At 43.4% G+C, this 144,179-nt stretch overlaps 1 protein-coding gene, 1 long non-coding RNA gene, 1 other non-coding gene and 1 pseudogene across 9 annotated transcripts; 2 read left to right on the top strand and 2 right to left on the bottom strand.

Annotated features, from left to right (window-relative positions):
* Positions 1 to 37,430: 37,430 nt before the first annotated feature.
* LOC111763984 (uncharacterized) lies at positions 37,431 to 44,656 on the bottom strand. The gene is made up of 3 exons (XR_002796698.3): positions 44,512 to 44,656; positions 43,128 to 43,193; positions 37,431 to 42,187 (listed from the first exon to the last, which is right to left on the bottom strand). It is a non-coding gene; the product is annotated as an uncharacterized lncRNA (long non-coding RNA).
* Positions 44,657 to 44,848: 192 nt separating this feature from the next.
* Positions 44,849 to 122,500, top strand: SAP130 (Sin3A associated protein 130). 7 transcript variants are annotated; one of them, XM_058301188.2, is made up of 21 exons: positions 44,849 to 44,974; positions 46,553 to 46,670; positions 52,206 to 52,438; positions 53,171 to 53,329; positions 54,823 to 54,934; positions 56,900 to 57,024; positions 58,641 to 58,765; positions 70,108 to 70,255; positions 70,381 to 70,471; positions 70,663 to 70,767; positions 74,846 to 74,987; positions 76,040 to 76,161; positions 78,758 to 79,060; positions 90,814 to 90,991; positions 97,668 to 97,772; positions 116,141 to 116,496; positions 117,910 to 118,158; positions 118,330 to 118,455; positions 120,462 to 120,565; positions 121,192 to 121,305; positions 121,566 to 122,500. In XM_058301188.2, exons 2-21 carry the CDS (start codon positions 46,559 to 46,561, stop codon positions 121,722 to 121,724), a joined length of 3,168 nt encoding a protein of 1,055 aa, XP_058157171.1. In that variant the 5' UTR covers positions 44,849 to 44,974; positions 46,553 to 46,558; the 3' UTR covers positions 121,725 to 122,500. The 7 variants fall into 7 exon arrangements, with proteins under 7 accessions (XP_058157171.1, XP_058157172.1, XP_058157175.1 ...); XM_058301189.1 differs by having other exon boundaries at positions 44,863 to 44,974; positions 90,817 to 90,991; XM_058301186.2 differs by lacking the exon at positions 44,849 to 44,974 and adding an exon at positions 45,655 to 45,767.
* On the top strand, positions 60,528 to 61,098 carry LOC101418592 (deoxyuridine 5'-triphosphate nucleotidohydrolase, mitochondrial-like; annotated as a pseudogene).
* A 2,312-nt stretch (positions 122,501 to 124,812) lies between the features above and the next one.
* LOC111764341 (U6 spliceosomal RNA) lies at positions 124,813 to 124,919 on the bottom strand. Its single transcript, XR_002796975.1, has one exon. It is a non-coding gene; the product is annotated as a U6 spliceosomal RNA (small nuclear RNA).
* Between the last annotated feature and the right edge of the window lie 19,260 nt (positions 124,920 to 144,179).

Raw genomic sequence — 144,179 nt, 5'->3', positions numbered from 1 at the left:
AAATGTTTAGAAAATTGGTAGGTAGGTAGATAGATAGATAGATAGATAGATAGATAGATAGATAGATAGATAGATAGATAGATAGATAGATAGAATGATATAACAAGTGCAACAAAATTCTAATAGTTGGTATCTGGGTAGTGAGTATGGTGGAGTTCTGTTGATTGTTTCTGTATTATTTTTGCAACTTTCTTGTAAGCTTGAAATTATTTCAAAACAAGATGTTTAAAAATTCCAGATGACCAGGTTGCCTCTCAGGATTGTTAAGAAGACCTGTTCTAGAGACAAAAGGAAAATCATATGATAGCAATAGTTACTTGATCATTACATGCCTGTAGGAAAATCTTTTTGAAGGAAGAACTTTGAAACTTGAACCATTCCTTCTGGAATAATACTTTCAGGACCAGAATTTATCACCCCAATGTAGGCAAGTTGGGAAAAATAAGTTTAGATATTTTGAAGTCTAAGTTGTCTCCAGCAAGCTGGTAGCCCAATTCTGCTATCCACCCAGGATTTTTGGTGTGCTCCAATCTATACCATCTAAGTGGTGTAGCTGAAAAGTACAGCTGAAGCTATAGACTGTGGGTAAACCCCAATCTGATGAAATGGTTGTCACTTCTCCTGTTCTGCCAAGGACTCCTTGTTGTCTGCATTTAATGGACCTAATTTTGACACATTGCAGGACAAAGATACATTAGCTCTTTGCTGACTATTTACATATTAAAAATCTATGGCTTAGTCTGATTCCCTGATAGAACATATGAGCAGTGGCTCAAAGTGTCATCTAAATTATTGCTGATTGGTTTAAGGCACTCTTACTGGAAGTGCCACTTAGCAATTCTCCTTCCCTCGTTAGTTTTCTCCTATCACTATTCTACTTACTATATATTTGAATTATTTTGTTTCTTTTCCATCTGTAGCATGTTTCATATGGTTGTGAATTCCAAAAATAGATATTGGATTATGTATGTAATCTGGTTTGTACCTAGGTGTGATTGAGTTATGATTAGGACTTTGATTGGGCCATGTCATTGGGGCATTGAGTTCCTGTCCATTGGTGGGTGCCCTTGCATGGCAAAGAACAGAGTTGAGGGTTCATAATATTGTAGTTTTGATGTTGGAGTTTAATGCTGAAGTCTTAAGCTGGAGCCCCAGGGAAAGAGACAGGGCCATTTGCATGATACTCTACAGCTGACCTTGTGGAAAGAGGCAAAGCCTAGAGAGCCTCATAGTCTACAGCTGATCTTGTGGGGAAAAAAAACAGAGGAGCTGAGCTCAGAGGAACCCAGGGAGCCTGAACCCTTACAGACATCAGCAGCCATCTTGCTCCAACATGTGGAAATAGACTTTGGTGTGGGAAGTAACTTATGCTTTATGGCCTGATATCTGTAAGCTCCTACCCCAAATAAATACCCTTTATAAAAAGTCAACCAATTTCTGGTATTTTGCATCAGCACCCCTGTGGTTGACTAAAACAGAATTTGGTACCAGGAGTGGGGTGGTGCTTTTGCAATTACCAAAATGCTGGAATGGCTTTATAAATGGGTAAGGGGTATTTTTTGGAGGAATTGTGAGATGCTTGGAAGAAAAAACCTACAGTGCTTTGAAGAGATTGTTGATAGCAATATGGACGCTAAAGAGACTTTTTATGATGCTGTAGAAATAAATCATGAAATTACAATTGGATCCTGGAAGAAAGGAGATCCATGTTTTAAAGTTGCAGAGAACTTAGCAAGATTAACTCCTGGTGTTTTATGGAAGGCATAATTTTAAAATGGCAAGCCTGGGCATTTAGCTGAAGAAATTTCCAAAGTAAACCTGAGAATGTGGCTTGGCTTCTGCTTACATCTTATAGCAAAATGCTAGATGACAGAGATATGCTGAGGTCTGAACTGTTGAGTACAAAGAAAACAGAAACTGATTCTAGAAATTCCAAGCTTCTGGAAATCAAGATCCTAGATGAAAGTGCCCCATGGGAGAACTTAACTAAACTTGGAACTTGTAAATCAAGTTTAAAGATGCAGTTATCTAGGAAAGACTTGTGGAAATTCTTACCGTCTGATGGCTTAAACCCCTGCTTCTTGAATGCTAAACCAACAAGGTTTTTGAGAGAGCTGTATGAACAAAACCACTGGAATAAAAGGGGCATGGAAAGGAGAGATTGAAGGGGAAATTACTTCAAGAGGAAAACCATGGAACCTGAGATCTGGAATTAAAACATCACCTTGGGCCAAGAGAGGAACCCCACCCATGTGTACAGAGAGGGTGAGTTTGCACCAGCAGTTGAAGAGGGTGGGTGTTCCCACCCAATGTTCTGGGAGAGTTTTGCCACCCCAGAGTACAGAGAGGGTGGAGCACATTCCTCAAAGAGTATGGCGGTTAAGGTCAGCACACCACAGGTCTGAGAGGGGTGAACCTGTCACCCATGGATTAGGGAAGGCCAGGTTGTCAACTCATTGCTCTGAGAGGGTTGAACCTGTATACCAAGGGTTAGAGGGAATGATGTCTTCACATCACTGTACTAGAGGAGTTAAGACCCTAACCCAAAGATTGGGTAATGTATTAGTCAGGGTTCTGTAGGGAAACAGAATCAACAAGGGATATTTGTTGATAATAAGAGATTTATCAGAGTGTCTCATGCAGCCGTGGGGATGCACAAGTCCAGGTTCCGTAGGCAGCTGCAACCAGGGGCTGCAATGAAAGTCCAATGAAGATTCCTGACGAGTTTTGGGAGATGGTGGCTGTCCAAAGACGAGCTGGGAAATTCTCTCTCAATGCTAGAATCACTTCCCCTTTTAAGGGATTAAACTGGTTGCATTAAGCGTCACTCATTGCTGATGGCAATCTCCTTGATTGATGTAATTATAACCAGCTATCTAAGATTTACCACTTCAGTAACATCAATGGTGACTAAAGTCCATAAATGCCCTTGTATTACAGTTAGCCCAGTGCTTGCTGGACCAAACAACTGGGCACAGTTTCCTGACCAAGTTGACACAATAGCCTAACCATCACAGGTAAGGTATGGCAACCACCCCAACACTCTTTGAGGGTAAGGTCTGGAGCTTGGTCGATGCCCACATGCTTGATGAGGGTAAAACCGAAAAAATGACCATTGGGCAAGCCTGTGAAAAGGGTGGCTTCCCATAAGACCCCAAGGAGAAAAAAAGTCATCTTAAAAGTGTCTCTCAGGACAGCAGCTGTGGCGCAGTCAATTTGGGCTCCCTTCTACCATAGGGGAGGCCCTGGGTTCATGTCCCAGGGCCTCCTTGTGAAGGCAGGCTGACCCACGCCCACGGAGAGCTGAGAGCCTGTGCCCGTGAGAGCTGCCGCAGCAAGATGACGCAAAAAAGTGAGACAAGCAGACACAGAAGCACCTGCAGCAAATAGACACAGAAAGCAGAGAGCAAGCAAGCCACGAGGGGGGGAGGGGGGAAATAAATAAATGATAAATCTTTAAAAAATAAAAAGACTCTCAAACTGAAATTGAATGGAGGATGCCCTGCAGATTTACTGAACTGTAGAGGACCCTTGACTCATGTTTTGCCCCCAGTTTCTCCTTATTGTAATGAAAATGTTTATCCTTTGTCTGTCCATTTGTGTACTGGAAACAAATAAATTGTTTTATAAGTTTCAGAGGTCTATAGCAGACAGAACTTTGCCCCAAGACAAACTGTATTTCTTTAAGATGATTGTGATATGATTTAGTACTTACATTGTTACTGATTTAAGGTTTTTTTCAAATATTGTAATGTCTTTTTGGAATTCAGAGGGTGGAGCATAGCCATTCAATATGGTTATGAATTCCAAAAATAGATATTGGGTTATGTTTGTAATCTGGTCTGTACCTGGGTGTAATTAAGTTAGGATTAGGGCTTTGATTGGGCCACATCATTAGGGCATTGAGTTCCCACCCCTTTGTGGGTATGGACTCACAGATAAAAGACATGGCAAAGGACAGAGGTCTTAATGTTGGAGTTTTGATGTTGGAGTTTGATGCTGAAGTCTTAAGCTGGAGCCCCAGGGAAAGGGACAGAACCGTTCACCTGATAGTCTACAGCTGACCTCGTGGAGAAAGGAGAGGAGCTGAGCCCAGAGGAACCCAGGAAGCCTGAACCCTCACAGACGTCGGCAGCCATCTTGTTCCAACACATGGAAATAGACTTTGGTGAGGGAAGTAACTTATGCTTCATGGCCTGGTATCTGTAAGCTCCTGCCCCAAATAAATACCCTTTATAAAAAACAACCTATTTCTGGTATTTTGTATCAGTCCCCCTTTGGCTGACTAATACACCATCTCTACTCCCTTCTCTAAAAAGTTTAAGCTGCCCAGAGCAGGGATTTTGTCTGTTTTTGCTTTTAGCTGTACCCAGTGCCTAGAACACTTTGAGTTGAAGTCGATACAATAAAATATTTGTCATATGAATAAACCAGCCTAAATACACTTTACCAAAAGGATTTCTTCATTTGAAAGCACAATAGGATTCTTTTTTCTTTATCCCTCTAGTATTTCTTTTGGGGAGCCCTCGCTTCTTTCCTTCAATTCAATATTATAAACGGAATGTCTTCATTGACTTAGTCTTTTTGTCCCTCTCTCTTCTTTTATCAGATTAACTTGCCAATTGAACTTTTGTCTTTTGCAGTTCAAGGTGGTCATTTGGCTCAACTGAACTTCCCCAACATTCATTGTCCTCTCTTCTGGAGTGTTTTCCGATGGTGGTATATTTTATTATGTGTCAATGTAATAAGACTCATTCACTATTAAAATTTTATTTCCCACATACAGGCAAAAGAGAATATCAGGCTGGCCAGGGTTTCCCTGGAATTGTCTAATAGAGGGTACTAGAAATACCCCCCGCCTTGCTTAATAATGAGAAATTTCAGAGCCATTAGATAACATTAACTTCTAATTTAGTGGCTGTTATGTGAGGTTGGAAAACTCTGCCTCTCTGAGCAAGAGATCTGAAACTGAAGGAGTGTCCCCATCAAGGCAGGTGCTCTGGCACACGTGCTCTTGTCCCTCCAGTCCCAGGGGACCTGCAGGCAGTTTGCATTTGGTGACTTTGATTATATTAGATTCACTTTAGAGCACTTGATTAGAATGCATTTTTTCCAAAGATTTATTTTATTTATGTATTCCCTTCCCCACGTTGTTTGCACTCACTGTCTGCTCCCTGTGCCCATTTGCTATGTGCTCTCTGTGTTTGCTTGCCTTCTCCTTGGGGGGCACTGGGAACTGAGCCTGGGATCTTCCCTGTGGGAGAGAGGCGCTCAGTCGCTTGAGCCACTTCTGCTCCCTGCTTCGTTGTGTCTCTCATTGTGTTTCCTCTTTGTGTCTCCTCATTGCATCATCTTGTTGCATCAGCTCGCCACGCAAGTCCATTGCACCAGCTCACTGTCTGGCTCATCTTCTCCAGGAGGCACTGGGAACCAAACCCATGACTTCCCATGTGATAGGCGGGAGCTCAATCCCTTGAGCCACATCTGCTTCTCAATTAGATTGCTTTTGTTTGGACTACATCAGTGAGGCATGACTCAGATTGAGACTCCACCCTCTTGCCGGTTCTTATGTAAACAGAGACACAGAGAGAGACACAGTGGAAAAGGTAGCTGCCATTTGTTATCCCGCCATATGGTGAGGACTCGAGGATGACTAGCAGTCAAAACTCAAGCACGAAGCCCCCAAGAGGCTGTGCCCTCGGAGCAGCTCAAGGCTGAAGAGACGAGCGCTAGGCCTGGCAGCCACAGCTGGGCTCCGGGAGATAGCAAATCCTGGAGGGGAAGGCAGGGACTTCAGCAGAGATCGGCGGCCATCTTGCCTCAGCTCGTGGCAGGACCCAGGGCACCGGTGGCTGACTTTGGTGAGAGAGCATCTCTGCTGGTGCCTTGATTTGGACATTTCATGGCCTCAGAGCTGTAAGCTTTTATCCTAAACAAAATTCCCATTAAAAAGCCAACACCCCTGGCACGTGGTGTTGGCAGCCCTGTGGTAAACTAAGACATCGCTGCCCTGGATGTCATCTGGCCTTATCTCTATATGGTGCGGGCTCTTCACTGCTCTGAAACTCTCATATCCCATGCAGAAACCTGTAGGTTTCACCAGGAATCAAAAAGAACTTTGCCCTTTACTTTGCAGTCACTGTGTCGTTCTTTACATTTAAGATTAGGTGGGTGTCTTCCCCTCACCCCTGTTTTTTTTTCCATTGTTGTCAAGAAATATACCAGGGAGTGGGATGGGAAGATGCAGGCAATGTGCCAAAATTACGGTGGTATGTGGGAACCCTGTAGTGTATGCATGAATTTTCTGTAAACCCACAACTTCTCTGCTGGAAAAAGAGTTCCTCTGATGGGTACTCTAACCAAGGCCCTGAGTGAAAGCCCCTAACGCTGCTTCCTGTTGAGAAATGTGGAGGCTGGTGCGGGGTTCAGCCCAAACAGCCTGCCTGCAGACTTGGGAGAAGACTACCTGAGCGCGTGGAGACAAGCCGCAGCTTTGATTTGGCCCAGAGAGCAGCCCCGGGGTCACAGGTACAATCTCCCAGGACAGCCAGACAATCCGGGTTCCATCAGGAGAACAGACGCACCTCGTGTGAGGCGTTCTGAGAAGCTGGCGGCAGGCACAGGTGGGGCAGGCGAGCGCTCAGAGGGCCCCTGATCTCCTTCCTGGAGCCCCCGTCCTCAGTGACCCCTACCCCTGTGTGTGGGCTGCACTAGCAACTTGCAACTAACAAAGGCAGTCTAATAACACCAAAGGATGTCAACTTGTGATCAAGTCACCAGGGACGGAGACTTCTGTCCTGCTGGCGGGCTGTCTACTGCCTTTCTTTTGATGAAACAAGCAGCCGCGTTGGAGATGAACTGAGGGCAGCCTCCAACCACAAGGAAGTGAATTCTGCCAGCAGCCACATAGGCCTGGAATGGACCCTGCCCCAGCCAAGCCTTCAGATAAGACCCCAACACCTAAATGGCTGCCTGTGAGAGACCCTGGCCATCTCAGTTGCCTACAGAAACAAAGTGCTGTGAAGAACTTACTATCTTGGGGAACAGATGTGGCTCAAGTGGTTGAGCACCTGCTTCCCACATGGGAGTCCCAGGTTCAGTTCCTGGTGCCTCCTTAAAACAAAATTTTTAAAAAAGCAAACAAACAAACAAAAAAACCAACTCAGGGGAGCCGATGTGGCTCAGCGGTTTAGTATCGGCTTCCCACGTATGAGGTTCTGGGCTCAATACCCGGCCCCAGTACCTGAAAAAAAAAGAACCTACTATCTATCTACACTGGTGTCTGCCTATGATTGCCATCATGTATTTCCTTCTCTCTTCAAAAGATGCAAGAAGCTGAAAATAGAACTGCCATACAATCCAGCAGTCCCATTACTAGGAATATATTCAGGAAAACTGAAAGCAAGGATGCAAACTGATGTTCACTCACCGGTATTCCCAGCAGCATTACTCACAATGGCTAAAATGTGGAACAACCCAAGTGTCCATCAACCAGTGAATGGAAAAACAAAATGTGGTCTATACACACAACAGAATAGTATTCAGCTAACGAAGAAATGAAATCGGGATGTGTCTGACAACATGGATGAACCTAGAAAGATACTATGTTGAGTGAAATAAGCCAGACACAAAGGGACAAATATTACATGGTCTCACTAACATGAACTAAAACTCAATCTATTTAGTTCAGTATATTCTAGGTAAACTTTAGAATATAGGTTACTAGGAAATAGAAGGGAGGCTGAGAATAGGAGATGATTAATATATGCAGCATTATTAATTAGTTAATTGTAAAAGTGTGGAAACAAACAGAGTTTACAGTAACACATTATAATAAGTATAATTAAAACTGCTGATTTATAAATGTGATTGTAGCTGAAAGGGGTAGTCTGTGGATATAAATGTCATTTGAAAGGAAAGTAGATAATAAACTAGGGAATGTATAACGTTGTGATTTCAGTGGTAGATGAAGATTGTGGTGAATTTTATAAATATAAGAATGCTCTTCTTTTACAAAGCGTTAAGAATATGGTGACACATGGGAAAATTACAACAAATGTAACTTATGGAGGATAGTTAACAGTAGTAATGTAATATTTTGCAGCAATGGCAAGAAGATTTTCTTTCAATACTAAGAGACAACTATAGGGGAGTATAGGGGGGTATGGGGTCTTTCCTTTTGGAGTAATGAAAACATTCTAAAATTGACTGAGGTGATGACAGCACAACTCAATGATGAAAATCCAGTGGTGGATGATGGACTGCAGTTAACAGGACAAATATGAGAATATTTTCTCCTGAATAATAACAAATACGTAATACTAATATAGGGTGTTAATAATTGGGTGGGTTGGGAGAAAATACGCCAAATGTAAGATATGGGCGGTAGTTAGTAGAAATATGTTGACAATGTTCTTTCATAGCCTGTAACAAATGTTTACAACGATGCAAGGTGCTGGTGGTGGGGTGATATATGGGAGTCCTGTATGATATTATACATGTTTGCTTTGTAAGTTCACATCTATTACTATACACTTATTATTTATGTATGTTCATGTATGAGTGATATACTTCAATAAAATTTTAATTTTTTAAAAATCTATGCAAGGGAAAATTCAAGGTGAGTCTGAGAACATTTGTGACGCTAGAAAAAAGACAGTGCTTGAATAAGTATGGGGGAATATTGAAAGAACACAGAGTCAAACAGAAGGTGTTCTCAATGACCAAAGCAAGAAGAAGCTGAGAAATAAACTAAGTGATGATGGTCCCTAGTCAGACCCAAGGTGGGGGCTCTGCCCGTTGCTGAGTGTAGAGAAATGAGGATAGCAGGGCATCGTAACTCACAGAAAGAAGTAAATGTCCATGAGTTTGTACCTGTTGTTTCAGTTTGCTAAATACTGCCCAAGCAAAATACCAGAAATGGGTTGGCTTTTATAATGGGAACGTATTAGAGGAGAATTTTACAGTTCCGAGGCTGAGAAATTGTCCAATTCAAGGCATCATCAGAGATGCTGTTTCAGCGAAGGCCGGCTGCTGGCGGTCCTGGACTCCTGCCCCGTGGCAGGGCACCACGGCAGCTGGCCTCTGCCTTCTCCTCCAGGCTCTCTTTCCCCTTGAGCTCAGCTGTGGGCGACGAGCATGTGCTTGTCTCTCCCCAAGCCTTGTCTGTGGCTGTAGGCGATCCTGGAGTCTTCTCTCGCATGGCGGGGGAAGAGCTTTCAGTGCTCTTTCTCTGCGGGTCTCTGCTCTCAGTCCTCAGTTTATGTAAGACTCCAGTAAAAGGATTAGGACACACCCTGCGCCCTACAATCTAATCAAGTTTCCTTGTTTGAAGTCTTTTAATGAAAAGTGATCTAATCAAAAGGTCCCTTACCTAAATCTAACTAAAAGTCCCCACATACAGTAGATTTACACACACAGGAATGGGGTAGCTTTAAGAACATAATATTCTGGGGTCCACAAAAGACTCCAACCAGGACACTGATATAAACAGGTAATTGAATAAATAAATTAATGGACAATGGGAACAGCACCTTCTTATAGAAGAATACCAATTATAAATGTAGAAGGAATAAGGGGAATTTTTAATCTCCACTAGGCAAACACGTAGTTATAATTGCTGCAGGCAAGATTCACCAAGGAGTGGAGTAGGTGTTGCTCAGTGGCTGAGCGTGCACTTCACATGTACAAGGTCCTGGGTTCAAACTCTGGTACCTCCTTAAAAAAATTTTTTTTAAAGACTCACAAAGGAATGCTAAAATCAGGGGCAAAACAGGATATTAGCATATCCCCAAAATATCTCCCCAGGATATTTATTGGTTGCAAAGGGGGAAAAAAAACAGTAATTTTACAGTGGACAAATTCAGAAGACACCACCCTAAGCAAGTGATCACAATTCACCCCTTAATAGAATGCAACAAAAAGGACACAACCTCACATGGTCAACATCATTCTAATCACAAGAAAATATCAGGCAATCCCAAATTGAGAGACATTTTAAAATATTGATGACCAATACTCATCACATGTCAAGGTCATGAAAGACAAGGAAATAAATTGGGGTAGAATAAGGAGAAACAAATTAGAGGAGAATAAGAATACTCAAAAATTAGTCAGATCCTGCATTGGATCCTGGACCATAAAAATTATATTGGGGAAAAGCTAGTGAAATTCTAAGGTCTGCAGTTTAGTTAATAGTATTGTACCACTGTTAGTTTACTGATTTTGTCAATAATTATACTTCTCTAACTATGGTTAGACAAGTTGTTAATATTAGGGGAAGTTGGGTGAAGAGTTTGTGTGAACCCTGTACCATTTCCACAAATTTCTGTAAGCCCAAGATTTTTTTTTTTTTTTTAAGATTAATTTTTTAAATTTATTTCTCTCCCTGCCCCCACCACTGTCTATTCTCTGTGTCCATTTGCTGTGTGTTCTTTCGTGTCCGCTTGCATTCTTGTCAGCGGCACCAGGAATCTGTGTCTTTTTTTGTTGCGTCATCTTGCTGCATCAGCTCTCTGTGTGCAGCACCATTCCTGGGCAGGCTGTACTTTCTTTCACGCTGGGCGGCTCTCCTTGCAGGGTGCACTCCTTGCGCGTGGGGCTCCCCTACATGGGGTAACACCCCTGCGTGGCAGGGCACTCCTTGTGCACATCAGCACTGCACGTGGGCCAGCTCCACACGGGTCAGGTTTGAACCCTAGACCTTCTATGTGGTAGACGGACGCCCTATCGGTTGAGCCAAATCTGCTTCCCTCCCAACATTTTTCTAAATGAAACTTTAAAAATTTCTTATTCAAGCACTTTGCATTGGCAATTCTAGAACAATATAGAGAAAGGAATTCCAGGTCATCTAATTCCAGGATCCTTCTTTATGATGTAGAGGACAATGAAGAATGGGGTGGCAGTAACAACAAGTTGACGACAGGTAATCTGGCATATTCCACCCCTTTGAAAACTCAGCTTGCACACCTACCCCTCTACTCATATTCAAAATTCCACCAGACAATAACAATTCCGTTGTCCGATTCTGCCTAACATCCTGCACCTCACCCTCCCACCCTCAGGGATGCTCCAGTGCTCTCCCCAAGGAGACACCCAAAGTCCTTGATTACCATATCTGTCTCATTCTTCTTCTAGCTCAGCCTCAGCCCACTTCTGATGCGCTGTAATCTAAAGACTAAATTATAATGTTAACAATAGCAAACAATGAGCAAGCACGGTCTATAAACCAGGCCTGAGGAAGGACCAGGTCTTTCTTCGTCAATTGGACATAGGCAGCTCCCCAGGGGGCCACAGGGTGGGCTGAGAGAGGGCTCCGTACTGCAGGAGCAGCTTCCCCTCCTGGGGATCAAAGCCATTTGCTCCTGCCTCTCTCTGTGCCTTCAGATAGGCGCAGACACAGTCTCATGCACCGTTTCTACTCGATGTTGAATTTCTGGTGTACATGACCCATTTCATGGCTTCACAGCCCCAGTAACACCCAGATCATGATGAACCACAAAGTGTGCATGAGAATGTAGTTTCCCTTTGGTCTCTACCAGGGCTCAGAAGCAAATCAGGAGCTGCTTCTCAAAAAGAGAATAGCTGTCTCCATAAGATGACATGACTTTGCCCCCAAATCCTAGAAGTCTGTACTAAGAGTCTCCTACTGGGACTTTCCAGAGGATCTAGCCAATCTGCCAGAGATGCTTTGAGAACTGCTACCTCTGCGAGGTTGTAAGACTCCACTGGCAAAGCAGCTAGCCCTGACACTTGGATTAGCTTCACTACCTTGTCTTTGCTCTGGCTTTCATCAGAATCGAACTAGGCCAGGCAACACATTCAAGTGTAGCGTACATGGCCTCCAAAATCCAAAGTGGCCCACCAAGTGCTGTGCCTCTTTATTAGTGGTAGAGGTCCAAGTTGCAGTAATTAATTGCTCAGTTAGGAAAGGCTGTCTCAACATGCCCCAGACCACAGACCCTCTAGAAGTTTAACCGTGTGGTAAACTTCTGGGTTTTTGTGACATTTATTTCCCAATATCAGTCATGCATGTATCTCACAAAGACATTTGGGTATTTGCTACTTCTTCCTTATTAAGTCCAAACGCTCTCATGTGCTTAACATGGTAGATCAAAATGATAATCTGATTAAAGTAGAGTGATGGCCTGATTAAAAACTAGATTATGACATACAGCCAAAGAATTTACCGTAGGCCGAGGAGAGATGGTAAGATGTACTGCCGAACTTGTCAGATGACAACAAACAACTTCTGCTCATTTTCCTTACTTAGTATTTATTTATTTATTTATTTTCAACAGAAATTTCTATTTAAAAAAATTTTATACACCTCCCCCCTGCCCCATGGCTCCCTTGTCTGTCTGCTGGTCATCTTTAGGCAGCATCGGGAACCAAACCCGGGATCTTCCGTGTGGGAGGTCAGTGCCCAACCACTTGAGCCACTTCTGCTCCCTGCTGGTTGCGCATCTGCTGGTTGTAGCATCTGCTGATTGTGGTGTCTGCTCGTCTTCTTTAGGAGGCACTGGGAACCGAATCCAGGACCTCCCATGTGGGAGGCGTGTACCCAATTGCTTGAGCCACATCTGCTCCCCTTTGCATTCAGAAGAAAGTATTCGTCAGATCAATTGCGGGAAACCAGGTACCAGGAGATATGTCAATCTGCTCCAATCAAGAGACAGCATTTGGAAATCGGACGCAATTGGAGTTTAAATTTATAAAGACCCATCACCCTTCTGCAGAATCAGTTAGTCTTTTGTGCAAAATTCATAGGCAAGTTAAGTGGGGAATCACTACCCCTGCATCTTCCTCTTCTTTCTTAGTGACATTAATCTCTGAAATTTCCCCAGGGACACAAAATTGCTTTTGATCAGCTTCTTTTTGGAGTAGACGCAGTTTTGGGGCTTCCACTTGGCACTTCCTACCGTCATAGTAGCCCTCCTTCCATGTCAAAGAGCCGCTCTATCTAAGGTATGGTGGACCTGCGCAAAAACTCCGTTTTTTATCTGACTCGGTAAGTCCCCCTTTTGACCGGTGCAATACAACGTCTTAGTTTTTGGAGGTCAGAAGTTTAAATTGGGTTAGCAGGTTGTGCTCTTTCTGGAGGCTCTAGGGGAAAATCACTTCCCTGACTTTTTCAGCTTCTCCGGGGTGTCTGCCTTGCTTGGACTGGGCTTTGCTTCACTCCCACCTCTGCTTCCCTGACCCCACTGGCTCCCTGGTATTAGGTCCCTTGTGGCTGCACTGAGCCCTCCAGATAATCCAGACAAATCTCCCCATCTCAATTAATGTAATGTCATCTCCAAAGCCAATGACTCACTGGTTCTGAGGAGACCATCACTCAACCAACAGCTCAGAGGTCCCTCGGAAATGAGCTTCGGTACAGAGATGGCGTCCAGGAACGCCTGAGATTCTAGGTGTTTTCCTTTCCGCAATGCCGCCTCCCTCCAGTAAAGACCCAGGATCTCCTATGGAGAGACGGGGAAGAGCAGCAGCAGTTCAAAAGTGGCACCTCTGGGCAGGGGTTTTCCTTCAGGGGTTTTTCCTCCACTTCGTCAGGAGGCTCCAGATCTGCACACTGGCTCAGGTGTGACAACTGGGTGGGGGGAAAATGACCCTAAAACACCATGGTTCAAGGAGAAAATGTTTGCTTATTAATATCAAGTAAGATGTTAGTGGAGTTCCCATATATTCCATTCCTTAGGACATAATGATCAATAAGCTACAAGAATATCTATGAGTCAAAACTCTCTGGCCACTAGTGGTCCCATCCCTGCTTGCAGGGCTCTGCCATGACTGTGTTCATCTTGTTTCCAACCGTACTCAGCCTGGCCCTTGGTTTAGGAGCATGGACAGTTGTTAGAAAGAGAGCTGTCCCAAGCTGTGTGTCCCTGCCCTCTTCCTGAGCGAGGCCTGAGGCATCTGAGCACTTCTGAGATCTTCTCTGTTCTTTCCGTGTCACCACCTGTGGCCTGGGTGACAGGTGATTAAGCCAGACAAGCCCACGAAGCCTGATCCAGGCTTGGCCAAAGTTTCCCCACTTGTTCTCCTACCACTTGAACCTAGAGCAGTGCCATGTGGACACAGGAGCACCCTCTTGCACCACCACCCATGACCGCCTGCTCCCTCCTGGAGCTGGCCCCGAAGGTCAGAGGGTCTCACACAGTCAACAGAGTGGAGGACACACTAGGTCGGAGAAACCCACAACTCATCCTTCAGCGACCTCAACCCATTTATACAGTAGTAGTCTTTGGGGTACTTTGTGACCATATATGGAATTTCTGACCATGCCTAACACAATGATAGATTAGAAGGAGATGACCAACAGAACCAGGATATAAAGCAAATGCCTGACTCAGCTCGGCATAGCTAGACAAGCTATGGAGGTGGGAAATCTTGGAAATTGATGGTGGTAACCTGTGCACATGCCATGATGTCTTTATGCCTGGGATGCAGTAAAGCAATAGGTAACAGCCGTAAGCTCTGAAGCGCCCCCCTCCTCTGTCACCAGAGCAGAGGGGAAGCAGGAAGAGGCCATTTCAAGATCTTCATCAAGATTTACAACTCCTGATGAAGGCCTTGGAATCCCTGTGTCCCCTTCCCTCACCGGCTGTAATGGGAAAAGCCCGTGTGTCTGTGACGTCTACGTGACCGCTGCTTGACAGCCGCCCCCTTTGCCTCACCAAAGCCCTCCCACTTGCCTCTCCCCGGTTGCTTTTAACCAACCCCCCAGATACCCAATGTATTTATGTTGATAAGTAAATTTAAAAAAAGAAAGATTTTGCTGCTCACTGTTGTTTTCCTTGTGTATGTGTTTGGTGCCGTACTTTCCTCGCCTTTCCTTTCCTACTTGCTGCCATTGCCGTCCCCTGTTTCACAGCTGGAAAAGCGGCACGGACCTTTTTGTTCTCCCACCTGGCCGGCCACCCGCGGCCTCAGCATTGTGTTGTCACTGCCTTCGGCAGCTGGTTCTGCCCGGTTCCGCCCTGTGGACAGGTGGAATGCAGAGGGCAGTATTACCGTGAGGAAATGCAAGGACCTGCCAAGTGGGCACTGGTGTTTGGTTTTTGTGTTTTTGTTTTGCGCAGAAGTTTTTGTGAAGGCGTGGTTCTGCATTGTTGTTTTAGGTAATTCCAGATGATGCTGCAGATGCGGATGGAGCTATGGAGATCGTGGGTGCTCACTTCACCGTGGTTGCCGAGGTGATCGAATACAGCGAGCCCGTTGTCCGAGACTTCATTTGTAAAATTCTCCTGCTCAGGGAAGCGGCTGTGGCTCCATCAGTTGGGCTCCTGCCTACCATATGGGAGGCCCCGGGTTCGCGTCCCGGGGCCTCCTTGTGAAGGCAGGCTTGCTGCACGCTGCAGAGAGCCCCAGGCCCGCAGATACCACCGAGAGCCAACTCAGCAAGGTGACGCAACAGAAAGGGAGACAAGCAAAAAAACACAGAAGAGCACACAGCAAATGGACACAGAGAGCCAAAACAACAAGCTAGCCTCAAGGGGTGGGAGGATAAATAAAAATAAAGAAATAAAATACAAACACACAGAAGAATGCACAGCGAATGGACACAGAGAGCAGAGAGCAAGCAAGCCGCAAGGGGGGAGGAATTTTTTAAAAATCCTTCCTCTTGTGGAGAAGTTGAAGGATTATGTGTGTGGAAAAATTTGACAAAACACATTGTGTGTTATTCCTTAGATGCCTGTACAATTGGTCTAGATGTGCAGCCATAAAGTGTTGTGAGAGCAAGAGGGTGTACACAGCCTGCTGCACCTTTTTTCTGTAATTCTTAGAATCTGTGAATTAGTAAAACATTGGAGATTTTTAAAAAAACAAAGAACAGGGAAGTAGATGTGGTTCAAGGAGTTGGGCTCCTGCCTACCACACGGGAGGTCCTGAGTTCAGTTCCCAGTGCCTTCAAGAAGACAAGCAGTAGCAAGCTGACCCGACGGGCTGGAGCTGCAATATGATGCAACAAGATGATGCAACTAGATGACAACGAACAGATACAGAGCAGACAGCAAGTGCAAAACAACGAGGGAGGAGAAGGAAATAAATCTTTATTTTCAAAAAAACAGCTTCACCTTTTATTTCATGGAGTACGCTCATTTGTTGATTCAAAAACATCAATCTTGAGAACAGCTGTTCCAATAAAGACTGAATAAAAGACCAGCGTCCCCCCATCCTCTCATGAGCACTTTCAATGACCAGCTTATCATTCTGGAAGCAAGACCTTTCATTCATCAGAGCAGAAGATGCTTAACAACATTGGTCACTTGGAAAATTCTTCAGAAAAGGCCTTTATTGGCAAAGTATAAGATTTTTACTAAACTGGTGTCGTGTACACTTAAAATTACATACTCACAAAAAGAAGTTAGAGAAAGAGAAGTTAAAATGTACCTTGTGTATTTTTCTCCTTGTAGCCTCTTGAGCTCTATTCAGGTCTCCTCTCCTACAGAACACAAAGAAGACCCCACAAGGCCACCCCACTGCTAAGTGACAAATTAGCAGGTGCTAGAAACAGCTTCCTGAAGTGGATGCGGCTCAAGCGATTGCACTCCCACCCACCACATTGGAGGTCCAGGATTCAGTTCCTGATGCCTCCTGAGGAAGATGAGCAAGACAGCGAGCTGGCATGACAGGCTGGCATGGCAAGCTGATGCAACAAGGAGACACAAAGAGCAAACACAATGGGAGAGACAAAAAAAGCAGGAGTGGAGGTGCTGAAGCGATTTGAGGGCCTCTCTCCCACACGGAGGTCCGAGGTTCGGTTCCCTGTGCCTTCTAAAGAGAAGGTGAGCAGACACAGGGAGCACCCAGCAAATGCACACAGAGAACAGACAACCAGTGCAAACAAGGTGGGGGGTAAATAAATAAAATAAATCTAAAAAAAAAAAAAACGCTTCCTCTAGGAGAATGCACTTATTTTGCGGCTGGTAGCACACCTCACATGTAACCTAATGTTAGAAGAGCCACTTTTTGGAAGGCGCGATCTGTTTCTGTCTCTACTGTGGAAATCAAAATCTGCCTTAGAGAACTCACCCATTGGAAGTTTATGGGTCTGGGCTGTGCTATGGGAGACCATCCACCAGCCAATCCCAGGCCTGGCGCTTTGATGAGCCCCTCTGAGAGTGTTTCCGTTTTGATTACAATCATCAAGTGAAACGATTTTGGAGCCATCTCAGGTCTCCCTTCATTCTCTGGGAAAATGAACAAGCAGCTTTGCTTTAGAAAGCAGAGAAGCAGCCAGTCCTTTGAAGCCAGGGAGCAAGGCTGAAGACGCAGGGGAAAGAAGCCGGCCCGCGGCCGTGGCTGGGCAGCACGTGGCTTAAAGACAGGCCGTCGGATAAAGCCACAGAGCAGAGGAGCCCTCCGCCATGTCGGAGGAAGACGTTTCTAGAACACATTGGAGATTTTAATAAAAATCTGTTATTCATAATTTTTGTGTATCGTGAGTAGCCATGGTATTTTACTATCGTCTGTTCAAAAAGAAAAAGAAAAATACTAAAATCTATATTCTTTTCAACTTTGTTGTATTTAATTGGTACAGATTTTTTTCCATGTTCTAGAATATAAACGGATTCAGATTTGGAAAGAAAACAACAAAACACGTTCCTTTTTTGTGAATGCTGGTTAGGATTCAAATGCAACCAGTCAGGTGATAATTCAAGCAAAATATAGCCCCTTGCTAATTAATGCACAAATGCTTTCACTTCTGCAATCTTGTCACCATCAAACTGCAGCTGGATTAACCCCTCTTCCGCTAGCACTCCCCAGGGGTGTATTAATAAACTCTGACCTCTCACACTTGTTGATTGTTCCGTTAGCGCGGCCACCCAGGAAATTCCTGGACGGGAGTGCACCTAGGGGAGCTGTGGTGGGTAGGCTCGTGTGTCAGCTCAGCCAGGTGATGGCGCCTGTTGACTGGTCAGGCAAGCACTGGGCTAGTTGTACTACCAGGGCATTTCATGGACTTGAATCATCAGTAAGCTGATTGCATGGATGGTTGGTTACATCTACAGTCAGCCTAGGAGACTGCCATCAGCAATGACTGAGGTCTCATCCAATCCACTGAAGGCCTTAGATGGGGAAAATGAGGTTACAATTCAGAAGAAGTCCTGTCTCTGCTTCAGACAGACAGCCTGTCCTAGGAACTCATCAAGGACCTTCATCAGAGCCCCTGGTTTGCAACCTGCCCTTTGAAATTTAGACTTATGCCTCCCCATGATTTTATAAAAATTATAAAAATTTTATAATTTTATAAAATCTCCTACTATTAATATTTACACATATCTCCTGTCGGTTCTGTTTCCCTAGAGAACCCTGACTAATAGAGTTTGGCAATGGGAGTGGTTCTGGAGAAACAGAATCTTAAAAATGGGATTTCTGAAGTGGTCCTGGGATTTTTGCATTGGCTCTCTCCTCTGATTAGAGTCATGGAAATAATGACTCTCTTTCCAAAAATCAAGAGGCCACTCACAGTCCGTGGCAGGAGTTGGTAATAGATAGGCGAAATATCACCCTGGCTGTGACTACTTCCACACTTATCAGAGGCAAGAATCTGGGGGAGTGTTTTTAACATCTTAACAGTTTTGTGGAGTTAAAAGGTATGACGATGTCGGCTGGCTGTTCCTAAATACATTAGCTACAGTCACAAAAGAGAGGGACGAGCTGAAGTCTTCAAATTTGCAACTTATATGCCGCATGAATGATATGAAATTTTCTGTGTGTGCTCTGAAAGAAAATTTTGTTTTGTGCAGCCACAGATTTGAGATCTCTGAAAACCAGACTCACAGTCTCATTGTACAAGAAGCAGAGTTAAAACATTAACTAGAATCTCACCTTGCAGGGTATCTACAATAAAACAGCAGGCTCCACAAACTCATATGTTTGTTGACAGCTGCCAATGCAAAATACCAGAAATGGGTTGGCTTTTATAATGGGAATTTAATGGATTAAAACTTACAGCTCTGAGTCTGTGAAAGTTTCCAAATCAAGGCATCATCAGAGATGCTTTCTCACCGGAGGTCAGCGGCTGGCAATCCTGGACTCCTGCCTCGTGTCAAGGCACAATGACGGCTGCTCTCTGCCAAGGGCTGGCCCTCCGCTCCAGGCTCCCGTTCTCCCCGAGCTCAGCTGTGGGAGGTCAGGCCCATGCCTCGTCTCTCCCCTCTCCTCCAGGCCTTACTGAGGCCGCCAGTTGCAGCGCAGGCTCTCTCCCACTCTGCGGCTGCGGGCGATCCTGCAGCCCTCTCTCGCATGCAGGGTACAAGGCGGCTCCCTCTGCGCGCCGTGTCTCTGCATGTTTCTCCCTTTTACACAGGACTCCAGCAAGAGGGCCAAGACCCGCCCTGGGGACGCCTCACTGAAACCCCCAATCAAAGGCCCCCTACTGAATTCAATCCACTCAAAGGGTCCCACACCCGCAGGAACGACCAATTTCAGCACATAATTTTCTGGGGTCCACATAAAAGACTCAAACCAACACAGTGTTCCTCAGCTACCATGCATGCAAGTCTTCTCTCTGACCCATATCACCCCTCCCCGCTGGGACTTGGGGGAGGGAGGGGCAAAAGATACGTGGACACAGACATGATGTTCAGGCTGCAGGCTGGGCTGTGAGTAATAAAGCCCTCTGCCTCTGACCCAGGGGGCTGAGTCTTCCTCCAGACACAATACAAGGCTATCTCAATAGCCTGTAAGGGGGGCAAGATCAAACCCCAGAACCAACAAGGTGGGAAGGCGCAACGTGGGAGCACAGGAAGGAAGCTGGCCGAGCAGGTGGAAGGCGCACTGCTGGTCTCAGGCCTCTCACTGCCTCGCCAGGCAGCACTGTCACAGGTAAACAAATCTCAAACTCTTTGAAAGAGACCCAGACTCACGACTATATTTCCTTCATCAAAAGAACAAACTGACAATGCCACACACTGAAGGCAAACCCCGAAAAATGTGATACAAAGAGCAGGCGACCAAAATGACAAACGGAAGGAGGGATAGCAAGTTCCCCGGTCGAAGTCTGCAGCAAGCCGGCCTTCTGACAGCCAACATGCCTGCCTCAGACTTTCCTTCTCCAACATTTTCTTCTCTGACAGCTCTCTGGAGATGTTCTGAATGGATGTTTTACGCTTAACACGGAAGGTCATAATAAAGAGAGAGAGTCATACAATTAACCCCAACCAAAAAAGGGGGAAACATGGGAAGTAGATGTGGCTTAAGTGACTTGGCTCCCACCTACCACATGGGAGATCTGTGGTTCGGTTCCAGGTGCCTGCTGGAGAAGACAGTGAGCTAGTGCGACAGGCAGGCGTGGCAAACTGACACAACAAGATGATGCAAGAAGAGACACAAGAAGGAAAACATAATGAGAGACACAATAAAGCAGGAATGGAGGTGGCTTAACTGCTTAGGCATCTCTCTTCCACATCAGAGGTCCCAGGTTCAGTTCCTGATGCCTCCTAAGGAAACAAAGAAGATGAACAGACATAGCAAGTGCAAACAAAGGGATGGGTGAGATAAATAAATAAAATAAATCTTTTTTTAAAAATGATTCTTTAAAAAAAAAAAGGTTTTGTGTGATCTATGTATCTTTATAAAAAAGATAACAATTTTTTAAAAAGGGAAAACACCAGGCCCCACTGATAAGCCACAAAAGCATCTCCTCATGGTACTATAGGTGAGGAGGCCTGCTTGGTACTTTGGAAACTGTCCCCATTTTTAACAACTCCAACTTAGTGACTTGTGCTAAATGTTTGGGTATATTAGATTCATGACTTTGGTTTTTTATTGACCCTCTTTTTTTTTAAAGATTTTTTAAAAATTTCTCTCCCCATTCCCTCCCCCTCCTCCCCCTCCCCCCCCCAGTCTACTCTCTGTCCATTCGCTGTGTGTTCTTCTGTGTCCGCCTGCATTCTTGTCAGTGGCACTGGGAATCTGTGTCTCTTTTTGTTGCGTCATCTGGCTGTGTCAGCTCTCTGTGTGTGCAGTGCTGTTCTTGGGCAGGCTGCACTTTATTTCGCGCTGGGTGGCTCTCCTTGCGGGGCGCACTCCTTGCACGTGGGGCTCCCCTACGCAGGGGACACCCCTGCATGGCACAGCACTCCTTGCGCGCACCAGCACTGCGCATGGGCCAGCTCCACACGGGTCAAGGAGGCCTGGGGTTTGAACCCTGGACCTCCCATGTGGTAGGTGGACACTCTATCAGTTGAGGCAAATCCGCTTCCTTATATCTCTTTTTGATTTCTTAGATTGACAGACTTTGAATTGAGTTTTGCCATTTAGTCTTAGGAGTAATTTGGCTTAATTCTGTGCAGAGTTGGAAAGGTCGTCCCAGCCCTCCCTTGTACTCCACATGCAAGACACCTAACTTCTAGGCTTAACATGCATTCCAAATGTTGCCATATCTTATGCTTTACCCTACAAACTGGCTGATAGAATTGGTTTATCAGCTCTCATATCTACATGTGTATGCCAGAAAATTTCCTTCATTTTGTTTTGAAAAAGCTCTGTGAACTTGAAGATATGGACAAATTAAGTTTTTTATTTAATTTTTTAATGTTATTGTAGCTACACATATGCAACTCAAAATTTCTCATTTTACCATATTCAAGTGCACAATTCAGTAGTATTAATTACATTCACAATATTGCGTTTCCTTCATTGATAGGTAGATTATTTTTCATCTGAATTGGTGAAGCCTTTCCCACTTCACTATCGGGTTTTCCAGCGGCGTGGCAGTGAGCATGCCCGACTGGACCCTTTTTCCGATTGCAGTTCTCATTTCCCTCAGAAGGATCACCATGGCGCAGAGAATGAGGCCTTGAGGCTGAAACGGGGCTGTAGCGTTTTTATGCTTTTCCTCAGGTAGTTGCTTAGGGCATGCTATCGACCTTGTCCCCAATTTAGAGAGGACATGTAGACTTTCAGCTTTTCTTTGCGTAGAGACAGGAGTGCCAAATTTCAAATAATTATGAATTCTATTCTCTCATTCCCAAATACTTATATTTCTTGTAACATCGTTACTCTTCTATACTCCTCTATACCTTTTTGTCCGCTTGTCCCTTAGGCTTAACACCGTAGGCTGGCATAGTTTTGTACTCCACAAAATTTCCTTCTTGTGACTCTCGTCAGATGTAAGGAGGCTCAGTCCTCATTTTCCTTCAAAGCATACATAGAAATAAATCTTAATATTGTATTAATAAAACCATTAATACATATAAATACGTTTACCTGATAAACAGATAATATTCTATTTTATAATGTTGATTATTATTACTAAATAATAAAATATAAGTAAACGTTAATGACGAGGTGAATTCTTGGAGGAATGTCTCCATAGCAAAGAACTAAATGGAGAGGGCAGTCGTAGGGTCACGAAAGTGTTGAAGTACAGAGATCTGACATGAAGCCTCTTTCTCCAGCACTTTCCTCAGTTTCACTCTGGACAACCTGCTATCTCCCCACTGCATCCTACTGTTAATTTGTATCTTAAAAGAGGTCCTTGTTAAGAAGGTACACGTCGTGCCTGGGCAAGATTGTGTCCGTAATGTATTAGCTAGGAATACATTTGATATTAGTTGGGATTGTCTTTCATCATAGGTAGCATTTGGGTTTCCAGGGACACTGCTTGACAGGAGTCTCCAGGGGAACCCCCTTTGACAGAAACGAGGCTCCCTGAGCAAACTTTCAGTGGCCACCAGAACGTCTTACAGAAGTGCAAACTGCAGCCCTTTAGGATAGAAAGCTTTCGACAGAGCTGTTGAAGTGTCAGCACCAGCACTGTTTCAGACGTAAGGCTGTACCTGTCTCCTGGTTATGTGTAGATAGCCAGTTCCAGTATTGGTGGAAACAGGTGCAGATCACTGTGGAATGTGTCACAATTTCTGTAATGAGAGGGGATCATGTGCACACACATGTGCGCTGGTAAACACAGGGACAGTGTTGAGAGTGACGCACAAGAAACTGGTAAGACTGGCTTTCTCCACGGAGGGGGACTGAGTGACGGCTGAAGCCTGGCCTGGGAAGAAGCTCTGCACTGTCAACCCTTCCATAAGGTGGGAATGCACTTCCGCAGAAAACGAGGAAGAGGGAAGCAGCTGTGGCTCAAGCCCTTGGGCACCCACCTACCACATGGGGGATACCAGGTTCAGTTCCAGGGCCTCCTAAAGACGACGAGCAAGACAGTGAGCTGGCTGCGAGGGGCTGGTGCAGCGAGCTGACACAACAAGATGACGACACAACAAGGAAACACAATGAGAGACACAACAAGCAGGGAGTGGAGGTGGCTCAAGTTTGGTTCCCAGTGCCTCCTAAAAAAAAAAGAAGAAGGCCAGCAGACAGCACAAAACAATGAGGTGGGGGGAGAAATAAATAAATAAAATCTAAAATGAGACTTTCTAGACTTGGGAATTGTCCTGACTGATATTGCAATGACAGATAAAGGCCATTATATATCTTGTCATAACTTACAAAATTGTGCAGAAGAGAGTGTAGACTATAGTGTAAAATTATAATCCATACTTAGCAACAATGTTTCAATATGTGTTCCTCAATTACCACACTAATGAGGGATGCTGTTAATGTGGGAAAGTGTGGGAGGGGTGGGCATATGGGAATCCCCTAATTTTTAATGTAACATTTATGTAATCTAAATATCTTTTAAAAATAATAATAAATAGAAAGGTAAAAAAAAAAGCAGATAGGGTATTCGGACCCTGAATGACTGATGTCTTCATCAGCTCAAGACCAGGCACAGCTGGACCATAAAGGGAGGCCCGATGGCTGGCCCCTGGGGACCCCCGAGGCAGCAGCCTGCACCTGCACCTGCACCACTGCTGCACCTGCTGTCCTCCCCACAAACAGCAAAGGACCAGGCCCTTTGGGGCCTGTTTAGCAAGGTGGATTGTAGATGTGGGGAAATGGAACACAGTACAGTGAGTTCAATGGAGTCGTCTAGGAAGGTGAACGCCAGGTGAAAGAAAGCTAGAGGATAACCTAGAGACTGGATAACAGTGATTTCAGTGATGGATGACGGCTGTGGTTAATAGTGCAAACACAAGAATGTTCCTCTATTACAAGGTGTTAACTTTGAGATACATGGGGAAAATACAACTAATGTAACATGTGGGCTATAGTTAACAGTGATATTGTAATAGTTTTACAGCAATGACGAAGAAGGTATCATATCAATGCTAAGAGTCAATAACGGGGGGTATAAAGGAGTATAGGATTTTTGCTTTTGGACTAATGAAAATGTTCTGAAGTAGACTGAGCTGATGACAGCAAAATTCTGTTCTATAAACCTACAACTGCTCTAATAAAATGGTGAAACAGAGAGCCACTGAGTGTATACTTCAGATGGATTGTACAATGGAAGGGACCGTATAACAGTGAACGAAAAATGCAAAAGCATGCCCATGGGGAAGCGGATGTGGCTCAAGTGATTGGGCTTCCGCCTACCATATGAGAGGACCCGGGTTCAATTCCTGGGGCTTCCCGGTTAAAAAAAAAAAAAAGTGTGCCAGCGCAGCAAGTCAAGTGCCCGTGCGAGTGCCCACACAGTCGGGAGAAGAAAACAGTGAATGATGAACTGTCATTGACAGTACAAATATGAAAACATTCTCTCATGAACTATAACGAATGCACAATACTGATACATGGTGTTTGTTGGAGAAAAATACGGTGCTTACTGGGACATGGAGACTGATTGACTATAGACAAAGAAAGATTTATTGGGAAGCTCTCCCATTGGAGGGGTTCTGAAGAACAGACTTCAGCCCACCCCTGGAAGGGGGGACTTGAATTTATACAGATTCCTAGGCAGGGAAATGACAGTTGGCGGGAGGGGGTTGAGGGTCCGAGTGAGGTGCAGGGGCCAATAGGAAGCCCTGGGGTGAAAATCTTCCCTGATAGTGCCTAGGAGACAGTGGGTTGGGGAGTTACGGTTTCTTGGAATGCTGCAGGAGCAGATGTTTCTTTGATCTGTAGGGATGTCCTCTGATATGCAGGTAGGGAAGGTTTCCATTTTCCTTTATTCCCATCTCTATGTGATTTCTTTATTTTTTTTTAAAGATTTATTTTTTATGTATTTCTCCCCCCCTCCCCCTCCAAATTGTCTGCTCTGTGTCCATTCACTGTGTTCTTCTGTGACCGCTTCTATCCTTATCAGCGGCACCGGGAATCTGTGTTTCTTTTTGTTGCGTCATCTTGTGTCAGCTCTCCGTGTGGGTGGCGCCATTCCTGGGCAGGCTGCACTTTCTTTCGTGCTGGGCAGCTCTCCTTATGGGTGCACTCCTTGCGCGTGGGGCTCCCCTACGCGGGGGACACCCCTGTGTAGCAGGGCACTCCTTGCGCGCATCAGCGCTGCGCACGGGCCAGCTCCACACGGACCTCCCATGTGGTAGACAGACGCCCTAACCACTGGGCCAAGTCCGCTTCCTTCTATGTGGTTTCTTTACTTAACCCGTGGGGAAGTGCCGTGCCCTTGGACATGTAGGCTTATGGTGGATCGAGTTAGCCTTTCCCCAGTGGATGTCAGGGCAAACTGAGCTACAGCTTGCTAATTATTACAGATCTCTTAACAGTGTTAATAATAGGGTGGTTTATGGGGAAAACACATCAAATGTAAGTTATGGGCTATAGATAGCAGCAATATTATGAGGGTATTCTTTCAACCATAAATAATGTGTCACAACGTAAGGTGTTGGTGAGGCAATGTATGGGAAGCCTGTATGGTATGCATGATTTTGTAAACTTACTACCTTTCAAATAATTTCTTTTAAAGTAGTATCTACTTCCACAGTGTGTGTGTGAGAGAGAGAGAATCTTAGATGAAGCCTCTTGATGCAGGCACTTCTGTGCTAATGGCCCAGAAAAACACAGTGGTTGTACGAAGAGCACAAACACACAGTCACACGTGCACCCGAGATGGGTGGAGGACAGAGAAAGCAGAGATGCGAGAAGCTAAAAATTGTTGAGGGAGCAGATGCAGCTCCAGTGGCTGAGCGCCTCTTCCATGCACAAGGCCCTGAGTTGGTCCCAGTCCCTCCTAAAAGCAATGGTCGGCTCTTTAGCTGGTCACAATCCTATTTCCAACAACTCGGTGTGCTCTCAACACTTAAAATAAAGCGTTGGGAAGAGAACACTAACTCGTGAAGCGCCTCTGACAGTCAGCTTAAACCGGGAAAGCCGAACCCAGCCGGCGCAGGGCGCTGTGGGTCCTCGGGGACTCCTCGGGCAGGCTGGCGGGACGCGCTCACGGCTCTCTCCAGGGACCTCTGCGCTGTTCGCGCAGGCCCGGGACCCCTCGCGGCAGTGCCGAGGGGGATGCTGAGGCAGCTGGGGCGCGAGGCGCCGGGCACCGCGCGCCCCGACCCCTGCGCTCCCGCCCGCGGCCCCAGCGCGCAGCGCGGCGAGCAGGCGGCCGGCCCCGGGGGGCTGCCTGCAGGCGGAGGATCCGCGCCCCGCGAGCGAGCGCGCCCGTCGGGGTGCCACGCCCGGGAGAACCTCAGCACCCGGACGCCCCGGACGCCGGCCCGGGCAGCGGGCAGCGGGGAGCGCGGGGCGGGCCGTGGGCAGCGGGCAGCGGGGAGCGGGCAGCGGGGAGCGCGGAGCGGGCAGCGGGCAGGGGGCAGCGGGGAGCGGGCAGCGGGGAGCGGGGAGCGGGCAGCGGGGAGCGGGGAGCGGGCAGCGGGGAGCGCGGAGCGGGCAGGGGGCAGCGGGGAGCGGGGAGCGGGCAGCGGGCAGGGGGCAGCGGGGAGCGGGCAGCGGGGAGCGGGGAGCGGGCAGCGGGCAGGGGGCAGCGGGGAGCGGGCAGCGGGGAGCGGGGAGCGGGCAGCGGGGAGCGCGGAGCGGGCAGGGGGCAGCGGGGAGCGGGCAGCGGGCAGGGGGCAGCGGGGAGTGGGCAGCGGGGAGCGGGGAGCGGGCAGCGGGCAGGGGGCAGCGGGGAGCGGGCAGCGGGGAGCGGGGAGCGGGCAGCGGGGAGCGCGGAGCGGGCAGGGGGCAGCGGGGAGCGCGGAGCGGGCAGCGGGCAGCGGGGAGCGGGGACCGGGCAGCGGGGAGCGGGGAGCGGGCAGCGGGCAGGGGGCAGCGGGGAGCGGGGAGCGGGCAGCGGGCAGCGGGCAGTGGGGAGCGGGCAGCGGGCTGGGGGCAGCGCGGAGCGGGCAGCGGGCTGGGGGCAGCAGGGAGCGGGCAGCGGGCTGCGGGCAGCGCGGAGCGGGCAGCGGGCAGCGGGGAGCGTGAACGGGGAGCGCCCGCCTGGAGGCACCCAGCCCGCGGCGGTGGACACGCGCGCCTCTGGGGCTGGAGGGCGCTCGGGTTTCCGGGCACGAGCTGGGGGCCGCGGACACGAGGCGAGGTGACCAGGAGAGTCACGCCAGGGGGCAGAACCTGCTCAGTCCGTCGGGCCCGGCGCCGGAGCGGCTTGCGGACCGACTGCGCTTTCTCCCAGGACTTCAGGCCGATGGACACCCCTCCTGCGCGCCCCGCGGTCTCGAGTGGGTCAGTGTCGGCCGAGCGCACCTCGGGTTGCCCCGCAGGAGCAGAGGCCAGAGGCAGCCCCTGGGAGACGGAAAGTCAGAGCTGCGACAAGTCAGTCCTCACGGAAAGAGCCTGGTCAAAGGGAGGGTCTTGCTGTAGCCAAACGGAAGCTGAAGAAAGGGATAAGAAGAGACTCAGGCCCTAACAGTAACAGAGAAGGCGTGCTTACCCTTTTATTTACTTAAGATTTTATTCCCCCGCCCCGTTGTCTGTGCTCTCTGCCTGCTCTCTCTGTCCCTTTGCTGTGTGCTCCTTTTCTCTTTAGGAGGCATCTGGAATGGAACCTGAGACCTCCCATGTGGGAGAGAGGTGCTCAATCACTTGAACCACCTCAGTTCCCTACTTCGTTGTGTCTTTCCTCTTGTGTCTCCTCGTTGCGTCAGCTTCTTGCACCAGCTTGCAGCGCCTGCGCCTCATGCCAGCTCACTGTCTTGCTTGTCTTCTCCAGGAGGCACTAGGAACCAAACTGGGACCTCCCATGTGGTAGGCAGGAGCTCAATCGCTTGAGCCACCTCCGTTTCTGGTTCTTACCCTCTTAAATGTCACAGACCCTCTTCTGACAGTCTGGCAGTGCCCATAAGCCCCTTCTGGGAATAATGTTCTTCTATGCATACATAAAATACATAAGGTTACAAAGGAAACACTATGGAGAAGCACAGTGTTATCAAAATGTATAACACCACCAAATTCGTGCATATTAATGCATGTGTGTCTTTATTTCATTAGTGCGCTAAATAACAAGTGCTATCAGTAGAGCTAATTGCCAATATAATTACAATATTATGATGGTTGCAATTTGTATTTTGAGATATGATGCGTGTGATGTGATAGAAAAATATATGTGATTTCTGATCGAGGGGTGAAGAATTTTCTTGTCTTTTTTCTTTATTATCATTATTATTGAAATAATGAAGGGAAGTAGATGTGGTTCAAGTGATTGGGCTCCTATCTACCATAAAGGAGCCCCAGGATTTGATTACCAGGGCCTCCTGGTGAAGGAGAGCTGGCCATCGAGGTGAGCTGGCCCACACAGGAGAGCTGGCCCACGCAGGTGTGCTCAAGCTGCCACAGCAAGATGACACAACAAAGAAAGACACAGAGGAGAGACGCTAAGAGACGCAGCAGACCAGGGAGCTGAGGGGGTGCAAGAGACGGAGCACCTCTCTCCCACTCCGGAAGATCCCAGGATTGGTTCCTGGTGCTGCCTAAAGAGAAGACAAACAGACACGGAAGAACACACAGCAGATGGACACAGAGAGCAGACCAGGGTGGAGGGGGGTGGAAATAAGCCTTTAAAAAAGAAATAATGAAAATGCTCTAAGGATGACTGAAGTGATGAATGCACAACTATGGGATCACACCAAATACCACGCACACTTTGGATGAATTGCATGCTTTATTAATATGCATCAATAAAATTGATTTGTTTGGGAAAAAATGAGGATTTGTTCTTAATCTTTGTTTCTATTGCAAATAATGCTGCAATAAATATACTTGTTCACATAAATATGTATGTAATTTCTGCTGATGACAAAGTTACAGGTACTGCTAATATAACTGAAATTTGTTGCTTACATTTCTAAAAGAAGGAAATGGTCATTTTCAGATAATGAAAATCAGTATGTACCTTTTTCCCCATCCAAGTTCACAAACCCCTAACTTCTATCCCCAGACTCCCCTCTAGAGACTGTTTCATAAGGAACCTAAAGCCTTAGAAGCCATTTATTTTCTTTAGTTCCTCTGCTGGGAAAGGTGGGGCCAGCGTTTCTCCAAGTTTGCCTAGGGGAAGGATCTAGTTCTAGCTCAGAGTTGGTGGGCAAAATCCTCCTTCCATCCAGCTCAGGGTCCTTCAGATGTTTTTGACCTACAACCCATAATAACAATTCATCTTGTAAAGAGACCAAATATTCCAACACACAATGGAACCAAAACTTCACAAAACACTACCTGACTACGTATAGTAAAATAAAAACATAACAACATTGACATAAAATATTATTTGCTGGGAAACGGGCTTGGCCCAGTGGTTGGGGCGTCCGTCTACCACATGGGAAGTCCGCGGTTCAAACCCCGGGCCTCCTTGACCCGTGTGGAGCTGGTCCATGCGCAGTGCTGATGCGCGCAAGGAGTGCCGTGCCACGCAGGGGTGTCCCCCGCGTAGGGGATCCCCACACACAAGGAGTGTGCCCCGTAAGGAGAGCCGCCCAGCGCCAAAGAAAGAGCAGCCTGCCCAGGAATGGCGCCGCCCACTTCCCGTGCTGCTGACGACAACAGAAGCGGACAAAGAAACAAGACGCAGCAAATAGACACAGAGAACAGACAACCGGGGAAGGGTGGGGAATTAAATAAATAAATAAATCTATTTTAAAAATATATATATTATTTGCTAATGTTAAACACAACAGATAAATGCCCCCTTTTTTTTAAATTAGGAAAGAGCTGCTCTGCGTGGCACCAGTGTGCTTGCTCATCACTAAGTACTGTACAGCCTAAAACACATGGGACAATGGAATATACTCACAGTCCAGCCTCTCTTCTGATTTTAATCAGGTCAGGGTTGGAAATAATCGTTCCCACTAATGGGTCACTAGGAAGAGTGATAATACTAACACATTCTTTCTACATGGTCATTGAAATTGTTTCATTGTAATGTGTTGCAACCATTCTTCCATGGAAATCAGACCTCAGCTTGTTCTTCAGGCTCCAAATTGAATTCACTCATCTGCAAATGGGTAGTTTGTCTAAGTAGTTCTCTTTACTATTTCCAGTTTTTCTGGTGGAAAGCAATGAGCAAAAGCTTGAGGCGGAATGGGAGCTGCAACAATACCTCTAATTTTCTCTTAAATAATCTTCGTTGTAATCCTCGTGTTGTAACTAGGCACACCCCCTGCTTCTGTGGGGTGGGGTGGAGGTTGTTCCTCAACAATAACGTCTTTTGAGTCCTTAAATATCCTGAACATGTTGAAACCATGATTCCCCTGTGGTTTCTAATTTAGTTTACTAAGAATGCCAAAAAAATTGGGTTAAGTATGCCAATTCTGTTGCCCAAATATCACCTTTAAAATATTTGTCAGAGAAGCAGATGTGGCTCAAGTGATTGGGCTCCCACTTACCAAATGGGAGGTCCCTGGTTCAGTTCCTGGTGCCTCCTAAAGAAGACGAGCAAGCTGGCACGATGGGCAGGCATGACAAGCTGACACAACAAGGGACACAAGAAAAACATAACGAGAGACACAACAAAGCAGGGCGCGAAGTGTCCCTGGTGCCTCCTAAAGAGGACAAGCAGGACGGCAAGCTGGTGCGACAAGATGATGCAACAAGAGACACAAGGGAAAAACTTAACAAGAGGCACAATGAAGCATGGAACAGAGGTGGCTTAGGCGATTAGGCACCTCCCTCCCACATCAGAGGTCCTGGGTTTGGTTCCTGGTGCCTCCTAAAGTAACAAGACGGGCAGACATAGAAAGTGCAAACAAAGGGATGGGAGAAAAAAATAAAAAAATCTTTTAAAATTAATTAATTAATTAAATATTTGCTAAGTGAGATTGCTTTACAGCCAGGAAAAGGTGGCTCTCACGTTTGCATTCATACCTCATGCCCAGCCCTTTCCCCAGCAATAGCCAATTAACTTGGGTAGGGTACAATGAGCAGGTACGATTTGCCCCCGTCTCTGAACAGAAAATGTCTGAAATTTAAGCTTCCTTTACCTTAATAACGTTCACTGCACTTCATATGATATATATGATATATTTGAATATGGACACCAAGGTTTTATGATGTATCAAAGTCACGATGCCATTCAACACTGTTATTGAATAAATATGAACAGTCTTTGATAGGTTCTGGTGATATTTACTACTAGATCACTTAACTCCTTTACTACATTTTTTATTTAAGCATATTTTCCTACATTGTGCTGTTACAATTCTATAGATGTCTATTTGTATTTTTAATTAGATTTAATTTTTTTTACATTTTTTATTAGACCAGTTGTAGGGTTTACAGAAAAATCATGCAAAAAAATAGAGTTCCCAAATATACCCCCTCCATACACAGTTTTCCCTATTAGTATTTTGCATTTATGTAAGCTTTGTTACAGCTGATGAAAAAGTATTATTATAACTATACTATGAACTATAATCCATAGTTAGTACTAGTATTTACTCTTTGTGTTGAACAGTTCCACAGGTTTTTTGTTTTTTTTTAAATTTATTCTGGTAACATTTATACAACTTAAAATGTCCCATTTTACCCACTTTCAGATATACAATTCAGTGGTGTTAACCTCATTCACATTGAAGTGCCACCATCACAACTATCCATTGCCAAAACCTTCCATCACTCCAAAGGAAAACGTCATGCAAGGAAATATTCAATCTTATTTCCTCCCCAGCCCGGACCCTGGTAAACTACAGTCTCATTTCTGACTCTGTGAATTTGCATATTCTAATTATTTTATCCTTTTGTGTTTGACTTATTGCAGTCAACATGGTATCATCAAGGTTCACCCATGAAGTGGCATATTTCAGAACTTCATTCCTTTTTATGGCCAAACAGGACTCCCTTGTATCAATAGACCACATTGTGTTCATCCATTCGCTGGTTGATGGACATTTGAGTGACTTTCACCTTTTGACAATTGTGAGTAATGCCCCTAAGCACATGGGTGTACAAAAATCTGCTCAGGTCCCTACTTACAATTTGGGGGGATATTTTTTTACATTTAAGGTACCAGGGACTAGGGATTGAACCCAGGACTTTGTGTGTGGGAAGCTGGCACTCAACACTGAACCACATCAGCTTCCCTGAGTTGTTTTTTTTGTATGTTTCGCTTGTTGCTTGTTTTTGTTTTATCAGGAGGCACCAGGAACCAAACCTGGGACCTCCCATGTGGGAGGTGGGCACTCAACTGCTTGAGCCACATCTGCTCCCTTTCGGGGTATTTACCTACAAGTGGGATTGCCAGGAATTGTTGAAATTCTAAGCTTAACTTTTTGAGGAGCTGCTAAACTGTTTTCCACAGTGGCTGCATTAGTTTATCTTCCCACCAAGAATGTGGGAGGGTTCCTACTTCCCCACATCCTCCCAAAGTTTAGTTTTTCATTTTACTTTTATTTTTTTATTAGAGACATTGTAGGTATACAGAATAATCATGCATAAAATACAGTGTTCCAGGAAGCAGATGTGACTCAACTGATAGAGCGTCTGCCTACCGTATGGAGGGTCCAAGGTTCAAACCCAGGGCCTCCTGGCCCGTGTGGTGAGCTGGCCTATGTGCAGAGCTGCCACACAGGGATGGCCCCTGTGTAGGGGAGCCCCACATGCAAGGAGTGCACCCTGCAAAGAGAGCCACCCCACGTGAAAAAAGTGTAGCCCACCCAGGCATGGCGCTGCACACACAAAGAGCTGATGCAGCAAGATGATGCAACAAAAAAAAGACACAGATTCCCGGTACTACCAAGAATGCAAGTGGACACAGAAAACACACAGCAAATGGACACAAGAGAGCGGACAACGGGGGGGATGGGAAGAGAAATAAATAAAATAAATATTTTAAAAAATATATGGTGTTCCCATATAACACCTATTAATACCTTGCATTAGTGCGTACATTTGTTAAAATTGATGAAAGCACATTTAAAAAATTGTAATATTAAACATAGTCTATGGTTTAACTTAAGGGTCACCGTTTGTGTTGTATGGATTTTTAAAAATTTTATTCTAGTAACAGATATACAACCCAAAACTTCCTCCATTTAATGACATTCAAATATATAATTCAGTGCTGTTAATTACTGTCACAATGTTGTCCTGCCATCACCACCATCCAAAACTCTTCCATTGTTCCCTTGGAAACATGATACATTTTAAGCCTTAACTCCCAAAGCTTATTTTTCATTTTTTAAAAAATAGCCATGCTAGTAGGTGGAAGTGGTATCTCATTGTGTGTTTTTTTTAATAAATACATTTTTTTAAAATTTTATTTAAAGATTTGCTTATTTATTTAATTCTCCCCTCCCCTGTTGCCTGTTCTCTGTGTCCATTCGCTGCGCCTTGTTTCTTTGTCCGTTTCCACTGTCGTCAGCAGCAAGGGAAGTGTGGGCGGCGTCATTCCTGGGCAGGCCGCTCTTTCTTTCGCGCTGGGGGGCTCTCTCTACAGGGAGCACTCCTTGCACATGGGGCTCCCCACGCGGGGGACACCCCTGCGTGGGCGGCACTCCTTGTGCGCATCAGCACTGCGCATGGCCAGCTCCACACGGGTCAAGGAGGCCTGGGGTTTGAACCGTGGACCTCCCATGTGGTAGACGGCAGCCCTAACCACTGGGCCAAGTCCGTTTCCCACATTGTGGTTTTGATTTGCATTGTCCTAATGGCTAATGATGTTGATTATACTTTCATGTTCTTATTGGCCATTTGTATATCTTCTTTGGAGAAAAGTCTATTCAAGTCTTTTGCCCATTTTTAAATTGGCTTGTTTAATTAGGTGAATTGTCTTTTTGTTGCTAAGTTGTAGGAGTTTTTTATATTTAATGACTTTAAACCCTTATCAGATATATGGTTTACAAATATTTTCACCCATTCTGTAGGTTGATCATGCTGTATAATTCTTTTAACATGCTCTTGGATTCAGTTTGCTAGTATTTTGTTGAGGATTTTTGAATCTATAATCAGGGGAGATATTAGGCTGTAATTTCTTTTCTTGTGATGTTTTTCTGGCTTTGGTATTAGGGTGATTCTGAACTCATAGAATGAGGTAGGAAGTGTTACCTCTGCTTCCTGTTTTTGGAAGAACTTGAGCAGGATTGATGTTAATTCTTTTTGGAAAGTTTGGTGAAATTCACTAGTGAAGACATCTGGACCTGGACTTTTCTTAGGTGGGAGTGTTTTTAATTTTTTATCCAGTCTCTGTACTTGTTATTGGTCATGTTGCGCTCCTCTATTTCCTCTTGAGTCTTTGTGGGTACCTTGCATGTTTAGAGGAATTTGTCCGCTTCATCTAGGTTATCTAATTGGTTGCCACACAATTGTTAATCCTTTATATGTCTGTGGGGTCAGTTGTAATGTCCCCCTTTCATTTCTGATTATAGTTATTTCATCCTATTTTTTTCTTTGAGAGTCTGGTTAAATGTTTTTCAATTTTATTTATCCTTTCAAAGAACCAAATGTTGGTTTTGTTGATTCTCTCTACTGTTTTATTTTTTTTCTATCTCATTTATCACTGCTCTAATGTTTGTTATTTCCTTCCTTCCACTTGCTTTGGGTTTATTTTGCTCTTCTTTTTCTAATTCCCCCAATTAAGAGGTTAGGTTTCTAATTTGAGAACTTTCTTTATAATATAAGTACTTAGAGCTAAAAATTTCCCTATCAGCACTGCATTCCGTAAGTTTTGGTATGTTCTGTTTTCATTTTCATTTGCCTCAAGATATTTCTTAAATTCCCTTATGATTTCTTCCTTGACCCACTGGTTGGTTAGAAGTGTGCTAATTTCCACGTATTTCTGAGTTTTCCAGTTCTCCCTGTGTTAATGATTTCTGACTTTATTCCATTGTGGTCAGAGAAGATATGTTGTATATTTCAGTGTTTTTAAAGTTATTCACTTATTTTGCGACTTATCATATGGTCTATCCTGAAAAATGACCCATGTGCACTAGAGAAGAATGTGTATTCTGTTGCTGATGGGTAAAGTGTTCTATGCGTGTCTCTTAGGTATAGTTGGGTCAGACTATCATGCAAGTCTTATAGTTCCTTATTGTACTTCTGCCTAGATGTTCTATCCATTATTGAAAGCAGTGTACTGAATTTTTCTACTATTAATGTAAAACTGTATATTTTCCCCTTCAAATCTGTTGGTATTTGCTTCATTTATTTTGGGACTCTGCTTCTAGATGCATATATGCATATAATTTTTATATCTTCTTGTTGAATTGACTCCTTTATTGGTAAATAGTGTCCTTTTTTGTCCAGTGTAACAGTTTTTTACTTAAAGTCCACTTTATCTGTTTTTAATATAGCTACCCCAGCTTTCTTTTCTTTATTATTTACATGGGATGTTTTTTTTCCCCAACCTTTCCACTTTCAATCTATTTGTATCTTTCAGTAGTTTGGTCATGCTTTTTTTTTTTTTTTTCCAAATCCATTCTGCCATTTTCTACTTTTGACTGGGAAGTTTAATCCATTTATATTTAAAGTAACTATTTATAATGCAGGACTTTTTTTCTTTTATTTTACTACTTGGTATTTGTAAGTGTTATAACATTTTTGTCTGCGGCGGCTTGCTCGGTCGGTAGAGGTGGGGTCTGGCTGCGGACGAGGGGTCGGTCCCGCTTGGGACGAGGGGTCGGTCCGGCAGCAGACGAGGGATCGGTCTCACAAGGGGTTGCGCGGTTTGGCTGACGGGGTCGCCCGGCGAAGCCGGCGACGAAGGGGTCGCCCGGAGAAGCAGGCGACGAACTGGGGACAAGGGAGGCCAGGCCCTTGTCGGGGGCTCTCAGGACTGGAGGGCGCACAGCAGAAGAACTACCGCGGAGACAAGGTAAACACGCAAGTCCACTTTACTGAGGGAGAGGCAACAGTTTTATAGGGGCTGGGGAAGGCTGATTGGTCGAAGCCACGCCCTGTTCTGATTGGTTGCCGGCGAAAGGTCAGTGGGCGGTACTGGACGGGGGAGGGGTGGTGGTTAGGGATTGGCTGTCGCTGTTGCTGGGGGAAGGGGCAGGGTTTAGGGATTGGTGGCTGCTGTTGCTGGGGTGGAGGGCAGACTTGAGTTTCCCGCCCACGCCTGGCTGTTGCTGCTGTCGGGGGAAGGGAAAAGGGCGGGCTGGATTTTTCCGCCCACACCTGGCTGTTGCTGCTGTCGGGGGAGGGGAAAAGGGCAGACTGGAATTTTCCGCCCTGCGCCTGCGCAGGGAAAAGGAAGAAGAAGGGTGCCGCCCCACAAGGCATCGGGTGGCGCCATCTGGGAGGAGGGGCGGCCGCGGAAGCATGGCTGCCGAGAAGGGGAGACCCGAGGGCACTCTGCGCCCATGCCGAGCTTCCTTCAGGGGTGGCGGTGAGTCCGACCAGCCACCCTATTATGGGGGCAGTGGAATTAGGCCTACCGCGGCCGCTCCCCTGCCAGGCCAGCAAACCACATTTCAGCCCGAGGGGTGACCGCATTTGTCCCTTACTATTCCATTACTTCCTACTTTCACATTTATTTGATTTTTGGTAGTGAACTGTTTGAGTCCCTTCTCATATCCTTCAGTGTATATTTTTCAGATACTTTCTTTGAGGTTAGCATGAGGCTTAAATTTAATATCCTAGGGCAGCGGACTTGGCCCAGTGGTTAGGGCATTCGTCTACCACATGGGAAGTCCACAGTTCAAACCCCGGGCCTCCTTGACCCGTGTGGAGCTGGCCCATGCGCAGTGCTGATGTGCGCAAGGAGTGCTGTGCCACGCAGGGTGTCCCCCGCGTAGGGGAGCCCCACGCGCAAGGAGTGCACCCCGTAAGGAGAGCTGCCCAGCACGAAAGAAAAAGCCTGCCGGGGAATGGCGCCGCACACATGGAGAGCTGACACAACAAGATGACACAACAAAAAGAAACACAGATTCCCGTGCCGCTGACAATAGCAGAGGCGGACAAAGTCAACGCAGCAAATAGACACAGAGAACAGACAACTGGGGCAGCGGGGGCGGGGGGGGGGGGCGGCAGGAGGGAGGGGAGGGAAATAAAGAAAGAAAGAAAGAAATCATTAAAAAAAAAATACCGAGGTAAACTGTTTGAGGGGATGAAAATTTGGGATTAATCGATGTAGGCGAAGCTAATGTAACATTGTGAAGATAACTGACACCATTAGATTGTGCATGTGAACATGGCTAAAATGGGAAATTGTGAGTTGTGTGTATATATATATGCATGTTACTATAACACAAAGTTATTTTTATTTTAAGTTGGTAAAAAAATAAATAGGGAAGTATAGCAGTTTAATACGATTGATGAATTCCAAAAAGAAATCTTGGATTCTGTTTGTAAGCTGGTCTTTTTCTCTGGCATATTAGATTTTACTGGATTATGTTGAGCCAGTAGGGTGTTGCGTCCCCACCCCTTCCTTGCAAAGGACAGAGTTGGAGCTTTTTGATGTTGGAGGTTTTCGGTGTTGAAGTTTTGATGTTGGAGTTTGACGCTGAAGACTTAGGCTGGGGCCCTGGGATGCAAGCACAAGAAGGAAAGAGAAGCAAGATCCTGGCAGGGAGGAACCCAGGAAGCCTGAGCCTGACAGCCGTCGGCAGCCATCTTGCTCCAACACGGGAAAATACACTTTTGATGAGGGAAATAACTTATGCTTTATGGCCTGGTATCTGTAAGCTCCTACCCCAAATAAATATCCTTTGTAAAAGCCAACCGATGTCTGGTATTTTGCATCAGCACCCCTTCCACTGACTAATACAGGAAGAATAGCCAAATACCAAAAGGCGGCCCAGCAATCTCTCGCGTGGTCTACGCTCCCTCTTTGCAGGAGGCGGGTTTCCTGGGTAAGGAGGCGCAGGGCACAGGTCCTGGGGTGGGCGGCCCAGCCTGGAGCAGAGGCTTGGGTGGACTCGAGACGCAGGGCCGAGGGCGGGAGTGGGCTGGACTCTGCGCCTTGCCCTCCTCCAGGGCCAGGCGGTCGCGATGGTCCCGCGGGCACGGGTTTGGATTGCCTTCTTCCTGAAGGGGCTGGACTCCGGCTGACCGCTTTGCAGACCACACAGCCAAACGTGTGGTCAGTATGAAGCCGCTAGGCGGGGCAGGGGGACACCAGGGATTTTCCCGAGAGGCCACTGAGCTTCCTGGGACCCCCTGGCCTCCCTGTGATAGGGGAAAGGAAGGCTGGGGTCACTGTCCCGTGTGGAATCAGGTCTCCTCCACTGCCCTGGCCCTGAAACACGCCCAGCTGTTCAGAGGGCCTGAGGCCACGAGGCCACCCAGAGTCACGAGGAGCCAAGATGAGCGCCTCCAAAGGCCCTGGGGTCCGCAGGGGGCCTGGGAGGGGGGCGCGGTCTGGCCCTGCTGCCCATCTGCCGAGCTATGCTGGGCCGCTGCAGCTGCTGGCCTTCCTCTCCCGGCAGGGCTGGCCATCAGCAGGGGCGCTCTCCTAGCTCAGCTCCTTCCTGCCTTCACAGTGACCCCTGGCTCTGGTGTCCTGCGCTGTCCCTGGACGTGCAGCCTGAGGCCAGCCTCCAACATAACAGCTGATGGGCTTCTCCCACCTGCTCTACGGCTCTCCTCTTGTGGGGGGTTGGAGCTACGTACACCAGAAAACCTTGCCCTAAACTTCATCCATTGCCGTGGGGATGAACGCCCGGTAAGAGGACCTTTGGATGAGGCTGCTTCAGGGAAGGCGTGGCCCGCTTCCACGGGGGTCCTGGCCCTGTGGTGGGAGTCCTTTTTCAGCAGAGTGAAATCGAGACTACAGAGATTAAAGCCATGGGAAGCAAGAAGCTGAAATCCAAGAGAACCGGATTGGAGAGAGAAGCCGGGAGAGGCCACCGTGTGCACTGCCCAGTAAAAGAAAAGCACCAGGGGTCCCCGGCAGCCAGCCCCAGAACGCCCCAGTTTTCCAGGAGAAAGCATCGCCTTAGTGAAGCCTTGAGTTTGGACTTCTTCTAGCCTCAAGACCCAGGGTCAATAAATTCTGTTGCTTAAACCACTGTTGTGTGGTATTTGCTTTAGCAACCAGGAAACTAAAACACCTCCGCAGGAACAGCTTCATTTCACTAACAGGCTCAGCACACCGAGATGCCCCCGGTATCTGGCCTGTTCCACCTGCCGTGGACCACGAGCCCTGCCTCAGGGTCCGCCTGTTTGGGAGGCTTTGCCTACATGGTTGCCCAGGATGTGAACCTCGACCTGGTGGCTCAAAGACATGAAGTGACTGGCCCAGCAGCAGTCAGTTACCTAGGAGCAGAGCCGAGACGGAAACCAGGTCTCCTGACCCCCAGGGATGAATCAGACATTTACGCTGGGGGAGATGATTTCCACCCCAAGATGCCCACACCCTCACTTCTGGAACTGGTGACTCCATCGCCTGACATGTCAAAAATGACCTTGCAGGTGTCACGAGGGTTACAGTTCTTGAGATGGGGGAGATTGTCCTGGGTTATCTGGGTGGGCCTGATCTACTCACAGGGATCCTTAAAAACAGTGAGCCTTTCCTAGCTGGGTCAGAGAGAAAAGACGGAAGAAGAAGAGATGTGAAACGGAGGGAGGCGCAACCTGCCATGCTGGCTTTGAAGATGGAGGAATGGGCTGGCCTCTGGAAACTGGAAAAAGCCCTCTGCTAATAGCAGCAAGAAAATGGGGTCTCAGCCCCAGAGACCTGCATTCTGCCCACAATCCACAGGATCAAGGAAAGGGATCCTCTCCTGGAGCCTCCACAAAGGAATGCAGCCTGGGGACACCCTGATTTTCACAAAGGAGACTTGCACTGGATGTATGCCCTGCAGGACTATAAGCTAATCGATTTGTGTTGTTTAGGTTTCTGGGAGTTTGTTACGGCAACAAGGGAAAACTAATACGTACACATTCTGGAGAGATCCAGAACCCAAGGAAGAGTCCATGGAGCAGTCTCCAGAAAGGGCGTCTCTGGTACCTCTGTGGGGCTGCCATCGACTGGCTCGGTGGCCAATGCTTTCATTCTCTGCATGTCTCTACTGAAACGTCCAGTTCATAGGAGAGAATCCACTACTCCCAGCTGGGGTCACACGCCTGCGACCAAGGGAGAGGGTCCCATGATTGTCATCTCCACCAAACCACTTGGGTTTTGGAGGCGGGGAGTTCCTAAAAGGAAGGACTGTGGATCTGCCAAGACACCAGTTGCCCGTGGTGACGGGGGTTCATCGGTTCTTCTATGAGAAACATTTAAACACTTCTCAGCGGGGATTTCCGTGCTACATAGGGAAGGGAGTAAAAATATCATCATCATCGTCACAAGTACCAGTCCCCTGACTCTGCCCCCACAGGTTGTTTTGTATTTCGGTAACAGTGGCTGGTCATTTTTGTCTGATAGCAAACCTAGCCTCTCTTTAGTGCCTGCCGGTCACCGCTGGTACCACGGGTGGAATGAGCAGTTCCTGGCCATGGCATGGAACATGTGGCGCTGTCCTCTGCTTCTCAAGATCCCTGGGTGATCCCTCCTGTCTGGCTGATCCCATAAACGTCCCCTCTGATGAGGTCACACGCACAGCTCTGCGGCCAGCAGCCCCTCCAGGGTGCTGGCATTTATTACCATGGAAATCGCTGACAGCCGTGTTCATGGTTCCTTGACATCTCAACTTCCCACGGAGGCTGGAGTGAAAGAACTGCCTTTCTGCCTTTTGTGTTTCTTTCTGGCCTTTGGGTGAGTTCTGTGGCAAATACTGCTGGTCGCCTACTGAATATCTAACCTTCCTTTCTTTCTTAGAAAGAGTATCTTCATTGGACACACTGCTGTTGAGTTAACAAACTATATTTCCCAGCCTGCCTGCAGCACGAAGCATCTGTGTCTGGCCATGAAATATAAGTGGAATAATCCCATGCAACTTCAAGGAAGTATCTTTATAGGGGAGGGATGTGGCCTTCTTTGCTCCTTCCTCCAGGCTAGGATGCAGATGTGGTGGCAAGAGCTGCGCTGCCAACTTTGATCATGAGGCAGCAGAAAACATGGCAGTGCAGCAAGATGGTACAGCCACCCTCTCAGCCCTGGACTGCTGCCTTCAGACTTCACACTTTCACTTGGCAGCTTTTGACGTCTCCAGTCAGACTTGCTCAGCTGAGGTAAATTTATCAGAAGGTCATGCTTGGCTATAAAGGAGATGGCTGTTCACACTGGTCATACGTGAAGAGCCAAGAGGCTCCAGGCACTGGGCCAGCTGGTTGCACTAACACACCAGGGCCAGAGGTGTTTGTGCATTGCCCACCCACTGCCTAGTGACTTGGTCCCTCCCTGATTCTGCCCCTGTGGGCTGTCCTGCTGCCACCTGTCCCTGGAAATCTCCAGAGTGTGGTTATAGCTTCGGCCTCTTCCTGGCTCAGTTTTCTTACGGCTCTCATAGGGCTCAGGCTTTTCTGTTTCTGCCCTTTCTATACTCTCTCCATCATTTTCAAATTCCAGAGAGACTCTCAAAAGGTTGGTTAATTGCATTGCTGCTGCTTTGGACAGAACTCTCCTACAAAATAGCTTCATTGGATCAAATGCCTTCCTGCTCCTGGGATCAGTTATCTATTGCTGCATAACAAACCGCCACCCACTGAGCAGTTTAAAACAACACATTTATTACTGCAGTTTCCATGGGTCAGGAGTCCAAGCATGGCTTAGCATGGCTTAGACCCGAAGCAGGTGACTCAGAGTCTGCCTTCTCGTCTAGAAGATAAGGAAGAATCTGCTTCCAAGAGCACCCAGGCTGTTGGCAGAATTCATGGCCTTGCCGCTGCAGGGCCGAGACTGGCCCCTTGCTGGCTTTTGGCTGGAGGCCGCCTGGACTCCTCGAGGTTGCCTGCAGTCCCCAGAGACCTCTCGCAGTTCCTTGCCACATGGGCCACGTGGCAGCTTAATTCATCGAGCCAGCCAGCAAAGCCTCCAGAGCAAGTCCGCCAGCAGGACAGTCTTCCGTGCTAGAACACAGCCACAGAAGTGACGTCCCATCACCTTTGCCATACTCTGTTGGTTAGAAGAAAGTCACAGGTCATGCCCACATTGGAGGGAAAGGAAACATATCAGGGCGTGCACACCAGGAGGCGGGCGTCATGAGGGGCGCCCCCTGGAGCCTGTCCATGGCACAGAGTGTAGGTGTAGTTGGGGTGGGGGCAGTTGTACAGGATGGGGGACTGAGTTTGGCCTAGATAATAAACTGATGGTTATAAAAAACAATGGATGTGAGTTCAAAGTTTCCACAGCCTATATAGGAATGGCTCATTTCATCTATACAAGATTTGAAATAAGTATTCTCATTTTACAGATGAGGAAACTGGAAGGGGCGAGGCTTTCCCTGGTTGGGAATGTGGGCCAAGGGGAGCATCTGCACTTAGAGAACCCCCAAGGACTCTATATATTAGCCCGCCGGGTCCTGCCAGAGTAAGAACCAGCTGGGTTCCGATGGCGGAGAGGCTGGGGAGACCTTCCTCAGCACTGGCAGACCGCATGTTGGCATTGGACTGACTACCACAGGTCACTTGCCTTGAGAATTTGTCCTCCTTGTTGGCAGAGGGCCCTTCTCTAGAAAAATACCCAGCAGGTGTGCCCGTTACAGCACAATCCTTCCGTATTATCTTGTGTAGACATCATTTTCAAGAAACCACAATACCAATGAGCTCATGGAACTTTGGCAGGTGCTGGAATACCTGAGTGTGGAAGGGACAACCTGGCTAGAGAACAAGGATGTCTTCAGACTCAGTTAGCTTACTCAGCTCAGTGGATGGGAATTCAAAATCCAGCAACAAAACCAGGGGCATAGCATGCGTTTTCCCTCAAGGGTCCGCTATATGAGGAATGGGGATATGAACAAATAAAGCAACAGAGACTGTCCCTGGTAACTAAGGACAACTCAGATTTCATTCATGTACTGGAGATGTGTTGGTGATTATACTTGGCAAACACATACTGAATGCCTCCTGGATATAAAGTCCCATAGATGCAAGATACAATGATGAGTCATTTCTCTCTCCTCCTACTCCAGAAGGAATAAAAGATAGGCACAAATTAGTGCTGTAATAGAGGTACTGAGGAAATTCCACGGGGGTATCCTAGAGATTGGGGAAAGGAAAGGGGTTTGAGGAAGACTTCTTGGAGAATATACTTTTTTTTTTCTGTCAGGAATTACAGAATTGGCAGAACTCTAGTAGATGATTACAGAAAGTTGAAGCGGACAGAGTATTTCAGGTTTGAGCAAAACCCTGGACACCAAACTGTGGAGAACTGATGGAAACTGGTGTTAAAAAGAATATCCAGCATCTGAGAGGTAGGAGGGGCTAAATTATTAAGGTCTTTGAATACTGGGTTTACGGGATTGGAATGTATTCTGAAGTTATTGGAACGTCACAGATGGGGTGGAAAAGCTCAGGTTAGTGATTCGGTGTCCCTGTGAAGGACAGGCAGGGGTTAGGAGAGTAGAGCGAGGGCTGCTCTACTGCGACGCAGACAGGGAACGGTGAAGGCTCGGGGCGAGGCTAACAAAGTGATTGCAAAGGACATAGACAAGTGTATCACCAGTGCAATATAGCAACTTTGGGAGAGGGAAGAGTGGGGAGTAAGAAGCCTGCAACTAAAGGCAGAAATGATGGTGATGCCCTTAACCACGCCCAGGAACCCAGGAGGCAAGACCGGTAAGTGCGGCAAACCAGTCAAAGCTTGTCAGTATGTCACGTTTGAGGGGCTTGGAAGACAGCGACGTGGATTGGTACAGCACTTGTATGCTAAGTGAGTTACTTTTCGAAGATGTTTGGGAATGAAGAGAAGAAAGTGAAAAAGAAAAGGAGCTTGAGGGAGGCGGGCTGGTATCTGAGGCTCACTCTTGGGCCCTGAGCTACTCTCTTCCTAGCAAGCAGCGGTCTTAGCCATGCAGTGACAGGAAGAAGGGATGTGAGCCCCATTTATACCGTCATCAGAACTCCCGGGCCTAAACTGCCACCTGGGGAGGGAAGCTGGGGACGAATCTCGTCCAGCAGACCCTGGTTTTGCCCCAGCGTCTTGGGCCACGGCCCCTACAGGTGTAAAAACTCCACCCTCCACCCCCAACAAAACAAAACGGCACCAGCCCGTGCCCCTGGGCTGCTTTACGGGCCGGGCAGCGCGCCCAGGGGCGTTTGCCAGGATCCCCTCCCCGAGCCCGCCCGCTCTGCCGGCCTGGGCCTCGGCAACGCGAGCCCGAGCGCCACAGGGGGCGCGGAGGCGGGCTCGACCAGGAGAGCCCCTGCGGGCCACAGCAGCGCGGCCTCCATTGCCCTCTTCCCGCGCCGCACTCCCCCGGCCCTTCAGGAAAACGGAACCTAGTGCTGTCGGGCCAAGGCAAAGCGGGGGGACCCACGGTCTTCCCATTCCGCGAAGACACCAGGTAGACAACCTCCCGGCCGCAGAGGGGTGTGCGGTCCCGGCCCAGGTCGCCGGCAGGCCCCGCCCCGGCTCCCACCTCCCGTCGGGCCCGCCCTCTCTGCGCCGCGGACTACATTTCCCAGAAGCATCCGAGGCCGCGGGAGGCGGACCCTCCCGCTTCCCCGCTCACACTGAGCAGCCATTGGCCTCCTCCGTGGAGGGCGGGGACACCCCCAGCCAATCGGGGGGAGGCTCGTTACGGCGGCGGAAGCAGCGGCGCTGGACTGAGGGGTGGGGGGCAGAGCGCTAGCGCCCCGGCGGCGGCGGCGGGTCCGGAGCCCGAGGACGGCGGCCCCGGAGGCGGCGGGCGCACGGGGGAGAGCTCGAGGCGGCGCGGCGGCCACTCGGCGCAGCTCCCAGGTAATGGCGGGACGAGCGCCGGAGCCTGGAGGGGAGGAGGCGAGGGGGCGGGGCGCCGCGCCGGGTTGCAGCGTCCATCCCGCTGCGCGTCCCGGGGAAGGGCAGTGGACCTTGTCGTCCCCGGCGGCGACCTGGGCTCCTTTGCCACCCGCGCACGGCGGTTGGGCGGGCCGCAGGAGCCGGCGTCCCGCGGCGGGGAAGGGAGAGGCGCCTGGGAGGGCTGGGCCGGCGCGGCGTGGGGGCGTGGCGGGCCGAGCCTGGGCGGGGAAGCGCAGGCCGGGGCGCGCGGGCGGACGGCCCAGGGAGTTTGGCTCCCGGAGCAGTTTAAAGTGACTCTCCACATCCGGGCCCTGCGCCCGCCGCTTTCAGACCCGGCCTAGGCGGGGCCTGCCGGCTCCCCGCCCCCTTTGCCGGGAGCGCCCGTCTGCTGCTGCCATTGGCCCGGGCTCGAGGGGCTGGGGGCGCCCTGGCGAGGCTCGCGCCTGATTGGCTGGCCGCCGGCGGGGGGGCGGGGCGGGCCCGGGGTTCGCCGGCCGCGGCGGATTGGCGCTGGCTCCGGGTGACACGGACGGCGCCGGGCCAATGGGTGGCGGGGGCGGCGGGAGGAGGCTCGGGCCGCGATCCCGGAGCGGGGAGGCGGCCGGGCGGCGGGGGCGATTGCGGTCGGCGGGGCTGGACAGCGACGTTCGGCCCGCGTCTTCCGCACCTCCCGCCGGGCGCTGCGGGCGGCATGGGCCCTCCGCGGCACCCCGCGCCCGGCGAGATGGGAGCGGCCGGCGGCCGGCGGCTGCAGGTACCCGGGCGCGCCTGCTGTTCTGGGGACCCCCCCGAGACGGAGCCTCGGAGACCCCAGTGGCTGGAAACGTGTCCGCCACTCGCGGCGGGGACGGGTTGAGGGCGAAGGGGGAAGACCCGGAGAGCTGGGCTCCCGGGGAAGAAGTGGGACATGAGTTTAGTGAAGGTCTCGCGTCCGTCGGGCTCGGTGGGGGGTTTGGGAAAAAGGGAAATCGGTGAATGGAGGCCTTTTACAAAAAAATGCGTTAGAGAATTTCTTTCGGGTCAGGTCTTGAACGACTTCTGATCCTCACTTAGGACCTCGCCTCTTCTCTCCGAATTCTGAGATGGATTGAGAGTAGTTCTGTTCACCTTGGTGAGAGGGTTGAAGCTTTCGTGGAGACTTGTGTTTCTCCCTAAAATTTGGCACAGATAGGCACACATGCATTGTGTCGATAGCGGTCCTAAGGCTGTTGTACAAGATTCCATGTCAATAGTAGTAAAAAGGAAAAAAAAAACCAAAAAAAAAAAAAAGATTCCATATCGACTCTTTAGTGTAGCAAGCCACAGGTTATTTAGAAGAGTCATAGTCTCCCCAGCACTGTAGAAATGATTTTATTACCAATTGAGCCTTCACACACTAAAACTTACAGAATTTAGATGGTTTCTGCACTGTTTATCATCACAAGAGATTCTTTTTTTTTAGAAAAATGATGCTGCATTTGCTTTTCTAAGGGAAGATAATTTCTCAATATTGCTTCTAATCTCAGAATCCAGCAATAATCATGACTGTATGTACTGCAGGTGGAGATGAGTTCTCAACAGTTCCCTCGTTTAGGAACCCCTTCCACTGGATTGAGCCAAGCTCCTTCCCAGATTTCAAACAGTGGTTCTGCAGGATTGATAAATCCCGCTGCTGCAGGTAAGATGTAATATGTTCTGCTATATAACAGTGTTGCCAGTTTTCTAATTTAAAAATTAGCAAAATCCTTTTCAAATTTCAATAAATAACAAGCAATTTTAGTTTGAGGAAGAGATGTATTCAGTACACAAGACTTCATTTACATGTTTAGAACCTACATGCAACTTTTAGTAAAGCTTGCCTACAGAATGTATTTTTAAAATACTTGGATATGCTCCTGTTCAAGGCACAGAAATACGGTAAAAGCTCCATGAGGGAGGCCAAAGGCATGTAGAGGATAGGTCGTGCCATTTAGGAGTTTACTATCTAAGGAAATAGGTTGGGTGCTATCTAAGAAAATAGGTTTGAAAAAGATCGGGTGCTTTGAGTGGTGTAGACCAGTGTTTTTTAGTGGGGGGATGATTTTCCTACTAGGAAATGTTTGTTGATGTCTACGGGCATTTTTTTTCCTCCCAGCTGGGGGTGCTACAGCATCAGCAGCCTGAGGCCAGGCATGCTGCTCAGCAGCCTGCTGCGCACAGGCCATTGCACAACAGAGGGATCTGGCCTAACGTGCCAGTGGTGCTGAGGTAGCAGAGCCCTGTGGGTGACAAGTGTCCTGGGAGTCGGAAGAGGAATATTCCTTCGCTTTTCAATTTCATTCCTCTTGATTCTTTCTCGTGTTTTCTTTCTCATCTTGCTTTGTATCAAATCAAAAGGTGGCATTGCAAAGTGAAGTGCAGTACTCCTTTTCTGTGTTCCTTATGGCAGATGATACCACCGTCTACTCATTGCTCAAATCAAGAACTCCGGCATCATCATAATTGCTTTGTCTTCTTGTTACCTCTGATGTATGACCATGTAATTTCCTGCTGCTTTGCCTTCTAGCTCTTTACTTTTCTTTTTAATTACTTTTTCCAGTTTATTTTCATTCTCATTGGACTTGTCGATACCTGAAGTTACTTTATGCCTCCTGCTTAATAATATCTACTTACTTGTTGAATGAATAATGCAAATTCCCCATTTTCATGACCTGGGGCTTCTGTACATTCCATCCCTTCCGCTGCAGTCTTCCTTCTTCCTATTCATACTCACTTCTTTGGCTAATTCCTGTTCTTCAGATTTAATCACAGATGTCACTTCCTCTGCTAATGGCGTCCTTGCCCACTCCATCATCCACAGGTCCAGTTAGGACCTCCTCCTAGACTGGCCGCACGAGGGCCGGGATTTTGTCTGTCTCATGCCCCTTCATGTAGGCTGCCCTTACTACACAGTAGAGCTCAAAGGAGTGGTCAGTAAGTTCTTGTTGAGAGATTCGAAGTTCTTTTATTCCTTAACAAATACTTTTGACAGTGTTTTATCCTTGAAACAAATTCATAATTTGTTGTAAAGAAGCATCGCTAAAGAATATTTTTAAACATTTATTCTTTGCAAGGAATTATATAGCTCATTTTAAAAGATGTTAATTAGGAATAATTGCTTTCAAACCTTGTTGACTAAATGAAAAGGTAATCATTGAATCATTGGCTAAGAACAGAATGTCTGTAATTTAACTTCTGAAAAGCGTATATGTATATGGAAGTTTATTTCTTAAATTGCACTTTAAAAGTATATGAAAGTTTTTTTACAAATTCATTATATAGTTATTTATAAATTCTAGCAGTGAACAGTGAAAGTTTTTAAATATCATTTATAGTAATATCAAAACATGAAATGGTAGCAAAAATTGTGATTGTAATTAACATCACTGATTTCTACACCTGAAAGTGGTTAAAATGAGAAATTTTGTGTTGTGTATGTTACCACTTTTTTTTAAAGCATGAAGTACCTAGGTATAAATTTACCAAAACTTTTGCAAGACCAATAGTCTGAAAACTAAAACATTGCTAAGAGAAATTAAAGAAAACCTAGAAAATAAGATGTATCATGTTCATGGATTAGAAGACTATTTTTGAGATATCACTTCTACCCAAAGGGATTTGTAGATTCAAAGAAATCTAAACAAATTCCAGCAGGCTTTGAAAAATTATTAACCTGATTCTAAAATTGATAGTGAAATTAGAAGGAATTAGAAGAGGCAAAGCTATTTTGACCAAAAAAAAAAAAAAAAAGTTGGAGGACTCTGCTACCTTATGCCAAGACTTACTGTAAAGTAAACAGTAAACAAGACTGTAGACTGTAGATAGAGTTATAAATCAGTGGAACAGTGTGGAGGATTCAGATAGACCCACACGTTTTTGGTCCTTTTTTTTTTTTTAGTGCAGTGGTTATAATTCAGTGGGGTAAGCTAAAATTTCCTAGGTCACAAAATATATTATTCATAAAAGAAGAAATCAAAACATTGGATTTTATCAAAATTAAAATAGACTGAATGAAGATGTAATACTTCTGCAGAGGACTTAAATACTGAATATAAAAGTCAATTTTACAACTCAATTGTAAGAGGACAAACCATTTGATTTTTTTTTAAGTGTGTAAAATATTTGAGTAGACACTTCACAAAATATATGAATCCCAAAGAAGCACATGAAAAGATGCTCAACATCATTAATCCTCAGGTTAGAGCAAACTTAAACAATGAGAAACTACTGTACACCCACTAGAATGATTAAAATTAGAAAACCTGGCAGTTGTTGTGGACCTGGCAAGTACCACTCTTACACTTTGGTTGGCAGGAATGCAAAATGCTCTAGCCTTTTAGGAAAATATACACTGTCCAGGATTCCCATTCCTAGGTATTTATTTACCCAGGATAAATGAGACCATAGGTTCATACAAAGGCTTGTACTTGAATGTTAATAGGGGCTATATTTTTAATAGCCCTGAAGTGGAAACTGCCCAAATGTTACCACCCAGTGACTGGATAAGCAAATAGTGGTGTATCCATATGATAGAATACTGCTTGGCAATAAAAAGGAACAAAATCCCAGTACACACCACGGGCATTATAAGAGAAAGAAGCCATTCACAGCATATTGTGTGATTCCATTTATATGAAAGTCCAGGAAAGGCAAAACTCTAGTGATCAGTGGCAGCTGGGGATGGAAGGGAGGAAATTCCAGCAGAGGCACAAGTGAACTTGCTGGAGTGATGGAAAATGTTCTATATCATGCTTTTATTGTGGTTATACAACTGTATACTTTTGTAAAATTTTATCTAATTTTAAAGGTGAACTTTACATGATACATAAAGGTGATTGATTGAAAATTGGACAAATGAACCATATACCTCACAAAATAAAATATATATAAATGGCCAGTGGTCGCTTAAAAAGACGTTCAGCATCTCAAGTCATCTTGGAAACGCTAATTAAAGCCACAGTGAGAGACCTGCTGGCATGGCTGTGGGGTCAGCGATGAGGAGGGTGAGGAGCAGCTGGACTCCCTTCCTCTGCTGGTGGGAACGGAAGGTACTCTGGCCTTCCACCTTTACCTGCCAATTTGACCTAGCCCTTCTGCTCCGAGGTGTTGGTGAGGATGTTTGTAAAAAAAAATTATTGAACTCCTTACTCTTAGAATAACCATTTAATTGTATGTAAATTATACCTCAATAAAGTGATTTCAGAAGTCAAAATTTAAAAATTCTAAACGATCTGGGGGAAAAGTTAGTATGCAATAAGATATAAAATATTAGTATTCCCAGCCAGCAGTTGTACTTTCAGAAATTTTTTTCCTGGAGAGATCACTGGACAAGGGCTTAAAGATCTTTGTATATTCAGCCAAAGTTGCTGATAATAGGAAAAAAATGGAACTAACCTAAAATCTCATCAGTGATAGCGCAGTTAAGAAAGCTTTAGTACATCTATGCAATGGAATTCCATTTAGCCTTTAAAAAGTGATGCTGTGTTCTACATTCTATATGACTCAGCAATTCTACTTCTAGGTATATAGCCAACAGAACTGGTACATATATTCACCAAGAAACATGTGCAACAATATTCATAGCACTGCTGTTCGTGATAGCAAAAACCAAAAAGTAGCCAAATGTCCATTACTATAAAGTGGGTAGAAAATTTGTGGTTTATTTACACAGTGGTGTTTCTATTAGACACCATTGAGAATGAACCATCTACAGCCACATGCAGTAAGGCGGATGAATTTCATATGTCCAAGTGAAAGAAGCCAGACACAACAGGGTACGTTTGTTATGAGTCTACGTAAAGTTCAAAAAGAGACAACACTGATATGTCACATTAGAAGTGAGGGAAGTGGGTAGCCTTGGGAGAGAGGTACTGGAGTGGGGCCAAACAGAGTATCTGGGGGATTGGCCATATTTTATTTCTTGTGCTGGTTGCACAGGTGTATTGAGTTTGGGAAAATTGATTACAGTTAACATTTATACACTTATCTTTATGTGCCTTACACTTAAATACAAAGTTAAATTAATAAAAAACACACCCAAAATTTAAAAGAGGTGAAAAGTATGAAGATTTCACTGAAATATTAACTGTTGGGTGCCTGTGGGAATAGATTTTCTGGAGGGAGCTTTACTTCTTTTGTACTTTTCCAAATTATTTAATAAACTGTATTCTCTTTATGTTCTGAAAAATAAGAATTTTGGAAAAATGATAGGTATGAGTTCATGTTTTCATGAACTCTTCTTATTATGTTAGTGTTTATTTTTTAACTAAAAATTTTAATGAGTTATGTGTTCTCTTGGTTCAAAAGCCCAAAAGAGAAAATACACAGTCAGAAATCTCTCTCCCATCCCTGACCCCCAGTCATCCACTTTCTCTCCCTTCAGGCAACCAAGATAATTTTGAAATTAGGTTGTCCATATACAAATTTCCGTGTGTGTGTATGTTGTCAGTGCATATTTGGGTGATTTTTTACTTCTGTTTTCACAGTTCTATTCCTAGCTTTTTTCATTGAATGTATATTATAGATCTTATCGCATGTACATAGAAAACCTCGTTTTATTTTTATTGTGACATGGTTTTCAATAGTGGGATAACTTTATAGCCAATTCCCTATTGATGGACCTGTCAGTTTTCGTAAATCTTTTATCAGTATAAAAATGGTTAAATAATTCACGTGTATGCTGTGTTTCTATAGGATAAGTTCCTGGAAGTGGAATTGCTGAGTCTCAAAAGATGCTTGCATTGTTATCATGATCAGTACTGCCACATTCTCTCTGCTTAGGGATTTTCACTGAGAAATTTGTTGTAAATATTATATGGTCTTGGATTCCATACTATCCTAAGTTTCTTTCAAATGTTGTATTTTTATTTTTCATAAATGTTTTACATGACATTGTCTTAAATTTTTTTATTACATTTTCAATTCTTGGGGTTCCTTTTCAATGGTTGCTAGGCCCTTGGCTCATGGGAGTGGGCAAGGCACAATATCCAAATGAGTCCTGTGCTCCACACTTGACTTGGAGGTCTGATGTCCACATGGGAAACCAGTGCCCACATTCTCCTTATTAAGAAAATCTCAAAAGGAAATATCAGTTTGTTCAACTTGAAACTTAGCCGCCAGTGCCACTCTTGTACACGCTGCTGTATTAACTTTGGATGGATATGACACACTGTTTAACCTTTACTGTCTTTATTAGTCAATGATGAATCTAGTCGAGATGCCGAAGTCACTGCCAGGGAGCACCTGGGTTCCAGCAGCTCCCTGCAGTCCCGTGAAGAGAAGCAAGAGCCCGTTGTGGTAAGGCCCTATCCACAGGTCCAGATGTTGTCCACACACCATGTCGCCTCAGGTACGCCTGTCACGGTGACGGCCCCACCAGCCCATCTGACGCCAGCAGTGCCACTCTCGTTTTCGGAGGGACTTATGAAGGTAATAGAGAAGTTAAAGTTTTACACTAAATCACAACTAAAGGTTGACTGATGTTTACAGCCATTTTCATGCTATCTTTGTATCCTAGGGTCGTACTTTCTTTTTCTTACTGACATATTCGTTTGGCTCTTCTCTAACTCTAAGCTCTGCTGTTCAGCATTTCCTAGTTTTTTGCCACTGAGCAGTTGGCATCACAGGACATCTTCTCTATTATCTGTTTTGGGTTTTTTGTTTTTTTTGTTTTTTTTTTAAAGTCATGGGAGTGCTATATCAGTTTTTATCTTGAAGTGGCACTCTTTTCCAAGGTTTTGTTTTAATAACTTGCTAATTTGAGGGTATCCGAGAAAATCACGTTGCTGAAGTACCGTGTGGTTATGTTTCAGTTCCTGGGAGTTTTGTTTACTTCCACATAAATTTGGGAGACAGCGTTGTGTAGAAGAAAGAGAGCAGGCCGTGAGCCATGTAGCTCTGGGCTCTAGTCCCAGTTCTGCTTTTTACTGTCTTTGTGGCTTTGAGCTTGTCACTTTGCCTTACTTTGTATATTTCTTCATCTGTGAAATGGCCATGTTAGTACATATATGGAAAGCTATGGTGCTGAGAGATAAAATAGATACAATTTGTGGCATTTTTCACAACATTCTCCAGGTTTGATCTTTGTACATTTAAGTAAAGAATGAAAATGTGTCCTTAGTGAAAGGTTATTGATATGTTTCTGTGGTTTTCTGTTTGCAGCCACCCCCGAAGCCCACCATACCTAGCCGCCCCATTGCTCCTGCTCCACCTTCTACCTTGTCACTTCCCCCCAAGGTTCCAGGGCAGGTCACCGTTACCATGGAGAGTAGCATCCCTCAAGCTTCAGCCATTCCTGTGGCAACAATCAGTGGACAACAGGTGCTTTTCTTCTTAATTTCCTGATTTTTGAACTGAGATGCAAATTGTTGATCAGAAATACCAGCAGTACATTAGGTACTTTTTTATTTAGTACAGCAAGGGGAAGATAGGCTTGAGAGAGAAAAATAGCTTTAAGGAGTAGAATCCAAAGTGCAATATGGTCTTTGTTATTTATTGATTGCCTGCTGTTTGTCAGCCACCCCCTTCCCTGTGCGATGCAGATGAAGGTCACCTAGTCCTTGCCCCTAGGCAGAGGATGTCCATGGGATCATAAAGGCCTCAGCAGGAGCGTGGGACAGCTCTTCTGGAGTGGCTCATCCACGCAGGCATCGCACCGGACATGAATGTTTATAGTGGAGACTCCTGTTTTAATTTAAATGTTTTTTCTTTCCTGCTCCATGATGTGTTTTTGATTTAGTGTTTAAATATTTCAAATTACTTACTTTAGTGAAAAAAATTCAATCTTAAAACTCCTTCATGTTTTCAAGAAAAATTGGTATTCCAAAAAGATGCACTGCATTTTTTTGTTTGTTCTTTTTTTAAAGATTTATTTATTTATTTCTGCGAACCCCCCCTCCACCAGTTGTCTGCTCTCTCTGTCCATTCACGGTGTGTTCTTCTGTGACCGCTTCTATCCTTATCATCAGCACCGGGAATCCGTGTTTCTTTTTGTTGCGTCATCTTGCTGTGTCAGCTCTCCATGTGTGCGGTGCCATTCCTGGGCAGGCTGCACTTTCTTTCACGCTGGGCGGCTCTCCTTACGGGGCGCACCCCTTGCGCGTGGGGCTCCCCTACGTGGGGCAGTCCTTACACGCATCAGCACTGCGCATGGGCCAGCTCCACATGGGTCAGGGAGGCCTGGGGTTTGAACCGTGGACCTCCCATGTGGTAGACGGACGCCCTAACCACTGGGCCAAGTCCGCTTCCCTGCGTTTTTCCTTTTATCATGCGTCTGAGTACTCCAGAAGTACTGGATGCCAATCTGAGAAGCATAGGTAGTGAGAGGATTGGGAGAATGTGAGGAAGGGACGTTTAAGGGGTGAAGCAGAGGGCTGGTAGGGAAGTAGACTGTTGGATGCTGGCTGAAATTTACTTAAAATCCTACATACATTAAAGAATGGATGCCAGCAGAGAATTACATAAAGGAAATAGTGATAATGGGGAAAATAAGCTTTGACTAGAGCAGAGAAAGCAAGCGTGAACGGCTAATATTGAAGAGGGTTTCTGAAATAGGGCAATCAGATGTGTCTTCTGTTAACAGGGTCAGCTGGGCCAGAAGTAGGTGACAGGTCCTCCCAGTCCCTTAAATGCCTGTTTGTGTGCACCATTCTGCAGTATTCTGCAGTAGAAAAGGCTAAGCATCCTCATCCTTTCCCTTTAGGTGCTCACTATCTAAGGGATCCCCCCACTTTTGGAGGTAACTGACCTTCTGAAAACAGCGGCTAAGGAATGGCCCAGCACATGAAAATGACTTTGTATCCTGTTTATTGCAGGGACACCCCAGTAACCTGCATCACATCATGACCACAAATGTGCAGATGTCTATCATACGCAGCAACGCGCCTGGGCCCCCTCTTCACATCGGAGCGTCACATTTGCCTCGAGGTAGCCCACATGTGCTCTTCAAACTCTCACAATGCAATGACACCTACACGTTTGGTAGAAGATATGGTAACACAAAGAATCCAGAATCGTCCTTAGTAAAGTTGTAGGACAGTAGAGGTCAGCTTGGAGCAATGCACCTCTCTGGCATGTTCTAATATGCACCTAGTACAGGTGCAGCACGGCAAATAAGTGTGTGGGGTGTATGTATGTATTAACTTAAAGCAATGAAAATTTTTAGCAAGGATTTTTCCCTTTGTACTGAGGAACTCCTCAAAGCTGTGATAGTCTAAATGTGGTCTTCATTTTTTATAAGTCAATTGTATTAGTAACTGAATGTTAAGTGTTTAGTGATAATGGCTTCTCAAATTTTAACTCACCAAAGCTGTAGAATTAACTTGCTCTTACAATTAAATTCAGATAGGTAAATAGGATGAACTCTCTTAACTAATTGGCCAGCAGAAATTGTGCCTTTTCCTGCAGAGTATACAGTAATTGTTGACAAAATCACATTAAATACAAAACCAGGTTTACTTGGCCACGACATAGCCCAGTGTAGACCTCACTTCAGGTCTACAAACTCTTTCAAGGTTTCTGCAAGGACAAAACTGTTATAAAAAGACTAGGATGTTTTTAGTCTTCGATGGCACAGAGGCTGTGATGGCTAATGTCAACCATGGCCCTTTGCTGGTGGCAAGACTACAGGTGCCTTCGCAGGAAGGCAGGTAGCTGCTCCAGACTGTGCTCGGCACTATGTCCCTCACTACTGTGTACTTGCAGTTTGAAAAAAAGAAAGTAAGCCAGTTTCATTTGAGGATGTCCTTGAAAAGTCAATGAAATTATTAAAATTATCAAATTATCAAATCTTGATAATTTTGAGTGTTTGTCTTCTTAATTTTCTGCATGACGAAAAGTACAAATAATGCCCTTCTGCTGAATGCTAGAAAACGATGATTGCCTGGAGAAGCAACACTTGTGCGAATGTTTGAGTTGTGAGGTATATTAGCCACATTTTTTGTGAAACACCTTTTTTACTTGAAAGAATGACAGTCAAAACCATGCATTTGGCATGCCTTTTATCAAGGAAAACAACTGGTATTTGTTGCCAGTGAAAAAATTGAAGTTTTCAAGTGAAAATTGGAATTTCGAAAAATTTATGTCTTCCACTGTGAGTGTGACAACTTCCCAATAGTTTTCTAATGTTCTAAGACTTTTCTAACAAGATTGGTGTTAATGAATGAGAGTTTTTCAAATTTGTCAACAGTGAGATGCTCTGCATACCTCAAAGAACCAGTATTTTCCAAATGATAGTGCATTATGTTGTAAAATCATGCATGTGTAAAAGGGTCATTAAAGTGGATTTTTAGACTAGTGGATTTTGTTGTAAGAGATTATGCAGAGCTCATTGAAATGGTTTCAGATTCCATGTTGCTAAGAACTCATTGTTAAATTACCACTTCTTGGATATCAGTGACTATCAACAACTCTGGAAAAACTATTAAATACATTTCCCTTTCCCAACTACATGTCTGTGTGAGGCATATTTTCTTTAGATACTGTCACAATAGAGTAAATGCAGAAGCCCATATGAGGATCTTCCTTTCAGTCATTAAAAGAGATTTGTAAAAATATAAAACAATGTTATCACTAAATATTTTAATGTGGATATTTTCATTTAAAATATCTTTACATATATAGATTTATCACTATGTCTAAATAAATACTTGAAGGGTTTTTTCAGTGTAAAATTTATTACGATAAAAACTGGTAGATGTAACACAAACAAAAGCTCTGTGGAGGTCCTCAGTTATGTTTAAGAATGTAAAAGGTCTCCTACAGCTAAAATGTTTGAGGAGCACTGATATTACCGAGTCGTAGATATTGTGACTACCACCCTAGGGAATGTAATTGACTCTATTTCAATTAGGAGCGCATAAGCCCTACTAATTATTAAAAACTTGTTTTCAGGTGCAGCAGCTGCGGCTGTGATGTCCAGTTCTAAAGTCACCACGGTCCTGAGGCCAACTTCTCAGTTGCCAAATGCTGCCGCCGCTCAACCAGCCGTACAGCACATCATTCACCAGCCGATCCAGGCACGTCAGGGCTGGGGTCGCTGGCCAGCAGGCATTCCGCGCGCACTCTGCGTTCCTTGGCCTGCTGGCTGCTCGCGGGTCCCTTGACCTCGCGTAACTTTTGATGTAATTGCCAAGACCTAGAGAGGGTTGAGTTAGTGTAATGTCGTATGATAAGGGATTTAGAGGACAGGTGGTACAGGAAGGTCTTTATTGGGATGGGTGTGAAAATGAGGATTCAGAGAAGGAAATAGGAGGACATTTTAAGGGGACAAATGCTATGAATAAGGGTAAGGAGAGAGTGACAGTCATAGCCGAGCCAGACATTGTTTAGTTTAAGGTGGCTAGAACTCAGACTTTCCAATTTAGATGGGTTTAGGGAGCCCTAACAGTTTTATGCACATTTTTGCTTTTATCAGTGTTTTTCCAGGAAGATGGTCCGTGACTTTCAACTTACTTTCAAGGAACTCTGTGGTCTCAGTGCTTCTGAAGGACAGTGTATTAATGGGTGATAATGTGTATCTGGGGATTAAGTTGGGAACCTTGCGGAGCTGTGGAGTATAAACGGTTTGTAGATTCCAGGGAACCACTGAGATTTTGAACACAGTAATGTGTGATCAAAGAAATATCTTTGAAGAATAATCTGGCTGAATTACATAAAAGGGTTGGAAATTCACCTGCCTTCAGGTGCCAGGCAGGTAATACGTGTGAAGCAGCTGGGTTTGACATTAAGGAATAGTGCCAATTAGGACACTGGATATTCCATGTCCAGCCTGAAGCTCTCAAATTAAAACATAACCTCCTGCTGGCCAGCAGAGCACGTTTGGAATGTGACTAGTTCCCCAGGGGTATAGATGGCCTCTGGGAAGGATTAGAGAAAGAGGCAAACCAAGACAGGGAGATCACCGATGAGGAAGATAAATGTAGTGGCCGTGGTGTGCGATAGGATGCTGTACTTAGTAGGAACAGCAGGTAAGAAGGCTAGAGGTGAAAAACAGCAATAAAAACTGGGCAGAGGTGGCACTGTAACTGCATGTGACAGGTCCCCTCAGAAAAGCTTGGCTAACTGGAAGAGTGACCGGGAGAGTGGGAACACTAGCTGTGGCTCCACCCTCAGCTCTGGTGGGCAATGCAGCGCAGCCAGGTGGAGATGTCGAGCAAGCGTCTGGCACCTGAGCTGTCCCCTGGCGAAGGGTGCTGTCCTCCGGTGATTGCCTTTTGCATGATAACATAGACACCCTGGGAGCCAGAAGCTCTGTCCACAGCCCAGTGGGCACTTGTTTGTGTATCACTGTGAAGTGTCTGCACCAAGACCAACAGCAACTCTGTGGAAATACTGGAACCGAAGGACATGAGTCCAGGTGGTATGGATGGTGGGGCAGGGTTTTGACTCCAGGCATATTTGGAAAGGAGGGACTGGAGTGCTGCCCAGATGAAATAGACAGTTCCGACTCTTGGTCGTCTAGCAACCTCTCTGAAGAGAATTTCTTGGTATCACAATGGCGAGAATTGACTTTCATGTGGCCAGAAACACGTTAATGAGGAGGTTCAAGTTTCATATGATAATATTAGCGCTTAGCTTACTGTATTTTGTTCTTGCTTTTTGTTTTACAAGAAGTTCTGTCTTCTCTTGGTAGTCTCGCCCACCCGTGACCTCCTCCAATACCATCCCGCCTGCCGTGGTAGCCACCGTCTCGGCCACCAGAGCCCAGTCTCCAGTCATTACGACCACAGCAGCACATGCTACCGACTCGGCACTTAGGTATGTTTGGGGGTGGGAAGATGGTGCCACTTCCATCTTCTTTCCTTTTTTCTTTCCTTTCTCTCTTTCTGTCTTTAACTCAGTATTTACTCTGAGTGTTTTGTTTTTGTTTTTGTTTTATGAACTGTGTGCTAGTCTAGATACTGGGGATAAAACAGTGAGCTGATAGAAATTCTTTCCGTCATAGAGTTTATTTTGGGGGCTGGAGTCATGCAGTAAACCAATGTATAGTTAGATGGAGATAGGTATTTTGGAGAAAAATTAAGTAGAGTGAGGGGGATTTGGAATGACGGGACTTACTAGTTCATGTAAGGTGGTCAGGGAAGGTTTATTGATAAGAATACATTTAAGCAGAAAAGGAATGATATAAAGTGAACTAACTGACTCTTCAAGAGAAGAGCATTCTGTGAATTAGGAACATTAAGTACAAAGGCCCTGAGCCTGGAGTGTGTTTGCCACACAAGGAGCAGCAAGAGGCTTATGGCATCAGAGTGGCAGGAGATTCGCTCAGAACACAGCAGGGGACCAGATCACGCAGGGCCGTAAGAGCTGCTGTAAGGATTTGGGCTTTTATGGGAGTGCACCAGGAAGCCTTGGGGGAGTCTAGAGCAGAGCAGCACCGTGGTCTGAAGTTTCATTGGCTCATCCTGGCTGCTTTGGAGAGAGGAGGCTGTGGAGAGGCAAAGTTGGAAGCAGAGAGGTTAGAGCTCTGTGATAGTCATCTAGGAGAGATGATGGATCTATTTCAAAGATAGAGCCACAAGGATTTCTGAAGAATTTCATGGGGGTGTGACAAAAAGAGGAGTCAGGATATGCCTGACTATGTGGCCTGTGCAGTGAAAAGGAAAATGGAATTGCCATTAACATGAGCTGGAGAACAGTGGGAGGACTAGGTTTGGGGGAGAAATTCCAGACTTTGGTTTTGGACATTTTAAACTTTTGAAGACTTCTAAGCATCCAGTTGGAGATGTTAAGACATTGATATATGAACTGGAGTCTAGATAAGAGGTTTGGAGGGAGATAGGGGAGTAGTTTGTGAGAGAAAATGGCTCCTGCTTCAGAGGGCTGTTGGAAGAAGTAGTATTCTCAGTAGATGGTCTAGATTCTTTAGGGAGATAAGGAACAGATTCCGAGAAGAGGTTGAGAGTGTCGGGAATTTTGCTCAGATGGATTGTAAGCCCAGAGGGTACAGTGGAGTGATTGGGTGTTTGAAAGGGAACTTAGTGCCTGGAAGGGATTTACAGAACCCTCCAGGGATAAAATCTGGTTGCTGAGGATGACTTCAGAGGCTCCTGGTGGCTGGCTTAGTCAGGGATGAAGGCACGATGGTATTTGTCCTCTTGATCTCCGTGCCATGTTATGGTGACAGGGCTCCAAGGGTTTGGAAAAGCAGCAGGATACAGGTCTTTCTAGGAGCATGCAAAGTTCCAGTGGTCTTTCTTGTTTCTTGCTATTGGATATGTGAATGCCTAGAGTCTTTGACAGTATGGTAAACAGGAAGTGATTAACTCAAGGAAAGAAAGGATAGTAGGCATGGGGGATAGAATTGTCAGAAACTGGGGGCCATCACTGGGACGTGACTGCCAGTTAGAAGCAGGGCAGGTTGCTGAGGGAGGGAGGAGTCTGAGATGCCTCCTAGGTTTCTTCTTTGGTTGAACACATAAATAAAAAGGAAATGGTTTGTTCCCAGCCGCCAGGCTCATCCTTCATTCTCTCATTCAGTTCTCTCCCTTCAGCTCTGGTTCCTGCTCTCTGCACTGCCATGCTCTGCTCTGAAGAGATCCCTGCCATCTCCCCAGCAGGTGGACCTGGCCTGTGGAGTAGGGAGGTGTGCCTGTCTGCCTTGCCTGGCTCTCGGAATACACCACGGCCCCAGCCAAGCGATCTGCACGGGCCGTGGGCCGTGACCTGTATCGTTCCTATGATTATACCCTACCACCCATGGAGGAGTCTGTTGTAAAAACAGCTCTTCCTTCTGTATGTTATGGAACAGTAGCTCCACATTCTTGACTGGCTGTAAAACACTTCATAGATGTAGGAGCTGGTGTCACAGATGAAGATTATAGAGGAAATGTTGGTGTTGTGCTCTTTAATTTTGGCAAAGAAAAGTTTGAAGTGAAAAAGGGTGATAGAATTGCACAGCTCATTTGTGGACAGATTTTTTATCCAGAAATAGAGGAAGTTCAAGTTTTGGATGTCACTTGAGGTTCAGGAGGTTTTGGTTTTACTAGAAAGAATTAAAGTTTATGCCAAGAATAGAAAATATGCTTTTTTCTTCTTAACAATAGTGCTTTCATTTAAGGTGTTCTGCTGTTTGTGCGTCTGTAAACCTATTAAGCTTTAAGTTCTAAAAACATTTGGTTTTCTTATGATCAAGCAAAGGGCACCTCTGGCGGGATCACATAGAAACTTTGTATTTTTCTACTAATTGATTGCTGTACATGAATCTGCTTTGCAGTGCCCTAATACAAGCAGTTTCTTTTCCAGTTCATTTTATGTATAAATGTACATCTATTTAAAAATATGTACTTAATTCACTAAATGGTACTCCTTTAGTAACTTATTTTGCATGAATTGCTTTATAAACAATACCTTTTATTCAGTACACTTTAATTCTTTCACGGATACAAATTATTGCGTAAACTGAACTGAAAGGTAATAAAAAGGAGAGATTAAAGTTAAATGAAAAAGGAAGCAGGGAAGGAATCCAGGTATTAGGAAAAAAGGATGAGTTTGAGGGTACTGAGTTTATCTATGGACAAACCAAGTGTCTCTTGTCAACAGTTGGATGACGTTCAGAGATGTCCACTGAAGTTATTAAATTTGGGACTCCTCAGCATATGAGCCACAGTTAAAGTTTTTTGAGGCCTTTGAGCTTTTGAGAGGACCGACTAGAATAGAATGTCCTATGATGGGATTCTAAAGGAAGTAACATTTACCTGAAAAATGTGCCCAGGCCCTTATTTTTAACTATCACCCTATCATTTACTAGCTGTGTGACATTAAGCAAGTTACTTAAACTTCTCTGATCTTTAGACCCCTCGTTGATAAAAAATAGGAGGATCTGCTTTGTGGGAATTGAAGTTGTTGCCTGTGGTATAAAAAGATACAACTGCTCAGCCTAAAATAGACTGTTATTTCTTATTGCTCATTTAACTTATTTTTGCAAAGTTCTTATATTTAGATGATATGATAAAATGCATTTATAATAGATGATGAAAATTGGGCTGAGGTTTTGTGGTTTTTTGTTATGTTAATGAAGTACCCATCTTTTTCAGTATATTGAGCTTTTTAAAATAAAAAGTAGATATTGAATTAAATTCATCAGTCATTGTTAGTACTCGATTGTATAGCAGGTATTTATTGTGTGCTTCCTATGTGCCAGGCACTAGAAATGCAGTATTTTTTTTTTTTTTAAGGTTTATTTTTATTTATTTAATTCCCCTCCCCGGGTTGTCTGTTTTCTGTTTCTTTGTCTGCTTCTGTTGTCGTCAGCGGCACGGGAAGTGTGGGCGGCGCCATTCCTCGGCAGGCTGCTCCCTCCTTCACGCTGGGCGGCTCTCCTTATGGGTGCACTCCTTGCGCGTGGGGCTCCCCTACGGGGCTCCCCTACGCGGGGGACACCCCTGTGTGGCAGGGCACTCCTTGCGCGCATCAGCACTGCGCTTGGGCCAGCTCCACACGGGTCAAGGAGGCCCGGGGCTTGAACCGTGGACCTCCCATGTGGTAGACGGACGCCCTAACCACTGGGCCAAAGTCCATTTCCCAGAAATGCAGTATTGCCGTAAACAGACAAGCCCCAATCAATGATCATGATTTTTCTACTTCTATCTATAATTATTGTAATTTGCTAATATCCAACTCTCTCTGAATTCTGAATGTTATTGGAGCTGATGTCTAGGTTCTTGGCTTCATCGCGAGAAAGAATTACAGGACAAGCCACAAATTAGACAAGCAGAATTTATTGGTGGATAAAGCAAGAGAACAGAAACATACCGTTAAGAGTGTAAGGCGGGCACCCTCCAGGGAGAGGCGCCTACCATGCGGCCTCTGTTTTGTGGGATACAGGGCTCCAGGGTCTACGCTGATGGACATATCTGAGGCAAAGCAGGGAAACTGTTTTGGGTGATCTGATTCACTTAGGGGTTAGGGCTTACTGTCTGGTGGTAATTGGCTCCTGACAATTGCTCTTAAGCCCTGCTGAGGTTTGCTGCTCAAGGGGCTTGTGAAAATGGGTGGGTAGTATGGGAATTTCCTGTTTTTCTCCTTTTTCTGCTGGGTGAACACTACATGCTACGTTCCTGGGACTTGTTTGTGCAGTCAGTGGGCACAAGCTGCCAGAACTGTTTCTGCAGCTGATGGATGAAAGCTGCAAGCTGCATTCCCATAACTTACTTGTACACGTCGCCAGGCACCAGCTGCCTCCTGGTAGCTTGCTACATGAGCTCAGCAGGATGCTGCTCCAGTGTTTTTCTACTGGGTGGTATTTGTGTGGAACTATATTAGGTTTTCTGCCTCTCCTCCTTAGGTCCCTATTCTCTCCTGCCTCACTGAAGATAGAATGTTTAAATTGGTCAGTTTCCATAGGAGAAATAAAAAATATTCGAAGCACTATATCCCAGGAAAAAAACAGTTCTGTATAGTACTAACAAGCTCTCCAAGGACAGATAGCTTCAATGATGATTACATTAGTGCAAGACAAAGAAGAATGAAAGGTCAAAAAATTTTAGTTTTTACTTTTTTATTTAAAAAATATGAGTAGTCTTAGTCCTTCTAAATAGATTCAATTTTATCTACTGTTTTTTTTTCCACCATTTTTTTGTCACCTGCTCCAGGTTGGATGAAATTTATTCCCTACTTCAGGATGCACTTGTATGAATAATATTTTCGAGTTTTTACATATACAGATTTGTTTGTCACATGTCTTTATGCTCAAGCAATAGTTTGGCTGGTACAAAATACAAAAGTGTGTTTTTTTTCCCTGAGTATTTTATTGCTGTTCCTCTCCTGCTTTCTAAATATCTCTCCTGCCTTCTAGAGTTGGATGATGTAGAGAAGTCTAGTGCCACCTGATTGTTTTCTTTACAATATAAAGGACCTTGGTCTTTTTGCTATGAGTCTTTATCTTTGAATATTAGTTACTTTACCAGAAAATGTTTTGTGGTGACTATTATACGGCATTTTGTTTTGAAGCATTGTGTGCTTTTGCTGTCAGTAACATCAAATTATCTTTATTTCTTAAAGTTTTCTTGAATTGTATTTTTAAACATTCATTCTAGTCCATTTTTTTCTTTTTGGGCGCACAATTATGAGTATGTGCATTGCTGTGCATGACTTCCTTATTTAACCTTTTTTGTTTTAGTGAGATATTTTTAAGCATATCTCACAGTATTAATAGATGAAACAAAAGGGAAAAATAGAGAGTATTTAAACACTGTAGCCAATGAATGCTGTTTTTCTTTCCTTTTTTCCCCTAACAATCACTGCTCCTTCTCACTTCTCTCCCACCCTTCCTTTGGTAACCTCTAATCTGCTTTGTCTCCATGAATTTGCTAGTTTCTAGTCATTGCTTATCAGTGATGTCATAGAATTTTTGTCCTCATGTGTATTGCTTGCTTCACTGAGCATGTTTTTAAGGTTCTTCCATAACTTTTTTCTTTACGTGTGAATGATATTCCATCGTGTATGTTTTCCTCATTTTCCTTACCCACCCGTTAATGGACTTTTGAGGTGCTTCCATCTTTTGGCTAATGTGAATAAATGCTGCTAAAAAAACACACTGGTGTACAAATATCTCTTTGTGACCCCATTTTCACTCTCATTGGGCTTATACCCAAAAGTGGGAATGCAAGGTCAACTGGTAATTCTATATTTGACTTCTTAAGGAACTGCCATGTTACCTTACAGAAAGTCTGAATCATTTTACATTCCCACCGGCAACGGGAATTTCCAGTTTTACCACATCTTTTCCAACACTTGTTATTTTATGTTCTTTCAATAATAGCCATCCTTGTGGGTATGAAGTGGCTGATATTGTGAATCTTTTCATGTGTTTATTGGCCATTTATATATCTCCTGTGGATAAATGTCTGTGCAAGTCCTTTGCCTATTTGCTAATTGGTTTGGTTATCTTTTTCTTGAATTGTAGGAATTCTGTATATATTCTTTATATTAAACCTTTGTCCAATATTTAGTTTCACACTATCTTGTCCCATTCTGTGGGTTGTCTTTTCACTGCCTTGGTAATTTCCTTCAATGCACAAAGATTTTAATTTTGATGAAATCAAATTTATCAATTGAGTCTTTTGTTGTTTGTGCTTTTGGTGTCATATCTAAGAATCCAGTGCAAAATCCCAAGTTGTGAAGATTTGCTCCCGTGTTATCTTCCAAAAGGTTTTTTTTTTAATATTCCTTTTTTATTTCTCTCCTCTTCCCCCCACCCCCGGTTGTCTGCTCTCTGTATCCATTTGCTGTATGTTCTTTTTGTCCGCTTCTGTTGTTGTCAGCGGCAGGGGAATCTTTCTTTTTGTTGCAACATCTTGTTGTGTCAGCTCTCTGTGTGTGCGGCGCCATTCCTGGGCAGGCTACACTTACTTTCACGCTGGGCGGCTCTCCTTACAGGGCACACTCCTTGTGCGTGGAGCTCCCCTACGCGGGGCACACCCCTGCGTGGCACAGCACTCCTTGCGTGCATCAGCACTGCGCGTGGGCCAGCTCTACACGGGTCAAGGAGGCCCTGGGTTTGAACAATAGACCTTCCATGTGGTAGGCGGATGCTCTATCAATTGAGCCAAATTCGCTTCCCAGAAAGTGTTTTAATTTCAGTCTCTTTTTTGAAGGGGAACTTTGTGGGTACCTTATTCACAGTAGCAAATTTTTCTCTTTCAGCACTTTAAACATGACCTCCCATTGTCTTTTGGTCTCTGTGGTTTGTATCGAGAAATCAGATGTTAATCTTATTTAGGATCCTTACATATGGCACTTTGCTTCTCTCCTGGTGTTTTTTAGATTCTGTCTTTATCCTTAGCATTGGGCAGTTTGATCATAGTGTACCTCAGTGTAGATCTGTTTGAGTTCATCCTGCTGGAGTTCATTAAGCATCTTGAATGTGTATATTCATATCTTTTGTCAGGTTTGGAAAGTTTTCTGCCATTATTTCTGTAAATATTGTTCATGGCCTTTTACCTCTCTTCTCCCTCTGGGATTCCTGTGGTATGTGTTAATACATTGGTGCACGTGATGGTGTACCACAGGTTCCTCAGGCTCTTACTTTTTTTTTTCATTCTTTTTTCTTTCTGCTCAACCAAAACAATTTCAGTTGTTTTGTCTTTGAGTTTGCTGATCCTTTCTTCTTCCTTCTCCATTCTGCTCTTGAACCCTTCTTTTGAATTTTTCACTTCAGCTGTACTTTTGAGTTCCATAATCGCCCTTCGGATCTTCTTTATAGTTTTTGTCTCATTATTAAAATTCTCATTTTGTTCATATATTTTCTTCCTAATTTCTTTTAGTTCTTTGTCCATGTTTTCCTTTAGCTCAGTGATGCTGTGCTTCCTCTAGAATCTTTTCTGATGAATTCTTTTTATCCTGTCACTGGACTATACTTTCCTATCTTGTTTTATGTTTTCTAATTTTTTTGTTGCGAACTGGACATTCTGAGTCTTATCTTGTGGTCACTCTGGAAATCTAGTTCTTCCACTCTAGTCTGCCAGACTAAGCAGAAAAAGAAATGGAAAAAAAGGGAATGAGAGAGTGAGAGAGAGGAAAAAAGAAAGGAAAAGAAAAAACCAGGGGAAACAATAATGGGGAATTAAGGTTTAAAATATAGAGTTTCTGTTTGAGATGATGGAAAAGATTTGGAAGTGGATTGTGGTGATGGTAGCACAACACAGTGGACATAGTTAACAGCAGTGAGTTGTATAATTGAATGTGGTTAAAATGGGACATTTTAGGTTGTATATGTGTTACTAGAATAAAAATTTTTTTTAAAAGTTCATGGAACTGCACATCAGAAACAGCGAATCCTCAGCTAAACCATGGGCTGCAGTTAATAGTACCACTGTAAGGGTGCTGTAACCATCTGTAACAAATGTACCACTTCAGTGCAAGGTATTTTTAATGGGAATCCTATATTTTATGCATGATTGTTCTGTAAACCCACAATTTCTCATTTTAAAAAAATCAACCTGAAACGTATTTATCAAAGGGGGGGAAAGAAGGCGGTGTGCTGCCTACCTCAGTCTCTTCTTGTTTGCCAGTGGGAGTCAGAAGCTGCTGCTTTCAAGGCTGAAATCCAGGCCAGGGTCCCTCCTTGTCCCCCAGGGACCCACCAGACCCCAAAAATATACAACAGGAAGGTGGGAAAATAAAAAAGGCACACCGGTTCTCTCTTTTGCTGTAGATGCTGCTTCTAGCATATCTGCACTGGGCCCTCAGATATCTGCCAGGCTCAACAGCTCAAGAAAGAGAAAGAAGAGACCCAACCAATGAAAATGTGCATAGGTCTTTAAGTCCTGGCAGATGCTGGTGTGAGGCCAAAAGCCTCTGCTGCACAGAGAGCTAAAGCCAAGGCCAGAGCTGTGCTAGGCCGGGAAATGGACACACACAGAAGGAGAAACAAACGCTTTATGTCTAGGTGGATGCTGGCAGGTGGTTGGAAGCACTGCTGCCCAGAGGGCTGAAACTGAGGCCAGTATCTTGCTCATCCCTCACAGATGCCCCAGACTGACCTTGACCCCAGCTTTAGAGGAGGAGTGATCTGCCAGCCCCATCCCCAGCCCACCACTCCCAGAACCCAGGCCATTTCCACAGCCACTGCCACAGGACTGAGCGGTACAAGCTGGTCACTGATTCGTGCTTGCACTTCCAAAAGCCGAACTCTCGGCAGCCTCTTGCTTCTCTGAGCATACTGTAGTTGCTCTAAATGTCCATTCCAGTTCCAGGGTTGCGCGTCCTTAATTCCAGTCTTTTTTGTAGCCCTTTAATTTTTCTAGTAGAGAGAATGGTTTTGTGAAACTTCTTACTCTGCCATTTTGTACCTGCACTCTAGTGCTTTATTCAGTCCTTAAACATTGTGTTTATTCCTTGTCATTCGGCTTAGTTTTCTCATGATCATCTCTGTCCCTTTCTGAATTTTCAGCACCATGTCTCATGTCCTACTTCTCATTTTGCTTTTGTTTTTGAAACAGCTGAATGATTTTCTTCTGTGACTCTCATGAGAACTGCCCATTCATTTTGTCTCCTGTTGTCCTGTCATCACGTCCAATGAACTCTTCTCTACTTTGTGTTTTCATTTCACTGAAGCAATTATTTCATTAAATTTTTAAATCCATGGCACAGTTTTCATCTCAGTGGAAGCATTTCCGGTGAAATTTTCCCCATTTCTGTACCTTCTTGTAGTGGCTTTAAGTCGATCTCTTGCTGGTTCCTCCTTGAGCACTCATCTTTGAATGGTTGAGTTTACCCTGGATGAGCTATTTGTAGTTGCGTCTTGCGGTGGCCTGGGTTGAAAGCTGCCCTAATAAATCCTCAGGATCCTGAGCTCGAGTGGTGTTGGCCGTTCCTCTTCTCTGACCACTGTGGACAGAACGCTCAGCAGGTCAGGGTCTCCCTCCTCCTCGGCTGTCCCCACATTGGTCACCACGGGCGCAGCACGTCTGTTTTGTGTCTTGTCTCGTTTTGTGTCTTGCATCTCAGAACCTGCCTTTGCTGCCCACTCTTCCACGGTTACAAACTAGAGGTTTTACTTTCCTATGTCTCCTCTCAGAATAGTAGGAAGACAGACAAGAGAAATGCAGTCTCCTTCTCCGACAAAACTAGGAGACACCTGAAATCTCAAACCATGTGACAGCAGAACTGCCAGAGGTGGTGATAATCCAATAGGAAAGCAGGAGAAGGTAGAGAAGATTTCTGTAGCTACCATTTTAGAAAGAAAATTCAGCCAAGTATCACTCTCCAGAGTCACAGTTCTTTGAGTCCTCAGACCAGATCCCAGTAACCAGATGTGCTCGAGAGTCACTTTGGAGTGATTCTTTTCACCATGGGTTATGTAGTAACATTATCTTTTTCTTAATTTTTATTCACATGGTTCCAAAATATGGAAGTATAGAATTTGTATCTTCTTTTTTTTAGATGTATTTATTTTCCTGCCCCCCTCATTGTTTGCAGTCGCTGTCTGTTCTCTATGTGTACTCTCTGTGTCTGCTCCTCTTCTTTAGGAGGCACTGGGAACCGAGCGTAGGGCCTCCCATGTGGGAGGGAGGACCCAGTCACTTGAGCCACATCTGCTCTCTGCTTGTTGTGTCTCTGGTTGCTTCTCCTCCTTGCGTCATCTCCTTGTACCAGCCCATTTGTCTCATCTTCTTTAGGAGACACCAGGAACTGAACCAGGACCTACTGTGTGAGAGGCAGGCACCCCACCTGCTTGAGCCACATCTACTTCCCCTAGAATTTGTTTTGAATATTAGCATTTGCTTTTTCTTTGGGGTTTAATTTTTTTAAATGTGAAGTATTTATTTGTTTCAAAAGATAAAACTATATGAAAAGGTGGACTAACGAGTCACTCCAGCTCTGTTCCCTCTTGCTTTTCCATCTGCTCAGGGTGGGGCTGTGGTTTGCCTACTCAGTTTTTTGTTTTTGTTTTTGCAAAAATGAGTACATACATATAAACACATACATTTTCCTTGTTCTTCGATCCTTACACAATATGTAGCATATTTATATGTAGCATATTGCATTTTTCTCATGACAATATATTGTGGAGATGATTCCAGATCAGTACACAGAGCTCTTATTTACTCATTCTTCGTTGAACAAACGAAGGAAACGATCCAGCAAGTTTTTCTCCTGAAACTGCTCTAACTCTCATTTACAAAGATACCCATGTGCACCGTGAACTGAACAAGCATCCGCAGTGGCTCTTGATGGCCTGAGGTCCTGAGACCACAGGTGACGCTGCTCTTAAGCCAAGGCCACTGGGAACCTTCCCTCAGGAAACTTGTCAGAAATTCACAACATGCAAACCTCATTGTATAGCTTCAGACTTGTCCCCAGAGCCGTATTGTTCATTGTAATAATGCTCGCGCCAAGATTGGTAAAGAATGTAGACTGAGGACATGAGGGCCCTCGAGGATGACTGCGGATTCTGGTGCATACTGTTACCTTTGGAAACGAGAGCTAAAGCAGTTTCAGGAGAAACTTTGTGGGTCATCTTCGTTGGCTCATGGGTGGACTCCACAGGCCTATGGGAAAATACAGCTCGTAATCCAGCATTTAATGGTGCTTGACTTTGGCCATGTCATGTTGGGGACAAGTTACAACTAATCCTGTCTTTCCCATCTTTTCAGTCGGCCGGCTCTGTCTATCCAGCACCCACCATCGGCAGCAATCAGTATTCAGCGTCCTGCCCAGTCTCGGGACGTCACGACGAGAATCACACTACCCTCTCACCCTGCGCTGGGGACGCCCAAGCAGCAGCTGCACACGATGGCTCAGGTAAGGCAGGCCCCGTGCGCTGTGCTGTGGGGCCGAGCCCGGCCCGCCTGGCCTGAGGCGTGCGTGCGCCTAGACCGTGGGGAATGGCCCTGCTCACGCCTCTGCTGGCTGTGTTCCTCCCACAGAAGACCATCTTCAGCACGGGCACGCCGGTGGCTGCGGCAACAGTGGCGCCTATTCTGGCAACCAACACCCTTCCTTCAGCAACCACAGCGGGTGAGATGCGCTGCCTGCTGCGGGGAATGGGCGTGAGCGGGGCGTGATTTCCCGTTTCTCAGATATTCTCAGAGAAAACAGCTAGGCCAGGAAAATTCTAACTTTTCCCAAGGGCCTTTCTCAGGCTTTTGAGAAACTAATGTGTGCCAATAGGCCGTTGCTGAACAGTTTGCTTTGTTCTCCCGTCTTAGGATCTGTGTCCCACACACAGGCTCCCACGAGCACCATTGTCACCATGACAATGCCCTCGCACTCGTCCCATGCCACTGCTGTGACCACCTCCAACATCCCCGTCGGTAAGTGTCCTGCAGCCTCTGACCAGGCCTTGATGTGCACGGCTAGTATTGGTCTCTTCACTGTGATCAGTTTCCAAAGTAGCACTGAATTTGGTTTTTAATATTGTTATTCAGATTTGGTGTTGACAGTAGGAGAAAAGAGGATAACAGTCTCTTGAGTACTCTTAAGAAAGTAAACTTCCATTTTTAATTGTTCTTTTAATAATATAGATATAATACATAGTCTCCCATTTTACTGCTTGCATGTTATATTCACAGTGTGTGTGTCGTTGCCGTCCCCACCACCCATAACCAGACTTTTCCATCACCCTGCACAGAAACTCTGTCCCCATCAAGCAATAACTCCCCGTTCTCCACCATGAGCCCCTGGTACGCTCTGCCTACTTTTGGTCTCTATGCACTTGTTCATTCTAGATATTTCACATCCATGAAATCATATTTTCTGTTATTTGTCCTTTTTTTTGTATACTTTATTTTAACCTCTAGTTTAAACTTACTAATCAAACTTTACCTCTTCTGTGTGTACCTTTTAAAGAAATAGGTTAACCTTATTGACATGGTTAGACGTAACCAGAGAAGGAAGAATAGAAACAAAGGTCTGGAATGAGGAGAACTTGCATTCTTCCTTAGATTTTTCAGGAAAAATCTTTGAGTGATGCAACAGTGGGAAGAACACTAAACTTTGAGCCAGTTACTCTGGGTTGTCATCTGAACTACCCAAGGTACTACATGGCTACATGGCCATTCTCGTAATTTTTTCTAGGCTTTATTCCCTTTTAAAATATGTGTATGCTTTGAATATTTAAAAAAAAAAAGGCTTTGAAAAATTTCTGGCAGACAGACTTCAGTCATCTAGAGCAGGGATTGGCAAACTTTTTTCCTAAAGGCCCAGGCAGTAAATATTCCAAGCTTTGTGGGTCACAGATGTCTGTATTACAGCTATTCATCTCCACTGTCCTAGAACTGAAGCCACAGACAATAAGTGAACAAACAGGCATGGCTGGGTGCCAACAGGAGCTTTTCTATGAATGCAGAAATGTAAATTTCAGTAATTTTCGTTTGTTGCAAAATATTCTTTTTTATTTTTTCACCAAAACATGAAAAAATGTAAAACCCTGCTTCACTCATGGGTCATAGAACAGCAGGTAGTGGGCTAGATGTGGCCCGTGGGCCATGGGGTGTCGACTCCTGCCCGAAGGGGTGCTGTCTCCTCCCTTAGCTCCTGAAGCAAGGCTGTGGCCTGTGGCGTCGAATGCTGCTCGCTGTAACCCACGAGCCACAGGTTTTGGTCTCTGGTGTTGCCACTGCCTTGACCTGTGTGGTGAATAGTTCATCTTGCTGTTTCTCCACCTCCAAAGAGGGACAGTTGCCATCTTCTCCACATGGTGGCCTTTTAGAAGTAAGACCCCTCGTGGTGGAGAAGACACCCTGGCGCACTGTCAGAAGTCTGCTGTCTAGACCTGGAGGCGGGTGTCCCTCCTGATGTGTCCCAGCTTTCGGATGTGCTTCTTCCTTCCTAGCTGTGTGAGATAGTCCGTAGCTTCCCAGCATTTCTAGCAAACTTTGAGGCTGCTTCCCTGAATAACGAGGACCAGGAAGTCCCTGCTTTTCTTTAGATAACTGGGCCGTGCCTGCCCTAACTGTATACTGTGCCCCACAAGAGGCAGTTAGGGAGCCCTGCAGCTGGGTCTTTCCTATGCAGCTAGGCACTGGAGAGATGAAACTGCCTCTTACCTGTCTGGATCTACTTTCACTCTGTGAAATGAAATTTGTGTGTGTGTGTATGTGTGTTTATCACTAATGCACTTTTCTTGGAAAGGATAATTGAGTTTTCCATACAGACGCTTTCACCCAGTTCCTGACATAAGCCATCCTCAGCCTTCTGCACACAGCCACGCCTATTGTCTTGGCTTTACATTGGAGAGCCTACCTAGCTATGAAGAAAATTGAAACAGTGAAGAGGGAGGAGCAGTGTGCCGCAGAGGGGCTGTCTGGTTCCTTCTTAACCCTCCCTGTAAAGAATTTTTCTTAATGTCACTGTGTCTTTAGAAGAGATCACATAAGGGGACTAAACTCACCAAAAGACAGAAATAGGTTCTTTTATTTGGCTAAAACCACTAGTTTTTCACTTGTCAGAAGGCACTGTAGTACTGTATTCAAAATCCCCAGGTCATTTATCTTGGAATTTAATCCATTTACTAAATTCCCAATATGAATATCATTTGACACAGTGTCCAACAGATTTGACATCTAGGCACTTCCTGTGATTTTTTTTCCCCCTAATTTTCATCAACTTTATGCAAAAGGAGTTCATGTATGTTTTTTGTAACGTTGTAAGAGGGTCTTTACAAAGAGATACCTTGATTGAGAAGTGAAACCTGATAGAATCTTAGAGCATTGATGCCCAAGGTGGCATGTAGGGGATACAGTAAAGCCACCCAAGCAGCTTTTTCCAAGTCCCATTTTCTTTCTCCAGGTTAGGCTCAATCTTGAATTCAGCCACTGTTCTGATAGGAATATGTTGGGTCCAAAAAACAAGAAGAGTGATTACCCACCAGCATAGGGTTTCCCCTTTCATAAGCACTTATCTCCAAGAGAACTATATCCTTGTTTTCCCATGCCTCGGCCCAAAGATGTCTTCAGAATTATTTAAGGGCAGAAACATGATCATGTCATTTAGAAACTGATTCTCTTTGAGAAAGCATTATGACAGACTTTTGCTTTCTGCATTATATATTCAGTTTTGTGGTGGTTTTATTTTTTGTTTTTGTTTTTTTAACTGAGAAGGTATTGGGGGTTTTTTGTTTGTTTTTTTGAGGTACTGGGGCCAGGGATTGAACTTGAACCTCGTAAGTGGAAAGCCAGCACTCAACCACTGAGCCACATCAGCTCCCCTAAGTTGGTTCTTTCATTTGGTTGTTTGTTGTTTCTTTTGTTTGTAGGAGGCACCGGGAATTGAACCTGGGACCTCCCATGTGGGAAGCAGGTGCTCAACTGCCTGAGCTACATCTGCTCCCAGTATTGGGTTTTAATTGGAAAGCAAGTAAAGATTTTAAAATGCAGATGTGTTACTTACCACAGTTAGCTACTCTGCCAAATGTCAGCTTCTTTCCTACTGGACTCATTCTTTTCTCCTCCTTTTTTTGGGCATAGTAAAAAACAAGGTTTAGTTACATTAAATTCACAACCCCCTGTATTGTTTTGCCTGACTAACGGAAAACATGCCCTGCCAGCTTCTCTGCGTTAGCCAGTCAATCCCAGCCGTCCTGCAGCAGCCCCTCCAGCCTCCTCTCGGGGAGCTGGCTGGGCACCGTGGGGTGTGCGCTGTCCCCTCGGCAGTCAGTGCGCTGCACTTGGTGTGACGTGGGGCATGGTCCTGGTCCCCAGGGTCCCTGTGCCTGTCACTGATGTAAGGAGGGTCTTTTTGCCGATGGAGTCTATCCCCAAATATTCAGGCAGATGGACTTAGCAGGTCTATGAGAACAGTGATTGATGTCCCATTTGGGATGGATCTGATAAGCAAACTATGGAAATTGTAAAGGAAAACAAACTTCAAGTCTGAGATTGAATTTGAAATAAATGTGGTCATATTGCCTGAGGTGCTGGGCAGAGTCACTAGGTATTTAAAGGACTTTAGAAATTACTAACTTACCGTCTAGACAGGATTCCTTGTAGATGAAGACTCGGAGGCTTTGACCTGGAATAGGATCTGAGATCCTTGCCATTTCTGTATTCAAAATACTGTTTAATTTTTTTTTGTTCAATAGTTTTTTCTCATAAAGAAAACAATAATAAAGAAACATTTAAAAAGGTCTAAACGGCACCAGGTATGGGGAAGAAAGCCTGCTTGCTGGTATTTTTGTATTATGTATTGTTTTGAGCCCTGGTTTGGTAGAAAACAGTATGAATATGTCAGTGGATTTTTGGAGTGAAGTATGCATTCTTTCAGTTTTTACTTTAGCACGTAAGATCTAGGCTTCTAACTGCCTTTGGCATTCTTATGACAGATCCTGGCCAAGGATGCTTGGGCATGCCAGTAAAAGTGCACCAGTGATAATGTGTCGGGTTCTCTTTGTAGCTAAGGTGGTACCTCAACAAATCTCGCACACGTCTCCTCGGATCCAGCCCGATTACCCCGCAGAGAGGAGTAGCCTGATCCCCATTTCAGGACATCGGGCCTCTCCCAATCCAGTGGCGATGGAGACCCGAAGTGACAACAGGTGGGTGGGAAAGGGCACCGTTACGTCATCAGTCATTCGATTTTTCATCCAAATAAAATGTCAAAGTACATGAACTGTGTTTATCCATGTTTTCAGTTTTCCCTCCTCAAATAACAACTTGTGCGATTTCTTAATTTTTCAGTTTTTTGAACATGTGCTTTTCTTTCAGTCGTTCTCTTTTGATATTCTCCTAGTACCTGTTAGCGTGTATGTGTACAATTTTTTTTGAACCTTCGAGAATAAGGGTTGCGGCATCATGACACCTGATCTCTGTGCACTTCGGAGCAAAGACATTCTCTTATTTAACCACAGTGCAGTTATGGGAAACAATTCTTCAGTTTGTCATTCTCTCTCATGCATGAAAATTTGTGAAGTATATAGGCCAGTTGTTTTGTAGAATATCCTTCAATTCGGATTTGTTAAGTTGTTGCCTCCCAGTCAGTTAGATTCGGCTTCCGCATTTTTTGGAGGAAATACCTCTGTAGGAATGTGTTCTCCTTCTTTGAACATGATTTATTTAATTTTATGTGGTAATCAATTAGGTATGATTTAAGAAAATTGTGTTAATAGAGAAAGTTTATAATATTTTCTCTTACTCTCCCTATCTAGTTTTGGTGTCAGGGCTGTATTAAGCCCAAAAAATGAATTGAATTGCTTTTTTTCTTTTTCTGTTCTCTGAAACAGTTTGTATAAGGTCGAATTACCTGTTTTACATTTGTTTGATAAAATTAGACAGTAAAAACAGTCTGAGATTGGTGTCTTTCAAGTGAGCTTGACCAGGGAAGACTTGATTACTGCGTGTTTGTGAGTCAGTTTTGAGAAATATTCCAGAAAACCATCCACAACAATTATCTGTGATTTGCAATTTAATGATAAATTACTTGCAGGACCCACTTGTTTTTTTAAGCTTGTACTCTAGCATTGTTGACTTTGCTCTAGTAGTGTTTGTGTGGGATACGCCTTGGGAAGTGACGGTCTGGTAGTGTGTAGGGAGTGAAGACCCGGGATTCCTTAAAGACAATTCAGACTCCTGTGATGTGTTCCATCCATAGGCCGTCCGTTCCTGTCCAGTTCCAGTACTTCCTGCCCACGTACCCCCCTTCCGCCTACCCGCTGGCTGCACACACGTACACCCCCATCACCAGCTCTGTGTCCACCATCCGGCAGTATCCAGGTAGGAGCCCCCGTTTTTGCTTTGTTTTGTTTTTTTTTTAATTTTATTTTATTTTTAAAGATTTATTTTTTTATTTATTTCTCTCCCCCCCCCCCCCAGTTGTCTGCTCTCTGTGTCCATTCGCTCTGTGTTCTTCTGTGACCGCTTCTATCCTCATCAGTGGCACCAGGAATCCTGGTTTCTTTTTGTTGCGTCATCTTGTTGTGCCAGCTCTCCCTGTGTGCAGCGCCATTCCTGGGCAGGCTGCACTTTCTTTCGCACTGGGAGGCTCTCCTTACGGGGTGCACTCCTTGTGCGTGGGGCTCCCCTATGCAGGGACACCCCTGTGTGGCAGGGCACTCCTTGTGCGCATCAGCACTGCGCATGAGCCAGCTCCACACGGGTCAAGGAGGCCCGGGTTTGAACCGTGGACCTCCCATGTAGACGGACGCCCTGACCACTGGGCCAAGTCCGCTTCTCAGGAGCCCCTGTTTTTAAGGGGACTTTTACTTGTTAATTTTTGTAAGAAATTGTTTAGAAATTAATCAGTGAGTATTTCTAGCATGGGATTTAATTACTCTAACTTCCATGCTTAGATTCAGATAGAGCTAAAATCTGAAGTTTTAGGTCTTAAATCACCATCTTCTTGGTGTTCTGTAGGAAAGTTCTTTTATCCTTCCCGGAGGATGACAATGTGTTAACAATTTTTGTTACACCTTGACATGGTAGTACAGCAACAATGAATAAAACTGTACCCTACGGGTCTGACCCCCTCGCCTGCCGAGGTACGAGGGCCAGGGATTGAACCTGGGACCTCAGCTGTGGGAAGCCGGCACTCAACCACTGAGCCACATTGGCTCCCCTGAGTCAGTTTTTTCATTTGTTTTGCTTGTTTGTTTTTTTCCCCAGGACGCACCAGGAACCAAACCCGGGACCTCCCATGTGGGAAGCAGGTGCGCAACTGCTTCAGCCACATCTGCTCCCCTGTGGGGTTTCTGTGGGATCTTGATTGTTTGTTCCATTTCAGTCCACTTAAGCTCAACATTTACTGTCCTGACCTGTAAATAGTATTCTTTTTTCCAATCTAGGATAAAAAGAACTTAAAACCTAGGGTTTGCATAATCCTTTCTTTTTTTTTTCTTTTTTAAAGATTTATTTATTTATTTAATTACCCCCCCTCCCCTGGTTGTCTGTTCTTGGTGTCTATTTGCTGCGTCTTGTTTCTTTGTCCGCTTCTGTTGTCGTCAGCGGCACGGGAAGTGTGGGCGGCGCCATTCCTGGGCAGGCTGCTCTTTCTTTTCACGCTGGGCGGCTTTCCTCATGGGCGCACTCCTTGCGCGTGGGGCTCCCTTACGCGGGGGACACCCTTGCGTGGCACGGCACTCCTTGCGCGCATCAGCGCTGCACATGGCCAGCTCCACACGGGTCAAGGAGGCCCGGGGTTTGAACCGCGGACCTCCCATATGGTAGACGGACGCCCTAACCACTGGGCCAAAGTCCGTTTCCCCATAATCCTTTCTTATGGGACTCTGAGCTCACTTCCAGCCTCAGAAAGCCAGATTTTCCAGATGGTGAACATTGTTCTTCTGCAGCTACATGGCCATGTGGCCACTGAGCACTTAAAATGGGGCTAGTGTGCCTAAGCAGCTGGATTCTTTTTTACTTTATTTAAATAAAATTGGAAAATTTTCAAATATGTTGGAAGCAATTTGACAATGTGAAACTACTTTTTTAGTTGCAGATTTTATGAAACCAAAATACAGATCAAGTATTTATGGTGAAAATTTAGTATCTGGATTTAGATATGCTTTAAGAGTCAAGCACATTAGATATTGAAGACATAGTATGGAATAAAGAATAAAAGATCTTAATTTTTGCATTGAAGTATATTTTGAAACGACATTATATTTTTGAAGTAGATTAAATACAATGTATTATTAACATTACTTTTGCCTGTTTCTTTTTACCTTTTCTAATGTGGCTACTGGAATATGTAAAGTTGCATGTGACTTATATGATATTTCTACTGGAAAACTAAATTTTTCAAGTGTTACAGGTACCTAAATAGGCTTGGAAACAGGTTCCTCCATATCTGGAGTATCTTGATGCTAAGAACATTTTTTTTTGTTTGTTTCTTTCCATGAGAAGGCTCTTTTTTTTTTATTGCTCCCTGGGAATGGTGTCATTTTCTGTTTTGTTTTGTTTTTGATATGCAGAGTAGATAAAACGTTTGCCATATAGGAAAAAAGAAAACTTGCTTGTTCTCTCTTCAGTGGATATATGAAATTTTAAATTTGTAACTACTGTATTTCAGAATTTACTGTGATAGTGGGTCTGTCAATTAAAGTTCTTTGACCTGATAGCCATGGATGTATTTCAAAAGTTTTATATTAAATATTTGGTATAGTGCCCAGCTCACTGTTGGAATTTAAAATAGGTAATTGCTTTTTTCTTCTTTAAATCTTTTTCTAGTAATCTACATAGAAGACCTTATCAAATTGATTTAGATTTTATACAGTGGGGAAGGTTCTGTTTTCATATTAGTTTTTTCCCCTCCTTTATGTAGACTTCATTTAATTGGAGCTAACATTCATGTCAACTTTTGTATCATTGTTAGTTTCAGCTCAGGCTCCAAACTCTGCCATCACAGCGCAGACTGGTGTTGGGGTGGCATCCACAGTCCACTTGAACCCCATGCAGCTGATGACTGTGGATGCATCTCACGCTCGACATATCCAGGGGATCCAGCCAGCACCCATCAGTACGCAGGGCATACAGCCAACCCCCATTGGGACGCAAGGGATCCAGCCAGCCCCCATTGGAACCCAGGGAATTCACTCAGCAGCCCCAATCAGCACCCAAGGACTTCAGCCTGCACCGATGGGCACTCAGCAGCCACAGCCAGAGGGAAAGACTTCAGGTAATTCTCATTTGTTGCCTGAAAGGTGATGGGGAGGGAAGAGATGCACCTGGTTATATCCTGGCTCTGTCTCTTGGTGAATTTTTGGTCTCAGATAGTTTTGTCTAGGTTTTTATATCCTCTTTGTAACGAGTTGCTTAAAATTTACCTTGCAGGATGATTGTAAGTATTAGTAATAATATATGTAAACAACCAAATACAGCGTTTGCACATAATGAGAAGCATTCTATAAAGGGTTCTTAGTTGAGGGGATGAATTCACTTTATACCGGTAGTGTTCTTAGTTTAAAGTTTTCTTAAGAATTGTATGTAAAGCTGTAAAACCTTACATTAGTGTTAGCTGATAATGTGTCAGCTATCAGCTAGAGAGCTGGACTAAGGATGGTGGTATGAGGTGCTTCAGGGCCCCTTACCTCCACAGTTTTGAACAACCAGCAAGAACTGTCAGAAACCTCTTTCTCAAAGCTCTAGGGAACAGCTAAAGGGATTGTCGTTAACAGCATGTGCTGAACCAAGGAGAAGGCTCCTTAAAAGCAGTAGGCTCTCACGGCCCCTCCTCCACCCCTGCCTCCCTTCCCGTGGGGCCCTCTGCTGATTCTGGAGGAAGGAGAACAACCCTCCTGTATATTCTGGGAACATGAACGGCTGGCCCCATCTCTCTGGTTGTGGCCTGAAGCGTGCTCCATCTCAAAGCTTGCCCTGCGTGTAGAAGCAAATCACTGGGTTCTCCTCCTGAGAACTGGGAGAGCAGCCAGGTCATGGCTACCTGGGGCAAGGGATTACTGCCTGTAAGGCATAGAGTGCAGAGTCCAGGACAGGGAGGCATCTCTTTTCCTAAGGAAGAGGGACATTTGGAACCACATAAACAAGGGAATTCCAAGGGCCACACACAGGTCCAAGAGAAAACCCATGCAAGGAAAAGGATCGGGGAGGCCCCTGCCCTTTGGTCTTCACTGTATGGGTAAGCCCTGGAGAGCACTTAACACAGGTCAGTCTGCAAAGAGTGGGAAAGGTGGTTTGTTTTGTTTTGTTTTGTTTTGTTTTGTTTTGTTTTGTTGTTGTTAGTTCCTGGCATTCAAGGAGAGTTCTGTCATAACTTTAGCTAGATGCATGCTTAAGGAACAGAGATGTCTGAGTCTAAATTCCAGCAGTGAGACATTAAAATAACAAAATGTCCAGGTTTCAACAAAAGATTACAAGACATACAAAAAAAAGAAAAAAAACGAGGAAGTGATGGCCCAGGCAAAGGAGAAGATTAAAGCATAAGAAACCATCAGTTCGTGGAATAGATGTGGCTCAATACCATGCAAAGATTTTTTTTTTTTTTAATCATAACCGTGCTCAAAGACCTAAAGGAAAATATGAACAAAAGTTATTTTGAGACTTACGAGAAGATGGTGAACTAGAAAGACATAGGTCTCTCTTCTCCTCCAGAAAAATAGGTAGAGGACAGGCTGAAACAGCCTAGAAAAAGATCTTCTAGGGTTTAGGACACCAGGTGAAGGCTGGACATGGCACAGAGGAGAGGGACAAAGGAGAAGGATATCTCATCAACAGAACTGTGAGTTGAAACAGCAACTGCTGCTTCCAGTACCCTCCCCACACTAAAGACACTTTAGAATTCTTGGGCCTCTGGGCCTGTGGCTACACAAGGGGCTACAGGGACTCCTCACCCCAGGAAAGGGGAGAGGGAGGGACGTGGCCTAAGGCTGACTCAGCTTTTGACTCACACATTTGGCCTGCCTTGTCCCAGGAGCCCTTCCAGGACCGGTGGGGCTGCGCCATTGTTTGTCTTAGAACCCTCAGAGGAGATGCAGGTTTGAGGATTGATCAGCAAGATGCACACAGATTTCCAAAATCAGATTAATGAGATGAAAGACAATATGGCCAAAGAGATAAATGACATCAAGAAGACATGGAGCGAGTGCAAAGAATAATTTGGAATACTGAACAGAAAAGTAACAAAACTCATAGGAATGAAAGACACAATAGGTTAGATCAAAAAACACATTAGAGGGAAGCAAATGTGGCTCAAGTGATAGGGCTTCCACCTACCTTAAGGGAAGGCCTGGGTTCTAATCCTGGGCCCTCCTAGTGAAAAAGAAGAGAAAGCGTGCCTGCCCAGCAAGCCATTGCCCGCGCCAGTGCGCCCATGGCAACGCCCGCATGATGAGCCAGTGCCCACATGATGAGCCAGTGCCCATACAAGTGCCTGCATGGTGAGCCCACACCCCATGCAAGTGAGGCACGCGGCAAGGTGATGACACACAAAAGAGAGACAAGGAGAGAGTCAAGGTGAAGCGCATCAGAAACCAGGAACTGAGGTGGCACAATTGACAAGGAACCTCTCTCCCCATCAGAGGTCTCCAGAGAGAGACCTCCAGAGACTTCCAGAGAACGAATCCTGGTGACTCCTAGAGGAGAGAAAATGAGACGAAAAGACAACACAGATTGCAAAAACAGCAGGGCAGGAGGAGGGGAAGAGGGTAAAATGAATAAATAAATGTTTAAAAAAAACCACACACATTAGGGGTGAAGAACAGCAGACTCAAAATGATAGAAGAGAGGTGGCAGACTTGGCCCTGTGGTTAGGGCATCCGTCTACCACATGGGAGGTCCACAGTTCAAACTTTGGGCCTCCTTGACCCGTGTGGAGCTGGCCCACGCACAGTGCTGATGTGCACAAGGAGTGCTGTGCCACACAGGGGTGTCCCCCACATAGGGGAGCCCCACGCACAAGGAGTGCACCCCGTAAGGAGAGCCGCCCAGCGCGGAAGAAAGTGCAGCCTGCCCAGGAATGGTGCTGCTCACACAGAGAGCTGACACAACAAGATGACACAACAAAAAGAAACACAGATTCCCATGCCGCTGACAACAACAGAAGCGGACAAAAGAAGATGACACAGCAAATAGATACAGAGAACAGACAACTTGGCTGGGGGGGGAGCGGAGAGAAATAAATAAATCTTAAAAAAAAAAAAAAGAGGGGAAACGGACTTGGCCCAGTGTTTAGGGCGTCCGTCTAACACATGGGAGGTCCGCCGTTCAAACCCCGGGCCTCCTTGACCCATGTGGAACTGGCCCATGTGCAGTGCTGATGCGCGCAAGGAGTGCCCTGCCACGCAGGGGTGTCCCCCGCGTAGGGGAGCCCCACGTGCAAGGAGTGCGCCCTGTAAGGAGAGCCGCCCAGCGCGAAAGAAAGTGCAGCCTGCCCAGGAATGGTGCTGCCCACACTTCCTGTGCTACTGACTACAACAGAAGGGGATAAAGAAACAAGACGCAGCAAATAGACACAGAGAACAGACAACGGGGGGGCGGGGTGGAATTAAATAAATCTTAAAATAAATAAATAAAAATTTTTTAAAAAGATAAAGAATAATACAGAAGACAGAACAGCTGAAATTGAAGAGGGAAAAGAATGGAAAAAATTGAGCAGGGACTTAGAGAGTTGAATGACAACATGAAATGCAACAACATACATGTCAAGGGAGTTCCAGAAGGAGAAGAAAAGGGAAAAGGGACAGAAAGAGTATTTGAGGAAATAATAGCTGAAAATTTCCCAACTCTGACAAAAATTAACTTACATGTCCAAGAAACTCACTGTACACCAATCAGAATAAATCTGAATAAACCTACTATAAGACACATACTACTCAGAATATCAAATGTGAAAGGTGATGAGAAAATTCTCAGCAGTAAGGGAGAAGCAAACCATCACCATCACATATAAGGGACATCCAGTGAGTATTTAATGTGAATTTCTCATCAGAAACCATGGAGGTGATAAGACAGTAGTAAGATAGAATTAGGATCCTGAAAGTGAAAAAACACCAGACGAGAATTCTTCATCCAGCAAAATTGTCCTTCAGAAATGAAGGTGAGTGTAAAATACTCACAAACAGAAAACTAAGGGACTTTGCAAAGAAGAATCCACCTTTGCAGGAAATATTAAAGAAAACCTTAGGACCTGAAATAAGAAAGACAGGAGAGAGAGGCTTGGAGGAGAGATAGAAGAAAGAATAGCAGAAAGGATAACCAAAAGAGGAAAAATGGCAGACAAAAATATGATACGACTTACGAAAACCAAAGAATAAAATGGTGGAAGTAAATAGTGCATTTACAGTAATATCATTGAATGTGAATGAATTACACTCCACAATCAAAAGATACAGGCTGACAGAGTGGATTAAAAAAGGCAAGCCATCATGATGCTTACGAAAAACTCACCTTAGACCCAGGGATACAAAACAGCTGAAAGTGAAAGGTTGGAAAATAGGAACCAAAAAAGAGCAGGGGTAGCTATACTAACATTGGACAAAGCAAACTTTAAATGCAAAGAAGTTACAAGAGATACAGAAGGCCATTATATATTAATAAAATGGACAGTCAGCCAGGAAGATAGAACAGTCATAAATATCTATGTACTTAACCAGGGTGCCCCAAAATACATGAGACAAACTGTGAAAACTGTAGGAAGAAATAGACGTTTCCACACTATTTGTTGGAGACCTCAACACCCCACTCAGAGGATTAGCTAGAACAACTAGAGAGAAGATCAACAAGGAAACAGAGAACTTCACAAATGATAAACGAGTTAGGCCTGACATACATAGAACACTGCATCCAAACTCAGTGGGTCATCCATCTTCTCAAGTACCCATGGATCTTTCTCCACAATAGACCACATGTTAGTGCACAGTACGGCTCTCAATAAATATAAAAAGACTGAAATTACACAAAGCACCTTCCCAGATCATAATGGAATGAAACCGGAAATCAATAATAGACAGGGAAAAAGTAAATTTGCAAATGTGTGGAGGTTAATAAACACACTCCTAAATTATCAGTGGGTCAAAGAAGAAATTGCAAGTTAAATCAGGAAATATATTGAAGCAAATGAAAACAAGAACACAACTTATCAAAACTTACGGGAGGGAAGCAGATGTGGCTTAAGCAATTGGGCTCCTGTCTAGTATATGAGAGGTCCAGGGTTCGATTCCCAGGACCTCCTGGTGAAGACAAGCTGGCCCATGTGGTGAGCTGGCCTGAAAGGAGAGCTGGTGCAGCAAGATGATGCAACAAAAAGAGACAGAGGAGAGACAATAAGAGACACAGCAGATAAAGAAGCTGAGGTGGCATAAGAGTTCGACCTTTCTCCCGCTCTAGAAAGTCCCAGGAACAGTTCCCAGTGCCACCTAAAGAGAAGACAAGCAGACATAAAAGAACGCACAGCAATTGGACACAGAGAGCAGACAAGGGGGGACAGGGATAAATAAATAAATCTTTAAAAAAAAAACTTATGGAAAACAGTGAAAGCAGTCTTGAGAGGGAAATTTATAGCCCTAAATGCCTAAATTAAAAAAGAAGAAAGAGCTAAACTAAAAGATTTAACTGAACAACTAGAGAAATAACAGCACACCAGACCCAAAGCAAGCAGAAGGAAAGACATAAAATATAGGACAGAAATAAAACAAAAAATCAATAGAGAAAATCAGACCAAAAGCTGGTTCTTTGAGAAGATCCATACAATTGACAGACCCCTAGCTGGACTAACAAAGAAAAAAAAATGCAAATAAATACAGTCAGGAATGAAAGGGAGTTAGTTACAACTGACCCCATAGAAGTAAAAAAGGATCATAAGAGGATATTATGAGAAACTGTGCCAACAAACTAGACAGCCTAAATGAAATGGATTAATTCCTAGAAACACCCTACACTGATGCTAAAAGAAATACAAGAACTTAACAGCCAATCACATTTAAAGAGATTGAATCAATCATCAAAAATCTCCCAATAGAGAAAAGTCCAGTAAATGATGCCTTCACAGGTAAATTCTACCAAGCATTTCAAGAATAATTAGTACCAATCCTGTTTAAACTGTTCCAGAAAATTGAAGAGGGGGGAAAATTACCCAACACATTTTATGAAGCCAACTTCACATAATACCAAAGCCAGATAAAGACACTACAAGAAAAGAAAATTATAGACCAATCTCTCTAATGATCATAGATGCAAAAACTCTTAACAAAATACTTGCAAATCGAATCTAACAGCATATCGAAAGACTTATACATTGTGACCAAGTAGGGTTTATTCCTGATATGCAAGGTTGGTTCAACATAAGACAATCAACATAATGCACCATATTAACAAATTGAAGGGGAAAAAACACATGGTAATCGCAATTGACACAGAAAAGGCACTCGACAAAACCCAGTATCCTTTTTTGATAAAAACACTTCAAGATAGGAATAGAAGGAACATTCCTCAATCTCATAGAAGGCATATATGAAAAACCCACAGTCAGTGGGGAAAGGTTGAAAGCTTTCCCTCTGAAATGAGGAACAAGGATGCCACTGTCACCACTGTCATTCAATATTGTACTAGAAATTCTAGCTAGGCCAGTTAGACATGGAAAAAAAAATTAAAGGCATCCATATAGGAAAAGAGGAAGTAAACTCTGACTGTTTGCAAATGACATGATCCTGTATTTAGAAAATTCTGATGTATCCACAACAAAGCTACTTGAGCTAATAAATGAGTTCAGCAAAGTGGCAATATATAAGATCAACATGCAAAAATCAGTAATGTTCTTGTACACTAGAGCTGAACAATCTAAGGAGGAAATAAGGGGATGTCTTAGTCAGCCAAAGGAGTGTTGATGCAAAATACCAGAAATTGGTTGGTTTTTATAAAGTGTATTTATTTGGGGTAGGAGATTACAGATACCAGGCCATAAAGCATAAGTTACTTCCCTCACCAAAGTCTATTTGGAGCAACATGGCTGCCAACATCTGCCAGAATTCAGGCTTCCTGGGTTCCTATGTTCCTGGGGCTTGCTTTACTCTGGGTTCAAGTTCCCTTTTTTCCTGGAGCTGATTTCTTTCTCCTTTGTGAGCTTACTTCCCAGGGCTCCAGCTTAAGGCTTCAGTGTCGTACTCCAACATGAGAAACCTTCGCATCAAAAGCTCCAACTCTGTCCTCTGCCATGCCTTTTATCACCCTAATGATGTGGCCCAATCAAAGCCCTAATATTAACTCAATCATGCCCAGGTACAGATGAGATTACAAGCATAATCCAGTATTTCTTTTTGGAATTCATCAGTTATACTGATACAGGGGGGAATTCCATTTACAATAGCAAGAAAAAGACTCAAATACCTAGGAATTAACTTAACCAAAGAAGTACAGGACCTACGTGGAAAAAACTACAAAGCAATGCTTAAAGAGTTTTTTAAAAATCTAAACAAATAGAAAACATTCTGTGTTCATGGATTGGAAGAGTAAATATCATAAGATATCATTCTTACCCAAACTAATTTATAGATTCAGTGCAATACCAATCAAAATCTCAACAGCTTACTTTGCAGAATTAGAAAAGGCAATTACCAGATTCATTTGGAAGGGAAAGTACTCCCGAATAGCCAAAATTGTTCTAAAAAAAAAGAAGAGTGACATGGGAAGAATTTCATTGCCTGACCTTAAAACATATTACAAAGCTACAGTGATCAAAACAGCATGGCACTGGCATAAAGATAGACACATCAAGCAGTGGAATAGAATTGAGAATCCAGAAATAAACTCTCACCTATATAGTCAACTGGTTTTTGACAAACCTACCAAGTTAATGTAACGGGACAAAACAGTCTCTTCAACAAATGGTGCTGGGAGAACTGGATATCTGTGACCAAGAAAATGAAAGAGGAGTCCTATCTCACTCCCTACACAAGAATCAGCTCAAAATGGATCAAAGACCTAAATATAAAAGCCAGGACCATAAAGCTACTAGAAGAAAATGTAGGGAAAGATCTTTAAGACCTTGTAGTAGTAGGTGGTGGTTTCTTGGACAGTATACCTAAAGCACATACAACAAAAAAAAATAGATAAATGGGACCTCCTCAAAAGTAACACTTTTGGGGAAGCAGACTTGGCCCCGTGGTTAGGGCGTCCGTCTACCACATGGGAGGTCCACGGTTCAAACCCCGGGCCTCCTTGACCCGTGTGGAGCTGGCCCACGTGCAGTGCTGATGTATGCAAGGAGTGCCCTGCCACGCAGGAGTGTCCCCCGCATAGGGGACCCCCACACGCAAGGAGTACACCCCGTAAGGAGAGCCGCCCAGCACGAAAGAAAAGGCAGCCTGCCCAGGAATGGCACTACCCACACAGAGAGCTGACACAACAAGATGATGAAACAGAAAGAAACACAGATTCCTGGTGCTGCTGATAAGGATAGAAGTGGTCACAGAAGAACACACAGCAAATGGACACAGAGAGCAGACAACTTGGGGGGAGGGAATAAATAAAAAAATAAATCTTTAAAAAAAATTTTTTTTTAATTTTTTAATTAACACTTTTGCACCTCACAGGACTTTGTCAAAAAGATGAAAAGGTAGCCAACTCAATGGGAGAAAATATTTAGAAGTCACATGTCAGATAAGAGTTTAATATCCAGGATATATAAAGAGGTGTTACAACTCAACAATAAAAAGTCAAAAGACCCAATTAAAAAATGTGCAAAAGGCATGAATAGCTCTTTGTCCAAAGAAGAAATAAAAATGGCAAAAAAAAAACATGTAAAGAAATTCTCAGCATCATTAACAATTAGGGAAATGCAAATCAAAACTACAATGAGATATTATTTCACACCTATCAGAATGGCCACCATTAAAAAGACAGAGAACTCCCAAGTGTTGGAGAGGATGTGGAGAGAGAGGAACCCTTACTGTTGATGGGAGTGCAGATTGGGCAGCCAATGTGGAGGGCTTTTCGGCCACTCTTAAAGAAGTTGAATGTAGACTTGCCACATGACCCTGCAATACCCCACTGCTGGGTACATACCCAGAAGAACTGAGAGCAGTGACAAGAACAGACATCTGCACATCTGTGTTCATTGTGGTATTATTCACAGTTGCCAAAAGGTGGAAGCAACCCAGGTGTCCTTCAACAAATGAATGGATAGGGAAACGGATTTGGCCCAACGGATAGGGCATCCGCCTACCACATTGGAAGTCCAAGGTTCAAACCCAGGCCCGCCTGATCCATGTGATGAGCTGGCCCATGCGCAGTGCTGATGCGCGCAAGGAGTGCCATGCCACACAGGGGTGTCCCCGCATAGGGGGGCCCCACACGCAGGGAGTGTGCCCCGAAAGGAGAGCCGCCAGGCGCGAAAGGAAGTTCAGCCTGCCCAGGAATGGCACCACACACATGGAGAGCTGACACAACAAGATGATGCAACAAAAAGAAACACAGATTCCTGTGCTTCTGATAAGGATAGAAGCGGACACAGAAGAACACACAGCAAATGGACACAGAGAGCAGACAACTGGGGGCGAGGGAGGGGGATGGGGAGAGAAATTTTAAAAATAAATCTTTAAAAAATAAAGTGCTGAAAGAAAAAAAATTGCCACCCAGGAGTTCTATTTACATATGTCTGGCAAAACTGTCTTTTAAAATGAGGGTGAAGGAAGTGGACTTAGCGCAATGGATAGGGCGTCTGCCTACCACATAGGAGGGAGGTCCACTGTTGAAACCCCGGGCCTCCTTGACCCGTGTGGAGCTGGCGCATGCGCAGTGCTGATGCGCGCAAGGAGTGCCATGCCACACAGGGGCGTCCTCGCATAGGGGACCCCCACGCGCAAGGAGTGCGCCCCTTAAGGAGAGGCTGCCCAGCGCGAAGAAAGTGCAGCCTGCCCAGGAATGGTGCCGCACACATGGAGAGCTGACACAACAAGATGACGCAGCAAAAAGAAACACCGATTCCCGGTGCCGCTGATAAGGATAGAAGCAGTCACAGAAGAACACACAGCAAGTGGGCACAGAGAGCAGACAACGGTGGGGGGAGAGGGGGAATAAAAAACATAAAATCTAAAAAAATAAAATAAAATGAGGGAGAAAGTAAGTGACCCCCAGATAAACAAAAGCTGAGGGAGTTTGTTACCACATGACCAGCCCGACAAGAGATGATAAAGAGGGTTTTGCAGGTTGAACAAAAAGGACAGTAGAAAAAAAAAAAAAAAAAAAAAGGACAGTAGATCATAGGTAAAGCCTCTTGAAGAAATAGATTTCCAGTAAGGGCAGTGATTGGGGTAAATACAAATGCCAGGGCTAATACCAGAGAATATGCGCACTCTGCCAGGGGCAGGAAGCAGGAGGGTTGGGGAGTTAATGCATGCTGGGAGTAAAGTTACTGTTTGGGGAGATGGGAAGGTTTTAGCAATGGGAAGTGGTGAGCAAACTGCAACATGGTGGATGAGCTAATCCCACTGAATGGTACACTTGGGAGTGTTGAGATGGGTGGAACCACCAATTAAAAAAAAAAAGAAGAAATAAACTACTGAGCTAATGGCAGGGGAACAGGTATACCTCAGTGGTTGAGCACCTACTCCCATGTACAAGGTCCCAGGTTCAGTCCCTGGAACCACCTAACAGAAAAGAGAAAGAGAGAGACTGACAGTGAAAGGCAATACATGAGCCTAGATGGGATCCAACAACAAGGAAGGACTAAAGACCCAAAGGTACGTTCCTGGGACAAAACTTGGAATATGGACTGTAAGCTTTTTACCGATGTTAAATTGCTTGAACTTGGTAACTGCATCTAAGGTGGTTACACACGTGAATATCCTTGCTCTTAGGAAATGTACTACTTGGTAGTAGTGTTCAGGAAACTGATAAGAAGATAGAAAAAGCAAGTCAAAAAGGAAGGAAAGGAGGGAAGAAAAGCAAATAGAGCAAAATGTTAAAATTGGTGGATTTTCATATGTGGGGGGATGGGGTATATTTTAGTTCTCTGAATGGATTTTGTATTATTTTTGTAACAGTTGTGCAAGTTTGAAAGTATTTCAAAATGAAAAGCTAAAACAAACAATACTAATTTAATAGGCTTTTTAAGAAATGGAGTACGTCACTGTGCTTAGAGTATTAATTAGCAGTTCCTCTAAAGGAAAAAGCAGTTCCTCTAAAGGCTAAAGAAATACCTGTTTTGTAGCTGTGTCATTGATTTTAAAGACTTTTTGTTAATTATATTACACAAAAATTAGTGGAAATTAACATTTTACTTTTTTAATAGTTCTTAATTTCACTATTTAATCAAACTTTCTCTAGACTCTAAGTGACCATTATAAAGATGTTGCCTACCAAAAAAGGAAACCTGTATTCACCCAACCAGAAGGTAGTGTAACTACGCCTTTAATAGAACCCACTAGAAAACTCATTTTACTAGGTTGAATTATATGAAATTGCCATTTTGGTAGGTCAGGTGTGGGCTAGTTCCTGATTATGACCTGATGCTCAACAGTTCTTTGATTCTAATTTTATATATAGTTTAATTGTTGGTTGATAGACCTAAAGATAGACTGGAATTATGGTCCCATTACTAGGGACTGACAAGAAGTAGTATTTTATCAAAAATGTTGGAGTACGTTTCTTAAAGTATACTTTGGAGCATGCTCTCAAGGCTGCAGATCTGTTTTCTAATTGTCTCTTTTCTACAGCGGAACCTGTAGAAATAAAAAGTGTCAAGCACCTCCCTAGGACAGTGAGGTTATATGCTAGAGACTGTCCTCTCTGTCCCCTCCCGTTTAGTGGAGAGTGAGTCCAGAGCCAAGAAAACTCAGTAGTTCAGGCCGTGCCGCCCACGTCGCCTTCTGCTTTTAGACAGTCGCAACACAGGTGCACCAACGCCAGTGGCCCAGTCGTTTACCTCTCCTTGTGTGACGTTTCCCTCTCCTCACTTTCCTGCCCGTCCTCTTCCTCCAGCAGTGGTGTTGGCGGATGGAGCCACCATCGTAGCCAACCCTATCAGCAGTACGTTCAGTGCTGCTCCCGCAGCCACAACCGTAGTGCAGACCCACAGCCAGAGTGCCAGCACCAGCGCCCCCGCCCAGGGCTCATCTCCCCGGCCCAGCATCCTCCGCAAGAAGCCTGCCTCAGACGGGTGAGTAGGCCCAGCTGGTGCTGAGGACACTTCCAGTTCTGGACTTCATGGTATAAACAGTAGGCACGCACCCAGTGCTGGTGGCAAAACCTCATCTCTCTTCTGTGGCATCTTAAAATCTTCTCCAAGATAACTTGACAACAGAATTGTTCAGTAGAGCATTGCCAGGTTCAGACTATAGGATGTTAAGAGTGCATGAGTCAGTATGATACCAGTTTACACAATTACTGCATGCTACTTGAGGAGTTCTCCCTATTTCTGGGTATTTAATCCTAGAACCCTTAAAGTAGCTTGTAATGAACTCGTCAGGCTTATTTAGGTAGGTGTGTTAATGTGTACCACATGTTTTTTTTTTATCATCACCCCACTAGCAATTTTCAGGCATATTAACACTCATATTTAACATCGACTTACATTTTATGTTGTCTTATAAGCCAGACTAAACATAGAGTTCTAAATTTCTCTCCCTCTTAAAAGCTTGTATAACTTCGGTAAAGGTGGGCTTTTTTGCTTGTTTAAGATTATAAATGCACAAAGAAGGGAATAATAAAGGACACACAATAGCAACCAAACCATGGAAGCTGGCAGAGCAGATAGGCAGGGGATTACTCCTCAGCTGTGAGAGAACTGGATGTTACGCCTCCAGAGTGGAAGTCTGAGAACATCTTTACTTAAATTTCAGAGTCTTCCAAAGGACCAGCAACAGGCAGAACTGGGTATTCCCAGAACTGGGAGTGAAGAAAGTGGGTCAGCTCTTCGGTGGAGGCCAGACTGAAAGCTGTTTGAGAAGCAGGAAGAGCCTTAAGTCCCCTGCTCACAGGGGTCCCCGCCCCTCTCCAGTCCCAGCAGAAGCCTGCGTTTGGTCAGCTGGGACCACCGAGCTCAGGAGGCCATGCAGGGAGCTTCAGAAACAGGCACAGGGTGGAGGGAGCACACGTGTCTGGAATGCTGAGACTTCCTTTTCCATTCTAGCTGGCAGTTGAACTTGACTCTAGACCTCTCTTCAGGGGAGTCTCCAGCCCAAAGGGAAGATGTAAAGATAGTGACACCAGGGGTTCCCTAAGGGTATGGCCCTGTCAGGTCACCGGGAGGCCAAAGAGCTTCCAGTCAGCTTGTTACTCCCCCACTCCTGAGCATGACCCAACAGCCAAGGGTAACCCGGTGTCTGAGGGGGCCCATGAACAGTAGATAAAGAAACCAGTAAACATACTGAGAAAAGCACTTAGGAAGATGCAGAGGCTAGGCAGGGAGAATAAAACTAAAAACATCATCATATCTTCAGAAAAATAAAAAGTTGCATCCATGAAGCAGGAATGCAGTCCTATACAAAAGGAACATTTGGAGAACAAAAGAACAAGTCCTGATATTAAAAATATGGTAGCAGAAATTTAAAATCTAGTAGAAGAAAAAATGTTGGAAAGCTTGAAAGTAGAGCAGAAAGTAGAGCAGGGAGCGGACGTGGCTCAAGCACTTGAGCACCCGCCTCCCACACGGGAGGGCCCAGGTTTGGTTCCCATGCCTCCTGGAAAAGCAAAACAAACAAGCAGAACAGATGATGAAACTGAATCAGGGAAGCCAGTGTGGTTCAGTGGTTGAGTGCCAACTTCCCACATATGAGGTCCTGGGTTCAAGCCCCAGGCCCAGTACCTGAAAAAAAAAAAAAGGAGAGCAAAAACACAAAGGCAGAAAATAAAAGAGAAAAGAAAATTCAAAGAACCATCTCAAGAGGTTTAAAACAAGTAATGGGATTTTAGAAAGAGAAATTAAAGAATAGGGTGTTGGGATTCGTTAACAAAATAATTCACAAAAGGTGATCAGGACTTCAGGGCATGCGTTTCCTGATTTAAAGACTCTCTAAAAGCCCTGCACATGAAGGTAGCAACACATTGTGATTGTGGTAATCCCATTGAATGGTATGCTTGGGAGGGGCTGAGATGGGAAAGTTAGTGTTGGATATATATCTCCACAATTAGAAGGGGAAAAAAAATAACAACTAAGGAAACAGTAACAATTAAATGCAATACACAGTACTCGACTGGATCTAATAATGGAGGGGGAAGGACCCCAAAGGATATGGTTGGGACATATGGACAAAGTGGAATGTAGCTTTACATCAGCATGAAAGTTCCTGTTCTTGATAGCTATGCAAAGATGGTTACATAAGTGAACACCTTGTTCTTAGGAAACATACTTGGAAGTATTATTTGTTCAAGGATGTGTGTAATCTACTCTCAGATGTTTAGAAAGTTGATAGATAAGTAGATTGATGGGTAAATAGCTGTACTGATAGGTAGGTGGATAGCATGGTGTAGTAAATGTGGCAGAATGATAAAATGGGTGAATCCAGGGGGTATGTTGGAGTGCACTGTATGGGTTTTTGTTATTTTTGCAATTGTCCTTTAAGTTTGAAATTATTTCAAAATCAAAAGTTTGGATTTGGGGACACTCAGCACAGTGGATGCAGTGGATGTAAATAAACCCACTCCATGGTACAAAATATTGAAATTTCACAGCACTGGAGACATAAAGATCGGCGACCTTCTCCCATACTTCATCAACTCCTAAAACCCTCCGTAGTTCACTGCCTGTCCTCACCCAAATCCCGTTTCCTTACCTCTTTAAGGTAACTGAAAGCTCGCACTTCCTCGGGGACTGGAGGCCCCCGCAGCCCTCTCCAAACAGGCAGCTGTCTCTGCCGCATCCCGTCACTGTCCTGGGTGCGGGTGGGCAGGTGTCCTGTTTGCACCTCACTACCAATGTCAGGCTCTTCCTTTGCAGAAGTACTTTATTTGTATTTAGATTTCATAATATTCTCAGTTGAAAAATAAGTTTCACGTAGCCAAATTATTCCAGACATATTTTAGAAGTTTTCTAATCACTGAATTGAGTATCAGTTTTTAAGTTAAAATCAATTAAACTCAGTTCAAGTGCTCAGTGGCCCTGTGTGGCTAGTAACTGGCTTTGTGGACAGACCAGAGTTAGTGGCTTGATTAGATGCAGGTTTGATTGGGGGGAGGGGGGTTGGTATGTCTCAGAAGGCCAAGCTCTGGCTGTCTTTCCTGGGGTAGCTTTCCCAGTTCCCATCTTCAGTGTGAACAGGAAGGATTGTCCCGCCCCCTGGCCTCTGGTCGGATGCATGCTGCTCCCTCCACTGTACCTCAGCAGCACTCTTCCAGAAGGATGACTTCATGTCCTGTAACCCATCTGCTTTCCTTCCACCTCACTCACTCCAGCAGTCCAGCTCCAGCATGTGCCCCCTGGGAACCTTCCCACCTTCTCACTTTCCTTTGCACTGCCTTTGATGACCTCTCTCTGCTTTCTCCCCTTTAGAGTCTCTGGTCAGTTATAAACACTTCCTTGCCACCCCCACCTTGTCAAAACCTTAATCAAATCCAGCTTTCTGCTTAAGCTGTGCTTGCATTTGTGCAGGAGAATGTGTTGGAATCACAGCCGTGTCGACTGGTCCATTTGACCTCCCAAACGATCGCTGTGACCCCATTGCTTACCAGCAGTCCAAGCGTGCTTTCCTAAACCACTTGCCTTGACAACTCGTTTACAACTTGCCCTGGCAAGCTCCCACACCTTCTATCCCATCTTCACAATTAGTTGATGAACTTGCTTCTTACTCTTTTTTTGAGAAAAAAAAATTGGAAACAATCAAAAGAAAACTTGCACAAACTCCAGTTGCCACATCTCTTTACCTGCCAGCATTTGACCCCCACACTTGGCCTTCCCATCTGTTACAGAAGGTGAATTCTCTGGGTTCCTCTCCAGGCACCTGCTCTCATCCTTTCTTGCCTTCTCAAGGACGGTACTCTAGCTTTTCTCCCTCTTTGCTGCGTCATTAGTTTTTTCTAACTAGTGGATCAGTCACATCAGAAATATAAACATCCTCTCATTTCTTCTAGCTTAAAAAAAGAATCCTTCTTGATCCTATTTTCCTCCACCATCTACCACCCTGTTTATGTGCTTTTATTTGCAAAGAGCATGAAGAAGTTGTATGTATTTGTTATCTCCAATTCTTCTTTCAGTCTCTCTCTTCATTGAAGTATAGGAAACTGCACGGATGATGCATGTACAGCCTACTGAGTTAGCCCAAAGTGAACCCTCTATATAGATCAAGAAACATTCTATCACCAGCACCTTTCCCCAACTGATAACTGGTAAAGGATTCGTGTGACTCCTTCCTGAATTTAAATAGAATCATATATTAGGCCTATAAGATCCATTCACATTATTGCTTGTGGTTTTAATTTATTTTCATTGCTATATCAAATATCATTGTCTATCTATACCACACTTTATTTATCTGTGCTGCTGTTGATGGATATTTGGGTGGTTTCCAGTCATTGGTTATCATGTCACCCTGGACATTTTTGTGCGTGACTTTTGATGCATACGTGCGTTTATTTGTTGTTTACCAATAAGGGAATTCACTGAGTCCTAGGGCGTGTGCGTGTTCAGTTGCAGTTGATAGCCAGCAGTTTTTTGCAACTGGATACACCAGTTTACACTTCAACGAGAAGGTTGTTTCATTCTTACCAACACTTGTCATTGTCAGTCTTTTTGGTCATCTGTGGGTTTATAGTGATATATCTCTTTGGATTCTGTTGTTTGGATTTTTTTGGGGGGAGGGGGCAGAGGGGTAGGAGAATGATTCTTGACTTTTTTAACTTTTTACTATGGGAAATTTTAAAAATAAAATTTTTATTTCTATGTCCCCATCACTCAGCATCAGTTATCAGCTTATCATCTATCTCCTGGTTGTTTCTGTTCTATCTGCATACCTACTCACCCCCTTCCACCATATTGTTTTGAAGCAGATGACAAACTTCATGTCATTTTATTTGTATATTTTTCAGCATGTGCTTGCTGAGAGATACATATTTTTAAAAATTAACAGTAACCCCCAATATCACCAAATGCTCATTGTTAAATTTCTTGTTTTCATAAATGTTACAAGTTTGTGTTGTTTCATATTATTTATTTGAATCAGTATTTTGATTGTAATTAATTGATAAGTCTCTTAAGATTCTTATAACATACAGACTTTCTCCCTCTCTTTTTTCCTTGGAATTTGTTGAAGAAACTTGGCCTTTTGTATTAAAGAGTTTTCCCTGTCTCTTTGTATTTTGCTGATTGCATCTGCGTAGCGTAATTTCACTAGTTCTTTTCTGTCCTCCGTGTTTCCAACCATTTGTAGTTTAATTAAAGACTTGATTAGATTCACTTTTTTTTTAAGTCTTTTCCCAGGAGACATATATCTGGTGGTCACCTCTGTTGAGATGTTAGCAACCCTAATCATCAGTAATTACTAGGAGTTGCACAGTGGTGGTTTCTAGTCCTAGCCATTTTTTCTCAAACCCACGCTCCTCTGACCTTTGCTCCCACCATTCTCCCAAGTCGAAATATCCTCAGCTTGCCATTGCTGAGCCGCTGGGTAACTCCCAGTCCCAGCCTCACTTGACTTCTCTCCAGCATGACAACATTTGATCACTCCCTCTGCCTTTGATAAACTTTTTTCACTTGGGTTCCAGGAATAGCTCGGTTCTGTATAAATGCCTAGGCATAGTGTCTTAGTTTGCCAGGAACACCACAGCAGATACCACAAACTTGTTGGCTTAAAGAACAGGAATTTATTGTCGCACAGTTGTGAAGAGCACAGAATCACAATGCCGACAGGCCCTGCCTCTGAAGCCTGTGGTGCTGGCGGCGGCTGCCCTCTGTCCTCGCCTCCGGCAGCTTGCAGGTGCAGCTCTGCTCCATCACACGGCAGCTGTCCGCTTCTGCCTCTTCCTTTGGCTTCTACTTCCATTTACTTCCTTGTCCAAATTTCCTTTGCTTATAAGGAATGCAGTCGTATGGATTAAGGACCACCCTGATTCAGTTTGTCCTCCTCTTAATAGGATCTTAACGGTCATATTTACAAATGAGTTCACACCCACAGGACCAGAGGTTAGATCTTAGACAGGTCCAGTGGATGTGATTCAGTCCCCAACACAAAATAATGATTGTGAAAACTTAGTATGGATTTTACTTTTAAGGTGACTATATTGGGAAGATAGAAGAAGAGAAGCAAAGGTGCTGGTAGTATAGAGAGCCAACAGGTGACGTCTGAAATTGAGTAATCAAAAGGTCACAGATAGTATATGCTTAATATTAAGTATATTGGGGAGCAGATGTGGCTTAAGTGATTGAGGACCCACTTCCCACATGGGAAGTCCCAGGTTCAGTCCCTGGTGCCTCTTAAAAACAAAAACAAACAATAAGCAAAAAAATGAAAAAACCAACTCAGGGAAGCCAATGTGGCTCAATAGTTGAGTGCCGGCTTCCCACCCATGCAGTCTGGATTTCAATACCCAGCCCAGTACAGGAAAAAAAATGATAAAGGAGATGTGACATGCTACACACAGCAGTTGCTTCCCGCAGCGAGACTGGTAGGACATGGAGAGGGGTGGGCAGGGTTCTTTGTGTTCAAAGCCTTTAGTGATACTTGGCTTTTTAAATAATTTGCATATATTACTTTGATAAAATGAAAGTTAACTTTAACAATAAACATAGCATATGCGGTGCTTTTATTTCGCCATATATCTGGCTGGCAAATGAATGTCTTTTACTTCTTATCCTTTAATGCCCTTGGAATGCTGTTCTCTGGGTTTGTCTCTGTCTCTTCCAGAATGGCTGTTCGGAAAACTCTCCTTCCTCCTCAGCCTCCTGACGTGGCCAGCCCTCGAGTGGAGAGCTCTCTGCGGAGCACGTCCGGGTCACCCAGGCCTGCGGGGTGAGGACAGAGTGCTCTCGGCGCCATTGTTTTCAGCTGCTTGTAATGGGAGGGAATACTCTAATATGTGTGACTGATTACTCGTAACTTGCCTGTGTGCGTGAATCTTTCGAAAACCCACTCTGTAGTTGTGTGACCTCAGCACATTTCTCAATCACTCTAACCTTCAGCTCTATCACTCATTAAGTGGGTGTGTTTCGATATCTACCCCATAGAATTCTTGTAACATTAAATGAAATGATGGCGTCAAAGTGCTTAGAACATGACCTGCCTCCTAGCAAACACCCAGTAATTACTGCTATAAAAAATGCCCTCATGACAAAGCTAATACATGCTTCTGCTTTATTCTTAATCTTCTTAATTCCAAAAGGAATATTATTTTAGGGAAAAATAATCAGACAATATAAAAATATTTAAAATACAAGGTGAAAGTCACTGTCCTATTCCCTACCCAGCTTCCAATCCGAGTTCCCAGAAATATTGATTGGAAAAGGTTTAGCTAGGTTTCTTTTCCCACATAGACACGTAGATATCCATTGGTAAATCCTTAAAAATATGATCTTGCTGCATTTACTACATCTTGTACTTATATTTATTGTATCAGTGATAGCTTAGTATTTTTTCATCTACTTCTTCATAAAACTTTCTTCAAGAAAAAAAATGAAGGAATGCCTCCTGGGTACCAGGTACCGTTTTTAGCTCTGGGGATTTAGCAGCAACTAAAATAAAGTGTGTTCCCTTAAAGCTTACTTTCTAGTAGGTATAGAGAAATAATAAATATAATAAAAAGCAGCATAAAGGGGATATAAAGATATATACACATAAAGAGGGTAGACAGGAAGTCTATTCTGAGCCATAGTTTGAACAAGCCATATGCCCCCCGATGTCAGATTCTGTTGAGCAGAGGAAAGAGCAAGGAAGAAGACTTTCAAGATAGGAAGGCAGGCAGCCCTCACTTTCCACGTGAAGGCATGACTGTAAAAATGATGTTGCATACTGATCCAGGGCAGAGCAATCTTCATAACCAGGTAGGAAAGTTGTGGTTGTCCTGTGACCTTTAAAAAATCTTTGTCAACTGAATTATATATTTGAATGCGGTTTAAAGGGGGAAATTTTAGGTTGTTATATGTACTAGAATAAAAACTTTTTTAAAAAAGCAACATAGGGATGTGCAATACAAGTGAACCCAGTTGTAAACTTTCTGATGAACTAGTTAATAGTATAATTAAAAGAATGTTCTTTAGTGAATTATAACAAATGTACCACACTAATGGCAAGGTGTTGCTCATATGGTGGCATATGGGAACTCTGTATTTTATACATGATTTTTCTGTAAAACTGCAACTTCTCTAATAAAAGGAAAAAAAACAAGGAAAAACTTTTGCCAAAATATTAAACAACTTTTTGTTGATTATAGATGATAGGATAATGGAAAGAATAGGGAAACTGATATTTAGTATACCATAATATAAATATTAGAAACTTTGAGATGGGAAGCGGACGTGGCCCAGTGGTTGGGGCGTCCGTCTACCACATGGGAGGTCCGCGGTTCAAACCCCAGGCCTCCTTGACGGGTGTGGAGCTGGCCCACGTGCCGTGCTGATGCACGCAAGGAGTGCCGTGCCATGCTGGGGTGCCCCCTGTGGAGGGGAGCCCCATGTGCAAGGAGTGCACCCCGTAAGGAGAGCTGCCCAGTGTGAAAGAAAGTGCAGTCTGCCCAGGAATGGCGCCGCACACACGGAGAACTGACGCAGCAAGATGACACAACAACAATAAAAAAAGATTCCCATGCTGCTGATAACAGAAGTGGACAAAAAGAACATGCAGCAAATGGACGCAGAGAACAGACATGGGGGGGAGAGGGGAGAGAAATAAATATAATCTTAAAAAAAAAAGGGGCTTTAAAAAAAAAGGAACATTGAGAATTAAAGTGTTTTCTTTGTAAAATCTTATTGAGTAGTTGAAATGGAACTTGCTTTCTTCATCTTTTTCATATAATTTATGAAACAGAGCAAGCATGTTTTCTATATGTTAGTTATTCCACTTTTCTAAGTTCAGATCCACTTCCAGCATTTTATCCTTTGTGTTTTCATAACCTATCTCCCAAGAGTGGAGTGGACATGTGAAGTAGATAGTTGGATATAAGATTATGGCCTATGTATACAATCTTGGAACTGAAGATAGAGGTCAAGATTGGTGGTAGATTTGGAAATTATAAACATATATGTTGTTTAAAACCATGAAGTTGGAGGAGACCCCCCTGACAGTAAATATAAATAAAGAATAAAAGTGGCCCGAAGACGCAACTGTAAGAACCATCATCAAAGATCAGGAAAATGAAAAGCCAGGCAACAAGCCTGAACTGCTGCTATACCTCTGATGGTCCTCAGTGGTTTGCTGTCATAGGTAGTCCTCAATCAATGAGCATTTAGATTATTGTTATTATAGCAAACAATAGCAATATTGTCCTTCTTCAGTAATTCTTGTAGGGCAAGTTCAGTGGTGGCAAACTTAGCTTTGTTTATCTGGGAATTGTCTTAATGAAAATCAGCACTTCATCTTATTGAGGCTCCCTTGTACATGACATTTTACTCTCTGTGGCATTTGACAGTTTGATGATAATATGTTAAGGTGTGGGTCTATTTGGGTTTATCCTGTTCAGAGTTTGTTGAGCATCTTGGTTGTATATTCATGTTTTTAATTAAATTTGAGCAGTTTTCAGCACTTACTCCTTTATTCTTCCTGCTCCTCTCTTTCTTCTTCTGGGACTCCCACAGTGTGTATTTTGGTACGCCTGATGGCATCCCACACTTGCCTTAGGCTCTGCCCACTTCTCTTTGTTCTTCTTTTTCCTCAGACTGATTTCAGTTGTCTTATCTTCAAGTTCACTGATTCATTCTTCTGCCAGCTCCAGTCTGCTGTTGAACCTCTCTCAGGAATTTTAAATTTCTGTTACTGTGGTCTTCAGCTCTGTCGGGATCCTTTTCATAATTTTCATCTATCAGTATTCTCATTATGTTCACCTATCCTTTTCCTGATTTCCCTTAGTTCTTTGTCCATGTTTTCTGTTTCTCCTCTTCGGTGGTTTTTTAAAAATACTTTAAAGTCCTCATCAAGTAATTACAATGTCTCATTCATCGGTTCTCTTCTCATTCAAGTTGTGATTTTCCTGGATCTTGGTATGACAAGTGATTTTCTATTGGAACTTGGACATTTTAGGTATTATGCTTTGAAACTCTGAAACTTAAATCTTACAGTCGGGCTCTCCTCATACTGCCGCAAAACGGGAGGCAGGAGCACAGCCTCATCCCTGTGGGGTGGAATGGGAGTTCAGATTCGCAGCTGGCCTCCATTGGCTCCCGGGAGGGTGTTTCTTGATACTCCTGGCCGCAGGTGAAAGCCCCGGTGCTCCGTTCAGCTCTCCGCGGCACTGCTCCAGGACCTGTGTGGCTGCAGGTGAAGGGAGTTGGGGCACTTTGGTACAGCCTGGCAGGATGGAGGTCTAGGCTCCTGTGGAGGGGCTGGGGGTGTTGTTTCGGTGGTGTTTTGCCAGAGTATTGCAGTTTTGGTCTAAAAGTTTTCTGTCTTTCTAGGTTGCATATCTCCTGGTTTTTTGGCTACATAGAACAGTCTTTTCTTAGAGTGTTTTTTGGCCATGCCCCTGGTTGCTGGCTTCTGCAACATCCATTTCACAACATAGGAGGCAAAATGAGAACCCAGGAAACTTACCACTGTGTCATACCTTGAGTTACTAGCTCATCTTCTTTTTCACATATAATGCTATGACATATAGTAACTTACATATAATGCTCAGAGTTTTTAGCTACAGGTGTCAAGAAGATTGGGGGAAAGTATGTCTACTCCATCTTTAAAGAAGCAGAACTGTTCTCACTCTTAAAATGACAGAATGGCTGGGAAAATTCTTCTTTGGAATAGTTTTTCTTTAGAAATGCTAAAGTATTATTTTATTTCCTTCTGTTCTGTTTTTGCAGTTGAAAACACATCACAGTGTTCTGATCTTTGTATCTAATCTGTTTCTTTCTCTTGGAAGTCTTTTTTTTTTTCTGTCTTTATTTTTTTAATGTTACATTCAAAAAATGAGGTCCCCATATACCCCCCATCCCCCTCACTGCACTCCTCCCCCCATAACAACCACCTCCTCCATCATCATGTCTGGAAGTCTTAATGATCTTTAAGTACTCGGAATTTCACAGTAAAATTGGGATCAGTCTGCTTTTTTAATGTACTGCTCATTCATTGGGCTTTTCATTTTGAGAACTCATGATGTCAAATATATAAATATATATGTATATGTATATATATCTTTAATTTTAAAAATCTTTCCTTTGATTTACCATCTGTTGGTTCCATCTCTTTCTTTTTAGGAAATACCTTCAACTTTATCTTATATCTTTTCTTTGTTAAGTCTTCCCATTTCAAATAGAAAAATTTGAGATATGTAGGAAAAAAGAATAATAGTGATAAACTAGACTTAATTGTCATTACTATTTTGACATATTTACTTCATCTGTCATTATCCACAGTAAATTATAGAATTTCCCTTCTAAATACTTTTTTGTGCATTTCCAAATACCATTATCCCTAACAAAATTAATAATTCCTTCATTTTATATACTTTCCAATCCATATTCAAACTTCCCTACTTGTCCCAAAATATCTTTTGTAATTAGTTTATTCAAAGCAGTACCATTAAAATTCGCATGTTAAATTTGTCATTTTTTATTGAGATATAATTTACATAGCATAAAATTCACACTTTAAAGTATACAGGTAATTGATTTTTGGTATAGTTACAGTGTTATGCAGCCATCTGATTCCAGAACATTTCTTCACCCCAAAAAGAAATCCTGTACCTTCTAGTGGTCATTCTTCATTTTCCTTTGCACCCAATCCACCCCCCACCCCCCCAAATCCCTGCAACCACTAGTCTTTTTGTCTTTGTGAATTTGAGTATTCTAAATATTTCATATAAATGGAATCATACAATTTGTGACCTTTTTGTGTTTGGCATCTTTCACTTAGCATGTTTTCAAGGTTTTTACTATGTTATAGCATGTATTGTATTTAATTCCTTTTCGTGGCTGAATAATATTCCATTGTATAGCTATACCACATTTTGTGTATTCATTCATTACTTGATGAACATTTGGATTGTTTCCTCTTTTAAGCTGTTCTGAATAATGCTGCTGTGAATATTCATGTACACATTTTTGTATTGACATGTGTTTTCAATTCTTTAGGTATGTAATGAAAAGAAGAATTGCTGGATCATATTTTAACTCTGTTTAGCATTAGGAGGAACTACTAGATTGTTGTCCAAAGTGACTGTACCACAGGCAATGTATGAGGCTTCCATTTTATCTACGTCCTTATCCTTGCTTAACCCTTTTGTCTGTCTGGTTTTTTAATCATACCCATTCTCGTGGGTGTGACATGATCTCTCAGTTGTGGTTTGGTCTGCGTTTCCTGTGTGGCTAGTGACGCTGAGCATCTTTTCATATGCTCACTGCCCTGCTCCTATGCCTTCTTTGCAAAAATGTCCCTTCAAATCCTAATGTCTTACTATTGTGCTTTATGAGTTCCTTGTATATTCTAGATAGACATCCCTGTCAAATATAACCTTCATCAATATTTTCTAGTCTGTGGATTGTCTTTTTGCTTTCTCAGTGATGTCATTTGACAAAAACTTTTAATTTTGATGAAGTCCTATTTATCAGTATTTCTTTAATCACTTGTACTTTGTTGTTTCTAAGAAATTACTGCCTAATGCAATGTCCTATGTTTTCTTCTAAAATTTTTTACAATATTAGCTGTTACATTTAGATCTGTGATCTATTTTGTGTTAATTTTTATATGTGGTGTGACGGAAAGGGTCCAAAATCATTCTTTTGTATGTGGCTATCCACTTGTTACAACATCATTTGTTGAAACAACTGTTCTTTCCCCATTAATTGTCTTGGCAAATTGATCATAAATGCAAGGGATTATTCCTGGAGTCTCAGTTCTAGTCCATTGGTATATATGTCTCTCCTTAGCCCAGTACCATACAGTCTTTATTACTATAGCTTTGTAGTAAGGTTTTATATTGGTGTATGTGAGTCCCCCAAATCTGTCCTTTTCTTTCAAGATTGTTTTGGCCATTTGGAGTATTTTGCATTTCCATATGAACTTTAAGATAAATTTGTCAGTTTCTGCAATAAAAGCAGCTAATGTTTTAATAGAAATTGTATTGGATCTCTAGAACAGTTGGGGTGGGTATTATTACCATGTTAATGATATTGTCCTCATATTCATGAACGTGGAATGCCTTTGCATTCCCTATTTCTTTCAATGTTGTTATAGTTTTCAGTTTACAAATCTCACACTTCTTTAATTTATAGAGAAGTACAATTGATTTTTGTATATTAATCTTACATCCTGAACATTTGCTAAACTTGTTTAGCAAAGTTCTAATAGGTTTTTTGTTTGTGTTGGGTTTCCTTAAGACTTCTATATTCAAGATCATGTCATCTGCAAAGAGAGATCGTTTTACTTCTTCTTCCATTCTGGAGGTCTATTTTTTTTTTTCCTTGCATTTATAAACCATGGTAGAACCTCCAGTGCAAATTTGAACTGAAATAGCAAGAGAGGATATCCTGGCCTTGTTGTACATCTAAAGGGGAAAACTTCAACACTTTGCCATCAAGTATGATGTTAGATGTGGGTTTTCAGTTGATGCCCTTCATCAGGTTGAGCAAGTTGCCTTCTCTTTCTAGTTTCTTTTGTTGACTCTTTTTAACATGAAAGCATATTCGATTTTTTCCAAGTGCCTTTTCTGCATCTATTGAGATGATCATGAGTTTTAGTCCCTGTTTCTATTGGTATGTATTACATTGATTAATTTTCATGTTATGCACCAACCTTGTATTCCTAGGATAAGTCACACTTGGTCATGGTGTGTAATAATTTTTATATGTGGTGTAATGTTTATATGTCGCTGTACTGGATTTGCTAGAATTGGTTAAGGATTATTTTGTCTAACTATATGTGATATTGGTCTGTAGTTTTTTCTTATGTTGTCTTTCTCCTTTTCATGTCAGGACACTACTGACGTATTAGAATGAGTTTGGAAGTATTCCTTCCTCTTCAATTTTTTTGGAAGAGTGTGAAGAATTATTCTTTTCTAAATGTTTTAATAGTTAAACATAGTTTTTTAAATAGTGGATATTTCTGGCACTGGACTTTTATGGGAAATTTTTAAATTACTCATTCTCTTGACTTAAAATTCAGATTTCCTATTTCTTCTTGAGTTTATTTTTGTACTTTCTAATAATTTGTCCACTTTCTTCATCTAGGTTTTCTCATATTAGCATATTTGTTGGTTCATGGTATTTTCTTTTTCTCTAAGATCAGTAATAATGTTCCACTTCAGTTCCTGGTTTTGTTAAAGTGAGTCTTCTCTCTTTTCTCCTTGGTGAGTCTAGCTAAAGATTTATCGGTGTTGTTGATCATTTCAGAGAACCGTCTTTTGGGTTCATTGAGTTTCTCTACTGTTTTTCTGTCTTCTATTCCAGTTGTTTCCACTCTATTTATTATTTCCTTCCTTATTATTGCTTTGGGTTTAGTTTGCTCTCTTTTCCCTTATTCCAGTGTCTCAGCATGTTGTTTTTTTGTTTTCTCCCTGCTCAAGATGGCTCCCTCACCTGTTTGCTCATTGTTTATGCCCATTGTCTGCTTGCTATTGCTGTTGTTGTTGTTGTTTGCTCACGGTTTTTGCTTGTTGTCTGCTCATTGTTTGCTTGTCTTCTTTAGGAGGCTCTGGGAACCGAACCTAGGAACTGTTATGTGGGAGGCCGACACTCAGCTGCTTGACCCACATCTGCTTCCTGCTGTTGTTGTTGTTGTTTTTAGATTTATTTCCTTTTTTCTCCCCACCCCATCATTGTGTGCACTTGCTTTATCTGTTCATCTTCCTTGGTTTTTTGGGGAGGCACCAGGAACTGAGTCCATGACCTCCAATGTAGGAGGGAGGTGCCTAGTTGCTTGAGCCACCTCCATTCCCTACTTTGTTGTGTCTCTCGTTATGCTTTTCTTTTTATGTCTCTTGTTGCATCATCTTGATGCATCAACTTACCACACCTGCCCATCACGCTAGCTCACTGTCTTCTTCAGGAGGCACTGGAAGCTGAACCAGGGACCTCCCATGTGGTAGGCGGTAACCCAATCACTTGAGCCACAACTGCTTCCCACTGTTGTTTGTTTTTTTGGGTTTTTTTGGAGGGAGTGATAGGAATTGTTTGTTTTTAATGTAAGTGTTTACAATTCTGAGCACTGCTTTAGCTATCTCCTATAGGATTTTGGTAAGTTTTGTGTTCACCTTAAAGTATTTTCCAACTTGTGATTTCTTCTTTGACTCATTGGTTATTTATGAGTATGTTGCTTCATTTCTACATATTTTTTAATTTCTCAAATATCTTTTCATTAATTTCTAATTTCCATTGTGATCTGAGGGCATACTTTGTATGGTTTCAATCCCTTTAAATATATTGAACCTTGATTCTTGTCCTTACATACCGTCTATTCTGGCAAGTGTTCCATGTGCACTTGAAAAGAGTGTGTATTTTACTGTTATTAGAATATTCTATAGATTTCTGTCATCTAGTTTGCATATAGTGTTGTTCTAGTCTTCTGTTTCCTTGTTGATCTTTGTAGTTATTCTATCATTGATATGGAATTTGAAGTCTCCAGTTATTATTGTTGAATTCTCATTGCTTCCTTAAATTCTGTGAGTTTTTTCTCAGTATATTTTGGAGTTCTGTTGTTAGGTGCATATATGTTTACTTTTGTCACATCTATTTGGATCGACCTTTTTAGCACTTTAAAATGTTGATCTTTATCTCTAGTAATAATTTTTGTTCTAAAGTCTGTTTTGACTGACATTAGCATAGCCACTGTAGTTCTCTATTGATTAATTTGCCTAGTATCACTCTTTCTGTCCTCTTACTTTCAACCTGTTTATGTCTCTTGTAGACACCATATATTGGATCTTGTTTTTTATCCATTCTTCCAATCTCTGCCTTTTCTTTGGAGTGTTTTATCCAATTATTTTAATGTAATTAATAATTTTTCTGTTTATTTTCTCTAATGTTTTTTTGTTTTTTGGTTTTTTGTCTTTATTTTTTTAATGTTACATTAAAAAAATATGAGATCCCCATATACCCCCCACCCCCCTCACCCCACTCCTCCCCCCGCCACCCCACTCCTCCCCCCATAACAACATCCTCCTCCATCATCATGAGACATTCATTGCACTTGGTGAATACATCTCTGAGCACCACTGCACCTCATGGTCAATGGTCCACACCATAGCCCACACTCTCCCACAGTCCACCCAGTGGGCCATGGGAGGACATACAATGTCCGGTAACTGTCCCTGCAGCACCACCCAGGACAACTCCAACCCCTGAAAATGCCCCCATATGACATCTCTTCCTCCCATTCCCTACCCCCAGCAGCCACCGTGGCCACTTTCTCCACACCAATGCCAAATTTTCTTCAATTACTAATCACAATAGTTCATGAATAGAATATCAGTAAGTCCACTCTAATCCATACTCTATTCTTCCAAACTGTGGACCTTAGAATGGTTGTGTCCACTCCACATCTATATCAAGAGAGGGCTCAGATTCCACATAGATGCTGGATGCAATCCTCCTGCTTTCAGTTGTAGGCACTCTTGGCTCCATGGTGTGGTGGTTGACCTTCTTCACCTCCATGTTAGCTGAGTGGGGTAAGTCCAATAAACCAAAGTGTAGGAGTTGCACGTCTGTTGAGGCTCAGGGCTTGGCTATCACATGGTCATTCTAGAGATTCAGGTCCCCTGGGTATACATTAAACCCCAGCACCAACTACGGTTCTGGTAAAAGTAACAAGAGAGACTTGTGGTCAAAGATCACATCTGAGTCCAGCTCCATCACACAGAAACACAAACTCCAAAGTAGGGCCAACTGAGATGGCACTGAACTCCATCTGCCATTACCATATAACCTGTGGGTCTTACTGTATGTTTTATTGCTTTCTCTTCCTCCATTACTGCCTTCTTTTGTGTTAAAATTGGTATTTTTCTATTGTACCATTTTAATTTCCTCTTCCTCTCTTTTTCTAAGTAATTTTTATTTTCTTTGTGGTTGTCCAGGGAATTATAATTAACATTGTAAGTTATAGCCATCTAGTTCAGAGTAATACCAACTTAATTTTAATAGTATATGAAAGCTTTGCACCTGTTTAACTTTATCGCCTACCTATCCTGTGCTATTAACATCATACAGATACCATATTTATACAGTATGTGTCCATTTTCAGATTTATAATTATTGCTTTATGCAGTTCACTTTTAAAGCAGATAGGAGAGAAAAGAGTTAAACAAAAATATAGGTAATACTGGGGAGTGGATGTAGCACAAGTGGTTGAGCGCCTGCATTGCATGTACAAAGATCTGGGTTCAATCCCCGGTACCTCCTAAACACAAAACAAACAAAAAAACCAACTCTCGGGAAACAGGTGTGGCTCAAGCGATTGGTCTCCTGCTACCACCTTGGAGGTCCCTGGTTCTGTTCCCTGTGCCTCCTAAAGAAGTCAGCAGGCTGGTGAGACAGGCAGGTGCAGCAAGCTGACACAACAAGTTGACACAACAAGAAACACAAGAAGAGAAACATGAGAGACCCAACAAAGCAAGGAGCAGAGGTTCCTGGTGCCTCCTAAAGAAGACAAGCAGGATGACGAGCTGGTGCAATAAAATGACACAACAAGAGACACAAGAGGAAAAACATAATGAGAGATACAGCAAAGCAGGGAATGGAGGTGGCTTAAGCAATTAGGCACATCCCTCCCACATCGGAAGTCCTGGGTTTGGTTCCTGGTGCCTCCTAAAGAAACAAGACAGACACAGCAAGTGCAAACAATGAAGAGGTTGGGAGAGAGAAATTTTAAAAAAAACAACTCTCATTGAGGAGCAATGTGGCTCAAATGGTTGAGTGCCTGCTTCCCATAAAGGAGGTTTGGGTTCAAACCCCAGTGCCTCCTTTAACAACAACAAAAAAAAGGTATTAAAAAAAAAAGTACACTGCTCTTTTTTATTTACTTAGTTACTTCTACAAGTGTTATTTTTTCATGTTAATTTGAGTTTTTCACTTCAGCTTGAAGAACTCCTTATTTTTGATAGGTGAGTTTTCTAGCAAAGAATTCTCTGAGTTTGTGTTCATTGAGGAATGTCTTGATATCTCCTTAATTTTTTTCCCTCCTTCATTTTTGAGTTTCTTTTCATTTTTTCTGGATATAGAATTGTTTACAGTCTTTTTCCAGTATTTAGACCACGTCATTGCATTGCTTTCTGGTTTTTTATTTATTTGTTTATCCTTTAAAGATTTATCTTTATTTATAATCTCTCCCCTCCCACCCCCCAGTTGTCTGTTCTCTGTGTCCATTTGCTGCGTGTTCTTTTGTCCGCTTTTGTTGTTGTCAGCGGCATGGAAATCTGTGTCTCTTTTTGTTGCGTCATCTTGTTGCATCAGCTCTCTGTGTGTGCGGTGCCATTTCTGGGCAGGTTGAACTTTCTTTCGCACTGGGCAGCTCTCCTTACGGGGTACACTCCTTGCACAGGGGGCTCCCCTACGCGGGAGACAACCCTGCATGGCACGGCACTCCTTGCACACACAGCACTGCACATGGGCCAGCTCCACAGGGGTCAAGGAGGCCCGGGGTTTGAACCGCAGACCTCCCATGTGTTAGACGGACGCCCTAACCACTGGGACAAGTCCGCTTCCCATGGCCCCATAGTTTTTGATGAGAAATCAGCTATTGATTTTATTTTGGTGAGTTACTTTTCTCTTGATGTTGTCAAGATTCTCTTTTTAAATATGATTAATGGGTCTCTTTGTGAATTGAGTTTGTTGTAGAATAATTTTTAAATCAAATTTGGAATGCTTTTGGCCATTATTTTACAGATAGTCTTTCAACCCTTTCTCTCTTCTCTTTCTGGGATTACCATAAATTCGTATGCTTGTTGGTGTCCCACATGTCTCTGGGGCTCTGGTCATTTTTCCTCATTCTTTTTCCTTTTTTTCTGCACAGTCTTAATTGACCTATTTTCAAGAGTGTCTTTTGCCCATCCACATTGCTTTTGAGCCCTTCTAGTGGATTTTCCATTTCAGTTATTGTACTTTACAACTCCAGAATTATCAGTTTGGTGTTTTTTGTAGTAATTGCTATCCCTTTATATACAGTTTTGCCTAGCAAGTATAACATTTGGGAAATCCTCAGTGACATTTTCATTGATTTTTTTTTTCCTGTGTTTGGGCCATGCTTTATTGTTTCTTTGCATGTCATAATTTCTTGTTGAAAACTGGACTTTTAAAACAGTATAAATACAGCAGCTCTGGAAACCATATTCTCCCCCCTCTTCAGGATTTATTGTTGCTTTTTGTTGGTGGTGGTGGTATTTGTTGAATTTTTAGATAAATCAGTAAACTCTGAAATTTCCCTGTTTAGCTTCCTGGTTAACTAATGATTAAACACCTGGAACAATGAGTCTGCCTCTCCTTGCCAGTGGGCTCTGCGTGTTTTTGGACATACTTTCAAGAGTCACGCATTAAAACCTCTGCCATCGCCTTTACTTGACACTCGTGCGGGGCCTAAGTGTTACCCGGAGACAAAAGCTTAGGGCCTTCTCCCGCCTGTCTTAGCGTGCACGCAGGCCTTGATGGGCTCCTGGCCTGCTCTGTCCCCAGGGCCTTGTCAGAGCTTTTCAAAGCCCCTGTGAACAGCTCATTCCCTAGCTTTTGCTTTTTATGCTCTTTGAGTAGTTCTTATCTATTGTTCAAGGTGCTGTGAAGTTAATCCTTTGGCTTTAATTTTTTAAGCCAGATGCCCCTAGGTTAAAGGCAGTTTGCACTGGGTGGGTTTTAAATCGGGTCATCTAAGGACAGATTTGCAAATGGGGATCTTCTAGGGAACTACCAGACAGGTCAAATAATGACAGTTCTAACGGTTGTTTCATCCCCCTCCGGTGGCTGCCAGGCTGTTTGTTTTCACCTGGATTATGTGTTGTTGGAGTTGGAGAAAATGCATTGGAAATAAACAAATTAAAACAGCATTAACTTCACTGTTCTTACAAAGAGTCAGCCAGTTTTATTGAGTTAATTTTGCCAGATTGCTGCAAACCCTTGGTTAAATTCCAGAGTTGTGAAAAAGTTGACTTTCACAAATCTTTTTCCGCTGCTTTCTTGGAAAACAGAGCTCCTTACTCCGCCATTTTTGCTGATGTCACTCTTTTTTTTTTTATTCTTTAATTCCAGACTAATCCTTAGCCCTCCTTCACCCCATTTTTTTTTAACTTACTGAAGTTTATCACTCATACATAAACATATATAAACAATAAATGTATCGTAATAGTTGTGAACTTACAAAACACAAGCATACATCACATCATACAGGACTCTCATGCCTCACCCTACCATCAATACCTTACATTGTTGTTAAACATTTTTAGCTAGTGATTAAAGAGTGTTGTCAAAATATACTACTAAGTATTTTTCCCTCAACGCCCCCTATTATTATTATTATCTTTATGCCATTTATACATGAATATACGTAAACAATAAGTGTATAGTAAAAGTTATGAACTTTACAAAGGAAACATGCATAACATCATACAGGGGTCCCATACATCAACCCTCCACTTACACCTTGCATTGTCATGAGACGTTTGTTACAAACTATGAAAGAACACTGTCAAAATCTTACTGCTAACTATAGTCCTTATCTTACGTTTGGTGTATTTTTCCCCCAACTCACCCTATTATTATTTTTTATGACAGAAATTATAAACTTAGTAAACAATCATGCACATGTGCAGAATTCCCAGACAACACCCCTCTACCAACATACCATACTGTGATAGAGCACTTGTAATAGATAAAATATTATCTGATTGTTACCATGTTGGTTCCATTGGTCTATGTGTCTGTCTTTATGCCAGTACCATGCTGTTTTTACCCTGTAGCTAGGTAATATGATTTAAAATCTGGAGATGAGAGTTTGCTTTTCCTTTTTAAGATGTTTCCGGCTATTCTGGACCCTTTACCTTTCCAAATAAATTTGATAATCATGTTTTCAATTTAAAAAAAAAAATGCTTGTGGCCTTTTTTTGGGGGATTACATTGAATCTGTATATCAATTTTAGTAGAATTGACATCTTAATGATATTTAGTCTTCCAATCCATGAGCATGGAATGGTAATCCAGTTATTTATGGCTTTTTTGATTTATTTTCACATTGAGTTGCAGTTCTGAGTACAAGTGCTTTATATCGTCGGTTACGTTTATTTCTGACTATTAGAGTTTTATCTGTCGTATTTTGTTTTCACTACGTTTTTGACACTTTTACTTACTTTCATTGATATAATCTTCTCACCCCCATTTTTTAATTAGTGCAAGAGTCCTGGGGAGTGGATGTAACTCAAGTGGTTGAGCACCTGCTTCACATGTACGAAGTCCTGGGTTCAATTCCTGGTACCTCCTTAAAAAAAGGAGTCTTTTGGTTAATCTAGTTGCTCCACATCCTTTACTGTATTTACTGTTGTAGGGCTTCTTGGGCCGAGAGAGTATGGGGGAAGGCATTTTGATAGGTATGTGGTCTTGCCGCATCAAACCTTTAATTTGGATTTCCTTCATGGCTAAGGACTTTGAACACCTATTTCATGTACTTATTTGCCATCTGTGTATATCCTCTTTAGTGAAGAGTCAGTTTCTTGTTTATATCATTTGCCCATTTCCTAATAGGATTATTAATTTTATATAGAGTGCATTGCATAGAGTTCCTTCCAGTCTAGGCCTTGTGGTTTCAGCCTCTTAAAGGGTCTTTTGTAAAGCACGATTGAAAATTTTGAAGAAGTCCAGGTTGTCAGTTTGGTTCTTTTTTCTTCTATGGATGATGGTTTTGATGTCACATCAGAATTTCTCTATCTGACTCTAGATTAGAAAGATTTACTTCTATACGATTCTAAAATTTTGTGTTTAGATCTATGGTCCATTTTTAGTTAGCTTTGTATATGGTATGAGCTTTAGGTCAAAGTTCTTCGCCTATGGAAGTATAATTATTTGGGCCTTAAATTTGATGGGTGTGATTTTGTTTTTTAATAACCTGAATTTTCAACAGTGTTAGTATAACTAGATAAACCATCATATCTATCTGATGACATAGTTTACTAATTTGAAATTAATACTTATGAAGAATTTGTATCGACATGAGTAAAAGTTTCTTTAAAAATTTAAAAGAAGATATACATTATTAAACAAAATACTTGTGGCTAGTTTATGTACCTAGAATATCTGGAAAAATGCCGTAGAGTTGTAAAATTGGTGCCCTGGGTTGGGGGATGGGTGTGAGGCATAAGAGAACACCTACTCTCAGTTTATATTTTTCTGATTTTTGGACCATTGCCAAGTACATAAATTACCCCATTTTTTAATCAGTCACTTTATGAGGAACTATATACAAAGTATGGAGTACAGCAGTATTTTTTTTTTTTTAATCCTCCACAGATAGCATATGCAGTAAGGAATTCTGAGGGAAAAATACAAAAATGTAATGAAAGTTGATCATCCTTTTATGAGGTTGCTTTGAGTGATTTCTTTAAAATTTGCTGTTTTCTAAGTTAATTTCATTACTGCTTGTAAAAACTTGGTGGAATGAAACAAGAAGAGGCTATTTTTCATTTTTTACTTTCTGTTGAGGTAAAATGTATGTAACATGCAATCAACCATTTTAAAGCTTACAATTCCATGGCATTTAGTGTCCTCAAGATGTTGTGCAACCTTGTTTCAAAACTTTCTAATCACCTTAATCTTCCTGAAGTAATTACTTACTCTCCCCCTTTATCATATCCTCTGACAACTTCTCGTCTACTCCCTGAATTTATGGACTTGCACATTTTAGATATATCATATAAAAAGAATTATACAATATGTGGTGTTTTGTGTCAGGTTTCTTTTACTTAGCTTAATGTTATCAAGATTTTCCCCCAAATATCACATATCAGTACTTTGCTCATTTTTGTTGTTTTTTTTGGCTGAAAAATATTCCATTGTAGACGTGTGCCTTAATTTGTTTATCCATTCATCCATTGATGGACATTTGAGTTGTTTCGACATTTTGGCTATTGTGAATAACGTTCATGTTCTGCAAGTTTCTGTGTGGACACCTTTTCATTTCTTCTGGGTACATATCTAGGAGTAGAATTTCTGGGTCATTTGATAATTCTGCGTTTAACCTTTTGAGATACTGCCAAACTTTTTCTAACAGGAGCCACACATTCCCATTGGTTATTTCTCCTCATCCGAATTCAAAGTCATTTCTGCAAGTTTTTTCGTTTTTTGGTTTTTTTTCCATTAAAGCCATCCTACTGCGTATCATCAAGTATCATCTCATGGTTTGGGTTTGCATTTTCTTAATGACCAGTAGTGTTGACTATCTTTTCATGTGCATGTTAGCCATTGGTATATCTTCTTTGGAAAAATGTCTATTTAAGTCCTTTGCCCATTTCTTTCAGTTGGGTCGTTTGTCTTTTTTGTTGTTGAGATACAAATTCTGGATACTAAACCCCCATCAGATATATGATTTGCAACTATTTGTTCCCATTGTCTAGGATGTCCTTTGATGCACAAAAATTCTTAATTTCTATGAAGTCCAGTTTATCTTTTTCTTTGTTGCTTGTGCCTTTAGTATTATATCTAAGAAGCCATTGCTAAATCCGAGGTCATGAGCATTTACTCCTGTTTTCTTCTAAGAGTTTCATGGTTAAAGCTTTATTTTTAAGTCTATGATGCATTTTGAGTCAATTTTTTTAATATGGTGTGACATAGGAGTCCAGCTTCATTCTTTTACGTGTGAATATCCAGTTCTCACAGAGCCATTTCTTGAAGAGACTGTTCTTTCCCCTTGAATGGATGGTCTCGGCACCCTTATTGGAAATCCATTGGCCATATGTATGTGTTTGGGATTATTTCTGGACTCTAAATTCTCTTTCATTGGTCTATTTATCTCTCCTTAGGCAGTACCACACTGTTTTGAATATGTTAGCTTTGTAATAATTTTGAAATTGGGAAGAACATGAGTCCTTCTTTTTTATTTTTATTTTTCAGAACTGTTTTGGCTATTCAGGGTCCCCTGCAATTCCATATGAATTTGAGGATAGGCTTTCCCATTACTACAAAAAATGCCATTTGAATTTTATATTTCTATATACTAGCAATGAACAGTCTAAAAATGAAATTAAGAAAATCCATTGGGCGGCGGACTTGGCCCAGTGGTTAGGGCGTCCGTCTACCACATGGGAGGTCCGCAGTTCAAACCCCGGGCCTCCTTGACCCGTGTGGAGCTGGCCCATGCGCAGTGCTGATGCGCGCAAGGAGTGCCGTGCCACGCAGGGGTGACCCCATGTAGGGGAGCCCCACGCGCAAGGAGTGCGCCCTGTAAGGAGAGCCGCCCAGCGTGAAAGAAAGTACAGCCTGCCCAGGAATGGCGCCGCACACACACAGAGCTGACACAGCAAGATGACGCAACAAAAAGAAACACAGATTCCTGTGCCACTGACAACAGAAGCAGACAAAGAAGACGCAGCAAATAGACACAGAGAACAGACAACTGGGGTGGGGGAGGGGGGAGAGAAATAAATAAATAAATCTTTAAAAAAAAAGAAAATCCATTAATAAAAGCAAAAAGAATAAAATACTTAAGAATAATTTTTTTTTACTTTTTTTTTTGGAGGTACAGGGGATTGAACCCAGGACCTCGTATATGGGAAGCAGGCACTAAACCACTGAGCTACATCTGCTCCCCAATGAGAGTTGGTTTTTTCATTTGTTTGTATGTCTTTACAAGGTACCAGGACTCGAACCTGGGACCTCGTACCTGTTCAACCAAACCATGTGCGCTATAGCCCCTCCCCTTTAAGAATTAAGTTAAACCAAGTAGTTGAAATTCTTGTCTATGCAAAATTGTAAAACCTTGCTGAAAGAAATTAAATACCTAAATAAATGGGAAGACATGCATGTTCATGTAGTGGAAGACTTAATGTTATTGTTAAGATGATGCTACTCCCCAAAGCAATCTACAGATTCAGTGCATCTACATCAAAATTCCCATGGGAATATTTAAAAACCTGAATTCCCTTGAAAAGTCACCTTAATGTTCAAGTTTCAGAATCAAGGAGAATATCAGATGTGCCGTGCGCTGTACAGAAATAAATGGGCAGATATGTTCAGGGCATTTTCTGTCTCTTGCTCCATGCGCTTTCCTTCTGTGTTTCACAGTGCCAAACCGAAGTCAGAGATGCACGTGTCTGTGGCCACTGCAGTGCCTGTGTCTGTGGAGACCGCGTCCAGCCAGAGCAGCGAGCAGCCTCCCGCCGCGGCCCCGCCCGCCGCTGCGCAGCCACCAGCCCTGCCGGCCATGAGTGCCGCCGCCAGCCCCCCTGCACAGCCCGCAGGCGCCCTCCCCACACTCCCCACCGCGGTCCCCGTCACGCCACCTGTCACCACCATCGCGGCAGCCCCTACACCGTCTGCAGCTGTGGGGGCAAGTTTCTCCTCCGTTTTGGGCCCTCCTGTACCTGAGATCAAAGTTAAAGAAGAGGTGGAACCAGTGGACATCATGAGGCCGGTTTCCGGTACGTTCGTGCCAGGACGCACTTGTCCTCCCCTTGTTCTGACTCCCCTTAGAGGCCAGGCTCATGTCTGACTCAGCCAGCAAGCCCGTCTGCTCGATGGCCCTGACTGCTTCTGTGACTTCTTTCCAGTAGAGTAGAAGGCAAGGCACCCGCTGAGAGTGAGAGTGGCGAAGGAGGCGTTGAGCTTACGAGGAGGGAGAAGGCCTGGGGAGGGCCCGGGGTCCACCGTCCTGGTCAGGGAGCCCAGCTGCCCCGCATGTGGGCCTGCTGGGGAGGAGGATGTCCCCTGTCGTGATTTTGCTGAGTATAATGAAGAGGAGGGTCAAGGAGGGATAAAATGTGTTGTAGAATTTAAGCAGGGTAATGAAAGAGAGAGGACGTGAGGGACGGGACAGTGAAAAGTTTGGTAGGCTGAAGTGGTTGCAGGTCCTTGTGGGGTCACGGGTTGCCGAGTCTGGTTACTAAGTGGAGTGACCCACAGAGAGAGCTGGGTTTTGGCTGAAGGGTGAGACGCTGGAAATTGCGATGCTGTGGGCAGGGTGCAGTGATTGGTGCAGTGACAGCATTTAGGGTTGGACTAAAGCAGGGCTCAGGGAAAGTATGGGGCACGTGCGTGGTAAAGTGAAAGTAACGTTGAGGTGAGCCTTTAACGTGTATAAATCCCTAGATTTATGACCCATAAAAGCTTAAACAATTGTTTACTTCATCACTAAGAATGCTGTTTCTCTGGAGGCAGTGTATATAATGGCTAATGCAAGCTCTGAAGCCAGGCTGCGTCTATCAAAGCCCAGCTCTGCCAGTTTTTATCTGTGTGGCCTGTGCCACATTTCCTTATCAGTGAATTGGGGGTAACAATAATGTCTACTTATTCAGATTATTTTAAGATTATATGAGTGAATACATTATCTGCTAGGAAGTATGTTCAAAGACCTGAAAAGTAGTGGCTTAAACACAAAAGATTGCGTTGTCTCCCTTGGAGCAGTCCTTGAGGCAGACAGTATGTGACTGTTATGGGAACTCCATAAAACCATTAGGAATCTAAGCTCCTGGGACATGATTCAGGGTAGGTCCTGGAACTCCAGCGGTCACATCTGAGTTCCAGAGCCACAGAAAGACCTAGGGGTGTAGAAAGAACTAGGGACGTAGGAGACTTCCTAAAAATGCTACAGAACGCATCCATGTCCCTCTCATACGGCTGCACCTACCTGCAGGATAGGCTAGGAAATAGAGTTCTTTAGCTGGATGGTGCTGGCAGTCAGACAGCGAGCACATGAGCATCAGCCCCTGCCCCGGTGAGAGTGCTTAGCACAGAGACACGACCGGTCCTCACCAAGCCCTTCGTCGTCCGCGCTGCTGGCGGAGCTCTCCCCTGTGCTGGCTTCTCATCAGTGTGTGCTCCTTCTCCCCTGGCAGCAGTGCCCCCGCTGGCCACCAACACCGTGTCTCCATCTCTTGCGTTGCTGGCTAACAACTTGTCCATGCCCACAAGTGACCTCCCACCTGGTGCCTCCCCACGGAAGAAGCCTCGGAAGCAGCAGCATGTGATTTCCACAGAAGAAGGTGACATGATGGAGACAAACAGCACTGACGACGAGAAATCCACCACCAAGAGTCTCCTGGTGAAGGCTGAGAAGCGCAAGTCTCCTCCCAAAGAGTATATTGGTAACGGTCCCCTGGGCTAATCCTTGGTGCCGGGTCAGTAGTGCTTCCTGGGCACCCTCCATGGCCAGATTCCCTAAGCAGACTGAGGGTTCATTTGCTGGAGTTTCGCTTGGAGGATTGTTGAAAATGTATAACTTATTTAAAGTCATATTTTCTTCCCCTTTTGACCAGATGAGGAAGGTGTAAGGTATGTCCCAGTGCGTCCAAGACCTCCTATTACTCTGCTCCGTCACTATCGGAACCCCTGGAAAGCTGCTTACCACCACTTTCAGCGGTACAGTGACGTCCGGGTCAAAGGTTAGTGTCCCACGGACATCCAGTGTTGACGCAGCACTTAGCTGTGCTGCAGTACAGTAGAAAACAGTCACAAGTTAACCAATTTCCAAACCGTAAGTTTTTGTTATAAAAGCTCAAGACTTTAGTGTTCATCTAGGGTGAAATAACCAGTTGAGTGTAAAATTTGGAAGTTATGCTTTGCTCCTAAAAAGCTCTGTGCACTTTATTGGAAACTCAGTCTACTGGGTAAGTGGTAGCAACATTGCTTTTAGTGAAGTTTATGTGTCAACAGCTTCCCAAGTGCTGATAGATGACCCATGTAGCCCCCAGAGTAACTGTGGAAGAACTATACTAATTGTTTGACGTAGTCCGCAGCAGTTCCTAGAATGCTAAAATGTACAAGCGTCTGAAACCCCCCAGGAGCTTACTTTCCAGAAGGACCTTCACTTGAACTTGCATGTGAAGTTCTTGGAATGGTCCATGGAAGCCCTCAGTAAATGTTTTTGTTGTTGTGAACCTAAGGATGACATTTTAATAACGCCACATCTAATTAAAATAGCCAATAGTACTTTGCAAATATTTTTACTGATTGACTTTTTTTTTTTTTTTTAACAGTAGTGTACTGTATTAACTTTCCATCAGTGGTAAAAAAAAATGTATGCTAAGTGAAAGAAACTAGACAAAAAGTACTATATAGTGTTTGACTCTATATAAAATGTAAATACAAATAACTTATAGACAAAGAGATTAGCAGTTATGTATGGCAAGAGAAGTATAGAGTAAGTGAGGTAAAGAGGTAGGGTATTTTTATTTGGTTTTGTTTTTCTGTTTTGAGTAATGAAAACGCTCTAATACATTTTTTAATGTAATAAACTATTTTTAAAGAGGTTTTAGATAACAGAAAAGTTACATTAAAAGTATAAGGAATTCCCCTAAGTTCTAAGAATTTATACTAGATACAGGTTCCTTATCAGATATATCTCTATGCCATCTTTACAACTTGTCAATGTATAATCATTTCACATTAACATTTTTAATGTTTAGAGTGAAACACATAGAAATACATGTAAAGTTATATCAGTGTCATGGTTGTGATATTGTGCTTTAGTTATACACCCTTTTACCACTGTGAAAATGGGGCAAAGGGTACCTCTCTCTATTATTCTGTAGATTGTGCAGGCAATCTACAATTGTCTCAAAAAGTTAAAAAAAAAAAACACAAAACTAAGTATATTCATATTAGTATTTGCCAACTATAAGGTTTTCTCATTAATTTTATTTTTTAAGATTTTTTTTTTAATTTTCTCTCCCCTTCCCCCTCCCCCCCAGTTGTCTGTTCTCTGTGTCCATTTGCTGCATATTCTTCTTTGTCCACTTCTGTTATTGTCAGCGGCACGGGAATCTGTGTCTCTTTTCATTGCGTCATCTTGTTGTGTCAGCTCTCCGTGTGTGTGGCACCATTCCTGGGCAGGCTGCACTTTCTTTCGCACTGGGTGGCTCTCCTTACGGGGCGCAGTCCTTGCGCATGGGGCTCCCCTTCACAGGAGCACCCCTGCGTGGCACGGCACTCCTTGTGCACATCAGCACTGCACATGGGCCAGCTCCACACGGGTCAGGGAGGCCCGGGGTTTGAACCGCGGACCTCCCATGTGGTAGACAGATGCCCTAACCACTGCGCCAAGTCCTCTTCCCTCATGATTAATTTTTAAAGTGTTTTTTAAATATACATGTAATGTGAATGCATTTTAAGTCCTAGTTAAACAAATATTAAAACATTACAGATACAGCTTTAACTCCTGAGATTAACAGAATATATTTTTAAAGCATTTTGGGGGGTGGAAGAAAGGCAGGAAAGTTTCACTCATGTTGTTGACAGCTACTCCTAATGACTTAAATTCAGAAGATTTATTTTAAGATGTGTTGGTTTAAAAATCCTCATAAAATACTAGGATCTAAGGTACTTAAATACTGGTGGTTTTAGCTTTGTAAAAATCAAAATATGTATGTTTATTTTTATATGGTTGCAGAGGAGAAGAAAGCTATGCTGCAAGAAATAGCTAATCAGAAAGGAGTATCCTGCCGTGCCCAAGGTTGGAAAGTCCACCTTTGTGCTGCCCAATTACTACAGCTGGTAGGTAGAGTTCTAGCAATTGTTATGTCATACTTTGCAAGTATCGTTCCTTTGCAGAAAAGACACATTGCTGGAGATGTCTAAGCTGATAGAACATTTTCTTTTGGGCAATTTCTGTAGTAGTCCCATATAGCAGGAGTCATGGTAGAATTTTTGCGTGTGCCTCCTAAAGCTTTGATGTAAATATATCTTAGTTCTACTTCCTGGGTCCATAATATATGGAGCCACTGCCTAAAGTTTCCCATCTTTGGAGAAGGAGAAGATCTGAAGAGCACTGTCCTGTTATGAGTACCTAAAAATGCCTTGGTTAGTTTCGCTCTTACCAGAAAAGCTTATTTTTATGAAAGTCGTAGGCCTTTCAGAGGGAGTGTGAATTCATGGCATTGTTTGAAAGTTATCCTTAAGCCGGACACTTAAGTGTGGTAAATTACGATGTAAACTAATATTGATCCGTTTTCCTTACTGTATGTTCACCTCTTGGGAGAGAGCACTGATCACCTGAGCAGCTCTTGTGCCTATTTACAAAGCTGGTTCAAGGTGGGCTCGTTTGAGAAGTGCAGTTTGCGTGGGGTTGACAGAGCACAGTTTCTTCAAGATCCTGATGTCATCCCTCTTATGTGTTGTAGACAAATCTAGAACATGATGTTTATGAAAGACTCACCAACCTACAAGAAGGAATTATCCCAAAGAAAAAAGCAGCAACTGATGATGATCTCCACCGAATAAATGAGCTAATACAGGTTTGAATGAGCCCTTTCACTGTGCATCTTCTTCTTTATGGAGTCATTTAAAGATTTTACTTCTCCCATTTCCCTCCCCAACCCACTAATATCTTTAGTAAAGACCTATTACTTATTTCAGCCTGAGTTACCAAAAACACTAAGACACTTTTTTCCTCGTGATAACCTCAAAATTACAACAGCCCAGTTGGTGAGAAGTTTATTAAAAGCTGTATTGTCCTCATAATTACTGATTAAAGATGTCATGTCTTTCTTTTCAGGGAAATATGCAGAGATGTAAACTTGTGATGGATCAAATCAGTGAGGCCAGAGACTCCATGCTTAAAGTTTTAGATCATAAGGACCGTGTCTTGAAACTTCTAAACAAGAATGGGACTGTCAAGAAAGTGTCAAAATTGAAGCGGAAGGAAAAAGTTTAGAACCAGGAGAATCAGGACTTTGGAAACAAAGAATTTATGAAGAATGATGGTGGGGGTGGGGGGTGGGATTTGGTTATTTTCAAAGTGGAACATTGAAATAAAGGAAGTGTTCCTTAATTCACATATGAAAGCAGAGGGACCCATGGCATCCATTGGCACGAAAGGATCGGAGCTGCCCTACTCGGTGAATCCCATTCTTTCTTTCAGGTGTACCCTTTTTAAACTCACTCTGTGGTCATGAATAAGACTCCTGATGCGTCAGTGTCTGCCCATTGGAATCCGTGACACAAACGGATGGCTGGCGTTTCTCAGCCTGCCTGTTTTATAAACTGTACTTATCTGGTGGATCCTGCAGGACCCATACTGAGCCTGGACTAAAAGTATCCACTTGGACCATCTGGTATCTTGCTGCGCTGAAAATAAAACCTCTTCCTCTCACCCTTGTCGGTTCTTCTGTCTGACCTTCAAATGCCTGAGCGGGCCTTTGAGAGCAGTGCCATGGCACTGAGAGCTGCCGCATCTTACTTTGAAAGGGTTTGAACTATTCTTGTCACTTTTTAAAACCATTTCAAAGTGAACTGTTATGTTGTCTGTCCTGTGTGTGTCAGAGTTGGATTCAGTGGAGGTTCAGCAGGCAACACCTCGGCTGCTCTGAGATCCTTGTTCTGAGGTATGTTCTTGGCTCTCTGTACTTCTGTAGCTGGTGTGATGCTGTTAATTGTACGTTCCACACATCGCCAAACGTTAATAAAGGACTCAGAGGTTTTTGTACGTGAGCAGTGTGGATCTTTGTGTCAAGCCCCTCGGAGCTGTGCTGAGCACCACTGGCGCGTTTACCAACCTGTCGTCTCTCTCACATCGACGAGTGTGCATGCTCTGTTCAAGTTTTGTTATTCTGCATGAAGCACGCCATTTACTCAGGATTTCAGAGCTGTCATAGTGGCAGAGTCTGTTGGATCTTGGTTAGTCTAAATGTTACGGCCCAGGGCAGATATAAATTGGTCAAATTCTAGGACGGTTAAGCTGGATTCTGGGGGTGGAGCAGTGCAGGTGGGCAGATTCTCTTCACAAGGTGCTTCTTCCTTGCGCTCAGCTGGCCCGAGGGGTCAGGTAGCCCAGGCTTGCCCCTGTGGGAGGAGCCCAGCTGTCCCCCTCCTTTTTCTTGGACCTGGAGACCGACATCATGCCACTTCCGCCCAGGTCTTTGGGACCGACACTGTTTAAACAGCTTTCCTCCTGTTGGAATTGTAAGCTCTCTGGTGAGGGATGGAGGGGAGCGAAGTGTACCACTGGCCGTGCTCAGGCCGGCTCACTTCCCTGCATACCCTGGCTGGGAAGTCCTTGAAGCCTGCAGAGTTCACTGGGACTTTTCACGGGGGTTGGAGCCAACTTGAGAGATACTCCTGAGTGTTCACTAGGTGCCACTATAGTGGGACTGTGCTAGCGTAGTGTTCTTTTGCCTCTGTTTCTCCTCTGCACATCTTACCCCAGTGATGTCAAGGGCATGCTGGCTGGTGGGGGACAGGAGTCAAGTATTTGGGATCCTATGTTGCAAGCCTGTGCTATTGGGAAACAGCGATACCTCCACTTAAACAAAACTTAGATTTGGTCTCTTCTCCAGGAGGTGTGTTCAATACAAGCTTTGTTGTCCTCGCAGTGGGAAGTGAGGTTTTCACTATTCCCCCATCTTAGGAGAACAATACAGCCAGAAGTTGGGAGTGGCAGTTGGCATGGATCTTGTCAATGCACATCATTCTTTAAAAACAGCTTTTTTTGCAGAATAAATAACAATGAACTAAGCATTTTAAAATGTACAATTTGATAAACTCTGACATAGGTGTACATCCAAGAAACCGTCACCATACTCGACAGAGTGGACATCTTTAGCAGCCCCAAAAGATGCCTTGTGTCTCTGGGAGCCCACCCACCTGCCCCTGTTTCCCCTCCCCTTCTCCAGGCAAACTTTCTTCTCTTTCCTGTCACTCTGCATTGGTTGGCAGCTCCTAGAAATCATAATAATATGTACTCTCTGGAGGAGAGGGGAGATTGGCTACTTTCAGCATAGTGGCAAATTTTGCCACTAAGCTGTAGCTTGTTTCCCTAGTTAACTGCTTTTTTTCATAAGGTAAAATTCACATGACATGAAATTAAGTACATCAGAGTGCATGGTTCATTGGCATTTAGCACAGTCACAGTGTTGTGTCTAGTTCTAAGACATTTTCACCACCGCAGAGGCAAAGCACATGCCCATTAGGCCATCACTCACCTTCCTCCTCCTCGCCTCCCTGCAGCCCTGGACCACTGCCAGCCTGCATTCTCTCTCCATGCAGTGTGGGGTTTTTCTGTCTGTTGCTGTTACTTAGCATAATGTGTTCAAGGTTCATCCACGTTACAGCATGTTATCAGAACGTCACTCTTCATGATTGAATAATAACTTGTGTAGATAGACCACATTTTATTAGTGGACATTTGGGTTGTTTCCATCATTTTGGCTATTGTGAATAATGCTGCTTTGAACACTTGTGTACAAGCATTTGTTTGGCTCCCTAGTTTCAGTTACTATGAATTTCACCTATGAGTGAAATTGCTGGTAGTTCTGTGTTTAACTTTTTGAAGACTTACCAAACTCCTTTCCACAGTGACTGCACCATTTTACCTTCCCACCAGCAGTGTACAAAGGTCCCTGTTGGTTTCTCTGTATCTTCACCAATACTAATGTGCTTTCTTTTTAATTCTAGCCTTCCTACTAGGCTTGAGGTGGTATTTCATTGTGGGGTTTTTTTCCCTAAGTTTTTTTTTTCAAGATTTATTTTTATTTATCCCTCCTACCGCCACTTGCTTGCTGTCTGCTCTCTGTGTCCATTCACTGCACGTTCTTCTGTGTCTGCTTGTCTCCCTTTGTTGCATAATCCTGCTGCATCAGCCCTCCTCGGACACGGGCCGCCAGCTCTCCACAGGTGCAGGCCAGCCTGCCTTCACAAGGAGGCCCTGGGACGCGAAGCCAGGCCTCCCGTATGGTAGACGGAGCCCAGTCGATTGAGCCGCGTCCATTTCCCTCATTGTGTTTTGTTGTTGTTTTGTTCTGTTTCTTAATATGGAATGCTTCATGAATTTTCTCGTTATCCTGGCACAGGGACCATGCTAATCGCCTCTGTATTGTTCCAATTTTAGTACATGTGCTGCCGAAGTGAGCGCTCATTGTGGTTTTGATTTACATTTGCACAGAGTTCATTGCTGCTGCTTGCTGAACAGCATTCCATGGTACTGATATTCCACAAGTTGTTTATTCATTCACTTGTTGGGAAATACTTGGAATATTACCAGTTATTAAGGGTTGAATTGTGTTCCCCCAAAAAAGATAGGGTAAAGTTCTAACCCCAGTACCTCAGAACATGAACTTATTTGGAAATTGGGCGGTTGCAGATAGAATTAGTTAAATTAAGATGAAGTCATACTAGAGTAGAGTGGACCCCTATTCCACTAGGTTGCTGCCCTTACAAGAAGAGAAGAGGCAGAGAGAAGACAACCGTGTGACGATGCAGGCAGGTGCACTTGTGCTGCCACAGGCCAAGGAGCCCCGAGTGCCAGCCACCACCAGAAGCCAGGAGAGAGGCGTGAAGCACTCTTCCCTCGCCTTCAGAGGGAGCGCGCCCTGGAACCCCTGGATTTCAGACTTCCAGCCTCCAGAACTCAAAGACCATAAGTTTCTGTTGTTTTCAGTCCCCGGTTTGTGGCACTTTACAGTAGCCCAAGGAAACAGAGAGCAGTTTTTGGTAGTTACAGATAAAATCGCTATGAGCATTTGTATGTGAGTCTTTATGTAGACATAGGCTTGTACACAACTTTTTAATGGTTATTTTATGTTTAAGTTGTGCTTTCTAGCTGCTTTATGACCAGGAGATAGTGCTGAGAAGTCCAAAGGCCAAGTGCTTGTTGGTCCAAAAACATTTTTTCATTAAACATGAAGAATAGGAAGAACTTGAAATGTATTTGAGTTAAGACTTAGGTTTGGCTCCTATTCTTTACAGTAGAAAACCAAAGAATCATAAGTTTTGGGAAAAAAAGGCTTGGGAACCAGATTTGGCTCAAATCATAGAACAGAGCATCCACCTACCATATAGGAGGTCCAAGGTTCAAACCCCAGGCCTCCTGACCTATGCGATGAACTGGCCCATGCACAGTGCTGATGTGCACAAGGAGTGCCATGCCACGCAGGGGTGTCCCCTGCTTAAGGGAGTCCCATGTGCAAGGAGTGCACCCCACAAGAAGAGCCGCCCCATGCAAAAAAAGTGCAGCCTGCCCAGGAGTGGTGCACACACAGAGAGCTGACGCAGCAAGATGACACAACAAAAAGAGACACAGATTCCCAGTGCCGCTGACAAGTATACAAGCGGACACAGAAGAACACAGAGCAAATGGACACACAGAGCAGACAGTGGGGTGGGGGAGGGGGAGAAGAGAGAAATTTAAATATAAATAAAAGAAAAAAGGAAAAAAAGGCTTAACCTATCTGCCTGGTCTAGAAAATCTTTTATATATTACTTTTTAAAACCTGGATATTTCCAAAGATTAATAGAAAATGCCTTGTAATATTTTCATTTTCAGTGACTAGTTTAATAATAATTAGATTCATACAGTTTTAGAGTTGAAAGCTTATTTATAAGTTATATAATCCAAAACAACCTTGAAAGCATGTATGCTTTTTATAGTAAAATACATCACAGGTACAGAAAATTTCATAAAATGTGTGGTTTTATAAATTATTACCAGAACAACTTTGCAGTCACCATCTGGGCAAGGAATAGAACTTTCTAGTTATTCCAGGAGCTCCAAAAGAGCTCTATCCCAATCACAGCCCCATGCTGTAACCATTATCTTGGCTTTTTTCCCCAAGTAACTAATTTAATATGGTATAATTTACGGAGTAAAATGCCCACATAGTAAATGTGCAGTTCTGTGCATTTTGGCATATCTACAGCCATGTAGCCTGTACCCCAGTAAAGACGCATGATGTCCCTCCCCCTAGACGTGCCCCTTTGCAGCCAGCGCCCCCTCTTACCCTTCCCAGCCCCACAAAGGTCAGCACTGACCACTGTCTGTCATCACTGCTCCTGAGCTTTGTGCACATCGAATCATTCAGTGTGTGTGCTTGTGTCTGGCTTCTTTTGCTTAACCTGATTTTAAATTCATCCATTAGCTGTTATGTTTTTTTTGTTTTGTTTTGTTTTTTAAAGATTTATTTATTTATTTAATTTCCCCCCCTCCCCTGGTTGTCTGTTCTTGGTGTCTATTTGCTGCGTCTTGTTTCTTTGTCCGCTTCTGTTGTCGTCAGTGGCACGGGAAGTGTGGGCGGCGCCATTCCTGGGCAGGCTGCTCTTTCTTTTCACGCTGGGCGGCTTTCCTCACGGGCGCACTCCTTGCGCGTGGGGCTCCCCTGCGCGGGGACACCCCTGCGTGGCACGGCACTCCTTGTGTGCATCAGCGCTGCGCATGGCCAGCTCCACACGGGTCAAGGAGGCCCGGGGTTTGAACCGCGGACCTCCCATATGGTAGACGGACGCCCTAACCACTGGGCCAAAGTCCGTTTCCCTAGCTGTTATGTTGTATCAGTAAATTCTTACTTTTTATTCCATTGTGTGAATATGCTACAGTTTATTCATTCACCTGTTGATGGACATTTGGGTTTCTAGTTTGGGGCTTTTCTATATGAACCTCCTATAAGCATTTGCGTACATATGTTTTGTGGGCTCGTTTCCATTTGTCCTGAGTTCATTGAATTCCTAGGAGTGGAATTGTGCTAGATGACAGGGTAGGTATATGTTTATCTTTATAAGAAACTGCCGGGAAGCAGATTTAGCTCAACTGATAGGAGTGTCTGCCTACCACATGGGAGGTCCAGGGTTCAAACCCAGGGCCTCCTGACCCGTGTGGAGCTGGCCCATGCGCAGTGCTGATGCACGCAAGGAGTGCCGTGCCACGCAGGGGTGTCCCCCGTGTAGGGGAGCCCCACACACAAGGAGAGCCGCCCTGCGCAAAAAAAAAAAAAAGCACAGCCTGCCCAGGAGTGGTGCTGCGCACACAGAGCTGACCCAGCAAGACAATGCAACAAAAAGACACAGATTCGCAGTGCCGCTGACAAGAATGCAAGTGAATACAGAACACACAGCAAATGGACACAGAGCAGACAACCGGGGGGGGGGGGGCAGCGAAAGGGAGAGAAATAAATTTTTTTAAAAAACTGCCGAAGTTTTCCAGCATGGCTATACATATTCGTGTAGATGAGAGCGCCATTTGCTCCACAGCCTTCCCAATAGTCAGCAGTGCTCTTTAAGTTCTAGTGGCTTCAGCGCTATGAAATGGTATCTCATTGTGGTTTTAATTTGCGTTTCTCTGACAACTAAAGCTGTTGAGCACCCCTTAAAAATAATTCATTTTAAAAATATATGTTGAGTGCCTACTATGTGTAAGGCACTGTTCTAGGCACTTGGATATAGGAACCAAAAAAGCGAAGATCCCTGCCTCTACATTCTAAAGGGGGGGGGGGAGAAAGTAAACAATAAACAAGCTCCCATTCAAGCCACAGACTATAAGCTCAGAGGGGCAGCGATTCCATCTTTTTAAAAAATCAATTTTACTGACGTAAAATTTGTACACAACAAAATGTTCCACATAGTCAGCAACACTTGATATTGGCAGTCTAATTTTAACCGTTCTGGTTGGTGGTAGTGGAATCTCTTTGTGGTTTTATATTTGCATTTCCCTGTGACTAATGTTGGTGAATATCTTTTCATGTGCAATAATTATTAACCATTCATATACTCTATCGATATGTCCAAATCTTTTGCCCATTTTTAAAAACTAGATCATCTTTTCATTGTAAGAGTTCTTTATATTTTCTAGATATATGTCCAATTTCAGTTGGGTATTTCTCCTTGTCTCTGACTTGTGATTTTTTTTTTGAAATTGAATATTTAGAATGAAAAAGGGAATAAAAGCAAATTGCAAATTTTGGAAAGCTGGCAAATAATACAAATATCACACAATCCATAAAAATAACAGTTTTATTATTTTGCATGAATTGTATAGCTCATATTCTGATTGCCCCTTTAAATGAGAATGATTTTTTTTATTTATTAGAAAAATTGTGAGCTTAAAAAACAATCATGCATAACATACAGGGCTCCCCTACATCACCCCAGCACCAACACCTTGCCTTGTTGTGGAGCATTTGTTACAAATGATGAAAAAATATTATCAAAATATTACTGCTAACTATAGTCCATGTCTTATATTTGGTGCATTTTTCCCCCATACCACCGTATTAACACCCTGTAATAGTATTGTGTATTTGTTACAGTTCATGAGAGAACATTGTCACATCTGTACCATTAACCACAGCCCATCGTCCATAATTCACTGTGTTCCATACCTTTTCCAGTCCTTCCAAATTGTACATTCAGTGGCTCTCAGCTTCATCATGGAGTTGTACTGACATCACCTCAGTCAGTTTTAGAATGTTTTCATTACTCCACAATGAAAAATCCCATGCATCCTTTACCCTCCTATTGGTGACTCTCAGAACTGATATAATATCTTCTTTGCCATTGCTGCAAAAATATGACAATATTACCGTTAAATATAGTCCAGGAGTTACATTAGTTGTATTTTCCTAATTATCACTGTGTTAACACCTTGTAATAGAACATTCTTGTATTTGTACCATTAACCAAAAACTTCATCCACTACGGAAATCAGTAATACACTTACCAGATCATCCTCTAGCTTCCTTTCAATTGATGATCACATCTCTAGACTGTCCCTTTCAGCCACAACCATATTTATAAACCAGCAGTGTTAATCTCACTGTAATGTGTTACCATCCATGTATTCATTTCCTTACATTTACAATAAATCTTATTAAATATTCTGCATACATTAAGCATCAACTCCCCCTCTCAACCCACATTCTATCCCCTAATCTATCCTCTAGAGTTTACCTCCATGAGTTTCCTCATCGTATTTAGTTCAGATTATTGAGACCATAAAATATTTGTCCTTCTTTGACTGGCTTATTTCACTCAGTATCCTCAGGTTTCATCCATGTTGTCATATGCATCCCGGCTTCATTTCTTCTTACAGCTGAATAGTATTTTTATGGTATCCTTTATGAGCAGGAATATTTATGGTCCACTTCATTAATTTTTTCTTGTACTGTGCTTTAGGTGTGCCATCTAAGAAATATTTTCCTGTCACAAGGTCTCAGATATTTGTATTTTTCTTTCAGAAAGTATGTAATTTTTATACTTATATTTGTGTGTATGATCCATCCTGAATAATTTTTGTGCATAGTGTGAGTGTAGGGGTTGAGTTTAGTTGGTTTTGTTTGGTTTTTGTTCCTGCAGAAGTATCCAAATGTTTCATCTGTGGAAAAGACCCGCATTGATCTGGAACCATTCTTCTAAGTTTCTGTCCTTACACCAATAGCATACTGTGTTGGCTTCTCTTGCCGTGTGAATCCACTGCTGCACCCAGTACTCTGCACTTCACCCTGAATTCCTGCCACCCCTTCAAAATGGTGCCTGGCCACTCAGTGTCCAGGCAGAGATGTGAAGGAAGGTAGAGGCGGTGACCAAGTGTGAAACGGGCAGTGTCACAGTGTCCGTGAGTTCTTCTCCATCTCCCTCTCCAACCTCTTTCCTTCTCTCCCTCCTCCCACCTCTTCATTGTTCCCCAGAAACAAATAGGATGGCTTCACTGGTCAATTCTTTACATATACAAACACCAAAAGCAGAGGAAACGCCCCTTGGCCACCCTTCTTTCCCCCTTCCCCCCCAAATAGTGTTAGAAACCAAGATCTGGATTGTAGGTATGCTCATTCCTACTGGGGCGTCTTGATTTTTGACTCAGCTAACAGCAGGGAAATGTGTATGTATACTAACCCTATTATATACACACATCTATAAATATTTCTGCATGTAATTCTGTGTCTATAGAAACAGTGCAAACTGATGTCTCCAGTTCTAATCCATGACTACATGGGTCATTCTAACTTATTCCCCTTACATCTCTGTAAATTCCCACTATAGCAGTAAGAAACCTGGCTCCACTATCTGCCATCCATTCATTTAATTGTTCAATTCCCAGTACACATGCAAACCAGTATCAAAATTGTTAACCTGCAACCCCATGGGAAGCAACTTTATCAACTACAGTCCAGTGCTTATGTGCAGTTCCTTTTGCCGTTAGTCCCAGAGTCTCCACTAATTTTCCAAAGTGACTTAATTCATCACTTTTCCCACCCACCGCCTTCAGTGAGGCTTTTTCCACACATTTGTATATGGCTAGATTCTTTTATCGCAGTCTGCATTCTTTTTTATTTTTCTTTTTTAGGTTGGGAGATGACTTTTATTGAGCTTATCTCACCAGGTGGAAAGAATATCTGTATAAAACTAAATGTTTGCTACTATAACTTCTGCATCACAATTAAAATCCAGTTTTTTTTTTAAATAGCCAACTCAGTCAAAACCCACTGCTTCAGAATCAATAGCTTCTTTGAAGCCACAGTAGCACTTAAATATGATTAAGACCCAAATGCAGAAATTTGGTTGGTTGGAGAGTTAAACTTCCAACTTGCTCAAATAGAATTATGTTTTTCACAGAGGTACGGTCCACCAGAATCACCAACACTGGATGGCTGTTAGAGTATTTAGTGTCCTGCGATAACAAGGACTCCAGACATCCTTCAGCCACTCTTCCCAAGCAGAGATTAGTGGGTATGTGCAATGACACCACCACCTGCAATCGTAGCCTTGATCCAAAGAGTTCAATTCTTCATCTCCACTAACAGCAAGCTGCAAGTGAGCAGGGATAATGTGCTTTGCCTTTAAATCTTCAGATGCATTTCCTGCTAGTTCACTCAGAGGCGAGGTACTCCAGGATGGCTGTGCTGTACACAGTGGCAGTTGCACCCACACACCCATGACCGGTTGTCCTAGATTTCAGGTGTCGAGGGATGCGGCCCGCTGGGAGTTGCAAGCCAGCTCTTTGTGAGCTGGAACTGCCTTTGTCTTGGCCTTTGCAGAGTCCTTCTCCACCTTACCACTAGCCGTTTCGAATTCTGCTGAAGCTCAGACAAGCAAAGCAGAAAAATGCCTCGTCAAACACTCAGGGAGATACCACCGCCTACTCCTTCGTTGCACCGCAATTCAAACTGCCTGCTTTCTTTACTGGGATTCCCCAGACAGCTAAAAAAATCTTTTAAATTTGCATACATTAAGGTTCACTCTTTTTGCTGTAAAGTTCTGTGGGTTTTCACAAATGCTTCTCATATATCCAACATTATAGTATCATATAGATTAGATTCACTGCCCTAAAAATCCTTAATGCTTTATTCAACACTGCCACTCTCCTCTCCTGGCAACCAATGATCTTTTTACTGTCTCTATAGGTTTGCTTTTCCCAAAGTATCATATAATTGGAATCATAAGTATGTAGACTTTCAAACTGACTTCTTTCACTTAGCAATATGCATTTAAGTTTCATACATGTCTTTTCAAGGCTTGATAAATCATTTCTTTTTATTTCTAATTAATATTAATAATTAATAGGGATGTACCAAATGTCCTCACAGTAACATTTAGGCCAGGGTTTGCTTGACCAAACAACTGGGCACCATTACTTGGCCAAGTTGCCACAGGAACCTAGCCATCACAGTAGACATAAATTTTCATTTCAGTTGGGTAAAAACCTAGGGGTGTAATGACTGGGTCACATGGTAAGAATATGTTTAACTCTGTAAAAAACAGCCAAACGAACAAACAGCCTTCCAAAGTGCTTGTACCATTTTGCATTTCCACCAGCAATGATTGCTCTGCATCCCCAGCAGCATTTGGTATTATCAGCTTTTTAGATTTTAGCCATCGTAATAAGTGTGTACTAGTATTAGTCTGCCAAAGGTGTGTCAATGCAAAGTACCAGAAATCTGTTGGCTTTATGAAATGTTTCTGTTTGGGATAAAAACTTATAGTTACAAGGCCCTAAAGAGTCCAACTCAAGGTTGCTTTCTCACCAAAGTCAGTTACCACGTGTTGAAGCAAGATGGCGGCTGATTTCTGCCTGGGTTCAGTTTTTCCCTCTGGTCTTCCTCTCTCAGCTGTAGGCAGGCATGGGGCTTGTCTCTCAGGGCTTCCTCCCTCTCCTGGCAGAGGGCTCGTTTTTTTCTGGGTTTTCCGTATCAGTCTCAGCTGTACTGTTCTCTTGCCAAGGTCAGCTGCAAGCTATCAGGTAAAGGAGTCATCTCTTCCCAGGGCCCCAGGATCACACTCGACAGAGCTCTCTCTTCCTATGTGTCTATCTCCAGGGAGTTGCCATTTTTTACCAGACCCGCCAAGGGGTGGGGACTCAACCTGAATCATGACCTACTGACATGGTCAAATCAAAGAAAACCCACAAAGCAATCTTAACAGGTAATCTAATCAAGGGCTCCTCAACTGAATCCAATGTAATCAAAGGGGATCACCCAGAAGAATAGATTCGTTTACAAACATAATCTTTCTCTTTGTTTGGGACTCATAAAATAATCTCAAACTGTCATAACTAGTACCTCATTATTGTTTCAATTTCCAGTCTCCTAATGACATATGATGTTGAGCATCTTTTCATGTGCTTATTTGACATACATACATCTTCTTTGGTGAGGTGTCTGTTCAGATCTCTCCCCCATATTATAATTGGGTTGCTTGTTTACTTACAGAGTTTTAGATGCAAGTCCTTTTTCAGATGTGTGTTTTGAAAATATTTTCTCCCAGACTGTGGCTTATCTTTTCATTCTCTAAATGGTATCTTTCAAAGAACAGAAGTTATTATGTTTAATAAAGACCAACTTAACCAATTTTTCTTTCATCAATGCACTTTTGATGTTGTATATAAAGACTTACCTGCAGACCCAAGGTTACCTAGATTTTCTATGTTATCTTCTGTAAGATTTTTTAGTTTCACATTTTACATTTAGGTCTATGATTCATTTTGAATTAATTTTTGTGAAAGATATAAAGTCTATGTCTAGATTCATTATGTTGCATGTGGACATCCAATTGTTCCGGCACCATTGTTGAAAAGATTATTCTCTCTCCATTGAATTTCTTTTTCCCCTTTGTCAAAGATCAGTTGATTACATTTATATGGGTCTAATTCTGGCTCTTTATTATATTCCATTGTTCTACCTGTCTATTCTTTTGGCAGTACCACATTATTTTGATTACTTTAGCTTAATAGCAAGTCTTAAAGTTGGGTACTGTCAGTCTTCCAGCTTTTGTCTTTTCATATAAACTTTAGAATCAGGTTGTCTATATCTACAAAATAAATTGCTTGGATTTTCATTGTGATTGTATTACATCTATAGATCAAGTTGGAAAGAACTGACATCTTAACATGGAATACCCCTTTTTTTATATAGATCTTCTTTTATTTCTCTCATCACACTTTTGTATTTCCTCGTATAGATCCTGTACATATATTGTTAGGCATATACCTAAGTATTTTCTTTTTTTCTGCTATTCTAATGGTAGTGTACATTTTATTTCAAATTCCAATTGTTCACTTTGAGTATATAGGAAAACAACTGACATATGTATAATAACCTTTCTGCAGGAACCTTGCTATATTTGCAGGCTTTTGTCAATTCCTTGGAATTTTCTATATGCACTCATGTCATCTAAGCAAATATAGTTTTATTTATTTCTTCTTACTCTGTATACCTTTATTTTCCTGTCATATTTCACTGATCAGGATTTCCACTACAATTTTGAATAGGAGTAGTGAGAGGGGACATTCTGGTCTTGTTTCCAGTCTTAGGGGGGAAAATCCAGGTTCACACTATTAAGTAGGATGTTCGCTGTAGGCTTTTTGTAGATGTTCTCACTGGAGTTGAGGAAGTTTCCTGATATTCCTAGATAGCTGAATATTTTTATCATGAATAAGTATTGAATTTTTCCCAAAAGCCTTCTCTGCATCCTTTGATATGAACATAGGATTTTTTTTATCCTGTTTATTTGGTATGCTACATTAATTGATTCTTAAATTTAGAACCAGGCTTGTATACCTGGAATAAATTCCACTTGGTTGTGATATGTAATTTTTATATATTGTTAAATTCAATTTGCTAATATTTTGTTGAGGATATTTACATCTATGTTCATGACAGAGATTCGTCTGTAGTTTTCCATTCTTATAATAATGTCTTTATATGGTTTTGGTGTTAGGGTAATGCGAGGTTCACCAAGTAAGTGGGGAAGTTGTCTCTCTGCTTCAGTTGCCTGGAAGAAACTGTAGAGAATTGATAGGATTTATTGCTTAAATGTTTGCTAAAGTGCACCAGTGAGCCAATCTCAATCTGGTCCTGGTACGTTATTTTTCAGTAGGTTGTTATTTATAGATTCAATTTTTGAAATAGGAGTTCTGTTTGTCAACTTCTTATGTGAGTTTGGTAGTTTGTGACTTTCAATGAGTTGATATATTTCATCTGAATTATCAAGTTTGTGTGCATAAAGCTATTTATATTACTGTATAGTCCTTTTTTTAAAAGATTTATTTTATTTCTCTCCCCTTCACCCCTGTTGTCTGCTCTGTGTCCATTCGCTGTGTGTTCTTCTGTGTCCACTTGGATTATCCGCGACACTGAGAGACTGCATCTCTTTTTTGTTGCGCCATCTTGCTGCATCAGCTCTCCGTGTGCGCGGCACCCTTCCCGCGCTTTTTCTCATGCAGGGCGGCTCTCCTTGAGGGGCGCACTCCTTGCGTGTGGGGCATCCCTACGTGGGGGTGCCCCTGCATGGCACAGCATTCCTGTGCACAGCAGCAGTACGTGTGGGCCAGCTCCACACGGGTAAAGGAAGCCCTGGGGATTGAACCCTGGACCCTCCATATGGTAGACGGATGCTCTATCAGTTGAGCCACATCCGCTTCCCACTTTATAATCCTTTTAATATCCATAGGATCAGGAGGGATGACCTTTCTCTCATTTCATTTTTTAACACCCTTACTGAGATATAATTCATCTACTATATAATTCACCAATATAAAGTGTATAATGAATGACTTTTAGCATATTCACAGAGTTGTGTATCCATCCCTACAATCAATTTTAATTTTTCATTACCCCATTAAGAAACGCTGCTGTCCTGACTCATCACTCCCAAGACCTCACGCTCCCAAGTCCTAGGCAACCACAATTTACTGTCTATCTCTATAAATTTGCCTATTCTGGATTTTTACATAAGTGGTCCTTTGTGACTGGCTTCTTTCACTTAGCATATTTTCAAGGTTCATCTACATTTGTAACATTTATCATTTGTATTTTTGGAGTCATGTCTCAGAAACCATAGTGTAGATTTTTAATTTTTACAAAATCCAATTTATCTCATTTTACCCTTGTAACTTATGCTTCTGGTGTTATATCTAAGAAACCATTGCCAAATCTGAGGTTATGAAGGCTTACACCTATGTTTTCTTCTAAGAGTTTCATCGTTTTATCTCCTTCGTTTAGGTGTTTAATTCATCTTGAGTTGATTTTTAAAATATGTATTGTGGTAGGTATCTGTGGTGGTAATGGAGCTGAATATAACCCAGAAAAACATGTTCTTAAATCCAATCCATTCTTGTCGGTGTGTTTTAGTTTGCCAAAGGAACACCGATGCAAAGCATCAAAAATGAGTAGGCTTTTATAAAGGGGATTTATTTGGGGGTAAAAACTTAAAGTTCCAAGGTCGTGAAAAGTCCAGACTGAGGCACTATAAGAGATGCTTTCCCACTGGTCAGCTGCCATGTGTGAAGTAAGGCGGCCACTGATCTCCACGGAGGTCTGAGCTCAGTCGAGGGCCCCTGGGAGAGGGCTTCTCTCTTTCCAGGCCCCTCCTATCCATCCCAGCTGCTCCACATTCTTCCCAAGGTCGGCTGCAAGCTATCGTCATGCATCACTCCCCGGCCTCAGCTCCTGAAGCCCCCCAGAGGCATCGCTCCTCGCGAGCTGCTCCACCGGCCCAGCTCTCGGGGGCTTTGTGGTGGAGCCGTTCTTTGGTCCTCTCTCGGGGTCAGCAATGGCGGCTACCTTTTCCTGTGTCTGTGTCTCCGTTTTTATCAGACCCAGCAAAAGGGCAGAGACTCAACCTGAGTCATGCCTCACTGATGTAGTCCAATCAAAAGCCCTAAGTAATTTAATCAAAGGTCCTCAACTGAATATAAGGCAATCAAAGTCTGCCACACTCACAGTCATAAATTAATTTAAAACATAATCTTTCTCTTTTTTGGGATAGCCAAATTCAAACTGCTATAGGGTGTGAACCCATTGTAAGTAGAACATTTTTATGAGGTTACTTCAGTTAAGGCGTGGCGCACCTCAAACAGGATGGGCCTTAATCCTATGACTAGAATCCTTAGAAAGAGAATGAAATTCAGACAGAAAGAGAAAACCACTGGAAGTAAGGCACTGAAATTCAGCAGAACCTGGAAGAGAAGGGAGAAACCAGGAGAGTTTCTTTCACATGTGCATTGCCATGTGAAAGAAAAGCCAAGGACCAAGTGTCGCTGGCAGCCAGACCCAGAATGCCAGGTTTTAGGAGAAAGCATTGCCTTGATTACACTTTGATTTGGATTTTTTCCCAGACTCAAAACCATGAGCCAATAAACTCCCATTGTTTAAGCCAACCCATTGCCTGCTGTTTGCTTAAGCAACTAAAAGAAACTTAACCAGGGTCCGATTTTATTCTTTTGCATGAGAATATCCATTTGGCCTAGCACCATTTGTTGAAAAGTCTATTCCTTCTCCCATTGAAATGTCTTGGCATCTTTGTTGAAGATAAGAAAATGTGAAGATTTTTTTCTGGACACTGAATTCTAAGCTAATGATGTCTGTCCTAAGGCCAGTGCTACACCGTCCTCTTTACTGTAGCTTTGTAGTGGATTTTGAAATCAGGAAGTGTAATGTGGATTTTCCTATTTCTTTTTTAAGGTGGTTTTGGTTATTCTGAGTCCATTCCATGTTCATATGAATTTTAGGATCAGCCTGTCAATTACTGCAAAGAAATCAACTTGGATTTTTTTTTTTTTTTGGTCAGCATAAATTACAAATTTATTAACTCTTAGATATATCAATCAGTCATTTATCATTATGGTAAAAAATGTAAACATTGTCCCATAGTAAACTGTAGTGTTTCAAAGTGATAGAAGATAATAAATATGTCTTAGTTTGCCAAAGGCTGCCAATGCAAAAGTACCAGAAATGGGTTGGCTTTTTTTTTTAAGATTGATTGATTTATCACCATCCCCATGCCCCCGGTTGTCTGCTCTGCATCCATTCACTGAGCATTCTTTGGTGTCTGCTGGTCTTCTCATTATGCGGCTCCAGGAACCAGTCCTAGGAACTTCCAGAGTGGGAGAGGCGCTCATTCTCTTGCACCACCTCAGCTCCCTGGTCTGCTGCATCTCTTTTTGTCTCTCCTCTGTGTCTCCTTTTGTTGCATCATCTTACTGTGCCAGCTCTCTGCGCGGGCCAGCACTCTTGCACGGGCCAGCACTCCTGAGAGAGGCAGCACTCCATGTGGGCCAGCTCACCATGCGGGCCAGCTTGCCTTCATCAGAAGGCCCCAGGTATCAAACCCTGGACCTCCCATATGGTTGATGGGAGCCCAATCACTTGAGCCACATCCGCTTCCAGGTTGGCTTTTAAAAGGGGATTTTTTGGAGGTAAAACATAGTAGTTCCAAAGCTATGAAAATGTCCAAGTCACGGCATCATCAGAGATGCTTCCTCACCAAAATTCAGAGGCTAGAGATCCTAGAGTCATGTCATATGGGGAGGCAAGATAACAGGTGTACCAATCTCTCTCTCCTTTATCCTGGGGCTCAGCTGTGAATGAAGAGGAATCTCTCCCTGAGTCATCTCCTTGAGCCTCTCAGGGCTTCTCTTTTTGCAGCTGTAGGTGAATCTGGAGTCCTCTCACATGGAAGAGTCAAAATGGCAGAGCTTCCTTTGCTGTGTATGTCCCTCTCTGTCTGTGTATGTCTCTCTCAGTTAATATAAGGCCCAGCAGGAGAGTGGAGACCCCATCTGAGTCATGCTTCACTGACATAGTCCGATCAAGATCAACCTAATCAAATTATCTAATCAAGATCCCTTAACTGAATCTAATTCAATCAAAGGGTCTCACATCCCTCAGAACCTCTGGTGAGTACTGCTTTATATCAATGTTACAAGATCTTCCATTGCTAAAATAATAATGTCTACTTTAGTCCAGAGTTGCATTTCTCCTTAGGTTTGTTCATTACTCAATCTTGATGATTTTAGGATGGTGACGCCCACTCTGTTTCTGACTGAGAGGGTTCTTAGGTTCCATGCGGCAGATGGATGAAACTGTCTTGCAGTTGCAGATGCCCTGTTTTTGGATGGGCATTGTCCATCATTATCATTTTGTTAGTTGTCCTGGGTGAGTACAATGACCTGGAGAATAGGTATTGCAAGACTGGTGAGTTTCAGGGCTCAACTGGCATATGAACAGACCAAAAATTTGGGAAAGCAGATGTGACTGATAGAGCATCTGCCTACAATATGGGGGGTCCAGGCTTCGAGCCCCAGGGCCTCCTAACCCATGTGGTGAGCTGGCCCAAGCACAGCACCACTGTGTGCAAGGAGTGCCATGCCACACAGGGGTGCCCCCTAGGTAGGGGAGCCCAATGCACAAGGCATGCACCCTGCAAGGAGAGCCTCCCCACATGAAAAAACACAGTCCAACCAGGGAGTGGCACCACACACCCAGAGAGGTGACACAGCAAGATGACACAACAAAAAGAGACACAGATTCCTGGTGCCGCCTGACAAGAATGCAAGCAGACACAGAAGAACACACAGTAAATGGACACAGAGAACAAACAATGGGGGGAAGGGGGAGAGAAATAAATAAAATAAATCTTTTTTAAAAAATTGTGTCTCTTGTACATATATTTAATGAGTATAGTGCTAATTATAGGTTCAAATAAATGAGTCAAAAGAGCCATGAATAGGGAAATTATAAATGAGTGTAACGCTGTAACATTGGGGAACATATACTCCAAGGTAATATATGTTTCACAGTCAGGATGCCAAATTCCTGAGATTGTCTGCCCTTTCTATAGTGTCTAGATTTCTCTAGAGTCTCAGAAGCACCCCTGCTTGAGGCACTGTTTACTGTGACAGTAAATGAGATCCTCCTGAGATGTGCATAAGTGTAACCTCTAGAATGAACTCCTGACTCACTGGAAATCTCCTAGCCATAAAAACTCATTCATATTTAATATTTTCCCCTTTTTGTCAAGGTCTTTTTCTAAATGTACTGCTATTTGGCACTTGGTAATAATCTCTTGGTGCCAGGGAGGCTCATCCCTGGGAGTCATGTACCATTCCAGGGGAAGGTAGTGAGCACTGAGTTTAGCTTAGAGAGAGGCCACATTTGAGCAACAAGTTGGCTTTCAGGAGATAACTCTAACAGAATATATACTACTAAGCTAAGTTTCAATTTCACAAGAACAAGTTTTGTAAGTACAACCATCAGTGTCAAGGGCCTGGCATATTGGTCTGTCTCCTTCGCTAGGCACTGCCCATGTTCTCCACGGATTTTTACTGCTCTATTAGAGAATGCAGCAGGACTTCCCAGGATGGTAATTCAATACTTTTGCAGATATTGTGTAGGTCTCCACCCACCAGGACAATACCCCATAACCACTTGAACCTATTCATATATCATAAAGACATTCCCCAGGTGCACCCCTCCCCATACATCCCCATCACCAACACCCTGCACCAGTGACCCTCCCCTGCCACTGTTCCAATCCTTCCACAATCCAAAACCTCCCCAAAAACAAAGCCAAAAAATGAATAAGCATTTTTTAAAAATAAAAATATAAAAAATTAAAAATTTTTCCATCACCATAAAACATGTTATCTTTTATGTGCAGTGACAATTTCTTCTCCATGTTCCACTAGTGTCTTATTTTTTTCACTTTATTTTCAAAGAAGTTTTAGGTTACAGAAAAATCACATAGAAAATATAGGGGATTCCCCTATATCCCACCCCCTCCCCCTCTCACATTTTCACCTATTGATAACATCTTACATGACTATGGTACTTTTGTTACAATTGATGAACAAATATTGAAGTATTGCTACTACCCATGGTCAATGGTTTACATTATGGATTACATTTTGCACGGTACACTTTCATAGATTTTGACAAAATTTATAATGGCCTGTATCAATCATTGCAAGATTGTGCAGAACTATTCCAATGCCCTAAAAATGCCCTATGTGCCATCTATTCTACTCTTCCCTCTCCCACCCCTTGGCACATATGGTAACCTCTGTGTTTCAATTTTTGAAGAATAAAGTTCATAGTTACATGCATTAATTTTGAGGGTTTGACATATTGGTCTGTCTTCTTTTATTAGGTTATGCCTATGTTCTTGAGAGATTCTTGCCCCTCTAATTGAGAACATAGCAGGACTCCCCAGGATGGGATTTTAATATTTTCTTGTTTATCATATGGGTCTCCACCCACCGAGATAACATACTATGACAAGATGAACACTGTCATATTCCAGAGATGGATGCCCCAGATGTGCCCTATCCCACATATCCCCCTATCCCCAAAGCCCTGCACCAGTAACTCTCCCCTGCCATAGTTGCTGAAAGAACATTACCATCATGGTAGTTTAACCACAGTCTTCAAATCCTCAGAGTTCACTTGTTCCTTCGTCCAGCCCTCCCTCTCTTTTCCTGGATAGTCCGACACAACCCCCCTACACCCCTTCATATTCCAGCACTGTCGACTCCCCTCACATCCCTGCACCAACATCACCTTCCTCCACTGCCCAACTACCCCCTTCCACCTTGTCATAGGTCTTGCCCATATAGAGCAGTGGCTCACCACACCCTACTCCCTCTCTAGCTCCTGATAACCAAGCTTCCAGACTCTAGCTCTGTGAGTCTGCTCAATTTGCTCAAGTCATATCAGTGAGGCCATATAATATTTGTCCTTCAGTGACCGGCTAACTTTAATCAACATAGAGTCTTCAAGATTCATCCATGTTATCCTGTGTGATAACATTGTATTCCTTCTTACAGCTGAGTAATATTCCATTGTATGTATATACCACAATTTGCTTATCCATTCAGCTGATGATGGACAATTAGATTGCTACCAACTTTTGGCAACAGTGAATAATGCCACTATGAAAACTGGTGTGCATATATCTGTTCATGTCCCTGCTTTCAGTTCTTCTGGGTATATACCCAGCAAAGGCATTGCTGGATCATATGGCAGTTCTATAGTTAGTTCCCTGAGGAACTGCCAATCTGTCCTCCACAATGGCTGCACCGTTCTACATTCCCACCAGCAGTGGGTGAGTGTTCCCTCTCCACATCCTCTCCAACACTTGTAGTTCTCTGAGGTGTTTTAAAATATCTGCCAGTCTAATAGGTGTAAGATGATATCTTATTGTAGTTTTGATTTGCATTTCTGTAATAGCTAGTGATGTTGAGCATCTTTTCATGTGCTTTTTAGCCATTTGTATTTCTTCTTTGGAAAAGTGCTTATTCCAATTTTTGACCATTTTTTAAATGGTTTGTTTGTCTTTTTCTTTTCAAGATGTAGAATTTCTTTATCAGATAGTTACGAATATTTTCTCCCATTGAGTAGGCTGCCTATTCATTTTCTTGACAAAATCCTTTGAAGTGCAAAAGTTTTAATTTTGAGGAAGTCCCATTTATCTGTTTTTTTCTTTTGTTGCTCACAGTTTGGATGTAAAATTTATGAAGACATTTCCTACTACAAGATCTTACACATGCTTCCCTATGTTACTTTTTGAAGCTTGATGGTCTTGGCTCTTACATTTAGATCTTTGATCTGTCTTGAGTTAATTTTTGTATAGGGCATAAGATGGTGATCCTCTCTCATTCTTTTGGATATGGAAATCCAGTTCTCCAAGCCCCACTTGCTGAGAGGCCCTTCTCTCCCAGCTGAGTTGTCTTGACGGCATTGAGTATCATCTGATCATATATGCAGGAATCTGTATCAGAACTCTCAGTTTGGTTCCGTTGGTCAGTATGTCTATCCTTCTACACTTTTGACCACTGTAGTTTTGTAGTCTGTTTTAAATCAAGTGGCATGAGTCCTCAAATTTTGTTTTCTTTTTCCATATGTTTTTTTGGCTATTTGGGGCCCCTTGCCCTTCCAAATAAATTTCCTAATTAGCTTCTCCAATTCAGTAAAAAAAATGCTGTTGTAATTTTTATTGGCATTGCATTAAATCTGTAAATTAATCTGGGTAGGACAGATATCTTAATTATGTGCAGTCCTCTGATCTATGAGGATGGAATATTCTTCCATTTATGTCCTTTAACAATGTTTTGCAATTTTCTCTGTACAAGGCCTTTACATCTTTAGTTAAGTATATTCCTAGGTATTTGCTTCTGTTAGTTGCTATTGTAAATGCAATTTTTTCTTCTCTTCCTCAGATTGCTCACTATGGGTGTACAGAAATGCTACTGATTTTTACATGTTGATCTTATATCCTGCCACTTTACTGAACTCATGAATCAGCTCTAGAAGCTTTTTTTTTCAGGGCTCTCTATCTATAGGATCATATCATCTGCAAATAGTGAGATTTTAACTTCTTCATTTCCAATTTGGATGCCTTTTATTTCTTTTTCTTGCCTAAGGGCTTGAGCAAGTACTCCTAACAGTGTTATATAAGAGCAGTGACAGTGGGCATCCTTGTCTTACTACAAATCTTAAAGGGAAATCCTTTAGCATTTTACCATTGAATATGATGTTACTGTGGGTTTTTTATAGATACCTTTTATCATGTTGAGGAAGTTTCCATCTATTCCTATCTTTCAAAGTGTTTTTTATCAAGAAAGGATGCTGAGGGAGTGAATGTAGCTCAAGTGGTTGAGCACCTGCTTCCCACGTACATGGTCCCAGGTTCAATCTCCGGTACTTCCTAAAAACAAACAGACAATCAAAAAAACCAGCTTTCATCAGGGAGCAAATATAGCTCGGTGGTTGAGTGCCTGTTTCCATGCACAAGGCCCTGTGTTCATTCCCCGGTACCTCCTAAAAAATAAAAATAAAAGAAAGGATGCTGTATTTTGTAGAATGCTTTTCCTGCATCTATAGAGATTATCATGTGACTTTTTTTTCTGTCGATCTGTATATGTGGTGTATTACATTGATTGATTTTCTTATGTTGAACCATCCTTGCATACCAGTGATGAAACCCACTTGATCATGGTGTATAATTTATTTGATATGTTGTTGGATACAATTAGCCTGTATTTTGCTGAGAATTTTAGATTCATTAGAAAGATCTGTAGTTTTCTTTTCTTTTCTTGTGGCGTCTGTTTGGCTTTGGTAAAAGGGTGATGTTCATG

Source organism: Dasypus novemcinctus, chromosome 7, assembly GCF_030445035.2.
Source record: "Dasypus novemcinctus isolate mDasNov1 chromosome 7, mDasNov1.1.hap2, whole genome shotgun sequence".
Classification (NCBI taxonomy): Eukaryota; Metazoa; Chordata; class Mammalia; order Cingulata; family Dasypodidae; genus Dasypus; species Dasypus novemcinctus.
Note: the sequence above shows the minus strand (reverse complement) of the source record. Positions and strands in the feature narration are given on the sequence as shown.

Excerpts from the sequence above, each read along its gene's own strand:
- SAP130 (XM_058301186.2), top strand. The coding sequence starts at position 45,705 with ATGGGCCCTCCGCGGCACCCCGCGCCCGGCGAGATGGGAGCGGCCGGC. Across the intron at positions 57,025-58,640 it reads TCATTCACCAGCCGATCCAG|TCTCGCCCACCCGTGACCTC; the intron begins GCACGTCAGGGC and ends TTCTCTTGGTAG. Across the intron at positions 118,159-118,329 it reads TCCTCCCAAAGAGTATATTG|ATGAGGAAGGTGTAAGGTAT; the intron begins GTAACGGTCCCC and ends CCTTTTGACCAG.